The 144,179-nt window shown below is 35.2% G+C and overlaps 8 protein-coding genes across 19 annotated transcripts; 6 read left to right on the forward strand and 2 right to left on the reverse strand.

Moving 5' to 3' along the window:
- Positions 1 to 936: 936 nt before the first annotated feature.
- LOC132608043 (protein transport protein SEC24 B-like) lies at positions 937 to 18,990 on the forward strand. Of its 2 annotated transcripts, none has more exons than XM_060322129.1 (26): positions 937 to 1,155; positions 1,285 to 1,402; positions 2,335 to 3,158; positions 4,776 to 4,991; positions 5,174 to 5,248; positions 5,409 to 5,507; positions 6,783 to 6,894; positions 8,076 to 8,203; positions 9,035 to 9,154; positions 9,871 to 9,951; positions 10,612 to 10,689; positions 10,802 to 10,894; positions 11,395 to 11,449; positions 11,797 to 11,873; positions 12,730 to 12,801; positions 12,927 to 13,010; positions 13,235 to 13,354; positions 13,465 to 13,533; positions 14,507 to 14,584; positions 14,706 to 14,844; positions 16,053 to 16,217; positions 16,688 to 16,833; positions 16,972 to 17,151; positions 17,387 to 17,475; positions 17,640 to 17,671; positions 18,294 to 18,990. In XM_060322129.1, the coding sequence occupies exons 3-26, from the start codon at positions 2,361 to 2,363 to the stop codon at positions 18,398 to 18,400; spliced, it is 3,213 nt and encodes a 1,070-aa protein (XP_060178112.1). In that variant the 5' UTR covers positions 937 to 1,155; positions 1,285 to 1,402; positions 2,335 to 2,360; the 3' UTR covers positions 18,401 to 18,990. The 2 variants fall into 2 exon arrangements, with proteins under 2 accessions (XP_060178112.1, XP_060178105.1); XM_060322122.1 differs by having other exon boundaries at positions 937 to 1,133.
- Positions 18,991 to 24,276: 5,286 nt separating this feature from the next.
- On the forward strand, positions 24,277 to 25,120 carry LOC132608057 (uncharacterized). The gene has a single exon (XM_060322135.1). It carries the CDS (start codon positions 24,476 to 24,478, stop codon positions 24,914 to 24,916), a length of 441 nt encoding a protein of 146 aa, XP_060178118.1. The 5' UTR covers positions 24,277 to 24,475; the 3' UTR covers positions 24,917 to 25,120.
- An 8,933-nt stretch (positions 25,121 to 34,053) lies between these two features.
- Positions 34,054 to 35,933, forward strand: LOC132608066 (uncharacterized). The gene is made up of 4 exons (XM_060322141.1): positions 34,054 to 35,094; positions 35,175 to 35,231; positions 35,352 to 35,459; positions 35,532 to 35,933. Exons 1-4 carry the CDS (start codon positions 34,693 to 34,695, stop codon positions 35,709 to 35,711), a joined length of 747 nt encoding a protein of 248 aa, XP_060178124.1. The 5' UTR covers positions 34,054 to 34,692; the 3' UTR covers positions 35,712 to 35,933.
- Positions 35,934 to 42,922: 6,989 nt separating this feature from the next.
- On the reverse strand, positions 42,923 to 46,201 carry LOC132608074 (small ribosomal subunit protein eS24z-like). Of its 2 annotated transcripts, XM_060322149.1 has the most exons (6): positions 46,060 to 46,201; positions 45,909 to 45,983; positions 45,783 to 45,824; positions 45,100 to 45,270; positions 43,227 to 43,313; positions 42,923 to 43,117 (listed from the first exon to the last, which is right to left on the reverse strand). In XM_060322149.1, the coding sequence occupies exons 2-6, from the start codon at positions 45,978 to 45,980 to the stop codon at positions 43,088 to 43,090; spliced, it is 402 nt and encodes a 133-aa protein (XP_060178132.1). In that variant the 5' UTR covers positions 45,981 to 45,983; positions 46,060 to 46,201; the 3' UTR covers positions 42,923 to 43,087. The 2 variants fall into 2 exon arrangements, with proteins under 2 accessions (XP_060178132.1, XP_060178139.1); XM_060322156.1 differs by lacking the exon at positions 46,060 to 46,201 and having other exon boundaries at positions 45,909 to 46,053.
- Positions 46,202 to 52,467: 6,266 nt separating this feature from the next.
- On the reverse strand, positions 52,468 to 62,736 carry LOC132608089 (ent-copalyl diphosphate synthase 1-like). 2 transcript variants are annotated; one of them, XM_060322166.1, is made up of 15 exons: positions 62,289 to 62,736; positions 61,794 to 61,871; positions 61,560 to 61,651; positions 60,892 to 61,201; positions 59,569 to 59,701; positions 58,904 to 59,118; positions 58,694 to 58,814; positions 58,407 to 58,519; positions 57,066 to 57,292; positions 56,742 to 56,857; positions 55,550 to 55,648; positions 54,666 to 54,914; positions 53,743 to 53,854; positions 53,438 to 53,626; positions 52,468 to 52,724 (listed from the first exon to the last, which is right to left on the reverse strand). In XM_060322166.1, exons 1-15 carry the CDS (start codon positions 62,386 to 62,388, stop codon positions 52,473 to 52,475), a joined length of 2,406 nt encoding a protein of 801 aa, XP_060178149.1. In that variant the 5' UTR covers positions 62,389 to 62,736; the 3' UTR covers positions 52,468 to 52,472. The 2 variants fall into 2 exon arrangements, with proteins under 2 accessions (XP_060178149.1, XP_060178147.1); XM_060322164.1 differs by having other exon boundaries at positions 59,569 to 59,752; positions 62,289 to 62,735.
- Positions 62,737 to 99,906: 37,170 nt separating this feature from the next.
- On the forward strand, positions 99,907 to 104,086 carry LOC132608095 (fatty-acid-binding protein 1). Of its 2 annotated transcripts, none has more exons than XM_060322173.1 (4): positions 99,907 to 100,478; positions 102,206 to 102,455; positions 102,522 to 102,651; positions 103,683 to 103,823. In XM_060322173.1, the coding sequence occupies exons 1-3, from the start codon at positions 100,094 to 100,096 to the stop codon at positions 102,616 to 102,618; spliced, it is 732 nt and encodes a 243-aa protein (XP_060178156.1). In that variant the 5' UTR covers positions 99,907 to 100,093; the 3' UTR covers positions 102,619 to 102,651; positions 103,683 to 103,823. The 2 variants fall into 2 exon arrangements, with proteins under 2 accessions (XP_060178156.1, XP_060178151.1); XM_060322168.1 differs by having other exon boundaries at positions 99,909 to 100,478; positions 102,522 to 102,613; positions 103,683 to 104,086.
- A 126-nt stretch (positions 104,087 to 104,212) lies between these two features.
- LOC132608104 (mavicyanin-like) lies at positions 104,213 to 105,900 on the forward strand. The gene is made up of 2 exons (XM_060322180.1): positions 104,213 to 104,736; positions 105,453 to 105,900. The coding sequence occupies exons 1-2, from the start codon at positions 104,556 to 104,558 to the stop codon at positions 105,743 to 105,745; spliced, it is 474 nt and encodes a 157-aa protein (XP_060178163.1). The 5' UTR covers positions 104,213 to 104,555; the 3' UTR covers positions 105,746 to 105,900.
- A 19,456-nt stretch (positions 105,901 to 125,356) lies between these two features.
- Positions 125,357 to 128,141, forward strand: LOC132608111 (probable inactive patatin-like protein 9). Of its 8 annotated transcripts, none has more exons than XM_060322186.1 (3): positions 125,357 to 125,642; positions 126,245 to 127,197; positions 127,791 to 128,141. In XM_060322186.1, the coding sequence occupies exons 2-3, from the start codon at positions 126,265 to 126,267 to the stop codon at positions 128,001 to 128,003; spliced, it is 1,146 nt and encodes a 381-aa protein (XP_060178169.1). In that variant the 5' UTR covers positions 125,357 to 125,642; positions 126,245 to 126,264; the 3' UTR covers positions 128,004 to 128,141. The 8 variants fall into 8 exon arrangements, with proteins under 8 accessions (XP_060178169.1, XP_060178175.1, XP_060178180.1 ...); XM_060322192.1 differs by having other exon boundaries at positions 126,248 to 127,197; XM_060322197.1 differs by having other exon boundaries at positions 125,357 to 125,612.
- Positions 128,142 to 144,179: the final 16,038 nt, after the last annotated feature.

Consider the following 144,179-nt stretch of genomic DNA (forward strand, 5'->3'; position numbering starts at 1 on the left):
ACCTTTTGGTGAAATTTTGGATAAATTTGTCAAGTCTGGATTGTCTAGAAGAAAAAGATGAAGCAAACGGGTATTTGTGGGTTTCCTTAAATTGGTGATTTGAATGAGAACTAGAAGCAAAATTGGAAGAAGATGGTCTGTTGGAAATTATTGTTGAAGAAGAAGAAGAATGGCGTGGGGGCGTCGGGGCGGAGGTGACGTGGTCGAAGCTTTGATGGCTAAAATCTGTTTTTGCTATTGAAGAGCCTATTTTAACTCATAGATCCATAAATCCAATGGAGTTTGCTGAGATTTAACACTAATCTAGTTTTTAGTTCAAAAGAATTAATTTTTTTGTGGGCACCATTGAAACAACGTAGCATCACCAATGATCCGTCTCATCTTCTCTGGCAAACTGGGTCACTTTATTTCATGTTGCTATTATGCTTATTATTTCACATAGATGAGCTTGTATTTTCCGTCGATTTGTGATTTTCCGTCAAACTATTTCTAATGATACTGGGTTTTTGATATGTGAAATTGCAGTGATGGTGGTGGTTGACGGTGGTTAGACAATAACAAAAAGAAAAAAAAACCCGTATATAAATAAAAAAAGAAAAATTGTGAAAGAATAAATAAAATATAAATTTATTGTATTTCTAAGATTAGCAATCACGTGTCGCGCGCGTGTGGAACACTCCCACACCTGAGATTGGTTTTCAGTTCTCAGGGAGTAAAAAAATCAATTTTAGATACATAAGTTGTGTAATAGATCGCTCGTATAGTTTAGATGTGATATCGACATTTTGAGTATAGTTTAGGAGTGCTTTGATGTATTTTGCTTATTCAAAATGAATGGTTTTACGGTTACGCTTCATTAGGAGTCGGAGGGCTCTAAACATTATTACACCAACTACTAATGTACTGTGCATTTTTTTTTTTGGGTTGCGTTGACGTCATTTTCTGGTATTTGGACCAATCACATTGCGTTATTTTCAAAACTATCCCACACAATAATAAATAGAAAACAATAGAAACCAAGGAAAAAATCTCTAGTAATTATTTACACCTACACGAGCCTTGTTCCCCATTGAGCGATCACTGAAATCTTCACCAATTCTGATCTATAAACCTCTCTCTCCCTAGATCTTCAGGTTTAACATTTCTTCCATATATGTATGTACCAATATGAATGATGTTCAATGCTATGTTTATGTGAATGCATTCAATTTTCGAATTCGGTAGATTTCAGACTTAGAAGAAATTACTGTTACGGATCTAATCGAATTGCGTTTTCTGTTACAGATCCAAGTCGTTGAAAACCCGGTTCCAGAAAATCACTTGTAACGGTAAGGGTTGCAGAACGACGCCGTTTTGTTGCTGCCGGCGTCGGCTTCCTTCAATTCCATTAACATCTTAGCTGGTGAGTTTTTTTAATTATCATTTACGGTTCTCCCGTTTATGTGTATGAGATCAGGTAATTCTAATACATTTCATTGACTTGGAATTTTGGTAATAATAATCAATGTTAACTTTCACCATAAATCATAGGCAGGCTGATAGCTTTATTAAGAGTTAATTTTTTTTTTTTGAGTCAAAGGTAACTATTAAGAGTTAATCGTCAAAAACACATCTAAATTATCACCTTTTCGCGAGTTTCATACATCAACTATCTATTGTTCCATTTACCTACCTAAACTATCACTCTCTTTTTGTATTAAAACACACCTCTATGCTGAGTTGGGCTCCACGCGCCTGTCGGTTGGGAACAAATATTTGGTCAACTCAGCATTGAGGTGTTTTTTTAATAAAGGGAGTGATAGTTTAAGTAGGTAATTGGAACAATGGATAGTTAAGGTATGAAACCAGCGAAAAAGTGATGGTTTAGGTGTGTTTTTTGACCATTAACTCTTTAGGTCCAGGGCGCAAGTAGTTTAGTTCGTATGAACCCTTTCAACTTTTACTTTCACCATAAATCATAGGCAGGTTGATCGTTTTATTAATATAATAATGTTCGAAACATCTTCGATGGAGGAGACTTCATCATACTATCTACAACCTGAAATGCAACACTATATGAATAACAACAAGAGGTATCAAACAATGAAAGATTTCAAGGGGAGCAAAATACAAAATATAAAGCTGAGTTGATCAATACCGTGAAAAGTGATGAGAAAAAGAAAAGAAAATATCATGTTATAAAAATTCGAAGAAAGAGAGGTTGATAACTTAATTGAGCAAATTGGGTGTTGTGTTTCTTTTGGCTTGCTGAATGTTTGATATAGTGAAGATTGCTGTTTTTTTTCCTACTGATTTTATTTATTTATTAAACTTTTTTTGTGGCATCTGTTCTAGAGTTTTTGGAAATTTGGGAATAATCAATGGCAGCTCCAGGGAGACCTAGACCAAGGAATGCGCCACCACCCAATTATAACCCTAATGCACTTGCTGATGGTATGCAAAACCTACAAGTAAATAGGCCCAATCAGCCACCTAGTGCTCCTAGGCCTAATACCCCATTTGGGCAGCAGCCACCTTTTGCTGGTGGACCACCTGTTGGTCGTCCAGGACCTCCACCACCTGGTGTTTTCCCAAGAGGTCCTGCACCTCCTAGTGGTCCTCCACACACTGGATTGCCTCCTCCCATGGCTCAGTCTGTTCCTCCCTTTGCATCTCGGCCACCTCCTCCTGGTGTAATGCGTCCTTCTATGGGTGGTGCAGCCCCACCGCCTGGATCTTTGCCTTCTGCATTGGGTCCTCGTCCAGGGCCTCCGGGTCCCTTTTCTTCTTCGCCGCTGACAACAGGTCCTGCTGTGCCGCCACCATCAAGCATTCCTAGCTCGGTTAGTAATGGGCCACTGGCAGGTGGGCCGGGAATGATGCAGGGCGGAGCACGTTTTCCTCCTCCAAGCAGTACAACGAGGCCACCATTTGGAGGTCCTCCGCCAGCTATGGGTTCATCTGGCGCTTCTTCTCAGCCTTCAGGAATGCGCTCACCCTTTGGAAGTTCGTCATCTGTCAGCACAACACCAGTTACAGCACAACCACCACCACCATTTTCAGGATCATTTCAGAATGTGCCACCTCCTTCAGGTTCCTCCCCATTTGGAGCACCTGTTCAAGGCATGCCTCCACCCATGGGTGCTCCTTATGGAACACAGTCGTGGCAACCCCATCAGGTGATCTTTGTATGCCTATCTTACTGTACTTTTTTTTGGAAGATGAATTCTATGTATTTCCCCAAAAGAAGAAATTTGATAGTCATATGCATATGCTATTCAAGGAAAAAGACAATAGAGTTTGCTTCAGATCCCTGGTGTTAAGAATTTTCACTAAAGTCATTAGCTAAGTATAATTTATTTTTTGTAATCTTCGAAGCTGAGATATATATTTAGCTCTTGGCTGTGATAGACTAAGAAAGAAGTCATAGGATATATATTTTTTGATTTGCACCAACATCTTTTGCGTCAACAAGCCACACAAGATGTGTTATCAGTCATATTCTATGCGTTCAATTATTTTTAATAACCATCAAGAGATGTTGGCCTGTTGGGTTCTGGCATTGAGGAATTAAAAGGGTTCAAGGGGCCTAGTGTTGTAGAGATGCTTCGTGATTTTAGGATAGAAAGAATCAATAATATTCAGAAACCAGTTACTGTTTGTTGCTGTTGATGAGTAACTTGAGAATGGTATAAAAGACTTCGTTAATGGCTGATTATTATTATCAGAATTTTTTGTAGTAGGGTCTAAAAATGAAGAAAAAGATTTACTGTGAAGGGCTGTCATGAGTTATAATTTAGATAGGGCTGTCATTTTCTCCCTCCAACTTGGTAAAAAGTCAAATTTTCCCTCCCAACTTTATGCAATTCTCATTTCCCCCCTCTCCCCTCATGCAATGTCAAATGTGCCTTTTCATTCTATGTACTTTCTTTTCTTTTTTCTATTTTTGATATTTTAATTCATTTTCACCTATAGTGTATCACATAATAATTCAAACGATGTCATATTTTATTCATTAAAAATAATTAGAGAATTTTTTTCTGAATTTGTGATAAATGTAATGCTATTTTAAGTAACTTTTATTTTTAGTATTACGTGCATTACAAGAATTATCTATTTTTTCAACATAAAACTGAATTTTAATTCCCATTAATAAAATTACCTACATGATTTTTTATTTTTTATTTTTAAACTTCTAATATGTTGCTAGGACTTTTGCCGTGCTTGAAAGTTATGAAAAAAGATAAATTGAATATCATTTACTTACTTTATCTAAATTAATTCAAAGTATAAATAGAGAATTCCTTTTATAAGTTTGTTACAAAATCTGCCGCTATTTTAAATAATTGTTATTATATATCTCAAGTGTATAAGTACTTGTAAAAGAAAAATCTTATGTATAGAAAAATCTTATGTATACAAGTTTCCTTAAGTGTGAAAAATTTAAACATTTTCTCTTCCTTGTCAACAAAAAAAATTAAACATTTTCGAAGTATATTACACCAACTTTGCAGTTTGGCTGGACCATCTGAAAAGGATAGCTATCTTTCACAATTGTAGCTACAACATCCTACCTGTCCTTTCTTAATCAGAAGAGGTCTAACGATCTTACATAAAACTTATATTAAATTCAAAAAGACTCCTAAAGTACATGGCACATTTCCAATGTAGTGTTTATTTTTGTTTTCTACTGAGATCCTTTAATTATGTGTGGATCAAGTTGATTGGTTTCGGTATGCTTTTACTGTATTTCCACTTTGATGTGAGGTGCATATTCTGAATTTACTCATGCACAGGGGGCACCACCTTCTGCTATCCCTGGTTCAATGCAACCACCAAGTATGTATGGGATGCCGCCTCCTCTTCCAAATCAGGCAGTGGCTTCAATAACTCCCTCTATTGGCCATACCAGCCCATCAAAAGTTGATCCCAATCAAATCCCGCGCCCTATTCCAAATGCTTCTGTAGTTCTGCATGAAACCCGACAAGGCAACCAAGCCAATCCCCCTCCGGTAAATTGTCATTTCATTAAGGATCATTTGGCTCTAATATCTTGCTTGGTTGTATTGGACTGTTGCATATGCAGCTGAACTATCTTTTCTTCAAATGGTTATGTTTCCTCCTTAAGGTTCATACTAATCTAACTTTTTTGTTTTTACTGTTTTTCCTGGTTTCCTTTTTTGCCCACTGGAAGCCTGCCACAAGTGACTATATTGTTAGAGACACTGGAAATTGCAGCCCACGGTACATGAGGTGTACTATTAATCAGGTACTAAACTTCTTTGGTTTGTTTTTTGTCGATGTGTTATTTTTCCCTCTATGGTTTCTGCATTATACTCTCATCTTTCTATGGAATGAGAGGCTTATTAACCATACATCCTTTATTAAAGCATCAGTTGTAGATGATTTGGTCCTTGTTTGTGTAACAGATTCCATGCACTGCTGACCTTTTGACAACCTCGGCAATTCAATTGGCTTTATTGGTCCAGCCCTTGGCTCTTCCTCATCCATCTGAAGAGCCCCTCCAGGTAATGCATTTTTTTGCCATCTATATGTTCTAATTTTAATAGCCTTTTTGTACCCTTACGTTTCATTTTATGTGAACCTGTTTGTCTGGGCACGAAGTTTTAGTGGGAGGAAAAAGGACTTCCATAATTTGTGGTCTTAAACCTGCCATGATATTTATGTGGCTATAAAACCATGTCATTAAGGATAAAATGAGAAGTTGTACCATCTTGGTACCTTTTTAATAAAATTTTACCTTGTAAAAGAGGGTAAAATGAGAAGTTTAAAGGTAAGTTGTTTCTAAATGTAGGATAACGTCATTTTTTTTGAACAGGCTAAAAATGAAAGAGTAAAACCTTTGACGGAACAAACAAAGTAATAGTTTTTTGGGTAAAATGATGGTTTACCTTGATGAGATGGTTTACCTTGACGAAGGATGATATAGGTATAATTTTTATCCAAAGTGCACTAGCAATTTCGAAGGAAAGAAAGATCAAAACTTTTTGAGAACAAAAAAGATTGTATACTTAAAACTGAAGCATGAGTTTGAGCCAAAGCTACTGGGTTCTGCCGAACCCGTAGCTTTGAGGCTGGCTCCGCCCTGTTTCTATTCTCCCATCTTTTCTCAACTCTTTCAACCTTCGGTAGCTAGAGCTCTTCCACCTTTGCTCCTTCACCCATGTTGTAGGCCCAAGTAATTCGATGGCAGCTTAGCTGCTTACTGCCACATCGGCGCCAACTCATGAATTTTATTATGTACCTCTCCAACACAGGCCAGGTTTCCCTCAGTACATAAACAATATTTAAACTTCCTAATTTTGACCCACAACTAGGATATAGCCTCAAATCAAACCAAAAGCAGAGCTGTCTCATCTGCGATTAACCGAAAATCAAGCTATCATGTGCAAACAAATGATATTTGTAGTGTCAAGATTTTTATTAGTGATTATTACAATTAGTTATGTTTATTGAGATTGTGTTGAAGTACTACTGGCGTGATGTATGCTAAGATGTGCAATTGACTGTAGTGACCCTTGGTGATCAGGGGAGCATGCTTTTTCTTTTTCTTATTGGTGGGCTAAAAGGAACAATCGTGATCCCTGGAGTGGAAATCGTTGCAACTAATCATCACGGATTCTATGTTTATGCTTGTTATATATCTGTTATCATCTCTACTTACTCCATATTCTGAGCACGTAGGGGCACTTCAATAATGTAAATTGGTTTGTGTAGCTTACTTGAAGGCAGAATGAATTAATTTGATAGTTCTTTTACCTTCGTGTTGCTTTCCTTGATAGGTGGTTGATTTTGGGGAAAGTGGTCCTGTTCGGTGCTCCCGTTGCAAAGGCTATATAAATCCTTTCGTGAAGTTCATTGACCAGGGAAGACGTTTCATCTGTAACTTCTGTGGTAAGAATGAAATTCATTTATTCCCACTGAAGTTATGTGATATTTGAAGTTTAGACTCAAGATGAAATTCAACATAGCATGGACGTGATGTTTTGTGGAAAACTACAGGAGACAAAACAGAAGTATCAAGTTTACATCGTATTGATATTTTTCTGTTCTAACTAGTCTAACAAAAACTTGAGCATATTCTCAGACGTCGAATAGACATTCTTACTGGTCAACTGAGAACATGTGACTGTCTTACTTTTACACCTTCCATTTCAGTCGAACAAACCACAACAAAAACAACAATAACATACCCAGTGAAATCCCACAAAGTGGGGTCTGGGGAGGGTAGAGTGTATGCAGACCTTACCCCTACATTGAGAGGTAGAGAGGCTAACAACAACAACATACCCAGTGTAATCCCACAAGTGGGGTCTGGGGAGGGTAGAGTGGACCCAGACCTTACTCCTACCTTGGGAGGTAGGGAGGCTGTTTGCGAAAGACCCTCGGCTTAAGAAGAGAGGTAGAGAGGCTGTTTTTCCATTTCATTAGAAGCAAAGAAGAAAATTTTCTTTAAACATAGTCCTTGCTGGACCAAATTCAAGTATAAGTGTTATTTGGAAGTGACGTTGATAGATATCAATGCGAACCTTGTAAGTCTATACATGAAGCCAGCCTGAGAGCAACTTCATAAGTAAACTAACACTATGAAGTGGAACAGTAAAAGGAAAGAATTACTGACTCTCACTCTCTCTTTTTCATTTTGGGGATAATTCACTTATCCCCTGTTAAATAGTCATGGTGTGCACAAACCGACTTCGGCATTACCCATCCAATTCTATTTTTAGTGATATGGTCCTTCTTTGGCAGCAAGACCTGTTCCATTTTCTGTGGTATAGCTTGCATTTCTTGAACACCCATCCTAGTGGATGTGTATGGTTGTGATATAGCAGGAAAAGTTCGATCTCCTAGAAGAAGACCAATTTGCAGGTTCCATGCTATTTACTGCAAATTACAAATTTCCAAAACAATTGACTCTAAAAGGTTAACGGATTGAACTCCTGTGTCATCAGCTTCATTTTATAAATCGAATGCACAACTTGAAATGTAGAATTCAATTTCCTATTGCTGCATTTAGAATGAAAATGTGTTGGTATGTAGTTTTTATCTCATGTTTCTTGCCATCCTTTTTGCAGGACATACCGATGAAACTCCACGGGACTATCAGTGCAACTTAGGTCCAGATGGCAGGCGTAGGGATGCTGATGAAAGGCCTGAACTATGCCGCGGAACCGTTGAGTTTGTCGCTACCAAGGAATATATGGTTGGTACCACATTGTTTCAGAGACGTGATTGCATGACTTTACAGGAGTAATGCCATATTAAGTAGACATTCCTAGTGCTGAACTTTCAGTTTAGCTAGCTTTGAGCTTTCAAATTTGCAATCTGAACTTGTTTTGATATTTGGGGAAGCTAACCAGAATAGAATGGAACGATTACATATGACTCATATTGCAATATCAACTAATTTGGTATTGAGGCTGGCATCAAAATAATAATGATAAAATAAAAACTAACTTGAGATCGAGGCATAGTGGATTGGTGTGCGAGAAGTTTGCAGTTCTCTAGCACCCTTCTCTATCTATTCCAAATGTCGGTTCTTGGGTAGTTTACCAGGACCAGGTCGTTCCTATCTGCCTGCTATTCTGTTGCTGATTTTAGAGTTTAGGAGGAAATAGTTGTTCGGTATATCATTCGTTACAAAATTCTTTTCAGCATTGGAAGTAGTAGAAAAATAACACACTGAGAGAAAGCTAAAGAGGAATGTGGGGAGAGGTAGAAAGGTCCAGTAAGCAATGAGTGGGAAACGTGAAATGTTGAATTGTGGCATACTTGTCAAATTACTGCTCCTGGAGTAGTATGCAGTCTGTTAACAGAAGTGATAGGCTGAGGGGGTCGGTAGTGTGGACGAGTAGGATCTTAAATTTAGAAAATTAGACTATTACTTCGATAGAGGCATTTATTGACAGAGTTCTAAATCAATGTAGCTTTTTTTGGTAGATGTGCTCCTTTCTTTGGTGTAGGGCATCCCTTAATTCAATTTTCTAACTTATTGGACTTTGCAGTAATCTTGGAATTTTGTCTTGTATTTCAGGTGCGAGATCCAATGCCCGCTGTGTATTTCTTCCTGATAGATGTTTCCATGAATGCCATACAGACGGGTGCAACTGCAGCTGCTTGCAGTGCGATCAGCCAAGTTATTTCTGATCTCCCTGTAAGTCTATTGGTTGTTGTTTATGATGATGTGCACTTTTTCCCTTTAGATTAGAGAGGAAAGTATTTGGTTTGTCTTCTCAAGTGGAATCCTCATTAATGAATCACATTCTCGTACCTAATCAGTGGGATTAATTAAAACTTCTGGTTTAGCGAAGCAACTAGCCATGTAATTTGTCTATTGAGATGACGAAAAGTTTATTGATGCATCTGAATTGTGGCAAACCCAGTTTGTCCCCATTCTGAATAGCGTGCGCAAATGCTGCTTGGTAACTTTGGACTTGGGTTTATCCAAGAATTCGTTATGGAATAATGTATTTATTGGCTGGGGGGGGGGGAGGATTAGGCAAAAAAGATGAAGCGATGGTTTTCAATAACTCCAGAAGTTAAAAGGAAAATGATGAATGTGACGATTTAGGTGAACCCTTGAATGTCTTCGATTGAAGGGTTCTTTTCTTGGCATCTGGTGTCGTTCTTATAGTTGAAATAGCCATAGGTTGGTCTGGTAAAGAAAGCTATCTATGATCTAACGGAACTCGGGAGATATGGGATCATTCAAGTGGTTAGAATGCCACGTTCACTAGGGGGCATGGATTAGGGAATAGATACTATTTGTGATACAGTTCAGCTAAGATGCATTTTTTCAATTTTAATACACAATATGAATTCTTGGAGAGTTTATGAGCTGTCTTTGACACTGAAAACTTATTATTGCAGGATGGTCCTCGGACATTGGTTGGAGTTGCTACATTCGACTCGACTATCCACTTTTACAATCTCAAGCGTGCATTGCAGCAGGTTTAACACATTCAAATGAGTTTTGACTCTGCTAAATTATGCTTTAAAATCTGACATTAAAAGAAGATTTGAAATCAGTGTTGAACCTTAAGCAGTTTTCTTTGCCTTTTTTCTCTATGTTGCGCAAATGATGAATGGACAATTACTTTTATGGGAAAAATGCAGAACTACTAAAATGATTCTTGTTGGATTTCAGAAATGTGTTGCCTAGATGATTAACCAAATGCATTTCTTAAAGATAAGTGAAAAAAAATCTTTAACTATGACATATCTGGGGAAGGGAGTTAATAGTAGTTAATTAAAAGAAGTAAAACGGTACTTGCTTCCTTTTGCTTTTGTCTTGTCTGTGATTAGTCATAGGGTTGCAAAAAATATTAGCCTTCAAAAAAGAGTTACTTTATAGCCCTTCTCAACATCTCTGCCTTAATTAGCCGCTCTTCTCCCTTACTGCCTAATTGCTCCATTGTGCTTCATTATGCAGTTCTCTCATTATTCTTCTCCGGTATAGTTGGATTCCATTTCACTTGTTCCATTGTTCTCTGTTATGATTTGTTCATTGTTCTTTAATATAAATGCTAAATTGGAATTAGGGTTGTGGGAAATGGTTCAGGTTGGTGAAGTGTGTTTTCTGATAAGTTGATTCTGGATCTACCTTTGCAGCCATTGATGCTTATAGTCCCTGATGTCCAAGATGTTTACACCCCCCTTCAGACTGATGTTATTGTGCAGCTCTCAGAGGTTAGTTTTGGAAGATGTTCACCAGCTTTCTTTTCATTTTCTCCTTATTTAAAGCGGAATGACTAAGACTTCAGTGCGTCCTGTGAAAGTGGTTACTTGTTTGTGTTTTCAGTGCCGTCAACACCTAGAGCTTCTCCTAGAAAGCATTCCAACAATGTTCCAGAACAACAGGACTGCTGATTCAGCTTTTGGAGCTGCAGTCAAGGTATCAATGCTTTACATGAAGTTAGTTTCCCAAGCTGTCATTTGGATCATAAATCACTTGTTTTATATTGCCTCATAAATATTTTCTTCATTCCCTCTAATATTTGAGTAGCTAGGTCACCATGGTTGCCTGAGACTTTTCCATTCCGAGAAAGAGATTGGGAAAAATTAGTATTATGTCTCTGCATGTAGATGCAGGGGAGGATTCAACCTTCGCTACCGGGTTCAGCTGAAACAGTACTTTCGACGCGGAGCATAATTTTGTGTGTATGACTTTACTAAAATTGCAATAAACGGTAGATATGAACCCATAACTTTAAAAATTTAGCGGGTTCAATGCTAAGAAGATTAAAGTTTGAACCCATACAATTTAAATCCGGAATCCGCCTTTGTGCAGATGGTTGACTGCAAGTCTAACCATATCAGTCTATGATGGATTGTCATATTGATTGATTCTTTTATCATATTGATTGATTCTTACTTCGCGTTTTGTTACTTCAGGCTGCTTTCTTGGCAATGAAAAGCACTGGAGGCAAACTTCTTGTGTTTCAATCAGGTAAGGCGGTAAATGCAGTGAACTTTTATCAAATACAAGTACAACATTGTGCGTCTAAAATCAAGACTGTATCTCGTCTGCATGCTTGCAGTAAAACTTTTTTTTCATCTTTGATCCCTCACTTCTTGTTAACAATGCACTGCTTATTGACTGTTTTGCTTCTATTAATTTATGCTTAACTTCTATTTCCAATGCACTCTTTTCTCCTTCACTCGGTGCATCAACAAGTTCATCGGTCCTGTGTTTCTTGTAAATGATCTGTTGCATGAGCTGTGCAACCTTGAGTCCTTGACTACACAAATTGTGATACAATTCTAAGTTTTGGCTATACTTGCTATGTTTTATAGTCCTGCCATCTACTGGTATTGGAGCCCTTTCTGCTAGAGAGGCTGAAGGAAGAACCAATGTATCAGCTGCAGAAAAGGTAAAATTATTGAACCAGTTTTTAGTTCTTCAGCATATACCTGTCCTTTAGCAGGAGTTACATTTTCTTGTGCCTTCCCTTGCTAACTATAGGCTGCTTGCTAGTCCGACATTGGTGTCTCACTTTTAGATTGTTTGTACCCACTGTCCCCTAGTATTTTCCCCTCATTTCATATTTTGGGTGTCGCAGAATTGCCCATATTTATTATGTGGGCTCTCTGCCCATAAAATTGTCCATATTCAGCGCTGAATATATAGAAGCTTCTAATATTGTCGTTAACATGCTCAAGTGTGAGAGCTGCTGTCTTTTAATTGCCAACTTCTTATGAAAGAGAATCAAAAATTAAATAGTTTTTTTTCAATTTATTGACATCAAAATGTCTACTTGAAATTTAACTTCTAGAGTATGTACAATAATGTAGGGGCACAAATAGTGGTTCAGTATTGGATCATCGTCTTACAATCATGGAGCATAGGAATCATTTTTTTTTTTGGGTGGTCAATGAGAGTGCTTTTTGTGGCTATCAATTTTATTCTTAAATCTTGGGTTTAGGTTTATTCCTACTAAGCTTTCACCAGAGTGTGCTTATGATTTTTCTTCTCGTTGATCAGTTTGCTTAGACCAGGTGAAAGTTTATATGCCAATGGTGTTAGTCTGGTACATCGAGGTACTTTTAGTGTAGACTGTGTAAGCATTGGACAAACGAACACTGGACTCCATCTGAGTTTTTATAATGTAATATCCAGCACCAATGTGGCGATGAATAAAACATTATTGCTTCTGCCCAGAAAAAAAGAAAAGAAAAAGAAATCATGACATTGCTTATTCAGAAGAGTTGTATATTTTCCAATTTCAGGAGGCTCACAAATTACTCCAGCCGGCTGACAAAACTCTGAAGACAATGGCTATTGAGTTTGCCGAGTATCAGGTGAGTTATATGAAAAGCCCGTGGAAGAATGATTCATTAAGCACACATTGGATGTTAAGAACGCCATTTGGTCTTTTTATATTTATAATGGTTCACTTTAATTAATTAGATCTCAACTGCTTCAGGTCTGTGTTGACGTGTTTCTCACAACTCAATCTTATGTAGACATTGCCTCTATCTCGGTCATTCCTAGGACCACTGGTGGGCAGGTAACTGTGACACTTGTTACTATTATATCTTGTCTTCTCCCCTAGGGCCTCGGTTATGATGCACTCACTGTTATGGAATTTATGAACAATCTTATTATGCAACTTACTTTATGTCCAGTTTCAAAAAAAAAAAACTTACTTTATGTGACAGCCTCTTCACTTCCTGTTCCTTTTTATATTTTTGCATCTAGGCTTGAGCTTTAAGGATGTTTCACTTGTGTCAGGTGTACTACTATTTCCCTTTCTCTGCTCTTGCTGATACTGCCAAGCTATACAATGATCTTCGATGGAATATCACTAGGCCCCAAGGGTTCGAGGCAGTAATGCGTGTAAGATGTAGTCAGGTATGCTCCCCAGTTTTCAAGTATTCCTGTGCCTCTCTCATAGGAGAAGTACCATACCTCATTTATGGAAACCGAGCGCAAAATTCATGCTGACTGTGTTCCATTTGCAGGGCCTTCAAGTTCAGGAGTACTCTGGAAATTACTGTAAAAGAATTCCAACCGATGTTGATCTGCCTGCGGTTTGTCCCTCTTTTCCCACACCCCCCACCACAAGACAATTATGCATTTCCCAAGCATAAAGTAAAACCACAACAACTTAGATGGAATTTGATAAATAAACTATGCACGTCTGTATTACTGTAAAAGAATTCCATTAGAGGCTGATCTACCTGTGATTTATTCCGCTATCTCTACTCCCTCCCCCTTTAGAAGACAATTATTATGCACTTCCCACGTTTAAAGTACAACCACAACTGAGATAGAATTTGATAAATAAACTATGCATCTGTATTAAGTTCGAAACATCTGTGGCACATTTCTTAGGCTAATGCCAAATCTTCCATATTATGTTTGACTATTTTTGATATTTTATTATTGCTTCCCTGCCTGGTTTACTAATTGAGCTTCCAACAGTGTTGATTTCTCCACCATCCGGAGTTTGGTCCTGTTCTTTTGGTGAGTTTTGGGGGTGGAGATAATGCAACCGAGAAAAGGAATATGTTGTGACATGTTCATTCGGCACTTGTTTATCGTCTATGTTTTTATCCAGCCTTTTGTCACATCAAGATGAAGCTCTTAAACCATCTTTTCAGATTGTCCATGGCCAAAATATTCAAATTAATGTTTCAAAAAATATATTCAAATTAATGTTTCATGAGCCATAAGTGTGAAAGTCTCATGTCCAAAAGTACCCAAACGTGCATGTTTAAGTTAAATGTTTTGGGAGAACCTTATGAGAGATATTCGCTTCCAGGTTACGTTAATCTAGAAACCACACGTGCCTGTAAGGGATTTAGTTTGTCCATTTTATATATGGCAGCTATACTAGTGTAGGTTTTTCTGTATGCATGTTTACACTGTTAGTACACCTCTTTTCTGAGTGCATATTTACAGTCAAAAGTTCCTACACTGTTGATTCCCTGTTGAATGTGCTAGTTTGACTGACTTCTGAATTCGGTTTGTTCATTTCTAAGTGAGCTTTCCATTGTGCAGATTGACTGTGATAAAACAATTATGGTGACACTGAAACACGATGACAAGTTGCAGGATGGTTCAGAATGTTCGTTTCAGGTACAAATTTATTTTGAGTCTTCAGCAATGAGTTTTTGGTCAATCATGTTTGCCTCCAGTATGTCTATTTTCCTGTTGGAATATGATGGCCACTTACAAGAGCTTGTTTCTGTATTTTCAGTCTGCCGTTCTTTACACTACCATCGATGGCCAAAGAAGAATCCGAGTGTCAACTTTGGCTCTGCCTTGCACAACTATGTTGAGTAACCTGTTTAAATCAGCTGACTTGGACACCCAATTTGCTTGCATCTTAAAGCAAGGTAGAGGATACTATGTCATAATACACACTTGCCACATTCTTAAGTACAATGTTGACAGTTCACTCCCCTCATCCGCCCCCCTCATGGTTAGGGAGCATCCCTGTTTTTCTTCTCAATTAATCTCCATTTATTGAAGTGCTAAAATACTTGGGAAGATTATATCTCTATGACGTGCTTCTGCCTCAGAAAGGATCTTTGGTTTCTGCATCTATGTCTCATTTTCTCCCCTTTAGACCAAGATGTTCTTTGACACTAAATTTTTCTTTATAAAGTAAGCATGTATTTATTTCCAAAATCTGCATTGGTTTTTGCTCCTCTCTCATATGCGCATATCCAAATTATATATAAGATTGTGTGTGGACACCTCGTACGTGTCCATGGGTACAATATTGAATCTGGTTGTTTCTGCGATGGTGCTCCCTTTTCCCTATGATCCCCATAACTCTTGTTCTGCATATTTGGAATGTATATTTGCTGTTCTGTGCTTTTTGGATGCTATGCAAAAGCAAAACCATGACACGAACAAGTAAGTGTCTTATTGAAAAGATTAAAAAAAGAGATATTTACAGTGTTGGAATGAGTAGGGAACTGGTGTTGGTAGGGTATCACTTCTTTTATATCTTTTGGCTGAATGGCTAATGATATTTTCCTTTTTTTCCCCTCAGAGTTCAATTCGTTAGGATGTATAGGAGAAAATTAATAAATTGTATATTTTGCCTTGTAAATGCTCAAGTAGTACTTCTTTTCTTTCTTTCACATTTCTTCTGACTAATCAACCACGGTAAACTTGTCACCTCTTTTAGCATTTAATTGGTATATTGAATCTAGTCAGCATTAGATTTGTGCTTATATTCTTCGTCGTTGAAGAAGCTATATTGTATCTCCCCAAACTCCTAAGAATCAGCTGCGCAAGATCTTTTGTTTTTCGATATGTTAAATACCTTCCCTCACCACACACACCCCTAAAAGGAAAAAAAAATCCTTCTGGCCAGAAGCAAATAATTAGAAGATAGCTCCTTACAGCTTATTAATAGCGCTGTTGTGGTCAGCATAGTTACTATCCAAGTGGCCAAGTGGCTTGCACTACTTGCTTTTGATGTTTAAAGCTATCTCATGCACTGTTGCTATTTCATTATGTTGTTCCTTTTTTCTCCTTGTTTATTTTTTTAAAAGAGTAGTCGTACTTATGTCATTTTTCTTACATGCAGCGGCCAGTGAAGTACCAACTGCTCCTCTCTCACGGATCAGAGAACAAGTGACAAACCTTTGCATCAACATTCTGCACTCTTATCGTAAATTCTGTGCCACAGTGTCATCCTCGGGACAACTCATCCTTCCTGAGGCACTTAAACTTCTTCCTCTTTATACACTGGGTATATCTTGCATTCCTTTTTCCTAAGTCTTTCATTTCCCAATGATTTGACAGTGTTTGTTTATACATGCAATGCAATTTGCTAATAATTTTCTTGCACTGTTTCCTCTTCTTTTCCTTTTTGTATTTGAGTTGACATATTGATCAAAATGCCTACATCACTTTCCTCCTCTATGCTCCACCTTGGTTTCCTTTTCTTGCTATTCTAAGACTGTTTATTCAGTGTATTAGATGAGTTGAGCTAATGTAAATTATATGAAGGAAAACAGTGCCATGAAACCTAAATGAATGAATGAATGAATGATCATCCATCTTAGTATGTGCATTTAGCTTCTGATTGCTTCCTTCTAACAGTGCATACTGAATGGCTGACTCTAATTTTCTTTGTCACTACGAAACTACTACTTGTGCGAGTTTTTGTGCAAACAATAATGTAAAAGCTATGTTTTTATAAGTTTCTTAATATTTCAGCTTTGGTTAAAAGCCCTGGACTTAGGACAGATGGACAGATTGATAGTAGATCCTTCTGGATTAATTATGTTTCCCCACTCTCTACTCCATTGGCAATCCCTCTGGTCTACCCCAGATTGATAGCAATTCACGAACTCGATACGAAGGTATGTACTTGTATTTATGGATTTTGTTTCCCTTTTTTCTTTTGCCTTTCTAAGTCAAGTTGGTAGTTCTATTCATTTTCTTAGTTCATTTGGAACATTATTTTTGGATTACATTTCATTCTGTATTTGAACTTGCAGGAGAATGACGATTCTCTTATTCCTCCTCCTATTCCACTTTCCAGTGAACACATTACTGACAATGGTATCTATCTTCTCGAGAACGGTGAGGACTGTTTGATATATGTTGGGAACTCCGCAGATGCTAATGTTATCCGTCAGCTGCTAGGCATTTCATCTGTTGAAGAAATTCCTGCTCAGGTAATTTGACATGTCTTCCGCTTTTGATTTGGTGATATTATTCCAAATGTATGAGGAGGTAAAAGAGGGAAAAACACTGTCAGCACTCGTTTTGCTAGGATCCTCATTTGATACATGTGGCTGAAAAAGCTGTTGATCAAATGTTCCTTTTTTTTTTCCTTGGTGAAGCAAAGCAATTACTTTTTGTAATTTTAGCTCCTATCGGCATAGATTCTGAATTTTCCCTTTCTCTCAGTTTGTTCTGCAGCAGTATGACAATCCGCTCTCTAAGAAGCTCAATGACATCATTAATGATATTAGACGCCAAAGGTGTAACTATCTCCGGTATGATTCTTCTTTTTCTATGTAATTGCTCCTGTGTTTACTTCTACCTTTTAGGAGATGGTTCCTCAATTACATTTCATTACTTATAAATCAAGAAGATGTGATTAGTACCTATAACACATAATATGTCTAATTTCTGATATATTCTCAATTGATCTTGGCAGCTTAAAATTATGCAAAAAGGGAGATTCATCAGGTTCGTATCTAGTACCGTGTTTTTGCATTTCTACCCTCAATCTTAAGTTCTTAACAAACACACACCCCCCTCCCCCCTCCCCACCCCCCACCCCAAACCCACCCCGCCAAAAAAAAGAACCCCAAAAATAATAATAATTTCTCTAAATTAGTCTGAAGTGGAAGAAAGGAGAAGGGCGGAATAACAAACTGATATATATGGATTAATCATTTTTAATCAATTTAACATTCTCCCTGCTCTTAGCTGCTTACTGTTAATACTTCATATGAGATCTTGCAATTACCAATCATCATCCTCGCTTTGTTTATTTACTCACCATTAGCCATTCTAGATTCTTTAGGCAGTACTTTAGTTTTACAACAGCTCATCACAAGTTATCCTGAGTTTATTTGAGGTGTCGAACTGTTGTATAGGAGGAGTACTTCTACCTTGTTTTATAGTAGTTATATAGCTTTAATTAACAATGAGGAAAAATAATGATTATATAACATTTGCAAAAGATTTTTCACGTGCGAGAAACATGCTCATGTGAGATTGGTTTGGAAGGAAAGAAGCTTAAATTATATGATATTCATTCTTGGTCTTGGCCCTAGTACATTGTTAACCTTTGAATCTCTGTCAGGCATGTTATTTCTCTCGCACATGGTAGAAGACAAGACACAAAGTGGACTTTCATATGTGGAGTTTCTAGTACATATCCATCGGCATATTCAAAACAAAATGGCTTGAGAAAATATCCAGTATCGTTCATGAATTTTGATTATAGAGAAGGGGTACAGACAGGGGCGGAGCTACCCTTGCCCGAGGGGTGTCAAGCGACACCCCTTAGCCTGAAACTTACATTGTATAGATAGGTCAAATTTTGGTTTTATAAGTATATATACCAATGTTGACATCTCTTGACACAAGCCGAAGGTTCAACGCAACGGTTAAGGGGTTGCAAAAATTCTCTAAGGTCACGAGTTCGATCCTAGCTTGTGACATACTTATAATTTTTTGACACCCCTTAATGAAAATCCTGGCTCCGCACCCGGTACTAATGGTTTCAGTATGAAGAGAAGCAGATCAGCTTTCCAGGTGTGGGGCCCATCCATGGGTTCAGAGCTCTCTGAAAGCTTTTTAAGTATAGTACATACTCAAAAGAAGAACAAAAGGCTTGATTTTTATGTATTTTCAGAGTGATAGTGTTATTTATTCGTATTATTTTTCTTGACGTGAAATGTAGAATTAGAATTGAGTTAAGGTTTTGTAGACTATTTTGGGGATATTGATACTGTGCTACTTTTTCCTTCGTCTCCTAAGTAGCGCTGTTCTCATGATCTCAGTGCATCATCAACTGAACTGAACACACTGTTTTAGCGTCGTATTTATTCTCATAAATTGACTGAATCATCATCGTCTCTGCCCCACCTTTGAGGGGCCTTTTAACAAGAAAGAAGAGTACTACTACCGTACGATAGGAGGTGTTTCTCACTCTTAATATCTGTGCTCCACGGTTTTCATGACTAAACGAATCGGGACTTCAGTATTTTAATCGTATCAGTAATTAAGCTTTAGTTCTCACGTTAGCTAAAAAGTGTATTAGACCAAATGTTCGGACGTAACTATTGCAACTTCTCGTCATAAAGACCTTAAAGATTAGTGTGGAATGTCCACTAGCATCGGGGTGAAAGTATCGCAAACATATAAATTTGTGAAATGAAGGATTGACAAATGGAATACGCAAACAAAGAGACCCAGCAAATTGAATCTTCTTGATCCGGGCCGCAAGAGGATCCCATGATGAGAAAAGCAATGATGGCCAATAAAAAGGATTCTCATTGTAAATATCTTAATTGGTTACGTTAAGAGTATAAATGTTCTCAAAGTATTACAAGAGATATAATTAAGATACTTAATATATCTATGGTAGAAAAGTAAATGTGGATTTTCCCCCCAAAAACATAAGCATGACAAAGATGAAAAATGCAACCGGTGGAGCTTTACTGCTTATTTACACAACATTACTTTGCATTTTTGTGAGAAGTTAATTTTGCTTCGTGACCTCTTGATTATACGACAACAACTTTTGCTGTTGCCCCTAGACCTGCTTTCAAAAACTGAAGGAGAACACATACTTAGAAATACCAACCAAGGCTCTTATCCAAAAAATTAAATTTGGCTTGAGTTTTTTGTCCGTACGTAAGTGTAAATTATTATCCTTTTCAGATCTCCTTCCTATTTTTATTTTTTTTGATTGCTTAAACGGAAGGTTTTATTTATATTTAAGGTTCGTCCATAGATGTAAAAGAAGAAACTGAAGGTTCGTTCGTAGACGTACAATAAGTAACTGATCTATATGAAACAGTTCCACTAGCATCTCGTTATCAAGAGTAGCAATAACAAAAGAAGGAGATGCTTCAAAAACATAAAGATTGTTTCTTTTCATATTAGGTGCTATAGACTTCCTTCCGTACTCCGCTAGCATATCTGCAACCATATTAGTTTCCCTCGGGATGTGGCGCAGTGACGGGTTTCCCAATAGTAGCAGTAGCGACCTACAATCAGTGAACATGTGTGATTGCACAATTTGTTTAGAAGATGTTGGTAACGTTGGAAGGTCCATTGCAAAACTTCAGTGTGGGCATCTTTTTCTTTTCATACTAGTATGTAACATATATTTGAAACATTTGCAGATATCTAATAATAAAAAAGTTATTACTTAGTATTCATTCTTGGTAATTAGTTATTCTTCAATTGGGCGTCTCCCTAAGTAATTCAAAAGAAAGTGAAAGGCCAAAGATACAAAGCCCAAACCGTGTGGTCTGTTCCATGGCAATCGCAAGGCACAATGGAATTCGGAGCTTAAAGGGTTTAAAAATACACGGTATAAACCAAAAGGGGATAGCTAAAAAATTACAGACCAAAACCAAAAAAATTTCAACTGTCAGACCACTGAAAAATTAAAATTAAATTAAATTAAAAGGTATAACGTGGACTGATCCACGTTATACAAAATTATTTGTATAACGTAGATCAGTCCACGTTATACCTATTTACTTGTTTGTTCTCTTGTGTTACTTATTTTCCTCCAATTTTGTTTCACAATGAATTCCATTATTATCGTGTAGCTCCTTGGCTACTGCCTCAACTTTTCCCTCCATCACTTTCTTTCTTGCAACTATAACCAGCAGAGAAGTATACAGAGGAAAACCCAACTTTCAAAATAATATAATGTTCTACTTTAATTTATGCCTAACATAGAGAGGAAATTAAATGGAGCCATATAGGAGGTTAGAAAATTTAAGACTTTGTCTGAATGAGTAAATTAAATGGGACCGCAATGGATGTAGTTGAGTGATGTATTTAAAGGGACCAAATACTATACAACCTTCAAGATGAGTATCTATATACTTGTATTCTAGCTCTTACGAAGTTAGAATATAACATATGGCGGGATGAGAGCCCAAGACTTCTGTAACTCAAAAATAAATTTTTAGAATTAAAATAACCCATTAAAAAATAAAGAAATTAAAATAGGCTTTACGCACAGAATATATGCATAAAAGGACCAAAGTGTACATTTACACTTAAGTTCTTTTACGCATAAAAACACTGAAATCCAGCTTTTGTTCTTTGAAAATCACTCAAAATTAAGTTTTTTTCTGTACGTTGACTGAAGATTAGTAACGTTTCTAAACTCCAGAATATAAATATTTTATATAGAACTTAATATCTTTTTTAGCGTACAATAATGTCGGCTCATTACATCAGGTATACATATATGTTTGGATCGTCGTTTTAGGAGTTGTAAAGTGCCTCGAAGTAAGCTTGGAAACTTGTTATCTTTAAGTTTTTTTTCCGTACTTTGACCAAAGATATATAAATATTTTATATAGAACGTAATATTTTTTTTAGCGTACAATAATGTCGGTTCATTACATCAGGTATACATATATGTTTGGATCGTCGTTTTAGGGGTTGTAAAATGCTCCGAAGTAAGTTTGGAAACTTGTTATCTTTAGGTTTTTTTTCGTACTTTGACCGAAGATTAGTCAGGTTAGTATGGTGGATCAGTCCACGTTTTGAAAGTTGGGTTTTCCTCTGTATACTTCTCTGCTGGTTATAGTTGCAAGAAAGAAAGTGATGGAGGGAAAAGTTGAGGCAGTAGCCAAGGAGCTACACGATAATAATGGAATTCATTATGAAACAAAATTGGAGCAGGAAGGAAAATCAGTAACACAAGAGATCAAACAAGTAAATTGCGATGACAAAATCAATGAAAAAGGTATAACGTGGACTGATCCACGTTATACAAATAATTTTGTATAACGTGGATCAGTCCACATTATACCTTTTAATTTATTTATTTTTTTTTAAATTTTTCAGTGGTCTGACAGTTGATTTTTTTTTTTTGGGTATAACGTGGACTGGTCCATGTTATACCCGTTTTGGTCTGTAAATTTTTGGCTATCCCCTTTTGGTTTATACCGTGTATTTTTATACCCTTTAGGCTCCGGACTCAGGCACAATGCATGCCAATCATTCAATTCCTCGTGTCATTTTGTTACTATTTACAAGGATTGATGATATGTGGGAGCTTTGTGACGTTTACTGCCGTGAGAAACTATTGGTGCACTCAAATGACAATTTGTGTTGTGGACGACTGTTTTTGGAAGCATCCCGGCAACTTCCTATTCTTGTCCCTGTCTGCACAAATCGAGCCACCAAATATAGCTATTGTTACCAATTAAGAGACGTACCCATCAACGTGTTTAATTTTACATGCACCAACTAATTTAAAATAAGCTTATACTATCAGTGTTTTTAACATGTTGTAATAGATAACTAATCTTACCTTTTTAGACAGTTACATGCAGTTATCTCTTAGTTGACCTATCAGTGTATAAGTTAAATTCTAAATCAGTAGACCTAAGCAAAAGTATCACTACAGTCTACACGTGTTAATGTTTTGTGACATCTCTGAACTTAGTATTAACATGTCTTTTGTAGTTTTGTTAAAAGTTTACCTTTGTAGTTTTGTTAAAAGTTTACTTATTTATTTATATGATTCAATTGTTAAACTATATGATTCAAGTCGAAAACAGTGAGTGGGATCGTATCTTCTAATCGAATACATCTTTCCATTTGTATTATTGGCCCTGTAAAACTCACACATGAATTGCCTGTATTCGTCCACACACACGAGGATAAGTAATTACCAAATAGAGAGGTCCACTCGTACATGTATTGGTGATTATGTTAAATTGTTAATACGTCACAAATTAATTTGAACTAAGAATTGATATTCGGAATAAATTCTATTTCTTTTCCTAACGGTCGTGTAATTATATACCAAATCAATTGCAAATCATACAGTGCCGTACAATTATTATATTCATAACAACACGTGTTCTAGTACTGGAGAGAACTAGAGTTTTGTCCTTTGAAAGTATTGAAAAAGAAAAGAATAGATTCTTTTTGGCTGGAAAATAATGTACGTAACTTCTACAACTGGATGATCTTAACTGATGTTTAAGTCAACGTATAGATATCAGTGCTTAATCATAACAATAAGATTCGATGAGGATTTATTTTCTTTTTGTTAATAAATTGGATCAGATATTCAGATCTCATATATATATATATATATGTTCACTCCTATAATGCAACATCAAAATTTTACCACGAGTTTTTACCCTTTCCTCTTTTTCTCCTTGTCCTCTCATATATATCAAATATCCTCTTGTTTGATTTTATTTTGAACATAACACACTAATCTCATACGGTCTTCTTTAAATTTTATTAACTTCCACCCTTTGTGTTCTTCTTCATATATAATTGAAGAAGACTCGTTATAACCTTATATAACACGTATCAGATGAAAAAAAGATAAAGAATAAAAAGATCAAAACCTTCAAAAGGACATTACCATATGAAATTGAATTGAATTCTTGATGTAATAGAAGTCTACTCCTATCCAAACACAATTAATCTGGACAAGTATACACTTTTAAGTCAATATCAATTATCATAGCATAAAAGTTGTAATACTTTCTTAATCGATTCGTCTCCAATAAGAAAGATAAGGAAATATAGTTTAATGTAAATATACATTCATTAAGGACTTCTAGTACTATACATATAAAAAATTAGCTTATACACTAAGGGGTCGTTTGGTTTGAAGACAAGTTATGCTCGAATTAGTTATGTTAGATTATTTATCCATCCTATTTAGTAGAAAATGGTTTGAGGGACCTCAGGGCTATTTTTTTTCTTCCTGGGATAACTAATCCTGTGATTATTATTACACGAATAACTTATCTCAATACTATTTGTAATCCTGAAATAACTTATCTCAAGATTAGTAACCAAACACGGGATAAGACGATACTAAAATTTTATCCCAAGATCATTTTGCCTTATCCGTCATACCAAACGACCCCTAATAATATAAACAAGAACATCACTTTCATCAGCTATTTTAATATGTTGTATTAAACAATTTCTCTCATTTCTTAAATTAATTTCACTTATATGATTAGTTACATAAACAGTTATGTTTACAAAATGTGGTGATATTCTAAAATAATAGAGTACATACTTTTTATATAAATAAAAGCCAAGAGTTGTACTATAGTTTACTCCTATAACTTCACACACAGACACACACAAAATACAAGTCTCTGCCAATTTTTGTGTACCCAATCCAATCTAATCTAATCTGCTCAGTTCTTCTGCTCCATATCTGTTGAAATTACTTCTTCTAATCAATCAAAATCATATCTTTGTTTGTTAAAGTCCAATTTCAAGCTTAAAAGAACCATGAAGGTACATCCGGGCACACTACGAAACGACATAGTATCATCTTTCTCTCCTGCTTGTCGGCAAAAGAAGCTTAAGCGACTCCCACATATCTTCGCGAAGGTTCTAGAACTTCCGTTCCGTTCAGATGCTGACGTGTCAATCGAAGAAACCTCCGATTCACTGCGGTTTATCATCCCAACTGATGATGACGTAGGCAATAATATAAGGGCCCACATAGTGGAGATCTATCCAGGTGTTACTAAGATTGTTATACGAGGCGATAATGTTTTTGATTCGTCTTTGTCTGGTTTGGAACTCGATTTGTGGCGGTTTAGGTTACCGGAAGTGACTGTACCGGAGTTGGCTAGTGCCGTGTTTAGTGGCGGTGAGCTGGTGGTTACGGTGCCTAAAGGGGTGGATGACGGTGGCGCTGGTCGTCTTGTTCTTGTACAATACTAATTCTCTTTTTTCTTTTTTCACTCTCTCTATTTTCAGCTATGTTGTTTTTTCATTTCTTAATTTTTAGGTTTAGTTAATTTCAATTGTGGGATATGATTTGAACTACCTGATGTTTAAATGACAAGCTTCTCTTCAGCTCTACTCGGTAGCTTTAGTTCAAACTATGTATTTGTATTAAAAAAAATACAATTTAAGTTACTAACACATGATGTTGCTAACCGACCCATAAACTTCAAATTCTAGTTTCGCCTCTACTTCTCTTTAGATCTATGATCATTGAGTTTTTGGGGGTTTTCGTTTAATGTTCAAATGTTAGTATAACCTTTGCTTTTCAATACGTATACTAAACTACTACTGAGTTAACAATTAAGTGTCTGATTAATCCTGTAACAATAAGCCACCCCAGAAAGGAAAAGAACAAGCTTTTTGTTAATTTAAGCGGCATTGCATAGTCAAAGTTGTCTTACAGGTTTGGTATTTGAGTCTTAGGAATTTGTCATAATCACAAGATGGCATACCTTTAGTTGCCTATTTGATTGTTCATAAGGTTTATGGATGCCAAAGAGTGAACTTTACTCTTTTATACTATTTATTTTTCGGTGATTGTCCGTTGCTACGGTCTCAGGGAAATCAAGATATCTTTTATCTGTATGTGTGGATGTCCTCTCTACCTACTTCTTCCCTTTCTCGTGGTTTAAGCTTAATTCTAGTTGTCCTCACTCCACAATAATCTTTTTAAAATTTCTTTGTAGACTTTGTATGATCGCAATGTGGTGGCACCTCTGTAAAGTTGATTTTTCCAGTTCCTTTACTTCCTCATGTTGATGCCTGTGTACTCTGTTTAGACAGCTCCAGTTTTCTAATCAAGTATTGATCTCGCACCCTCTGATTTTCTCCAGTATCTTACAGAACATAATGTTGGTTATTCTAGTATCTCGAGTATTGTTGCTTGCTGAGAAATGGAAACGCTTTGGCTATTGAAAATTCTAGCGCTTAAGAAATTTATAGAATGGACTTCAGGGAGCGTAAGTATGTTAGCTGCATTGGAGCAAATCATCCCTTAATTTTGGTCCTCCATTTTATTTATTTTTTGACATTTTCACTCTGTTACTATACACAATCTCTCTTGCTTGAATTGTCAATGTGATGGCGTCCAAAGTGAGATCGCCATCCCAATGGTTGAATCATGCTGAATTTGTAGGTTTGTTTTTATTTAGGAGCTGCTCACGCTAGTTGTGCTTTTCATGTTGCTTTTCTGCAGTAATATTCCGCCCTGTGGCCCTTGGTTTCCATCTTTTCCAAAATATTTTGTTCTTTGAAGTCGATCTTCTCCTTTGTTGTGAATTATGGTTCCTCATTTGATATCATGACATTTGAGATGTAGCTTGACTCGTGTTTAGTCTCAATAGCATCCTTTGGGAAAGAACGGAGTAACTTTTACATGATCATGATCCTTTGACGATGGGGCACCAGCAGCATATTTTACCAATTCACTCTCTTGCTTGCCGTCTTAAACCCTTACTAGGCTGCAGATATCAGCGTGTTACTTCAAAATACCTGGTGATTTTTTTGTCATAATAATATAGGAGAAAAGACATGTTTTAGCCCTTGAACTTGACACGAAAACTTAGTTTGGAAACTAAACTTAACTTCTATTTATTTACCCCCCTTAATAACTTACGTTTTAATTATTTTCCCCCTCTAGTGGCCCATACCAGTTGAGGGCTGGGTAGTGTTAGACACGCGCGAACTAATTGGTCCACGTCATTATTTAATTCCCCAACTTATTTTTACCCGTCCCCACATAAAAACCCGACCCAGCCCCAATTAACCCGACCCATCCCAAACAAAATACCCATCGTCGGTTCCCAATCGACACTTTTTCCACTTTTCACTCCTCAACCAAATCTTCACTCGACACAAACCGATCATTGCAAAGTTAAAAATCCAAAATATACGTAAATCTTGTCGTTTCTGAGTGATATTGAAGATTAGTTAGCCACAAAGGTACACGATTCTTGTTGTTCTCGTTAGGGTTTGTCTAGATTTCGATAGATTTCGATTTTACAGTTTTTGAGTTGCAAAAATTTTATCTTTAACTTCGTTTTTTTTTTTTTTGGGTGTAAATGGTAACTGAATCTTGTAATTTTTCATTTGTTTTAAATTTTAGGTTTTGTGACGAAAATGGGTGATGTGTTTGTGACTTTGAGATTTAACCACGGAGGTAATTTAGAAAAAACCCCTCGTATTAAGTATGTTGGAGGTAGTGTGATAGATTATTTTGATGTTGATCTTGATAAATTCTCTTATTTTGAGCTTGTTTACTATGTTAAAGAAATCGGTTATAATGTTTCATCTTGTTGTGTATATATTAGACCATCTAAATGTTGATTTGTAGTAGAAGTTAAAAGTGATAGGGACATTATTGGTATTGCACCTCAATTAAAAAACGGAGATATTGTTGTAATTTTTGTGACTCATCTTGTTGAGGAACCTATTGTGGTCCCCCCCGCTCTTCCACCTATTACCCCTGTGGGTGGGGAATCTTTTACTGCTTTTGATAACCCCACATGTGAATATATAAATGAAAAGGTTGGGGCAGGTGAGGGTAGTCAAACATTTGGGGGTAGTGAAGGCTTAGGGTTTGAAGAGGCTGCTGGTCTTGATGAACCCTTGGGTGGGACTGAGGCTGCTACTGCAGCTGATGATGATAATGATTTTGACTTAGAAAGTGAGAGTGAATCTGAGGAGTCTGACAATGTAGTGGTAGAGGAAGGTGAAGAAGAAAAATTTGATAGTGATGTCCATGAGGAGGATAGGAATCTTACCCTCTGTTTGGATGGTTGTTTCCCTTGGTTGATTAATGTACAGTATGGTATGGTACTGTATGGTGTTGTATTGTATTGTACTGTATCAATGAACACAATGTTTGGATAGACTGTATCGTTTGTTGTGGTTTAATAACATTTGTATTATTTGGTTTGACTGTATGGTACTGTATAATAACTTGTAAGTTTACTAAAATACCCTTAACTCTTAATTAAAAATTAGTTTATATATATTAATAAAACTCAGGTAAATAATAAAATAGAAACTTTAATAAATAAGTAGATAGTGAGTGGGGGTGGTGGAAGGGTAAGTGGGATGAGGGTGGGGGTAGTGGTGGTGAGGGGTAGTGGGATGAGGATGGGGATAGTGGGTGGTAGGGCGGGGTTGGGTGGGGTGACATGGGTGGTTGTGGGATAAGGGTGGGGGTGGGTGGTAGGGTGGGGTGTGTTGACACCTAATTTTGTCCCGCCTCTCCCCCGAAATACCTATTTATCCTTCTAATATTTTGAAAAATTAAAAAATATATATGTTATATTTTTACTATAATTATTAGTCTCTTATCAATACCGGCGTTTCACTATTTTTTTTATATTATTATTATTATTATTATTATTATTATTATTATTATTATTATTATTATTATTATTATTATCATTATCATTATCATTTTCGACATTTTACCAGCTTACGCACACGCATCGCATTTATCTTTGCATAATTAAATAATAGTATTTATTTTATATTATTGCACGGCTATTACCACGCCATTTTTTATCTGAGCATTAATGATTGCATATTTCATATTGAGCAATGTTTTAACACATGTTATTTAAACAGGTCTTTTATTTAAATTTAGAAGCCAAACTATTTCGTGCACTCAGTCCGTATTTTTGATTTATCGGATCCTAAATCAAAGCCCAATCAACTCATAAATATTTCTTGACCAGCCCATTTTTTCATCCCAATTTTTTAGACCAGTCCGTGTTTTAATTCGCTAGCCCATTCTTTTAATACCCGGTCCAAAAATCGACCCAGTCCACAAATGGACCGGGTCCAGCCCATTTTCGTTCAAAATAAAAGGGTTTCCCTTCATTTCACTCTCCGCTCCCCTCCCACGTTACCCCCACTCATCTGCCATCCCCACCTCCGTTTGTCGCCCCATTCCCTCTGCCGCCTCCGCTCCTCTCCACTTACCCTTGTCCCCCACGTTGCTCACTGCCACCCCATTCGTCATGTCCCCCCCGCTCCTCTCTCTCCATCTTCAACACAAAAGCCCTATAAATACTTGTGGTCGGAAATAAAAAAGGAGGGATTGAAAACCCAAAAATCCCCTTACAAGAACAGATCTAAAACCCCGAAATTCTCTAAAAAATAACAAGTTTTTCCAGTAGCAAAATCACCTAAGCAATATTAGTTCGTCGGTCTTATTTCTGAATATCGAGTCGAAATCCAGTCGTTTTGTTTTCGTTTGCGTTGGTCGTGTTTTGAATTTGAATATTGCAAATTTGGATTTAGCGAGTATTCGAGGGTAAGATCGGAAACTCAAAGCTTCACTTCGCTGCACCCGAAGAAGGTAATCACACTCGTCTTCACTTCGTCTTTAATTTTGTAAAAGTAGAAAGGTAGTCGTTCAAGTATTTCTCGTCGTTTATTTGGTTTAGTCGGCTGGAATGTGTTCTCTCTTTGTTTGTTATAAACTAGTGTAAAACGACTAATTTCATCAAATATGTGTTTAACCTCGTCGCTTGGCTAATCCTCTGTTTTAGTCATTTTCTTTAGTGTACGATGTTCCTATTTCTAATGTAAATTAGTATGAAGGATGACCGATAGAAGCTATGAATTTAAAAGGAAGAATCTACTGATTTGTGAGAATATGATATGTGCTTATATGCAGATTTAGTATTTGTTTGTTGTTGTCTTTTGGTACGTTCAAGTAAACAAAAGTCCTGCTTCTTTTCCACAGAAATTTATAATGTATCATGTTTGAGGTGATGGGGTAATTCTTGTTGAGCATATTTTGAGTTGGAATCTGGACATGTATGAAAACTTCCCCTCGTTTCATTCTCAGTTTACAGAATTAAAATGTAGTTGTTTGCTTGTTCTTAGCAGTTGTAGAAGTTTGCTTGTTTGAATCTGCCTACACTTTATTTGCTATAAACAAGCATGAAATAGTTGTGGCAATCTATTAACATTTAAAGAAAAGATCGTTCACCTTGCCGAATACATAAATAGCAGTGCTTCTTGTTTAATATCTGTTTGTGGCACCCCTTAAGGGTTTGTTTTATCATGTAAAATCAGCATGTAAAAATGTAAATAAATCATGAACGTCAAAAACAAATGTCCTGATTTGTTGATATTTAATACTAGTCTACATATAGGTTTGGATAATTGTTTTGCTTCTGTTGGTTTGAATCTGTCTGCATTCTGTAACTTTTTTTTTTTCCCTTTTGCCATTAAGGATGTGACTATAGATGACTTTAATCATGTTTGATCCTTTGTTCAGGCCTTCAAAACTAATTCTAGTATGGATCAATATTAAAATGTCTGTGTCAAGTAGCTGTTTTAACTTTCATTTGGATATAAGCATGAAACATCATTTGTTTGAGGGCATTTAAAGGTTAATGTTGTCCCTGGTTTAGTTAGCTTGAACGAATATGGAAATTCCTGCATAAGTTGATAACTATTGGCATCTCAATATAACTGGCTACACCTCTATGTTTGTTGTAGGATTTTATGCCTTCCATGAACTAGTTCTCTAGCCTTGCTTTATTCAAAATTAATTGATGTAGAGGTTTTATTAACAGAAGGCTATTTGGTTCCCACTTTGTATGTTTGAAACTCTGTCTTGAAAAATTGATCTGTCATGTTTTTTTAGTCATAGTTAAAATGATTCACTTTTGCTTACTAAATCTTTGTAGTGTATATTGAACATTTGTTTCAATTTGGGTTAAGGCTTATCTGAAATACTCTGAAATGAATCCAAGACATGTTCCCTTTGTGTTTGTTGTGATCTTATACACTTTGTGCTCTCTCTTTGAAATCTGCCCACGTTGACTTGTTTCCTTCTATTCCTCATCCAGTTTTGTTTGTGGTGTGATATACCTCGAAGTATACATATTACATGAGCCTTAGTATACACTGAGTGTATACCAGGGTTGCACATTAATGTATACCTTTCAGGTATATCAAGTATACTCTGAATATTATAGGTATGCCAGCCTTTGCATATGTCCCAAATTCTATACACGTCTAAGAACAATGAGTGCTACGTTATTTGATTCTGTCTATGTCTGAGTATTGCCTGTTTATATGTGTGTGGTGGCTAATCTGTGTAGGCATGGATTATACTTAAGTATACGTAATATATATACAATCTACGGAGTTGTTTGAATTTATATTTTATGTTTAATTTATTGATCGTATACTAATCTTTCTTTCATTCTTTTTCGCATGAACCTCGCATATGAGTCCAAAGGACTCGTCTCCCTCCGCACGCGGTGTTGGGATAAAAGCCCAACGAGATTTTCTCTCGGTCCATCCATGTCCACAGCAAAAACGGAAAACATAAATGCTGGGACAAGGCCCAACAGCAGCTTGGTCCAGCAACCCATTTAACTTATTTGCCTCGTCTATTTTATTTTTGTGCATTTAATTTGTATTGCATGACTAACTCTTTATTTTGTTTTATTTCCTTAATTTAGATGAACTTTAGACGAATTAGTCGGTTTAGCTTTAGTGATGGGTAGTTAGGAAGACTAATAGTTAATTCCATTAGTTATTCTCTTCTTCTCATGTTAAAATTACTCGTAAGGTCTAATATTCACTTGGAATAACTGATTTGCAAAATGCCATGACTATATATTTTAAGTAAAAGGAATCATATTTTATTCTTACCATCTTAAAATTTCAAAACATCATTAAATAGCAACTTAAGTATATTTTGTAAACCTTGTTCCAAGATTCTTCTAATCATACATGTTTTAAATTAAATGTATTTAATAAAGTTAGTATAAGAGAAAGAAAACTCATCTACTTTACATCCAATTCAAAATAAGTTTAGATGTTTTACACCATTACATTTATACAATATAATTCTATTCTAAGGTTAAATTGGTTAAGTCTTATCTAAAAGTTTCTATTCATATGCAAATCATTATATTTTGCAAGTTTCGTTCTTTTTTAGATGACGTTATTATTTAAAGCTTAATAACATTTATAAGCTTATCTTAAGTGGACTACTGTGTATTTATACAAGTTAGTTTAAATAGCATTAGTATTCAAAATCATATCAACATTCATAAGTTTTAAATGGCATTTGAAATTTCCTTTTATGCAAATCACCACGTTTTCTACAAATCTCATTCTAAATAGCATTTTAAAGTTTTATCAATTTCTATCAATTTTGTTTTAAATGGCATTTGAAATCTTCTTCATACAAATTATTATATCTCACCTTAAGCAACATTCTTATATTTTTCTTAAAAAATCTTAGCAATGTTTCTTAGTTTTTTTTTTATTTTTTTTCCTAAGGTTTAACATCTTATTTAGCATTAATTAATTAACCTAAGTTTGGTCGGATAACCGTAAGTTAACGGATTCTAAAGGATGCCTAACCCCTTCTCTTTAGGATAATATAGAGCCCTTATCTAGAATCACAATTGGTTAAGCAGACTATTGATTGAGGTTTAGATTTTAACTCTGCCTTAGTTAACCTCTAGGTGTCCTAATTCACCGTTAAATTAATTAGGTGGCGACTCCTTCAAACAAAACAAATAGGAATCACCAATACGTCGTACTCCTAAATCAACCCGGTTAAAATGGGGTATGACAGGGTGAGTGGTAGGGTGGGGGTGGGGTGGGGTGGATGGTGGTGGGTGGGGTATAAAGGGGAAATGAAATATGTAACCACAGAAAAATCATCAAATCCGTGGTTACAAAAATTAGAACTTTTCATGGTTATAAAACCATGGGATGAATCATGGATTTACAACACCATACCACATAATTTTAAGAACAATGAAAACAAACATGGTTTCATACAAAACCATACATTAATGAACCATGGGAAACCACCATCCAAACAGGGGGTAAGGAAAGATAGGGTGGCTCTAAAATCAAAAAAGAAGAAAGAAAAGGCTAAGAGATCTGAAGGGATAGATTTAGGGCCAAAGGGTGTAGATATGAGACATGATGAATATTTAACTAGGAGTAAGAGTACATTTGAAGGAAAATTGGGTGGGGATGAGCCATTTTATGACTCAGATGAACCTGTTAGCTTTGAAATAAAGACTGATGATGAAGCTGATGACGAAGATGTGGTTGAAAAGCCTACCAAAACGTCAAGGAGACCAGAAAGAATTAGAAATAGGGTTATTTTTTATCCTAAGTGTAAAAAAATAGTTTGGGAGACTGGTCTTGCATTTGAAAGTGCTAAACAGTTTAGGAAAGCACTTACTAGGTAAGCAGTTCAAGAACATGTAGAGTTGGATAAATATGTCAATGAACCAATTAGGGTGAGGGTAAAGTGTACTGCTGGCTGTCCATGGTTATTGTTTGCCAGTTTTGATTCTAGAACAAATGATTTTGTTGTGAAGAATTATAATCCTGTTCACAAGTGCAATGGCACAACAAAGAACAAGTTGGTGAATTCTTTGTATATTTCAGAAAGGTACAGGGACAGAATTATTTCTGAACGTGGCATTAGAATTTTTGAGCTTCAAAATTTGGTAAGAAAGGAATTAGAGGTGTATATTGGTAGGACTGTGGCAAGGAAAGCCAGAAGCATTGTTTTGCAACAAATCATGGGTGACAATGTAGGGGAGTTCAAAAGAATTTTGGATTATAGGGATGAGCTTTTAAGGACTAATCCAGGTAGCACATGTGTGGTTAGGCTGAGTGAAGAAACTTTTGAAGGTGGAGTCAAAAGGTTTCAGTCCTTTTATATATGTTTTGATGCCATGAAGAAGGCATTCAAGGCTGGTTGTGGGAGGACAATTGGGTTGGATGGGTGTTTTTTAAAAGGTGTTAGTAAAGGGAAAATGCTTGTGGTTGTTTGTAAAGATGGGAACAACCAGATGCTACCACTGGCTTGGGCAGTGGTTGAAGTTGAGAATGCTTTTACTTGGAGATGGTTTGTCAACATTCTAAGGCATGATCTTGAGCTTGGAGATGGGACTGGTTTGACAACTCTTTCAGATATGCAAAAGGTAATGTATTCTTGGTTATTGATTTCTGAATTTTTTTCATTCTTTTTAACTTATGCTGCTCTACTGTCACCTAATTTTTTTACATGTTATTGTAGGGTCTGGATATAGCCATTAAGGATCTGCTGCCAAATGCAGAACAAAGAATGTGTGCAAGACATGTGCTTGCCAATTTTTCCAAAAAATGGAAAGGCATAGAGATTAGAAACTGCTTTTGGAGATGTGCTAAGTCCACATATGAGCAGGAGTTGCAAAAAAATTTGGATCATATGGAGAAGTTAGGTGATGGAATAAATGGAGATTTGTTGTATTACAACATAGATAGGTGGTCCAAGGTCTACTTTAAATACCTCAGCTGTTGTGATAGTGTTGACAACAACATGGCCGAGAGTTTTAATTCCTGGATTTTGGGGCCAAGGCACAAGACCATTATCACAATGCTTGAGGAAATTAGAGTCAAAATGATGAGAAGGGTAGGACAACTAAGAGAGTTTTCTGAGACTTGGATAACAAACATCAGCCCAATGGCTTTGAAGGTATTGCAAGAGAACACATCAAAGTCAATGAAGTGTACTCTTGAATGGAATGGTGAATATGGCTTTGAGGTCAAGGATAGCTGGGGTAATAAATTCATAGTAAATCTGAACAACAATACCTGCACTTGTAGATCTTGAATGCTGAAAGGTATTCCCTACTGTCATGCCATAGCTGCACTTAATTTCAGAAAATTGGAACCTATTCACTATGTTGCTCATTGGTACACTAAGGACACTTACCTCAAAACATACAACACATTCATTCAACCTGTTACTAATATGGCAATGTGGCCAAAGTGAACCAATCCTCCCACCTGAGATTAAAAAGCTGCCATGTAGGCCAAGGAAGTGTAGAAGAAAGGAGCAGATAGAAAACAAGACAGGGAAGCTGTCAAAAAGAGGTGTTGAGATGACCTGCAGCTTGTGCCATGCAAAGGGTCACAATAAGAAGGGTTGTCCTATGAATCCACAATCTGTCAGAGGCAGAGGAAGGGCAAGGGGGAGAGGGACAAGTACTAGTTCAACAAGGTCAAGTGTTTGTTTTTCTACAGTACCAAGTAATTCCCAACCAAGTAGAGGAAGGGGAAGACCAAAAGGTTCTGCCAAACAGGTAAAAACTTTCCTTGTTATTTACTACTTGATTAAATATTACAGTCTTATATTTAGTCTAACTACTTAAATATGAATTAGGCCATGACTGCTACATTTCAATCTGGAAGGGGTACAGGACAGTCGTCTACATCACAGGTATTACTTAGTTTGTTACAGTCTTATATTTCAATCTTATTACACTCTGCATTATTTCAGTCTTATATTTCAATCTGCATTTTACAATTCTAAGTGTTTGACACCTTAAATGTGACTTAGGCTTCTGAAGCAAGTGCATCAATTACTCGAAGAGGGGCACCCTTTAAGAGGCCAAGAGTTGTGGGAATGGGAGTGCTTCAGACCCAAAGTGGTTTCAAAATTGTCAATGTAAGTTTGCAACCTCATTAACCATTTACTGCAAACAATCTAGCCTAATGTAGATCTATTTTATTAATGCAGCCTGGAATGGCAAATCAGTTTGCAACCATGCCTATGAATTCAACAGTAGTCACTGGTAGTCTTGGACATCACAAACCAAGACCAGGAGGACTAAAATGGAAAAGGAGTCCAGCTATAACACAACAAGCTCTTCAACAAATGAGTGGACAAAAGAGTGAAAACAAGAGCCAAAGTTGCTGAGTTGAACTCTTTAAGTCAAACAAGTTCATCAACTGCCCAGAAATGAAATGGAAAATGAAGTTGAATTAGTTTAGTCCTGTATGTGCAGGTTTTAATGTTGTTTTTGTGAAACATATTAAGCAGTTGTGACTGCAATTTTGCCCTGTGTTGACATTCTATTCTTGCAATATTAAGCAGCTGTGACTGCAATTTTGCCCTGTATTGACATTCTATTCTTGCAATATTAAGCAGCTGTGATTGCAATTTTTCTGTATATTTCTTGGTTTTTTGACAGTTCAGTCTTGCAATGTTGTATATGACATTAAATGCATAGAGAAGCTGCCCAGCTGTGACTGCAATGTTGTGTATAACACTAAATGCAGTAAACTTTTCTGAGCAGTGTACGTTGGGCAGTATACAGATTTGAGCAGTCAAACACATTGAATGGATGCAAGTAAATATTGTACAGATTTGAGCAGTCAAACACATTGAATTTGAGTTAGTAAGTGATGGTAGTTGGTACTTGGGAGTGATGGTCAAAACCAATGAATCCGAGACATCATTAACTACTTGATCACACTAACACTATAACTCAACTCAATTATAAATAGGCATTCTTTCCATCTCACTTTCACTCAACTCAAATAACTCATAACAAATATAGTGATATTAAAGAGGCAGCCTTCATCTAAGATGGATGACATGGAAATGGCCGCATGTTTTGACAAAGAATTGACGAAATCGTATGTCGAAAAAGACGATTTCGTAAGTGTTGTCGTACTATATATTTTCAATTGTTCTTTTACCTCTTTTGGTAATAATATGTTTTTTTTGCAGATCCTTCCAACTGACATATTGGAATTTCTTCCAAACACCGACAAGGACGTTGTTGTTCATTACGACGATCATGAGCATAATATGAAATACAAGGTTGACGTATACAAGCGCCTCGCTCAAGGCTGGAAAGCCTTCATTGATGCTGCCGGATTAGGTGATAGGAGATGTGTTGTGTTTTAAGGCATGTTTAGATGAGAATCGCATAGTGTTTTTTGTTCATGTAAAGGAGGATCCGGAGATCGTAATGATAGATTAGGTCTCCAGATTCTCTATTTAAAGTAATTTATAAAATTTCTCGACTTTTGCTATCATTTTCAAGGTGATATTTTCCATAACAACAAAATTCTTCAACAAGAGCATAAAGTTCTTCCATGACATTTACATTACAACAAGAGCATGAAGTTCTTACATTACCTACTACGCGATTACAACATACAACAACATAAATTCAGTTGATTAAGGAAGCTGCCAAAAAGCCAATAAATATTCCCCACGAAATCAAAAGCAACATCCTTGTATTTGCAAGTTTCTCCTCCAAGTTTAGAACTTTTTTCAAGTCAAATTGTTGTTTACTCTTCAAGCCAATTAATTCCTCCCTCATTTTGTTCACTTCAATTAGATGTCTAGCCTCAATGGCAATTAATTCTTCTTGCAATTTGTCCCTTTCGATCTTGACCGCATCTAACGACGACGTCAAATTTTGAACATTATTCCACTGAATCTCAGGGAACAATTCATCTTCCCATTCCCAAAATCCACAAGAATTGCCCTTAGGCCTCGGACATTTGTAGAATTTCCGTCCGGGATTAGTATGAGTTGATGAAGTGAGGTGTTTTGCAATGGTGCCACAATTACATTTTACGTGAGATGAACAGCTACCTTGAGACATTTATGAACCCACAATATTTTCAAATTACCACAGAGTATGGACAGAAATTTGGAGGAGAAATTTGGTGGAGAAATTTCGTGGAGGAAGAATACATATATGAAGGAGCAATGGTGTGAGCAAGAGGAATTTCATGAGTGGAGGAAAAAAAATGGGGCTGATTGAAGGTGTGATGAAGATGAAGATGAAGATGAACTAGGGTTCTAAAGGGTGGTGGGTCGGGTGGGATTAAAAAGGGGGAACGGTATTATATCCGTTACCCCATCGATTTTATTAAAAAAAAAAAACGTTCACAAAAATTAATTAACGCATGGGTCAGGCACTGTCAAACACGCGCCCTGGTATGGGCCACTAGAGGGGGAAAATAATTAAAACGTAAGTTGTTAAGGGGGGTAAATAAATAAAAGTTAAGTTTAGTTTTCAAACTGAGTTTTCGTGCCAAGTTCAGGGGCTAAAACATGTCTTTTCTCTAATATAGTCAAACCTCACTATAATAACATTGTTTATCTAAATACTTTTTGGATGCTATAGCGAAATGTTGTTATAGAGAACATGTAATATTACCTAACATGAGAATCGGTTGCAAAGAAGGTATGATAATGAGAAAAGGAGTTTTAACTATGGAATTCAATTCACCAATACTTCCTAATTAATTGCAAATAACTGCTGCTGAAAAGTCATAAATCATTTCATCATAAAAAATAACATTAATCGTTCACCAATGATGCTTCATATGCAATAAGATATGGTAGCAATATCTCCTAACATGAGGAATTAAGAATAGTTTATCCTGTAACATAAATAAAAGGGATAAAAATGGGAAGGCCCTATGTGCTTCCTAATGAAAACAAGCTTTTCCGGTAAATTCCAGAACCGAATACAAAAATACTGGTGTTTTGGGGAATTCTGGATGCTCTAACGTGTTGTCTTTTTATGTCATAGAAGACCACCATACCCGAATACATAAACATTATTTCTTCATTCCATGTCCTGAAGATAGGCAAAATAAACTTTGGGCACATAATTGACCAAATTTATGCTATACTTCTTCACCCAAATGGAATTTATTTTATCCTTAAAGTATCCACAGGTCTAGAATCGACCTCGAGTAAAGTGATCCAAGTTTGGCACGCAAAGCTTCCCTTTCAAATCCATCACACTCAGGTGGCCAAGAGTCCCTAAGGACGACGGGTAAGATATAGTTAGAAACTTTTCATTTTCAAACTCGAATGATAAAATTCGATCAGCAAGGACTGAAAAATGCGGATTCGGTTTACCCAGCCAATACAAACATTCGTTCACTAGCACCCCCCGACTGCCCGGGTGACAGGGAGGAGTCTCAGCAATTTCTTTCCATCTGTCACAAACCGGCCCATTTTTTAGGCTAGTAAACGTAAACACCTCGCATCTTAGCTTAAAAAGCTTAGGGTTTAGTAAAATAACGATTATTCCCTGCTGGATAGGTATAGAAAAACTGCACCACTTTGTATTCCTTTGTTGAATGATGATATCTAAACCCGAAATTGCTAAATACAGGTAAATCAGTAGGTGTACATTTGGGCAATTTACACAATTGTTGCATGACAGGATTGCACAAATAAATGCGATCATGACCTGATGAAGACAAACTAAACCCGAGGACACAATCATACCGGTACGGGGGATAATGAATTCAGGTACAGTGACTGTGTATAACTCATTGCTTTCTCCCTTACCTTCCATGTCTACTGAAACAAATTGTAGCCTATGCCTTCTTAACCGCGGCAATTTCGGAGAACTGGGTTTCAAGAAAAGAACTTGAGCGTTTTCCGTTGAATGTTCCATGTGAGAATGAATAAAGAAAGGACTGCTACTATAGTCATTCCATGACTTTGATGCGCACTTTAACATGGATAATGTATTCACCGAACATTTTATAAAAATAGAGCTTACAACATCATCAGGTAGCTTATAAGACTCATTACTATTATTTGCATTAATTCCCCTCCTTCTCCTCCATATGTTCTCGTAGCAACGATCGTTTCCTCTTCTTCTTAGGCTGCAATAGCATCAACCAAATTTTTCTGTTAACTAAAAAGAGCAAGAAAACAAAGGAATCCATCTAACATAAATCAAGTGTAATATATATTATTCAGCAAACAACTTCACTCTAACGAAAAATCAAAAGGGTAAGTAAAAATCTAAAATTGAGCAAAATCTCTAATGGGAAAACCAGCGTTATTAAAAGCCATCGCTTTCTTGCTCTTTAGAGAAGTTTGCGCTTCAAATAATGGTGCACAAAGTTGGGGTGTTTGTCAGTCAGTATGGTAAAAATTTTAGATATTTCAATTCAGTATTCGGATTCTTAAAATGCTATACTAATACCGTACCTAGCAACTTAAATTCGGTATAGTTCGATATTTTCTCCTTTCGGTTTCAGTTTATTCGATTCGTTCAGTTTGGATAGATCTTTGTAATTTTGTTGTCTTTAAGATGTAAACAAAATTCTTGGATAACACGCTAAACCAGAGAACGTATCTTCTAGGACTTTTAACTTTTAGGGAGTACTGTGAGTTAAGAGGAAAAACGTGCATGGTTATGAATCAACTTTTGACCTCTTGAAGCATTTAGAGAGTGGAAGGTTTTGGTTGAGAATCAAATGGAGCGAAAAATTAAATATCTTTGCACAGACAATGGCTTGGAGTTTTGCAGTGAAGAGTTTAATGATTTCTGCAAGGTTCATGGAATCTCAAGACACAGGACTGTCAGGCACACCCCACAGCAGAATGGAGTTGCCGAGAGGATGAACAGAACTCTTCTTGAAAAGGCTCGTTGTATGCTCCTACAAACCAAAATGTCCAAAGTATTTTGGGCTGAAGCAGTTCACATTGCTGCTCATATTGTCAATCGACCTCCAGCATCGGCGATTGACTTTAAGACTCCAAATGAGGTATGGTCAGGTGAACCCTCTAACTATTCATACTTACAAGTATTTGGGTGTCCAGCTTATTATCATGTTAATGAAGGAAAGCTTGAACCAAGAGGGTATGTGGATGGAGTAAAAGGGTTCAAACTTTGGTGTTTGTCTTTACTCAAATTTATAGTTAGTAGAGATGTCACCTTTGATGAATCCTCTATACTTGATCCCCGTAAAGTTTTCGTGGAGATTTCAGGAAACGAGAACAACAAGCAGGTGGAGCTTACCAAGGAAAAGGATCAAGAGACTCAGATTAAAGATGAGTTAAAAGATGTAGATCTTGAAGAACTTGTTGTCAATGAACCATACACAATTGCGAAGGGAAGGGAGCAGAGGCAGATACGAAGACCGGAACGCCTTATAGATCAAGCAAACCTGATTGCATATGCGTTTGTAGCTGCAGAAGAAGAGATTAAGGATCTGAAGCCCTCCTCGTATGTTGAAGCAACTTCTTGCAAGGATGCTGCACAATGGCGGTTAGCCATGACTGAAGAAATGGAGTCTCTTCACAAGAATCAGATATGGGTCTTAGTGAAAAAGCAAAAGGGGAAGAAGGCAGTTGTATGCAAATGGGTCTACAGAAAGAAAGAGGGAATTCCTGAAGTGAAAGATGCTAGATTCAACAAGAGATTGGTTGCAAAAGGTTTCAGTCAGAAGGAGGGAATTGACTACAATGAGATATTCTCTCCAGTCGTGAAGCATAGCTCAATTCGTGTGCTACTAGCATTGGTTGCACAATTTGACTTGGAGCTTCAACAGCTTGATGTCAAAATTACTTTCTTACATGGTGATCTAGAAAAGACAATCTATATGGATCAGCCTGAAGGTTTCCTAGCAGAGGGAAAAGAAGATCATGTATGCCAACTAAAGAAATCTTTGTATGGTTTGAAGCAATCCCCAAGATAGTGGTACAAGAGGTTTGATGCATTGATGACTACACATGAATTCTCAAGGAGTGCATTTGATAGCTGTGTGTATCACAAAAAGATGTCTGGTAACTCAATAATTTATTTACTGTTGTATGTTGATGATATGCTCATTGTTGCTAACAACATTACAGAGATAAATGCTTTGAAGAAACTGTTGAGTAAGGAATTTGACATGAAGGATTTAGGAGTTGCAAAGAAAATCCTTGGTATGGAGATTCCAAGAGAAGACGGTGTTGTACATCTTTATGAGAAGAGGTACATTGAAAAGGTTCTCGAGAGATTCAATATGCATATGTGCAAGCCTGTAAGTAGACCGTTAGCTCCTCATTTTAAACTTTCAGCCTTATGCCGGCGCAGTTAGTAGCATTATGTATGCTATGGTATGCACACGTCCAGATATTGCTCAATCTGTAAGTGTGGTAAGCAGATATATGTCCAACCCAGGAAAGAGGCATTGGAAAGTTGTCAAGTGGATATTGAGATATCTCAAGGGAGCTTCTGATGTTGGTCTGACCTTCCCAAAAGGTGGTAGAGGTATTTCAATTCTCGATTATGTGGATTCTGACTATGCAGGGGATCTTGACAGAAGGAGGTCCAAAACTGGATACATCTTTACTCTTGTTGGCAATGCCATTAGTTGGAAATCGACTCTGCAGTCGATTGTTGCTTTGTCTACAATAGAAGCAGAATACATAGCAGCAGCGGAGGCGGTGAAAGAAGCTATTTGGTTGAAAGGTCTGGTGGCAGAATTGAGTTTAGTTCGGCAGGAATCAACCCTTAGATGTGATAGTCAGAGTGCTCCTCATCCGATTAAAAATCAGAGATTTTATGAGCGCACTAAACACATTGATGTCAGATTTCATTTTATTCGAGATGTTGTTGAAGAGGGAACTATCAAGATCGTGAAGGTTATCACAGACGATAACGCTCCAGACGTGTTGACCAAGATAGTCCCGCTCGCTAAGTTTTCACACTGCAAGGACTTAGCGGGAGTACGCATCAACTAATGCAACTTCGAGAGAACAATTGTTAGGTGGAGGTGGTATGTTCAACAATGATTTGGTTCTTCTTGTTTCTTACAACGGGGTTGCACAATAAGCTTAGAAATTTTGGCAATAGTTGTTCATATGCAAGCTCGGAACGCTAACCAAGGCGAAATTTGAAAGAGTTGATTTTTGTTATGTGATAGAAAAACTCATGTGTTGGGTGATTTTCTATTACTTAGAGCCAAAGGATGCTCAATTACTTTGAGCCAAAGGATGTATTGCTTAGAGCAAAAAAAAAAGTTAAGATGTGAGGGAGAATTGAAGAGCTCATGTACACACTTGGAGCCCAAGTCATTTTATGCCTATAAAATGAGAGACAGTCCTTCTTTGTTTAGCATCCCAAAAATTCATAAATCCTTTGTAGTGAGAAGAGAGTTAAAAAAGTAATTCTCTTAAGTATAATTGAAAAATCTCTCCTTTCTTTGTTAATAATAAAAAGACAATTGTTTTCTGATGGATGTAGGATCATTTTGATTCGGACCACGTTAAATCTTGTGTTCTTTCTTTTACGTTTCCGCTAATAGAATTTATATGTCAAATCCAGAGAAATGTATATTAAAGATATTGAGAGGGCGAAGTAACAAATAGAAGAAGCACAATGAAGTCGATAAATCAGGTTAATTCCCTAAATGGTCACGTGACTCAACCAAAATTGAAAAGATACTTCATAAGCGTCCAGTAAAAACATAAATAATGAGCAAAACGTTTTCTGCATTTGGCTTAAAGGAACTGTTACTAGCAGATCATTTCTTCTTGGCATCTCCTGCCTTAGTCTGCAAAATGCAAGCAAACAGAGCATCAGTACAAGAAAAAAAAAAAAAAGATCCAAAGAAAAAAGAATCTCAATGTTATAGCTCCAGAGACCAAAATGAAAAACATTACCTTCTTGACACCGCGCACTTTCTTGGCTCTATTTTTCCGCTCCTTCATCTGCTTCCTGGACTTCTCAACCTTTGTGTCTAATCCATTCTGCAAGTGTTACAGCCAAATTCAATCATACAGTACGTTGATTCTATGCTGAAGGTGCACTCAACATAATGGAATATGAAAACTAAAGCATCTAATTTACTTAAGATGAGTATTTGAATTAGCATCGTAGGCTACAATACTAAAACAGCACAACGAGATAAACTCACTTCTAAAGCAATAGTGAAAAATGCAACACAAAACCAGAATCTACTGAATGAGCAAGGATGGGACTGGATGGAGAGATTTTTTTTGATAGGTAGGACTAGAAAAAGAGATTAGGTACAAAACCACGTGTCTTTAGGGTATAAATAGCCATTAACACAAGCAGAGCTCAAACTAATGCAGCCTTTTCTACAACATAACTCAAAGAAATGCAGCCCCACAGCTTGCAATTACTTTTCAATAGCAAAAGTGCAGAAGATAACATTATTGAAGTTGTGTAAGAAACTCAAAACTTCTGAAAATGAAGAAAAAATGCACAAGCAAGTTTTGCAATGCCGACTAGTACTTTTTTAATTAAAATTCCCAACAAAACTAGCACAAGCAACTAAGGGAACGTGGTCTATTGTTTAAATATTTGTAAGCACATGTTACTGAAGCAACGAACATACCCAGTATAATCCCACAAGGTGGGGTCCGGGGAAGGTAGAGTGTACGCAGACCTTACCCCTACCTCCCAAGGTAGGGAGGCTGTTTCCGACACATTTTACTGAAGCAAATTACAAGATTTTTTTTTTTTGATGAACAAAGCAAATTACAATATTACAACATGAACTTTATCTGGAATTAAGTTAGGCGTTTGGACATGCAATTTGGAATCATGAGATGAAATCAGCATTTAAACATGCATTTCATCTCATGGCAAACCATGGTTTGAAATCCCAAATCATCCAAAAAGGCATGACTTGGGGTTTCAAACCATGATTTCAAAAAAAATTAAATATAAAACTTGACCCATAAGTTTATATTTTGTAAAAAAAAGACCCACAAGTTGGTATATATTTTTAACAATTACTCCCACCAACCATTTACCAATCTTTATTTATGTCTACCATGTGAGAGGATTATATTAAAGAGTAGTTACATTACTATTCATGTTAAATTTTCTTTTTTATTGAACTAAAGTTTGATGAATTGATGTTGTATTTTTTAGAAAGGTCTTCTAGTAGCGTATTAATTTTGTTATGAACTATGACTTGCTCATTTGGTAAGATTGTATAAGAATTGAGAATATTTTGATAGTTTTCACAACTTGTGGGGGTTTTTATGTCTATAAGAAAATTCAAATTGCATGTCCAAACATGGTTTCATCTCATGGTTTCAAATCATATCCAAACGGCTCCTAAGATCCTTAAGTTGACAGATAGTATGCAATGATCCTATACTATAAATTCCTCTAAAAAAGATGCTTTGCGCACAAAAAACAAACAAGTAGAAACGAATTAGATGCAGGACATCTTACACTCATCTAAAATCTTAGCACAAATAAATCTTCAGAAACAAGCAGCACAAAGTGCAAGTGAAAAACAATATCGCAACATTTTTCATGCTAAGGATCCATAGAGATATCTCAAGATAAGATACTGAAACTACAAAAACAATTTGAAAAGATTATAAGCCATCAGGTGATATGAGATCATTTTTTCCATATATCAAACTTCAAAGGGATTTTGGGACCACATAACATTCTTGAGTTAATGACTTTTATGCTAACAGGAAACTCTTAAATAAACCTTACCAGTTTAAAAAAAAAAAAAAAAACATAAAACTCATAAATGGTTCTTACCCTGATCAGCCTGTATTTTGGCTCGTATTTCTTTGCATTTTCTACAGAATCATAGATCAAGCCAAAACCAGTAGATTTGCCTCCTCCAAAGTGGGTCCTGAACTTGAATACAAAGATTGCATTGGGATCTTTCACCACATACATACTTGCCAATTTCTCTTTCAACTCAGCCTGCAATGACACATTAAGCAGGTAAGACATAAAAACCAAAAGCATATAGCAATCAAATGAGCTATAAGTGCTTAGCGCTCTCTCTATATTTTTTCGATAATAGTGGAAACAAGGCCAGCTCAACTAATTCCACAAAGTACCTTCTATCTCTCACCAGCACAGGTACTGAGTAACTATATCCACCAATTTGTCCTACCCCCCAAAAGCTCAGGTTATCGGGTATAACCTAGGCTTGGACAGATGAAAAGAAATCAGCCGTTAACCTACCGCAGAGACCTAGCTCAGAACAAGCTATACTTTGTACTAGATAAGCAGTTTTCTCTAACAAGCACAACTAAAGACAACATTCACTTGGTCTCTATCTGACTACTCAATCTCCATTTTGATCTAAACTCATTTCATTCTAATACAGTAATACTCAATAATTTCTCTCAACAACAACTAAATATCTGAAATTGCAAGGCACTCAATAAAAATAAAGCCAACAAGGCAGATGAAATAGTTTGTCAAACCTTAGAAACGTTAGCCCTTCCAGGATGCAAGACATCGATAATCTGAAAATATTGACATGTCATTAAAACACAGATAAAAACACGTCAACAAAGATGAGATTTAAGATACTTCAATTAATTACTTACGAATTGTTTCCTTGCGAGAAGACGATTGGTCATGAACTTCCTTGTTCTAATTGTCACTGCCTTGTCCGCCATTTTCTGTTAACAAAATTCTACTCAAAATCTACTTAATACATAATTTATGATTCATTGATAGAAAGTAAAGAAATAATACTTGTGTGCCTCAAATACTTCCTTGCTCTCTACTTTGCCAAAATGGAGGCTTTGTTTCTAGGGTTTTTGAGTTTTTAGAAGCTCTATGTGAACTTTTGGGCCATTCAATAACCGGTTAGTGAATCGTGAAAGTGGGCCAAAACAAAATTGAAAGTTTCGGCTGATTTACACAAATGTCCTCTTTTAAGCCACCGTTTAGATTTTGTTGTACAATTATAGCGCTTCAACTACGTATATACACATGTTAAGGAGAAATATTTATGAAACTTGACGATAGTTTTATATTTACATAACATTACAAATCCTATACAAAACATGCTTTAAAAAAAAAAATGTTTTTTTTTAAAATATTTTATATTTTTTTCACTCAAAATTTTATGTATAAAAGTTGTATGAAATGTGTATATCTCGCTCAAGGCTTAAAAAGTTCGCTCAAAATTTAGTGTATGAAAACGGTATGAAAAATGTATGAAATGTGTATATCTCATTCAAGGCTTCAAAATCCGCTCAAAATTGTGTGTATGAAAACAATATGAAATTTGTATCTCGCTCAAGTCTTATAATTTCGCTCACATTTTTGTGTATAAAGTTCATGTTAGATTTTTATAAAATTAATACAACTACAACAACATTGTGTACAACTTTGATACAACATTCAAGATTTAAAATAATCGCTCCAATTTTTGTGTATGAAATGTGTATATCTTACTCAAGGCTTAAAAAGTTCACTCAAATTTTATGTATGAAGTGTGTATATCTCGATCAAGGCTTAAACATTACACTCAAAATTTTATGCATGAGAATGGTATGAAATGTGTATATCTTTCTCAAGACTTAGAATTTCATTCACATTTTTCGTATATGATGTTCATATTAGGTTTCTGGAAAATTAATACAACTACAACAACAATGTAACAACTTTCATACAATATTCAATGCTTAAAGTTTTCGCTCACAATTTTGTGTATGAAAATTATATTAAAAATTTCGCTCATACATACACATTTCATACATTTTTCATATATAAAAATTTGAGGTAATTTTTTTAAGCCTTTGAGCAAAAAAATAAAAAATTAAAATTTAAAATATATATATATATATATATATATATTTAATTATTATTTTTTTAAATAAATTTTTTATAATGTTTTTTAAAAAATATATATATATTCTGGAAAAAAATAAAAAAATGAAAAATATATGAAAATCCGTCATGTTTCGTAATATATCGTTATGTTTTGTAAATAAGGAAAACTATCGTCACGTTTCGTAAATATTTCTCCTTAATATGTATATATATATGTAGTATTCCCTAAAAAATTATCTTCCAAATAACATTAGACTTGGATCTAATGTTTGCTCATTTGTTTGTTAATCTTACAGAAGAAATTCCTATTTTAAGCCACCGTTTAGATTTTGTCCCATTTTTAAAAGTTATACAAATATAGCGCTTAAAAAAATATCTTCCAAATAACATTAGACTCGGATCTAATGTTTGCTCATTTGTTTGTTAATCTTACAGAAGAAATATTCGATTGTCGTCTAACGTTTGAATCAATTACAAAATTTTAAACTATGATCTAACATTTTTCTCGTATGATTTACAGTTTTTCAAAAAAGGATCTTTACATTGTGGTCTAAAAAGTCCACAAGTTATAAGAAAAAAAAAAAGGTCATTTACTAAATAGTTGTCTAAAAAGGTAGGCACTATATATCTTGGAGTTTCATTCATCTAGAGTTTTAGTTTTAAATTTTGAAATTTCATGGTAGTGATTATTTTTTAATTACATGGCTAAAGAGTGGCTAGCCGACGCTATTACTATAATTTTCACAGTAGCTGATGCAGTGTTATTTTCTCTGAAATCAAATAAAAACTAAGGCTTATAAAGATATTGTTGTTTACTCTCATATGGTTTCGATGGTAACTCATTTTTTGTTTTAAACATAAGCAGAAGTACAGGAAATCTGTAATCACAAATGAGAAAGGCTTTACCGATGAGACACATGTCCCTTTTCAACTTTGGTGCTAGATCTTTGTTCATGTTTTTGTGTAAATATAAAAAGAAATAATATGTTTAATGGGGTGAAATAGAATACAGTTTGAACATAGGAATAACAGTGTTTAAATAATTTGGTGTGTAAAAATGGATGCAGCATGCATTTCATTTGCACTAGTAGGAGATAAGATTTTCAGGAGGAAATGATACAGTATGACGCACAAGATGCGCGTGCGACACACGAGATGCACGTGTCACGCATGAGATGCACGTTTGAGTCGCTCCTGTATCCACAAAGATAACAATGTTGGTCTTTCAAGCGTAATTGCTTTTGAGCATTGTGCTCATGTTTGCACCGAGTATGAGGTTACCTCCTATGTGAACCTAGTGAAGACACTTCTAGTCGGTCCTGAGGATGCAGCAGAGTTGAGACATAAGAAGATCTTAAAAATTGTCTTTGAACACTCGGGGAGACTAGACTAAAGATTGAACAACATGTTAGCAACAAGTATAGAACATGTATTATGGAGATATTCGGAATTAAATGTAGTTCCACGCTTTTACTTCTAAAATTTGCTTTTGGTGCTGCTGTACTTGGCTTAACCGGTGCTTTGGTTCATTATGCTATTTATCCTAAGAAGTAAATATGCTTATTGATTAGTTGTATTACACATCGTAAATATGGATAAAGACCTCAATCAAGCTGTTTAATTTAATGCTTGTCGTTCTATAATGTTTATCTTATCCTAAGAATCTCAATATTTTAATCCTAAAGCTTAAGTAACTGTTTATTCTTAAAGTGAAGATTGATGATTTTTTCAATGATAAATACTAAAATAAATGCACGTTATTATTAAATCAGCTAGCAAATGAACTATTATAAAATCTTATATCGGTGGTTAAGAGATGGGTGATATCCTTATCCCTCGAAGTTGAAGAGGACTGAAGTGGAAACATTTAGTTTGTTGAGTTCGACCCCTTGGTCTTTCAATCATTAGATGTTGAGGAACATGTGCAAGAACATGATATCTTTATAACTTGCTGTGACTTTATTTGGGCCAGTTCTATTCATATGCCTCTATCACGACTTGAGTATGTCTTTAGATTTTTGCAACTATTGTTGGTCGAGTACTCTATCTATTTTTTCATGGTGATGAAGGCACCTTTTGCGACCTAAAGCTTAAAGAACTCTAGTTTCATATATATATATATTGGGGAACATTCATGTGTATTTGCTAGTTTTAATCAGAGTTAGATTTTTGACTTTTTTTTTTGGTAAAAATAAATAGTTGTTAATAAATAAATTCTAAATTGTTAATCAAATTATTCACGGTAATTACAATATTTATCTCATAATGTGATAAATTAAAATAATAATAATGCATGTTAATTAATCGATTATAGATAAAGGTGATAAAAACTATGTAAAATACATACTCACTCCGATCCAGTTTACTTGTCATTCTTACTAAAAATAGATCGTCCAAAACAATTGTCATTTTAGAAAATCAAAATATATTTAACTATTAATTTCCATCTTTACTCTTACTCAATAAATGTGGTGAAAAAGAAAGTAGTATTAATTGAGATCAATGAATAAATAAGGATAATTTAGTCAAATTGCCCTTTTAGTTAATGTTTTCTTAACCCCCAGTTTGGATGGTTGTTCCCATGGTTCATTATTGTATTGTTTTCTATGAAATTACGTTTGTTTCCATTATTTTTTTAATTATGTTGTACGGTGTTGTAAACCCATTGTAATTTCGTGGTCATATAACCATGAAAAAGCTCAATTTTTGTAACCACGGATTTGGTGATTTTTGCGTGGTTACGTACTTCATTTCCCCATTATACCCCATTCACCCCCACCAACCCCCGCCCTCTGCCACCCACTCCCATCTCACACCACCTACCCCTCCACCATGCACCCCCACCCACCCACTACCTACTTATTTATTAAAGTTTCTATTTTATTCTTTATATTAGTTTTATTAATATATATAAACTAGTTTGTAATTAAGGGTTAAGGGTATTTTAGTAAACTTACATGTTATTGTACAGTACTTCCTCCGGATCAAAAAAAGAGTCTACTTAGCCTTTTTGTCTTGGATCACAAAAAGAGTCCACATAGCAAATCAAGAAAGAATTAACCTTGTTTATCCATGTTCGCCCCTATTAAGTGTTATATGATCAAATCCCAATGCCTATTTAATTAGGGGTAGTTTAGTCAAATTATCTATTTTTGTCTAAGAGTTAGTATTTTCTTAAGGGGTGTGCAAATGGCTAAGTGGACTCCTTTTTTTGATCCCTAGGGAGTACCATTCAACAAACCAAACAATAAAAATGTTATTAAACCACAACAAACAATACAGTCCATCCAAACATTGTATTCATTAATATAATACAATACTATACTATACAATACCATACTGTACATTATATTATGAAACCACGAGTAACGACCATCCAAATAGAGGCTAAGGGGTGTGGAAAAAAAAACGTGACAAATAAAATGGAGCGGAGAGACTGTATTATACATTTACTAATTTGATGCATGCATCGAGTACTTAATTAAGTTAATCTGCACTATCTCCCACAAACTACTCTCTCGGTTCACTTTACTTGTCCACTTTAGCATATCAAGAGAAAGACAAATTGTTTTTTTCTTGTTTTACCCTTAATTAACATTAACTACTCATTCACAAATCATTTCCTAAGTCTACCAAGACTATACACCAATTAATATGACTGTTATATATGGTAAAATATACTTCATTTATTAATTCTTATTAGGGATATAGGGGCGTGCGAAATCAATAGGGGATAAGTAAAAGTGAACGAAAAGAGTAGTAGTACGTGCAGTAACCAATAATTGACGTCTTAAAAGTTTTGATTGTCTGTGAATGTAGTATCAGCAGCAAATTAAAAGGCCATAGTAGCCTAAGAAGATGATTTGCTTTTCCCATTAGGAGAAATGGATTGCATCGATGGAACTTGCCTGTTCGCCGCTAGCACGACAAGAGACATTAGTTTCAGACCAGACAATCAATGGTCAATGGGGGTAACAAATCTGTGGTGGAGACGATTTTACTACAAATAAATAAATGTAACAATTTGAGTCTGTTCATATTATTTAGCTTAATTTAACCCGTCCAATTACATCAAACGCAAATAGTGGCCCGGTTATGACGTATTAATTTATCTCTTTATCGATTCAACCTATTTAATGGCTGATAAATTCATGTTAATGCTACTAACTAGCTAGTAGTAATATATAGGGTGGACTATGATGCAAAATAAGGTCGAAGTAGGTGGGAAAGGAGTTTGAGATGTCTTGTCTAAATAACTTTTGCTTGTCCCAAATGGGAAACAATATCTCAATGTTTTGATTTACCTGGTCTCCACTCTCATCTTATATCTGATGTGCTATCTTTTAATCAATCTGCCTGCCATATATTGTCGAATATTTAGCTAGCAGAAGACAATCTAGTCAAGAAATATAGGCAAGAGCAACATGCTCTTATACCAGCCACCTCATAGGAGTTGTATCTTTTTTGGCAAAAGAAGCCAACATAATGTGCTAGATCTACAGCTCTTTCAAATATATCCACTACACAAACTTACTCAATCGAATTCAGTCCTTTCTTCAATTTTGAGATCAGCAAGATCATAATAAAGTCTCTTTTACTCTCTAATTTATTAGTTAAGCCCTAGCGCGCTAGTTATAGTATGTTAGAAAAATAGGTAAACATAATTGAAGAAGAAGTGACTTTGAGGCGTGCAATAATCGATTTTTCTTAAAGAGATATTGCCTGTATACAAACTGGGAAAAATATAAGCTATTCCCTTCAAAATACAATAAAGCCTGTGTTACACCTACAGATTTTTCTATCCCACTTCATGAAGGAAGGCCTTATATTTATAGAGTTAGAAAATCGACCATTCTGAATAGTCACTCTGTTTCATGTTCATTTAATTCAAATTTTAAATAAAATCTGAAAATCCCAAGACTTTTAATATATAAAATCTTCAAACTTTTTTGCCTTACAAACTATATTACAAACTATCTAACATAGTATAGTATGACAGAGCTGTCACTACAAGCTATTGGAAGAGCGAAGGTAGAAGCTCACATATGGATTCTTTGTGTTAGTTAAGAATTTCATGCAGACATGTTAAGCACCCAATTATTAGCACTTGAAGTCGTCATCTTAAAATCCAGAACCCATAAAGTTGAAATCCTGGCTCCGCCTCTTGCAAGTGGCTAGTGGACACGAATAATGTTTTTCACCTTTTTATCACAACAATTTCTTCGAGCTTGATTTTTTTTTTTTTCATATTCTATTTCTATCTCTATCGTTTTTCTTGATACATATATCCTATTATAATGAAGAGCGTACATGATATCGATGAATAATTAAAGTACTCTTTCAAATAGCACTTTGGCTATGTGCAAATTGATAGTTCTTGTATCACAATGAGCTGTATAATAAAAACTTTTGGCTACAGTAAGAAAAGTGTTTTTGACATTGGCATCCAAATCCTCATCTGAACATTTGGATTGCGATAGCACGAGTTCAGCTAGTAGTTGCATGTCGGATTCTATCTCCTCGCTAAACGTTAACATATCCAGCTGATTTTCCATTAGTTGGCTGTCTGCATTTTGTCCCTGATGTATATGGAAAACAACATCTGTTTGTTAATATCAGGCAAATGCCATATATATCTCTTTGGACTCTGCCAAGAAGAGATAAAAAGTGGCTACTATAAAAATGTATGTACAGAAAAAGATATATGTTGTGTTAATCTGATATGTAAAGATTCACAAAAAATCCTTTTTCTGGTTCTCTTTTAGCCCTATGTGATCTCTTTAGCAATGTAGGTTTTCCTAGCTCAACCTCCTATTCTTAGGAATTTGTCATTCTTTGTAGAAATAAACTAAACAGAAAATAGCGGCACATAAAATGAAATTGAGGATTGATGCGCTTCATACATATGTTGCTAAATAATGTGTCTAATCGAGAGCATCTATTGTGACTGAAGGGGTCGAAGACCAATTTAATTATGTGCTAAATTACTTTTTTTTTTTTTTAGTTGGGCCGGAGTGAGTAACAATTATTCCCTCTATTTATTTTATGTGAAAGTGTTTGTCTCTAGAAGAGTTTAAAAAATAAATAAAGACTTCTAAGCGATACTAAGCATGAATATTTGGATGACTATAAAATCTTATCTTGAAGGATCGAATACAAAATTTAAAATTCTATTATTTTGAAATATAAATATAGTTTATAGTTTCAGACGAGACAAAATAAAAGAGTACCACGTAAATAAAACAGACAATGATCAATGTTTTATAGTAGTTCTTTGTTAAATGTGTCAAACCTTGAAGAGCTGAAAGAGACGAAGTCGGTGACAAACTCTATTGGAAATTTCCATTAGCCTTTGGTAACTTGCTTGGGACAACAATACCTCCTCCGACACCCAACGGCCACTGATCGAATTTAACGTACGAATTATGAGTTCTGCAGCTCCTTCTCCCTGATCTCCTAATGTCAGCAGCCACTTTTCCCACTATAAACGTAACAAATATTTCTATTTTATTAATTTATTTCATGAGAAAAATTTAAAAAAAAAAAAATCAACAGTTTGAATTTGATGAAAACTAGCTCGAGTAGTAGATTATGTACAGCATGACGCAAGAACTGATGGATGTCTTTGCCGTGGGTCAGCAGAGCGCCCAATGAGAGCTGGTTTAGGGTTCCCAGAATAATACCGACGAGCTTCTGTTCTGTTTTATACCTGCCTTGCCATGATCAGCAATCATTAAAACATTAGTGTATATATGCATATAAATGTACTATATTGTAGCCAAACTTTACGTGAAAAACACTTTTAGTTACAATAATTTTTGCAGTTGTATTTTTTGGCATAGTCAAGAGCTTGTGTCCCTGTCTCAATTTATATGACGCGTTTGTTTGAACACATAATTTTAAAAAAGAAGATTTTTTATGTGAAATAAACATAGATAATTTACGTGAGTATAAATTATTTCATTAATGGTAAAATTGAGAAGTCTAAGATTAAATACTTTTCTAAATCAGAAAGTACTATGATATTTTTTTTAGAACAAACTAAAAATGAAAGCATGCAAAATAAATGAACGGAAGGAGTACAGACTTTACCCATGGCTAAGGATTATCCAGTGAAATTCTTTTCCTCCAGGGCTAGTGGCATCGTTTAAAATTCGGTGGATGACAATAAGTTCATGCTTCGTACTCTTCTCCACTTTAATATCTTCTCCACTTTAATATTACATTTTTATCAGTAGTAGCGTTAACAGATCCATGATGTGTGTCTACACATCATATATGTTGCGCTTTTACAACTTGACCAAAACTCTGGGGCTAAGAATTAGGTGTCATACTTATTCCTACAAATGATTCTGTGATACAGCTACACTAGTAAAACTTTTGCCACTATATATATCCTAGGACAAACAATAGCCATTAGTATTATATACGTACCAATTCATTTAAAAATGTCGCTGTATGATCACAAGTCATAGATCTATATTATCTACAAGAAAGCAGGCATTGAAAACAGACATTACCTAGAATTCAGAAAGTGTCGACTTGTGGAATGTGTGAATTCGTGAATAAAGGCAATCTTGCTTTGCACAGATATTTGTTTCCTTCCAAAATAACATGTCACACAGTCCATAAGAGCTGCGGTTTTGACCCAAACCATTCTCTCTGTGGACTTTTCTGGCTCAAATATACTGGCACTCGCTAAATAGTACGTCAGCAGCAAGCTTCTTTCGTTCACTCCGAATTCTCCAAGCCCACATTCGTTATACCACCTGCATGCATCGAGTTTAAATTTAGACCGCTTAGATCTGAATTAAACAATTGACAACCAGCTTCAAGGTAGGTTTTATTGTTACTATATTATATGAAGTATAGCTTAAGTGTTTTAAGTTATACTCATATATCGCCGTCGGTATAAACATATTATCAGATATCCAAAAGATGATCTCAAAGTTTTTTTAAAATGTACGATATATAATCCCGAAAATAAGTGATTACCTATTGCAATAGGTAAAGGTAACTTAGTGTGCAAAAAAATTATTACACTAAATGTGTATATATAAGTTAAAGTCAAAAGTTTAGTTGACTTTTCTTTTGTTGGGATTTAAGTTATATGCTTTGATAGCACAATGAGCTTTTTACACCATTATTATAATTTAACTTGTTGCTAAGTGCTAACTACATATCATTTCTTTTCTAGGTTACCAATTAATTAATATTATTATATAGAGTGACATGCAGTTATATTTTAAGTGACCTAATTATGCACACATTTTTTTTATATTGTTATTGTGTATAATTTAAACTCTTTCTATTGTATTAGGTAAAGTTTAGTTACTTTAATGGGTAGAAAATTGATTTCAGTTTTTATAGCGGGTAAGTCTATATTACTTTTATAATAACGTACTTGCGAATTCTTCTCCACTCGAGCTGGTGCGAAGCTTGGCAATTGTTATAGTCCGACTTCGCTAGCTCCAGATATAGGTTATTGTTAACCAATGGCATCCTGTATCAGATCCTAATTAGTTTAAGATATAAAAAGAACAGGAAAAAGGAAGAATTCAGTCCTTTTTAAATAAATAAGTAAATCATAATCGTACGTCGAACTCGAGAGGTCAAAATGATTTGAGGCGATTATCTATAGCTAACTGAGGTGTGACGAAGACTAGCGATAAAGCACATCAGCATCCAGTGTTTAGTGTAAAAACAAGAGTTGATTTTATTTCCCAATTGTCCTTATCTTTGTGGGTCCCACCATTTCTCAGTTTTTTTTTTTTTAAAACTGTATATTCATTGTAGCCTCTCTATTTTGTAGCATTTCTTGAATATATATGCATTGAATGAGAAATCAATGATTGAGTGTTCATTTAATTTGATACAACGAGACCAAAACAAAAAAAACAGACAGACAGACATATAAGGAGTGTGCATGTGTGCCGTCTTTCGCAAATGTAGCCTCAGTACAATACCAACTATAGTGGGGCTCCAATTACCTTGGGTTTGGTAATCAGCTGCAGCTGGGCACCCTTTAAGAAAACAACATTTTTTTCTTCTTATTTTATTTTATCATCACACGACTCCTTATTGCAAAGGTGTATAAAAACTGCAATGACAGTATAAAAATTTCTAAATCTAAATTAACAAATTATTAGGAGTACAGTTTTTCGATTATCAATCAACTACTATTAAAGAGTCAAAGTAACATGGTGTTAGAATAAGGAAATTTTACACCAATCATGTCACTCAAGTAGCTTGTCTTATTTTTAAGATTAAAAAATCTTACATTTTAAGAAAGCATTACGGTAAATGTACTTTGGGTGACTTGATAGTGCAATTATTTTTCAATGACTGTGTATATAGTTAATTACTCTTACTATTAAATAAAATTACACGCAACTATCTTTTAAATAACCTGATAATCTAAATACTTATTATAATGAGCATAAAACTTAAATTCTTGATATTAACATTCTTGGATTGAAGAAAGAAAGAATATTCCCTCGTTGCTGGATTACTTGCAAGGTTTATCTTTGTTCAAAAAAAGGTTACTGAATGATTTGTTCAATAGAGAATATATATCAATTGCATTTAAAAAGTACCTATACAATGTTTTGCCAATCCACACATCGCCTTCAGCACCATATTGTTCTAAAAAGAACCTTGTTTCTAGTCGAGGCAGGCTGGCATGCCATGGTACATCTAATGCATATCCCACCTGTATAAATAAATAACCATGTTAAAAACAAAAATACAGTTTTAGAAGAAGAAAATGAATGTGGGAAATAAATAAATACTTTCAGTGAGAAAATTTAAAAAAAATAAATATATATATATATATATATATATATATATATATATATATATATATATATATATATATATATATATATATAAGTCCAACTGCTATATGTGTGTGTATGTACCTCTCCAGGTAAATCTTTAGTGATGATCCACTTGTCTAGCAGTTCATTTTGAGCTCGTTTTTCTCGAAGAAAATTAGAGGAGAATATTTTGGCATGTTCAAGTATTTTCTCTCCTGGGAACATTAGCTGAGAAGCCCTGTAAAGATTATACATTCCTGTCACAGCCTGGTTCGATTGTCCCACGAAGCAGAAATATTCACCCCCGCTCTCGAAGTGTTTGAATACATCTGAGAAAAATAATAATTACAATAGCGTTTAACTTCTGTGTATTACCAGAGTACAATTATTTATACCATCAGGTAAAAATGATCTATAATGACTATCTTGCTACAGTAATTTTAATTTGGTAATCTGAAAATATATTGTTATATGACACTACAAGAAAACATGGAATTAGCGACGGATAAAATTTCATAGCTAAACAGCAAAATTCCATGCTAATTTCATTTAGCTACGGATTAGCGACGAATTATAAGAAAAATCTAATTAGCGATGGATTAGCTAGGAATTACCAACAAATGCCGTAGCTAATTCCATGTTCTCTTGTAGCGTGACTCAGAGATTCACATTTTTTAAAATATAATTTACATATTTAGAAGCTACATAAAAAGTATTATAAGTTACAATAACTAAAAGTTCAAAATATTTGAACGACACAAGAAAAAAACACGATAAAAAAGAACTCCTTTTTTCTTCTTCTTATAATAAATACATAACATGTAGGACAAAAGAATAATAAAAATGAATAATTTTTTTATTCATTTTTATTAATTATTAAAAAAATTAAATTGCATGAACTTAGATCAATCAAATACTAATATTTCTATACATAGGGAATTATTCGGCCTAATCAATTTGTCCATTTAGATTTATCTAGGTGGAATAATAAGAAAAGGTGAGATTCAAAAGAATTCACAAAAAAGGGATTTTTTTTAATAAAAGGTTATAACTGATTAAAATATATTAACAATGTAAAATCTTTATATGATACTCCCTTTGTCCCAATTTATGTGGCACTTTTCGTTTCTCGAGATTCAAACTGCATGAATTTTTACCAACAATTTAAGATGTATTTTTTCACCAAATTGATACGGGAAAAGTTGCAACTTATAATACTTTATCATGTAGTTTTTAAATATATAAATTTTATTCTTAAAATATTGAGTTAATCTAATCCAATTTAGATTCCAAGTTTGGTCAGATTGACTATTAAAAAATGAAAAATGCCACATAAATTGGGACAGAGGGAGTTTATGGTCTTCGTGTATGTTAGTTAAATTCATGTTAATTAGGTTATGTATGTAAATGAGGAATATTGTAGGGTAGTAGATAATGACTAACCAGCAGAAACCACGTAGCCATGCAACCGCAAAAGTCTAAAAGCCATGGCCGTGTCATCAATGTCTTGAATTAGGGAATTTCTCGCCCAACAGATTCCTTCATTTGTCCAATATCTAAAAAACAAAAACATGTATAATATTTCATAGTCAGAATTTAAAATAATACTAGCACTAGCTAGAAACCAAAAATAAAAATAAAAATTGGTATTCCTACTTACTGGAAACGATAAACTATCAGAGTCTATAGATTCCTCAACTTGTTTAAAAGTACACAATAAATAATACTACCTGTTGACGTAATCAATACACTCCTTTATTTCTGACTTAAAATACCGAGAAATCCCAAGTCTTTGCAACCGATCAATGATCCAAATATGCTCAAATAAGTCCACAGGATAGACATTTGGAGCTGAATGATAAGTAAATAAGAAGTGACTGAATAAATATCCGATAATAATAGGTTAATTAAATTATATTGATAATATAAAAAACTTGTACCTCCACCCTTGAACTTATGAACAATATTTTTGAGATAATTGAGGCAATTATTATCTTGAGTCTGCATAAGTGCAAAGGCAGTGGAAGATGGAGAAAAGAGAAAAGAGCCATCAGGGCACTGAAATTGAAGTAGCTTTTGCCAGTCCAAGTCTGGCATTCCTTCCAAACTGTGGAGTAAAGTTGTGGGCACTTTGTGCATTATGTCCTTTGGTATCCTATTTTATTGCACGCACACGTTATCATTAGTCACATACATGGAAAGTAAAAGTCCTTCAACTTTTGTATCCAAAAAGTTTTGCATAAAATCAAATCCAATATAAAAGTAAGAACTACTCTAGAAGATTAGATATGTTTTAAAAATTTGTTCATGATGAGAAGCATGGAAGATGATAATGCCTTGTCAATCCGAGTTCATGAGCTACTTTTTCTTGTAATTCATACTCTTTCCGCCTATTTATACCGTATTGTTTGACTAAACAAGAAGATTCAAAAATAAAAAATTGTTACATGTCGAAATATTTATGGTTCTAAAAGCATGTCATCAGAGACGGGCAAGGATTTTGCATTTATAGATTTTGATATCTAGAAAAGACAACTTGCTAAATTTTTGATGAATTATTTATGCATAGGTGAATTTTTAATCGTAAATATAGTTGATGGTTTACCTTGTGAGCTTGAGTTTTCTTCTGGCGTAGATCTCTTGCAAGACGGGAGAATCATAAGGAATATCTATGCATAATTGTTTGGCAATCTCAATGAGTGAAGGAAATGCCACTTCAAAGCCAATAGGCATGTGCTCTGCATTTTCATCACCAATCCTGCTCAAATTCTCTCTCATAAACAACATTCCTATATCCCAAACCCCAAAAAGATACGTTAATTGTTAGGCCTCGTCTCTTAGTGTGTCATGATTACATCGGAACTCTACATTCTGTTAATTAAACAATGGAAATATTAGTAGTAATTACATAAACAAGCAAGCAACACTGTTACCTAGCCAGTTCTTTTATTTATTCACTTTTTGCATTATTACCTTATGGATATAACTTGTATACAATCAGAAACTGACGAACGTAGCATATAATTAATTTTTCAACCGATCTCAACGCCAAGCATATATATATACACAGTAAAAAATTATTAATATTGTCCTTCAATCTTATGATCTTAAACATATATATGAAATGTTGAAATTAAAAAGTTAGTAATAAATATAAAAAATGGCATTTTTTTTTAAACGAAAGGTACTATTGTAAAATTGATTGAACAATCACGGAAAAAGTAGAATTGAGCCTCACATTTATCTCACGCGTAGGAGGGCAAAATCCACCAATTTGCCAAGTCATTTTAATGGGAAAAATTACAGCCAAATACTATTTGACCATCTAATTTACAAAATATGTATGCAGTATATATATATATATATATATATAGAGAGAGAGAGAGAGAGAGAGAGAGAGAGACACACACACACACACATACACACACACATACCTATACACTACTTATACAACCGAAGTGTATAGATAGTGTATACTTTGGTCATGCATATTTGGTAAACTAGTTGGCCGAAGAGTACATTTCCTGTTCGTGACCCATCCCTTTTACTAGTTCTTTACAAACCCAATAAAAAATAACTCAATATAAAGTGAAAATAAAAGCTCTTTCTAATCAATAACAGACACTTTCTTTCGGAATACTCCAATTTTTTGGCAAGTAAGATACATAAAGTCAATAAGAAGTGGAATAAAAATTACTCCCTCCAGATAAAAAGAGTGTCTACTTAGCCATTTGCACACCCCTTAAGAAAATACTAACTGCTAGAAAGAAAAAAAAAGTAATTTGACTAAACTACCCCTAATTAAATAGGTATGCGATTTGATCACAGAGTTAATTCTTTCTTGATTTAATAATTGGACACTCTTTTTGACCTAAAAAAAAAAGACTAAATTGACACTTTTTTTTATCCGGAAGGAGTAAACTCTTACCAAGTACAGTCTTGTCAGGATGCAAATTCCATGATTTCAAGGCAATAATACAAGCCAATGTATTGATGACACGGTCATAAACCATAAAAATGGAGCTGTCACCCCAAGAACCATCAGGCAATTGATTGTTGGCAATCCACTCAAGACTCGAAGGAAACTGAGGATTTTCACTTCCATTCAAGTCTTTCACTAGAGCAACCCATGCTGTGTCATAAGCCGATATGCTTATTTCTCCATCCTCCATAGATCGAAGCATTGACCGAACAGCATCTATATGTTCCTTTATCTTATTTGATGGAAGGTATACCACCTTTTACACACATATATTTCCAATAAATAAAAGTCAATTACAAAATAACACAAGAAAACTTAGCTTATTATATATGTGAACTAACGTACTATTCCCTCTGTCCAATTTATGTGAAAGTGTTTAAGTGAGCACGAAAATTTAAAAAGAAAGAATTTTTTTGAAGTTTATGATCTAAAATAAGATATACAATATTTATGTGGCTATAAATAATGAAAAGCTTAAACTTAAATATATATTCTAAACAACAAAGTATGATTATTCTTTTTTGAGACAAATTAAAAAAATAAATTGGGATAGAGGGAGTATAGAGAAGAGGCTAAAAAGATTTTCTTTTTCTTTTTTTTGGCTTAACTACAACCTCAGATGTTTCTTGTTCCATGTCCACTTCCTCCACGATGTCGTCCCACTTGATAACTGGCAAAGTACCATTTTGCAGTACCTTTCTGTATTCTGCATTTTATTTGTGACGAACACTGTTAATATTCTTTCTTTCTTTCTTTCTTTTTTTTTTTTTTTTTTTTTTTTTTTTTTGTGAAACAACTTCTTTACCGTATGTATAATTTAAATTTTTCTAAAAGCATGAACATAGCACCTTTTGTACGAGGTCTAGAAACCGCCTTACATTGCAACTTTGAACCGAAATCAACATGTTCTTCGAAAGATCTGTTACCTGTAAAAAAACAGGTTGAGTCATCCTTGGAAACTCTACCAATATATTGTAACTTTGTAAGTAAGTACTACTTCTGGTACGCCCAGACGCAAAGCTACAAGCTTGTATACAGGTTCAGTAGACATTTTGTAAGATTCAAAACCCTTAAACTCAAAATTCTAACTCTGCGCGTCAGTATGTCCAAGTGTAAATTTGGCAACAGGGAGAGATAGAAAGAAGCTGATTTACTACAAAATCAATCCTGATTTTTGGGAAAAAAAAATGAATAAGGGGGAATTAGTAGTACTAAACTTGAAAATGACTTATCTCAGTGGAGAGAAGTGGTTGGAAAGTACTTTTGTGCGACAAATGATTAATACTGAAAATAATTTAATACTACTAAGAAGAAGAAGAGCATGGTAGAAAGCCAGAGCTTACTTTTAAGGAACTTAGGAGATTGATTTGCTGGGGAAGAAGGTTCATAGTGAGGATGATGAGCAGAGAACCCAAATCTCAAATAAGAAGCTGAGATCGACATGCTTATTTTAACTTCTCCCTTCTAGATCAGAATATTAATTATAATAAAAAGAAAAGGAAGTAATGATGATGTTTTGTTTGTGATGAACTTATGAGAATGAAGAAAGGATAGAGGAATTAGTATGATTTATAAAGAGAGGGAGGAAAAGAAAGAAGACAGAAACGACTTCCCGAGAGATGCCGCAAATAGGTGCATGGGATCAAACCCAAAAATTCATGAAATAATGAACCTACTGATCCTTTTCTTTTCCTCTATGGTTTGTTTCTCAGGCATATTTTTCTTCTTTTTTATTAGCTTGCTTGCTGTGTAGATTAGCTTGTACGGATCTCGACTAACTTTATGGTGTATTCGTATCTCTGATTAATAGATGTATTGGGTAACTCTTCCATCAAAGCGTGCCTCCATTGAATTTTAAATCTGAGATCTCATGATTCTCGCCCTATTTCATTAACCACTAGGTTTCACTCCTGAGTGTAATTTAATTTCTAGTGCATATTGAAAGAATTTAATACAATATACCTCTATAAATTAAAGTAAAACAAAGCGATTTTTTTTTTAGTTTTTTTCTTATTAAAACATAATTTAATCTTAAACTTCTCATTTATCTCAGGTCAGTGATTTATAGCCGCACAAACTATTTATGTTTTGTTTTAGATCACAGAGTTTTAAAATCTTTCTTTCTAAAGTTATGTGTCAGTCAAACATGTCACACATATATTTGGACGGAGGAAATTATTAATTTTTCAGATTTCTAACTGCTAGATTTAAATGGTCGAAGTTTGAAACTTCATACGGGGGATTTTCAATTCAATCCTACATATCTGAATTTGATTTTGAGAAGATTTAAAAAAAAAAAATACATAGGGGTAGGGGATTACAATGTGGGATTCGAACCCTCACCAATAAAGTGAGAGTTCAAGTAGCTAACCAACTGAGCTACTAGAACCCTACATTTTGAGAAGATTAAACTTTAAAAAAACCGTAAAAATTTCATCTATTATTTAAAAGGAAAAATCTATTTGGCAAAACCACTTTTGGGCAAAACTGTAAAAAAAATGTGGGTATATTAATCATTTCATAAGGAATTTTGGAGAATCTTTGCTTTTTAATATTTTATTGTGATATATTTTTACATCATTGCCCTTCCTGATAAAATGAGACTCTCTCTCATATAGGCTAATCATGGGCTTTGTTTCCCATGCTCTTTTTCATTTTTTTAATGTATCATTTTTTTATTATTATTTTTACATTAGTTGTATTGTGTATACATAAGGTAGGCCTAGGGTGTATTTATTGTTTTATTCACTTATTGCGTATGCATACGGTGGGCCTAGGGTGTATTTTCTTTTTTCTTCTTTTTCTTTTTGTTTACTTATTGTGTATGCATACGGTGGGCCTAGGGTGTACTCATTTCCTTTTTCTTTTTTTTTTTCTTTTTGTTTTGACATCCGATTTTTTATTTTATTTTTCTTGTAAATAAAGTGTTATTTATTGGCTATATACGTACGGTATTTAGCCTAGAGTGTGTTTTTTTTTTCTTCTTTTTCTTTTTTGTTTTGGTAGCTGAAAGTGTTTTTATTTTTCCCGTAAATTTATTATATATTGGCTATATACATACGGTATTTGACTTGGAGTGTATTTTTTCTTCTTTTTCTAATTCTTTTTCATGTTTTTATTTTTGTTATGGTATATATATATATATATATATATATATATGGTATTTGGTTCCCGTTGGACGTTATATATTGAAGGGTGGAATAATTTGAGTGAATGATTAATTTCTGTTGTTTAATTTTTTTTATTTTTGTTCATGTTGTTTAATTTTGTATTATTTTTTGTTGAGCTCAATATTGCTATTTCTTGTGAATGCAGTATCAAATCATTATTTATTAATAACATAAAGAATCAAGTCACTATTAGTGTTGAAATAACTATGAACTAAAATTAGGTATGACCTTATTATGAAATGCTTCCAATTTGATTATGAAAATGCAACAAACCAATATTTTGCATTGAATTTCCTATTAAATATTGAAAAGTCATTTATTTTACCATTTTGCTCTATTAAAAAATGCAGATAAGTAATTTTCCGTTCCAAAAAGTGTCGAGTGCTATTGTAGCAAAATTGGTCAAGGTCCACGTTTAGAACCCTTAGGTCCCGAGTTCAAGTCTAGGTGCGCGCATTTAGTCTAATTTTTTTTTTCATTTTTTTTTTCACTTATATGATCACAAACTCAAAAAAATCAAGTAGCAATGTACTTTAATCCTTTTGAACACCAAAACTCACTTAGTATTGCTATTTGATTGAGAAAACACTAAGCCTTTGAACGAAATGTCATATCACATAACCGTTTGTTTGAAGATAACACATTAACATATCTAATACTTTGAATGCAGTGGCAACTCATTATCTCTTAACATAATGCATCAAGTCACTTTTGGTGTTGAAACAACTATGAACTAATGAGTTATAACCTTATTTTAAATGAGCTCACAATTACTAATCGGTAATGTAAAACAACGACGAGAATGCTAACTATTGTCGTGTACACAAATTCGTAACGTAAAAAACCAACACAAAACATGAATATCATTCTTTACATTTCAATTTGATTGTGAGAGTGCAACAAACCTATATTTTGCATTGAATTTCCTTTTAAATATTGAAAAGTCATTTATTTTACCATTTTACTCTATTAAAAAAGGCAGTTAAATAAATATTCGTTCCAAGAAATGACGAATGTTATTGAAGCAAAACTAGTCAAGGTCCGCGTTTAGAACCCTCAGGTCTCATGTTCGAATCTAGGTGCGCGCATACAGTGAAAAGTTTTTTTTTCAATTTTTCTTTTACTTTGATATTGGGCTGCATTTCTCTTCTTCTGCCGAATATATAGGTTGTGGTTGTTTAGGCCCAACTTCTTTGAGCAGCCCAATGCCCATGCATTTTTATGTTCACAAGACACAGTCCACAAAATAAAATTTGTCCACTAAAATATAATACTCCAATTCATACGATATAAATATGTGATAAACAATATACAAAGACTCATTCCATTGGTATTTTTACAACGTAATTTTTTGGATATATCGAAAAAATTGGTAAAATGAATGACTTTTCAATATTTAATAGGAAATTCAATGCAAAATATTGGTTCGTTTCAATCAAAGTCAACCATAGTATTGACTACTTGGTAAATCCACTATTTTAGACAAGATGAATTTAATGGAATCAAAACTTGTTATTTTAACAAGTCTAAATCTACTTCTACAATTTAGCTAAGTATTATCGTTTGAATAGAGCAAAATGGTAAAAAAAAAAAAAAAAAAAAAAAAAATCAATATTCAATAGGAAATTCAATGCAAAAAATTGTTACCATAGTTAAATTTATATATTTATATAAGAATTTGATCCAATTGAATCAACACCTAGCGGACCTTTTACTGAATCTTAATTAATACTTAGCTAAACTGATTGAATTACCTGAAAGTGTTTTTATTTTTCCTGTAAATAGAGTGTTATAAATTGGCTATTTACATATGATATTTGGCCTAAAGTGTTTTTTAGTTTTTTTTTTTTTTTTTTTTGGAATTTGATAGTGTTTTTAATTTTCCTGTAAATAGAGTATTATATATTGGCTATATACATACGGTATTTGGTTTATATTGGATGTTATATATTGAAGAGTGGAATAATTTGAATGAGTGATTAATTTCTGTTATTTATATATTGGCTATATACATACGGTATTATTTTTTGTGGAACTCCATATTGCTATTTCTTGTTAATGCAGTGTCAAATCATTATTTTTTAACATAACGAATTATCTTGTTTGATTTGTGTGAATTGGAGTGTAAATTTGAGTTCCTAGAGGTCAAATCTACCTAGATCTAAAGTTTCAAGTCATTTGGAGGAGTTTTAGATAGTTTCACCATTGTTGACCTTCAAAAGTTGAAAATAAGTTGATGGGTTTCGAAGATTAGGTCAAAATTGAAGGTTCAAACCTATTGGTCTTTGTTTTTCTAGTGAAATAGGTAAAGAATCCGAAGTTTGAAAGAATTTCAAGTTGATTTGAAGAGTTCACCATTGTTGGTTTGAAGAACATGAAGAACTAACAATTTGGGGGTTGATTGATTTCAATTTGTATTGAGTTTTGTTCTCTATGATGAGGAAGAGCTAGATCTGAAATTTGGAGTAATTGAACTTATTTTGTAGAAATTACAAATTTCAAGTTCATGGTGTTCTTGAAGATCTTCATATGTGTTTTTGGAAAAGCTTAGAAACTAACAAATGGATTTAATTGATTTCTTATTTGTTTGACAAAATTGATGAGTAGGAATTGTTCTAGTTGGTATAGAGGAGCTTTGTTTCGAGCTTGGGTTGATTTGACTTGATTTGAAGAATTTATGACCAAAAAACTTTGAAGCAATTTTGAAGAACAATATGAAGGTGGTGAAGAAGATGATAAAAGTGCAGTTTTTTGCATAAATAGCCATTGATTTGCTGTTTTCCATAATTTTGCTCAGAAATTGCTGAAATGACCAGATTTTGTAGAAATAAGTCTACCATAGTGTTGATTACTGGTTAAATCCACCATTTAAAAAAATGAATTTAACAGAATCAAAACATGTTAAATTATCAAGTTTAAATCTAATTCCTTCAATTTAACTAAGTATTATCTTTTGAATAGAGTAAAATGGTAGAACAAATGACTTTTCAATATTTAATAGGAAATTCAATGCAAAATAGTGTTACCATAGTTACATTCACATATTTATATAAAAATTTGATGAAATTGAATCAACACTTAGCAGACCTTTTACTAAATCTTAACTAATAATTAGGTAAACTGATTGAATTAGATTTAAATTTGCTAACTGTTACTCAGTACTAGTTAATACTTAATTAATTGAAGCAATTCACGTTAAATTCACTATTTTCGTTTATATTGACTGAATTAGATTTAAACTTACTAATTGCTTCTCAATTATATCTAATTAGTGTTCACTTAGCTAAATTAAGACAATTCAATGTCTCATTTAAAGTCAACCATAAAGTTGACTACCTATTAAATACACTGTTTTTGTTTAAATTGATTGAATTAGATCTAAACTTACATGTTAAAAAATATACGCTTCTTCATTTCTTAGTTATTTTGTTTTAAAAATATGAATATAACCATTATAACTTTATTTTAGTTAGCTTACTATTGTGTGACATAATAAATTTGTTTTATTTATTTACAACTACACAAGAAAAACATAAATTGTTGTGTCGAGCTATTTGCATCACATATTTCAATTTGGGCAATTAGCAGTAATGCCCTTATTTTGGGGTGGTATTTAAATTTTGCCCATCAAAATGAAAGTATTTAACTTTTGTCCTTCGGCTAAAACATCAAGGTCCCAGATTCGAACTCCTACTCAGGCAAAAACTAAAACAAAATCGCTAGGCAGAAGTTGGGTTCGCAAGGCAGAATTTTGAAGGCAAAACTTTGCCTTAGAGGTAGAAGTTTGCAAGTCTGGCCCCTAATTTGTAAGGGCAGAATTTGCAACTTCTGTTTTGCAAACCCAAACATCTGCCCTGCGATTATTTTTTTTACTTAGTTGGGGTTCGAACCCAAAGTCTCAGGGTGTCAGGCGAAAGGCAAAATTTAAAGATCACCAATTTGAAAGACAAAAGTTAAAGACCACCCCAAATGAAGGACAATCCGCGCAATTTTTTGTTTCAATTTCGACCACCTTAAAAAATCTATAAAACGTAATATTATATTCCATGACCTTTTCTCAGCTAAAAGAAAAGGAATATTGCTTGGATCCAAATAATGAAATAATCACAGTAGCAATTAGCAAGTTTAGATCTAATTCGATTTAATTTGAACAAAATTATTAGATTTAACAAGTAGTCAACATATGGTTGACTTTAATTGAAACATTGAATTCCTTCAATTTAGCTAAGTACTATATAGGATTGAGTAACAGTTAGCAACTTTTATTTAATTTAATCATTTTAAAATAAAAATAGATGTATCAAGTAGTTAATATTATTATTGACTTTAATTGAAACATTGAATTATCTCAATTAGTTAAATATTAAATAAAATTGAGTAGCATTTACCAATTTTAGATCTAATTTTATCAATTTAAATAAAAATTGTAAATTTAACGAGCAATCAGCCCCATGGTTAATTTTAATTGAAACATTAAATTGGTGCAATTTATCTAAGTTTTATACATGATTGAGTAACAATTAGCATCTTTTGATTTAATTCAATAATTTTTTTAAAAGATGTAACAAGTAGTCAATACTATAGTTGACTTTAATTGAAACATGAAAGTATCTCAATTAGTTAATTATTAAATATAATTGAGTAGTATTCAGTAAGTTTAGATCTAATTCAATTAGTTTAAACAAAAATAGTAGATTTAATAAGTAGTCAACACTATGATTGATTTTAATTGAAACATTGAATTGCTGCAATTTAGCTAAGTATTATATATGATTGAATAATAATTACCAATCTTTGATTTAATTCGATTAATTCAAAAAAAAAAAATGCAACAAGTAGTCAATATTATGGTTGATTTTAATTGAAACATGAAATTATCTCAATTAGTTAAGTAGTAAATAGAATTGAGTAATATTTAGCAAGTTTAGATCTAATTTAACCAATTTAAATAAAAATGGTGGATATAACAAATAGTCAACTCTATGGTTGACTTTAATTGAAAAATTGAATTCCTTTAATTTAGCTAAGTATTATATAAGATTAAGTAACTGTTAGCAACCTTCGATTAATGGTGGATATACCAAATAGTCAACTCTATGGTTGACTTTAATTGAAACATTGAATTCTTTTAATTTAGCTAAGTATTATATAAGATTGAGTAACTATTAGCAACCTTCAATTTAATTAATCATTTTGTTTTGTTTTATAAAAAAAGGTAGATGCAACATGTAGTTAATACTATGGTTGACTTCAATTGAAACATGAAAGTATCTCAATTAGTTAGTTATTAAATATAATTGAGTAGTATTCAGCAAGTTTAGATCTAATTCAATCAGTTTAAACAAAAATAGTAGATTTAACAAGTAGTCAACACTATGATTGATTTTAATTGAAACATTGAATTGCTGCAATTTAGCTAAGTATTATATAGGATTGAATAACAATTAGCAACGTTTGATTTAATTCAATCAATTTTAAAAAAAAAATATATATGTGACAAATAGTCAATACTATGGTTGATTTTAATTAAAACATGAAATTATCTCAATTAATTAAGTATTAAATAGAATTAAGTTAAGTTGCATTTAGCAAGTTTAGATCTAATTCAATCAATATAAACAACAATAGTGAATGTAACAAATAGTCAACACAATGGTTGACTTTAATTGAAACATTTGAATTCCTTCAATTTAGCTAAGTATTGCATAGGATTGAGTAACAATTAACAACATTTGATTTAATTCAATCAATTTTAAAAAACAATACATGACAAGTAGTCAATATTATGGTTGACTTTAATTGAAACATGAAATTATCTGAATTAGTTAAGTATTAAATAGAATTCAGTTGCATTTAGCAAATTTAGATCTAATTCAATCAATATAAACAAAAATAGTGAATGTAACAAATAGTCAACACTATGGTTGACTTTAATTGAAACATTTGAATTCTTTCAATCTAGCTAAATATTATATAGGATTGAGTAACAATTAACAACTTTGGATTTAATTTTTTTAAGTAACTGTAACAAGTAGTCAATACTATAGTTGACTTTAATTGAAACATGAAATTATCTCAATTAGTTAAGGATTAAATATAATTGAGTAGCATTAAGCAATTTTAGATCTAATTCAATTAGTTTAAACAAAAATAGTAGATTTCACAAGTAGTCAACACTATGGTTGATTTTAATTGAAAGTTTGAAACATTAAATTGCTGCAATTTAGCTAACTATTATATAGGATTGAGTAACAATTAGCAACGTTTGATTTAATTCAATCGATTCTTTCTCCCTATATGTGTGTGTGTGTGAGACAAGTAGTCAATACTCAATACCATGTCTTATAAATTAGCCGTATTTATCATAGCACGACTTAATGCTTTTTGATTATGATAATTTTTTATGCGATCTTATTACTTTTTTTTTGTTGAATATTTTAGTACAACGTCATATTTCATTTTACATTTTGTGTTATTTTCTTTAAAAAAATATCTTAGTTAAATAATCGTATGTTTGAGTTTGGTGATCATGTAAGTGAAAGAAAAAATGGAAAAAAAAATAAGACTAAATGCGCGCACCTAGAATCGAACTCGGAACCTAAGGGTTCTAAACGTGAACCTTGACCAATTTCGCTGTAATAGCATTCATCATTAGCTGGAACGGAAATTTACTTATCTGCATTTTTTGATATAGCAAAATGGTAAAATAAATGACTTTTCAATATTTAATAGGAAATTCGATGCAAAATATAGGTTTGTTGCACTCTCATAAATGTAAATAATGACATTCACGCTTTGTGTGGGTTTTTTACGTTACGAACTTGTGTATGCAGCGATCGTTAGCGATTCTCGTCGTTGTTTTACATTACCGAACTTGTCTAGATTAACATTTTTTAATCCATAATTTTTTTAAGACAAGTCAATTTCGTTCATTCACTTTTAGCGTCAATTAAAATAAAATAAGCCTAATATCATTTTCAGACATTTCATCGATTACACATCAAATTCTTAAGTTATCTATTTAAATAATTTGTTGTTGCAAGTTAAATTAGCGTTGATCATATTATTCGATTGATATATTCATGTCAAAATCTATTAAATCAAAGGTGTCAATGGATGAGATTTTGACGCTGAGAAATTAAAAATATACTGGTAGTTGATTAGTGCAATTGTATGGGAAGCAATGCTAAAACTCCAAGCACCAAATTATAAAGGCAAATATTGTTCTATAGTTAGTTACGGAATGAGGCCTGGGATGCACGAAAACTAAGTACGAATATGAATAATAGTGATAAAAACATCTTCTTCATTTTTCAAAAACTCTAGATCAATTTTATTACATCCTAATTAGTTCTTCTCAGCGTATAACGCTTCTTTCCTCTTTAATATTTTATTTTAATTTTATAAGAGCTCCAAATTCCCTTTTGAAAGTAATAACAGATGAGTATCTGAAATTGATTCATTACTTTTTTTTTTTCTATTCATTTTATTCATCAATTCATGGAACATGTTTTTTATTACTGATTTACTTTACTAATTAAGAGAAACGTTAGTATCTTATTGATAATTTATGTATGAGAGTGAGTCAAAAGATCACTTGCGGAAATTTAACTAAGTAGATATAAATACGAAGAATATTTGATGAGATTGCAAACGTTAGTTCTCATTTGATTCCTTTTGATATACGCATGAATAATATCAATTTTAATATTTATATATATATATGTTTTATGTTCAAGAGGTTATTTAAAAGTTAGTTTAGAATAGAATAATATAAGTTGGTTCACCATCTTCTATCATCTATAACTTTGATCATTCAATCTAGTGAAAAATTAGTATTAAACTCGTAGTGGTTATTCCAAATAAAAATGGCAGCATTGTTGCTTCTATAATGTGAGATTGTGAAATGATTTTAAATAGTTGCTCTTTATCTAAATAAAATTACCAACAATAGCATATATATTATCACACTTGATTGACAAGCCTTTTAGTAGGTGGGGAGAGAGATCATTGTGGAAGTGAGATAAAAGAGTAAATGAGTAAAATTGTATTAATGAAAATAGATTTCATTAATTAATGGAGAGGGTTGGATTTAATCGGAGTTTATTACTGTATTTATATTTTTTTCCTATTCAATACGCTATATTTGTTACTTTTAAAAAGATATGTTATTCTTCTATATAATTCTGACTAATTGGTTTAGGGGGTAAATGTCTCTAAAAAGGAAAAAAAAAGAAAAAGAATTAAGGTTTTGTATATTGTTTAGGCTGGCCCACCGTATAATGAAATAATAAATAAATAAATTTGTGTATATTGTTTAGGTTGGCCCACCGTATAATGAAATAAAAATTAAATAAAGTTGTGTATATTATTTAGATTGGCCCACCATATAATGAAAAAAAAAAATTTACTTGCCATAGCTATCTCTAAAACTTATTTATGAATAATAACTACCTTATTTTTTATTTAATTTTTGTAGCTTTATTATTCCAAAATTACATTTCATAACTGGTCCAATAAATAAAGTTGTGTATATTATTTAGATTAGCCCACTATATAATGAAAAAAAAAAATAAAGGAAAATTTACTTGTCATAGCTATCTCTAAGACTTATTTATGAATAATAACTACCTTATTTTTTATTTAATTTTTGTAGCTTTATTTTTCCAAAATTACATTTCATAACTAGTCCAATAACTTTTGAAATACATGTACCTCTCTATTCTCCCTCACTACATATTTAAGATTTATCATCTTCTTTAAACCCTAAAAAAAATTCTCTCTCCTCTCTCCCCTTCCTCTCACTGCCGCCTCTCTCCCTCCCTTTCTCTATCTCAGACCTCTCTTCTCCTTCAGCCAAACTTCGTGAGGCAACTGAGCGTTAAAGCTCGTAGAAACTGTAGCAACGTCGTTGTTGCTGCTTCCTAGTCGAATAACAACCATGACTTTACTCTGGCGGCTGCTAAAGCCGTCGATGTCGCTGCCATTGCTCCTGTTGTTGATGATGATGAGGTGGCAGCGACGGTGGTAGAGCGACCCCAAACCTGAGAATACACTCAGATCTGAAAAAGAAGGAGAAGTGGGTTTCACCGGAGCCACCACTACCACCACCACTATTACTACTGTTGACACCCAATTTTGTCCCTCTCCTATTTAATTTACCCGGGTTTCTAAATTTACTAACGAGCTAAATACTTTATTTTCACTACTATTATTTTCACTACTCTTATTTTTTTTAAAACATTACGAGCATTACTTTATCACAAATTTTAAACGGTTAGTCATCGTTTCATTTTCGGGTCTGGAATCGTTAAATTAATTACAAGACAACACTTTGTAAAATCCTTACTTTCTATATACTAATTACTATTTATCTTCACATAATAAATATGGTACTAGTTATTAAATTAGAAGCCCGAAAATAATTAAAATAGCGGAGGAAGGATCAACAATTTTCAGCTAATTAATGGTTTAAAATACAGATACAATATTATTTCCTACCCAAACAAACAACCCACATTTTTATACCCAACCCACATTCTCAACCCATATTTAAAATTAATAGGCCAGCCCAAAACGGACCAGCCCAATAGAATTCGTCCGACCCGGCCCAATTCCCTTATTCTTTACCCTAACCCTACCCCTTTCTTTTCTTTTCTCACCCGCCTCCTTCGTCGTCTCCCTTTCTTCACGCCTTTCTCCCTCTCGTTTTCTCCCTCCTCTTCCATCGTCATCTCCCACGTTCTCCCCACCACACTCCCTGCCACCTCCACTTCCTTCTGTCCCCCTCACGTTCTCTGTCACTCCGCCATCGCTATCTCTGCTCCCCACTCACCACTGTCTCCCACGCCTATCTCATACGCTCCTCTCTCTCTTCTCTTAAACCAAAACAAAACCCTATAAATCTATGGAAATTGATTCTTGAAAGGGGGATTTTTCAGTATCTTTGGGGATTTGGGGAGACAACACTCAACATTTCCTATTTATGTTACTCTAAATCTGAGTTTGTTCAAAGGCTCTTGTTAGAATTTTGGGAGTGAAAGACGAAAGGAATCCTAACATCAAAAAAAGATCTTGAAACCACGAAAACCCCCCACAACACAAGTTTTAATCGGTAAAAAAGCAGCCAACAATTTACTCCATTTTTTATTTTGGAATTTTAGTTACTTTAATCGAGTTCGAATCGATTCATAACGAAAGAGTAGATTCGACGACCTCGACGCCCCGTTCACTGCACACAAAAAAGGTAAACCTCGATACAGTTATTGCTCGTAACCTTTAGTTTCTGCTTTAGTTGAGATTTTGGCTCATTCTGTTATATTTCTTTAGTAGTCATGTAGTTTCTTTATCGTCATGTTATTTGTTTGATGTTTGGGAGCTGCTAGGATAGAATGTTTATCGCTAAAATGAATTTGAAAGATGCATACGGTAGTTTGGATGTTTAGATTGAATTTCCAGAATTTAGAACCCATTCAGAGCCGAATATACATATGGTATACAGTGAGCTATCAAAGTAAGACGAAGGTATACATTCGATATACATCTGATATACGCACCATGGTGTGTATATCTTAGGTATATTGGGGCATATGGTTAAAACAGGCAGTAACACATAAGGCCTATATGTTAGATAAGTAAAAGAATGTGCTCAGCTTCAGCTCAACTTCATTAGCTGGCCTCTGTTTCTTTTTCTTTTAGTCTTTAATGGTCCTATGTCATGTTCTTGTAGTGTTTGTGAATAATATCATGCAGTTGGTAATTCTCTACACCATTTCTGTTTGAGTTTCCCTTTCTTTTCTTTATCCTTTTACTATCCGACATGAGAATAAGTAGGAGAATTCAACTTGACGTGAGCTGTTGGTCCCTTTAGGTGTCCCTGGCCCTCTATCAAACCCTTCCCCATTATTGCCAAACTGCTTTATAAGCATGAGACTTGCTTGAGATGAAACATTTAAATAATCAGTTTTAATTGAGTTGAAGTATTTAACTTTCATTTCAGTGTATGAGAATAAGACATTGTACATTTCTGTTGGAATTATCTAAAAGAACAAATAGGATAAAGACCCATTCTTGAGCATTTAGTTAACCCAAAGTTTCAATCTAGACCATGCACTCTTTAAACGATACTTAGAATAATTGTTTCAGCATTTTGTTCCATGTTTGATCTGAGCTGTAGATGTTTCCCTAAAACCAAAAGGCCATCATGTTTGGTACATGTTACTGTCCTGTATGCTGCCACGACTTCGACTCTACTAGTTTAATTTCTTTTCTTACTGTTTGCTTAGAAGCTGTTAAGTAACTATAGGCAGTCTTTGATTAAATTAAAATCACTAAAATTGTTAATGGATTGCCCTGCTTGATAAATGTCTTGTGAAGTATTGAATTGCTGTCCCCTGCCTTTTTTTTACTGCTGTAGTTTCAGCCAACTTTAACTGGTTTCATCTCTGTTTGGATTCCTTCATTGGTGCTCATGTTAATTTATTTGCTGAGCTATTTGAATTAGCATAGGATAGAATATTGAAATTGCTTATCAGGAAAAACAAAACTGTTGTTTGTGCACCTTTGTTGATTATCAATCCTCTGATGAATGTTCTGCTTTGCCTTGCTTTGTGTTTGAAGTTTCTCTTTTGAATAAAATGATGCTAATCTGCTGTGCTACCTATCTGCTGGGTTGTTATGTTTGTTGTTTGGAACTATGATGACGATCATAATAATATCCTATGCTGCTGTTCTTCTTTGTTAATTGTTGGCTGCTACAATATGACCTCAATACTATACTAAGTGAAACACTGGTTTTGAAAGGAAGCAGATGTGGTCATGCAATGTTAAGCCTAGCTGCTACTGTTTTCGAAACATCTATGATTGAATTTTCTGTGTTAGCATAATCAGCTGGTTGAAATATTTTCAATGTACCTACAATTGCTTCAAATTTTGTTAAAGTAGTGAGGCTGTATGCCAACGTATACATGAGGTATACTTCAAATATACATGAAATATATACGCTCTATTGATTTTGTTTTGAGTTTATATTTTTACATGTTTAACACTATCCATCGATTGTATACTAATCCTTTCTTTCCATTTTTATGCATGACCATCTCGCCCACGACTCATCCATTTCCGCCATTAATGTTGGGCTAGAGCCCAACGGAATTTTCCTCTCGAGTCAGCCAACCCGCAGCTGCGCAAAAAAAATGATGTTGGGCCGAGGCCCATATAGCAGAATGCATGGCAGCATATTGAATAGGCCAAATCTATTTAACACATATATTCCTTTTACTTTATTCTTATGTGTATGCTTACTTGCCTAACATTTACCTTATTTTATCTTTCTTAGCTTAGACTAACTCTAATGGATTAGTAGGTTTAGTTTAGTGTAATGAGTAGTTAATTCAAATGAGGGTTAACAAATTAATTCATAGGTTTCATTTCCCTTTTTGTGTTGAATTATTTATCGTATCTATATTATTTATTTTTATTAGAATAATTGATTAAAAATAGCATGACCATATATTTTGAGAATCAAGATTCATTCTTACTATCATGGAAATTTAAAAACGTTACTAATTTTACACTAACATTAACTTATTTTTTGGGAGATGAAAGGCAAATTAACTCCAACGGATAACTTTCCACTTTAATTCCTTCCAACACTTAGAAATACACATTGAAATACATATTTGTCTAGAACAACTTTTAAAACTTTATGAAACAACTCTTTTAAATTTAGTCATATAAACATTACACGTCCCGCTTTCTTTTAGTTTATCTTTAACTAAACTCTTTTATGCAACCGCTATTTTCTACAAGTATTATTTTAAACAACACTATTACACTTTCGTTTTAAAACCTTGACGACATTTATAAGCCGTGTTTACAAAATAACATTACAAACACTCTTTTATACAAATCATTATTATTCTACAAATCCTATTTTAAACAACATATTTATCTATAACTTTAGTCATACTTACAAAGCTACTTTCTTTTCCTATAAAACCATATTTACACTTAGCCTAATTAATTATAAGTCCGGTCGGTCAACCATTGTTAATGGGTCTTAAAGGATGCCTAATACCTTCCCTTTAGACTAATTGAACCCTTACCTAGAATCTTAAGTTTTGCAGACCTTAAACAGAGTTTGACTTTAAACATAACTTTAATTAACTTTAGGTGTCCTAATTCACCGTAAATAATTAGGTGGCGACTCCTTAAAACAAAAATAACAAAAAACAGGAATCTCCAATATGTCATACTTCTAATTTAACCCCCGGGTTAAAAAGGGGTGTGACAGCTTGGCGACTCCGCTGGGGAATCACTTAGGTTCTAACCATAACGGACTTAGTTTAAATAGGCTTTGTGTGTTTATTTGGAATCACTTTATTTATTTGTTAATTATTTTACATGCTATTAATTGTTTGTTTAATATAAACTGTTTGTTTTGATATAAACTGTTTATGTGTTACTGCTTCGATAAATTGTCATTCCGTTCATATTTCCTCCACTTTTGGAAATCTCACACTATCACACGTACACGCGAGGTGTGCTTAGCGCACCCGCAAATTTCTTCGTAGAATCCAAATCTTAGGAGAGTTGGCGCGTGCGCGGGGGTGTCCGAATAACGGTGACCGCGTAGCCTTCTCACTCGAGTAGTCCACTCGGGAACCTTGCGTCTAGTAAACCCACTCCTAGTCAACCTAGGATAGGGCTAAACCAACACCTTTTATTAAGAGCATACATTTCATATCCTAGGAGGTTTAATATCCTTGGTGTATTAAGCCCATTAGATGACTTTGTCCAAACGTCCAAGCGGGTTCACGACCCCGAGTGACACCAATCATACTTTATGTGCATGTTTGAAGGATAACTGTGCCTAAATATTGACTACTTGCTCTAATTAATTAAACTTTAGGAAGGAGGGAATGATTAACATTTCTATGACAGGTATGCATTTGCATCGGAGTGCAACAAATGACGAAGATCAAGGACATCGCAAAACGGAGCTGAAATTTAGAAATTAGGAAATTTTATTTAGATTAGGAAACACTTTACGTTGTATTCATTTGACGTGTAATAAATGTTATATTATTTTTTATTTTATTTTTTGAGAAATAGAATTTGTCTAATTAATTAAAAGCAACGGGATGACATATTATGACACACTTTACCCTTCAAACAAACGTTAGGCCTACCTCTGGCACAAAGAGGTCACATGCATCTTAGGACGCATTATTATTGTTTGATATAATCATTTACATCTGTTTGACAACTTGTTTGACTCTACTTGATAAATTATTTGCTACATGCCTTACTCGACTTTACGTGACCATGACTTTATCTAGATATGTTCATGAGATTAACATCGTTTATACTGTATGTCTATTTTATCTTATTCCCAAACAGAGAGTTGATTCGTGTTGACACTCGATGGCCGACCATCCTTATATCACGAGGTCAAAGACGTCATCGTTACCTGAACGTAGTTGGGTTGTCCAAGGAAATGAAATTACTATGTCTGATCCGGCCGCATCTGTTCCAACTGGTGTAGAAAACATCGTGATCGCTAGCGATCCGCCCGAGACTTCCGAACACGGAACTGCTATTCAACGGGATGAACATATCGCCCGCCTGACTCAAGAAATTGAGAATCTACGTGGAGAACTAAATCGGGTTAAGGACTTGACCAATTTATCCATCACGCTCCAAAATTCACCTCCTGAACCTAGAAATACTGCACCAGACCCACCTCGTTTCCCATCACTCGAATCCCCAGTTGCTGAGCATTTTCCTCCCCAAAACAATGCACCTACCAACAACAACTTACCTCCGATCACCCCCGCAAATCCACAAAATCCATCATCCGCCTATACTTCTCCACAAAGTCAACCACCCACTTACACTAACTATACTCCTCCACAAAGTCAACCACCCATCTACACTGCTTATGCTACTCCTAATCCGCCACCCGTCAACCCACCAAATCAATCACTAGGTCATACTCCTTACATTCCTTTATCCACCAACACTAACCCACCACCTATAACTACTCCTCTAAACCCACCGAATCAACCACCTATAAACACCAATTACAACACACCACCTCTTGTCCAAAACACCCCCATCGTCCAAACTTATCCAACCCAGCATATGCACGGGGCACACTTTGTCACCCCAAATGCACAATGTGTTCCTCCGGTATATGCCACAGAAACACAAACCTTTACCAACCCAGTAACGGTCAGGTTCCAACCCAAGGTAGATCAATACGAAGAAATGGAAAGGGATGCAAAGGCAGGGGCAGATAACATACTGCTAAAAGAGATCCACAGTCTCAAAGAAGCAATGAGGAACCTTCAAGTTGCTAGAGGAACTAAGAGTGTAGAATATGAGGATCTCTGTGTCCAACCTGACGTCGATTTACCCGTAGGCTACAAACCGCCAAAATTTGATACATTCAATGGAACAGGCGACCCTCATACACACTTAAGGGCTTATTGTGACAAACTGGTTGGAGTGGGCAGAGACCAGAGCATAAGGATGAAGCTCTTCATAAGAAGCTTATCTGGCGAAGCACTTACTTGGTATACACAACAGGATGTCCGTAAATGGCGTGGTTGGAGTGACATGGCGCAAGACTTTATGGACAGGTTCAGTTTTAACACCGATATCACACCAGATAGAGTTTACATGACTAAGTTAACCAGGAAGTCAACTGAGACGTTCCGCGAATATGCGTTACGTTGGAGGTCAGAAGCAGCCAGGGTTCAACCTCCGATGAATGATAGGGAAATGACTGCTACCTTCATTGAATGCCAGGCTGGCATATTTTACGAGAAAATGATAGGTATGATGGGACAAAAATTCACAGAAGTTGTTCGAATGGGAGAAGCCTTGGAAGAAGGAATCAAATCGGGGAAAATTCAGGATCTTATTGCTTTACAAGCAATGAACAAAGCTATACAATCTGGTTCTATCAACGGGATTAAAAAGAAGAAGGAAGATGTCGCTGCAGTCATGAACGCTCAAGGACATGAGCCGAGCCAAGCCATTCCATACTTTAACCACCCACAACAAACTTTCTACCCTTACCACTACCCTGAACCCTACCAAGCTCCACTACCTCCTTACCCCGTTTACAACACCCAAGCAAACTACTACCAACCCCGAGCGCCTCCGCATCAAAACCCACGCCCGTATCAACCCAACCAAGCTCCAACTTACCAAAATCGACCACATACTATACCTAGAGCCCGTCCAAACCCTGACACCAAAAACACCCGTAATTACACTCAGATCGCTGAACCCTTGGCTCAATTGTTCGAAAGAATGAAAGCAGCAGGCATAATACAACCGATTGAAGGAAAAATTCCCGAGCCTATCCCAAAATGGTTTGATGGTTCCAAAAGCTGCGCATACCACTCTGGAGTTGTTGGGCACGCCACTGAAGATTGCTATGGGCTTAAAAACAAAATCGAAGCCCTGATTAAGGAAGGAGTAATTCAGCTCGCTGAAGCTAAGCCCAATGTGGTCAACAATCCTTTGCCTGCTCACGGAAATGCCAAGATTTAGAGGAGTCCAGTGCGGAAAGAGTCAGATCAACAACTTTGTCGCTCTCGTGGGAACAATCCAATACAACTACTCGCAACACCAAGGCACTGACAATATGGGGCGCCGAACCAGGAAAGACTCTGAAGAATTGGACTTGTACTCCGTCCTCGATCCGTCGGGAGCCTTGGTAGCATGAACATGTAGTGAACTTGTTTTCTTTTATTGATGCTTGAACCGTACTCAAAATTTTGTTTGTTTTGCTTCACCTTGTGGAAGCTTGAATTGCAAAACTATGAATGCATTTCTGATTTTTCTTAATCATCTATTTTCTACTTTATTTATCAAAACTGTCAACTCTACGATTGTGACATGAAATGTACGAATAGACAACACATATTCCGAGAGAGTAACAAAGAAACTAGGGGGACAAGACAAGATTCCACTCACAAGAATTGAAATAGCCGATAGGTGATAACATAAGCCTAAAAGCTAGCAATTCAAGAAGAAATCAAAGTACGACATTAGGTTAGACAACCTAGTTTGCAACCTTTCCTTTAAGTACGAACTACGCTGACCTGATTCCCGTGGTGGGATACGTAGGCAGCCCACATAGGGACTCGGTCATACTAGGTTAGAATTTTTGCCATTTGCATGCGTACGAACTACGTTCCGACCTGATTCCCATGGTGGGATATGTAGGCAGCCCACATAGGGTTCGGTTGCGCTATAACAGAAAATCCAAAAAATCCTTACACAAAGAAAACCACATAGGGCCTGATTCCCCCGGAGGAATTCATAGACTATCAACATACAGATCCGTCACACCTAGATAAAATCCAACAAACCCTTTACCATAGATATAGTAGAACTACGCCGACCTGATTCCCTTGGTGGGATACGTAGGCAATCCACATCGGGTTCGGTCCCTTTATTAGAAAAAAAAAAAAAACTTCAGACCATTCACCCTTACGAACTACGTTCTGACTTGATTCCTCAGCGGATACGTAGGCAACCCATATAAGGTTCGGTCACACCACGACATAGCATAGGTTTAGTATACCCTTCTGAATCAAAACTGGGGCATGTTTTGAAAAGATATAGACAAAAGAACAATTGTGCATCGACAAGATTAAGGCTATCAGACAGGAAGTATTATAGACCAATTACTTTAGAAGTGTCACAATCCGAAGCTGGCAGAATATTTTACAACTTACATATATATACATTTACATATATATCTTTCCTTACATACATACATTTACATATACATATTTCACAACTTATATACGTATAATTACATTTCCTTATACATATACTTACATACCTACCTTTCAAATGAAATACTTTCTTTCAATTATTTCACTACTGTTCATCTACCGAGGCTTAAATAGAGGCCACAAGATCCAAACAAACAGGATGAATGGAGCGCCAACAAAGCCAAGCTTGGAGTCAACACGAATCAACTTCCCCCTCCCAAACTAAGAATTTTTCTTTGAGTGCAGGAATTAAAAGACCGCGAGATCAACAGTCAAGTCTATCACGACCGAAAAGCATCATCTGGCTCAATATGGCCTCGCCTCAAAAGCCAAACGGCTTTATTTCTAAACTCTATCTTTAATTTTATTTTATCAAAACAACTTTATGACTTCATTAACGAATATACCTGTTTTATAGGTTAAAGACGAATCAAATCAGGATTACGCGTCATTAATTCAGCCTGATGCGATAGCGTCGACTTCATCAGCCAAACGGCTATGCTATCGCTTTACTACATACTTTATTACCTTCTTTACCTGTTTTAACCATTTCGCCTGAACTTTACAGGAATCAACATTAAGTCTCCGAAGACAACCGGAGGGAATTATCATCGAGTCCCCCGAAGACAACCGGAGACACAACATCAAGTCCCCGAAGACAACCGGAGACACAACATCAAGTCCCCGAAGACAACCGGAGACATAGCATCAAGTCCCCGAAGACAACCGGGAGCATCATTCGGCTATACGGCCTCACATGCATAAGCCATACGGCTACATTTTGACTTTACTCTCTACTTTATCATTTACTTTACCAACTTTAACAACTTTACCCTGAACTTTACAGGAATTATCATTGAGCCTCCGAAGACAACCGGAGACATCATCCACGTTACAACTTTATCCTGGACTTTACGGGAATCAGCATCAAATCTCCGAAGACAACCGGAGAGATATCATCAAGTCTTCGAAGACAACCGGAGACATCGCATGGCCACACGGCCTCATACGCATAAGCCAGACGGCTACACTTTGACTTTACTCTCTACTTTATCCTTTACTTTACCAACTTTAACAATTTTACCCTGAACTTTACAGGAATTATCATTGAGCCTCCGAAGACAACCGGAGACATCGTTTGGCTATACAGCCTCATCAGCATATCATTGAGTCCCGACAACCATCGGAGACATCACCCGGCTATACGGCCTCACCCGCATAAGCCAAACGGCTACACACTTATTTTACTCCTTACTTCATTCCTTTATTTCATCATCTACCTTACCACTTTAATGAATTTACCTTAAAATTCGCAGATATCATTTATCATCGAGTCCCGGAAGACAGCCGGAGACCTTATCACTATCATCTGCAAATGCAACTGGAAATATTATCACATCCTCAGCATACGCATCACGCATTCATTCAAGTCCCTGAAGACAATCAGAGACAACATTAGCCACACGGCTTCACTTTCATTCCCACACTCATATTTACTATCATTTTACACTCTTTACAATTTTACACTTTCAACTCTATTACTAATTTTGGACATGAATTTCAGTTTTGGCAGAAAACACAACCTGCAGGGACGCAACACAACGTGGAACTTTATCTTACGCAGTGAACTGGGGCAAACATGCTGAAGAGGAATACCAAACTCACAAGCAAAGGTCACGGATCTATTCTCGAACTCGATTCCGCCTATGTCCACAAACACGTGATACATAGGTTAATTTCTTTTTCACATCCTCCGCTAAAACTCTACTGAATCTACTCTTTTTACAACCTCATATTCCTTTCTACATCCCCAGTGTCTCCATAACTCAACACTGGGGCATCTTTGAAGAATTTACATAGTGCCTAGTAGAGTCCTACTTATGAGAATGTTGTGCACCACATTTATAATTAGGAGGCTATAAGCATATGTTCCATTCTCGTCACCTGTCTACAACCCCCGCAAGATTATGAACTCACAAAAACTTTCGAACTACACATGGCCTGATTCTCGTGCAGACCGAGATATGTAGGCAACTCGAAACTGAGATTCGGCCATAATTTCCCATAATTCCTTCGGTCCTCATAATATTTCCCATCAATTTTCCTAAACCGTACTTTCTTACAAACCCATATTCGTCGGTCCAAACAAAATTGGCTACTACGTCAACTTCTTCGCCCGAAGATTCTTACATCATCTCCGGTCGAAGAGGGGCATCTGTTGACACCCAATTTTGTCCCTCTCCTATTTAATTTACCCGGGTTTCTAAATTTACTAACGAGCTAAATACTTTATTTTCACTACTATTATTTTCACTACTCTTATTTTTTTTAAAACATTACGAGCATTACTTTATCACAAATTTTAAACGGTTAGTCATCGTTTCATTTTCGGGTCTGGAATCGTTAAATTAATTACAAGACAACACTTTGTAAAATCCTTACTTTCTATATACTAATTACTATTTATCTTCACATAATAAATATGGTACTAGTTATTAAATTAGAAGCCCGAAAATAATTAAAATAGCGGAGGAAGGATCAACAATTTTCAGCTAATTAATGGTTTAAAATACAGATACAATATTATTTCCTACCCAAACAAACAACCCACATTTTTATACCCAACCCACATTCTCAACCCATATTTAAAATTAATAGGCCAGCCCAAAACGGACCAGCCCAATAGAATTCGTCCGACCCGGCCCAATTCCCTTATTCTTTACCCTAACCCTACCCCTTTCTTTTCTTTTCTCACCCGCCTCCTTCGTCGTCTCCCTTTCTTCACGCCTTTCTCCCTCTCGTTTTCTCCCTCCTCTTCCATCGTCATCTCCCACGTTCTCCCCACCACACTCCCTGCCACCTCCACTTCCTTCTGTCCCCCTCACGTTCTCTGTCACTCCGCCATCGCTATCTCTGCTCCCCACTCACCACTGTCTCCCACGCCTATCTCATACGCTCCTCTCTCTCTTCTCTTAAACCAAAACAAAACCCTATAAATCTATGGAAATTGATTCTTGAAAGGGGGATTTTTCAGTATCTTTGGGGATTTGGGGAGACAACACTCAACATTTCCTATTTATGTTACTCTAAATCTGAGTTTGTTCAAAGGCTCTTGTTAGAATTTTGGGAGTGAAAGACGAAAGGAATCCTAACATCAAAAAAAGATCTTGAAACCACGAAAACCCCCCACAACACAAGTTTTAATCGGTAAAAAAGCAGCCAACAATTTACTCCATTTTTTATTTTGGAATTTTAGTTACTTTAATCGAGTTCGAATCGATTCATAACGAAAGAGTAGATTCGACGACCTCGACGCCCCGTTCACTGCACACAAAAAAGGTAAACCTCGATACAGTTATTGCTCGTAACCTTTAGTTTCTGCTTTAGTTGAGATTTTGGCTCATTCTGTTATATTTCTTTAGTAGTCATGTAGTTTCTTTATCGTCATGTTATTTGTTTGATGTTTGGGAGCTGCTAGGATAGAATGTTTATCGCTAAAATGAATTTGAAAGATGCATACGGTAGTTTGGATGTTTAGATTGAATTTCCAGAATTTAGAACCCATTCAGAGCCGAATATACATATGGTATACAGTGAGCTATCAAAGTAAGACGAAGGTATACATTCGATATACATCTGATATACGCACCATGGTGTGTATATCTTAGGTATATTGGGGCATATGGTTAAAACAGGCAGTAACACATAAGGCCTATATGTTAGATAAGTAAAAGAATGTGCTCAGCTTCAGCTCAACTTCATTAGCTGGCCTCTGTTTCTTTTTCTTTTAGTCTTTAATGGTCCTATGTCATGTTCTTGTAGTGTTTGTGAATAATATCATGCAGTTGGTAATTCTCTACACCATTTCTGTTTGAGTTTCCCTTTCTTTTCTTTATCCTTTTACTATCCGACATGAGAATAAGTAGGAGAATTCAACTTGACGTGAGCTGTTGGTCCCTTTAGGTGTCCCTGGCCCTCTATCAAACCCTTCCCCATTATTGCCAAACTGCTTTATAAGCATGAGACTTGCTTGAGATGAAACATTTAAATAATCAGTTTTAATTGAGTTGAAGTATTTAACTTTCATTTCAGTGTATGAGAATAAGACATTGTACATTTCTGTTGGAATTATCTAAAAGAACAAATAGGATAAAGACCCATTCTTGAGCATTTAGTTAACCCAAAGTTTCAATCTAGACCATGCACTCTTTAAACGATACTTAGAATAATTGTTTCAGCATTTTGTTCCATGTTTGATCTGAGCTGTAGATGTTTCCCTAAAACCAAAAGGCCATCATGTTTGGTACATGTTACTGTCCTGTATGCTGCCACGACTTCGACTCTACTAGTTTAATTTCTTTTCTTACTGTTTGCTTAGAAGCTGTTAAGTAACTATAGGCAGTCTTTGATTAAATTAAAATCACTAAAATTGTTAATGGATTGCCCTGCTTGATAAATGTCTTGTGAAGTATTGAATTGCTGTCCCCTGCCTTTTTTTTACTGCTGTAGTTTCAGCCAACTTTAACTGGTTTCATCTCTGTTTGGATTCCTTCATTGGTGCTCATGTTAATTTATTTGCTGAGCTATTTGAATTAGCATAGGATAGAATATTGAAATTGCTTATCAGGAAAAACAAAACTGTTGTTTGTGCACCTTTGTTGATTATCAATCCTCTGATGAATGTTCTGCTTTGCCTTGCTTTGTGTTTGAAGTTTCTCTTTTGAATAAAATGATGCTAATCTGCTGTGCTACCTATCTGCTGGGTTGTTATGTTTGTTGTTTGGAACTATGATGACGATCATAATAATATCCTATGCTGCTGTTCTTCTTTGTTAATTGTTGGCTGCTACAATATGACCTCAATACTATACTAAGTGAAACACTGGTTTTGAAAGGAAGCAGATGTGGTCATGCAATGTTAAGCCTAGCTGCTACTGTTTTCGAAACATCTATGATTGAATTTTCTGTGTTAGCATAATCAGCTGGTTGAAATATTTTCAATGTACCTACAATTGCTTCAAATTTTGTTAAAGTAGTGAGGCTGTATGCCAACGTATACATGAGGTATACTTCAAATATACATGAAATATATACGCTCTATTGATTTTGTTTTGAGTTTATATTTTTACATGTTTAACACTATCCATCGATTGTATACTAATCCTTTCTTTCCATTTTTATGCATGACCATCTCGCCCACGACTCATCCATTTCCGCCATTAATGTTGGGCTAGAGCCCAACGGAATTTTCCTCTCGAGTCAGCCAACCCGCAGCTGCGCAAAAAAAATGATGTTGGGCCGAGGCCCATATAGCAGAATGCATGGCAGCATATTGAATAGGCCAAATCTATTTAACACATATATTCCTTTTACTTTATTCTTATGTGTATGCTTACTTGCCTAACATTTACCTTATTTTATCTTTCTTAGCTTAGACTAACTCTAATGGATTAGTAGGTTTAGTTTAGTGTAATGAGTAGTTAATTCAAATGAGGGTTAACAAATTAATTCATAGGTTTCATTTCCCTTTTTGTGTTGAATTATTTATCGTATCTATATTATTTATTTTTATTAGAATAATTGATTAAAAATAGCATGACCATATATTTTGAGAATCAAGATTCATTCTTACTATCATGGAAATTTAAAAACGTTACTAATTTTACACTAACATTAACTTATTTTTTGGGAGATGAAAGGCAAATTAACTCCAACGGATAACTTTCCACTTTAATTCCTTCCAACACTTAGAAATACACATTGAAATACATATTTGTCTAGAACAACTTTTAAAACTTTATGAAACAACTCTTTTAAATTTAGTCATATAAACATTACACGTCCCGCTTTCTTTTAGTTTATCTTTAACTAAACTCTTTTATGCAACCGCTATTTTCTACAAGTATTATTTTAAACAACACTATTACACTTTCGTTTTAAAACCTTGACGACATTTATAAGCCGTGTTTACAAAATAACATTACAAACACTCTTTTATACAAATCATTATTATTCTACAAATCCTATTTTAAACAACATATTTATCTATAACTTTAGTCATACTTACAAAGCTACTTTCTTTTCCTATAAAACCATATTTACACTTAGCCTAATTAATTATAAGTCCGGTCGGTCAACCATTGTTAATGGGTCTTAAAGGATGCCTAATACCTTCCCTTTAGACTAATTGAACCCTTACCTAGAATCTTAAGTTTTGCAGACCTTAAACAGAGTTTGACTTTAAACATAACTTTAATTAACTTTAGGTGTCCTAATTCACCGTAAATAATTAGGTGGCGACTCCTTAAAACAAAATAACAAAAAACAGGAATCTCCAATATGTCATACTTCTAATTTAACCCCCGGGTTAAAAAGGGGTGTGACAACTACCATCTCTATTTCTAAGCTCGTAAAAAACCTTAAGGTTCTAGTTCTTCAGATCTGAACTCCATATGCTTTATGTATTAATGGTTTTTGGTGGTGGTTCGGTATGGTTTTTGGAGTGGAGGAGGACAGTGGTGGATCGAAGAAAGGTGGCGGAGGAAGGAGGAGGTTTTTTCCAGTTTGTTGTGGTGGTTCGGTAGGGTTTTTGGAGTGAAGCAGGATGTTGGATCGGAAGAAAGGCGGCGGAGGAAGGAGAAGGGTTTTTCCAGCTTTTGTGGTGGTTCAGTAGGGTTTGTGATTGTGGTGTTTCAGTATATTTCTGTGTATTTCGCTATATTTCAATATACTATTTCAGTATATTTCAGTGTGCTGTTTCAGTATATTTCGCTATATTTCAATGTATTTCTAATTTACGAAATAACTTCTAATACATTTCATTGTATTCCAATGTATATACGCATACTACAATTTTATATTTCTTAAACAATCAACCATATTTCATTGTATTCCGGTGTATATTTTTCTGTATGTGGAAGTATTTCTAAAAGTTTGGAATGGAGTAATTTGGAGAGAGAAACATGGGTTGTTATGGAACTTCAACCGTTATGCATGATACATGGTTGATTTAATTTGACTTACCATTTAAAATGAAAGAAGAGAATATGTTCCATAAATACAACCTATTTTTACTCTGCCAAATTTTGTATTTTCATGTATTTCAAAAACGCGAAATACAACCGAATACAAAAAAAATCAGCAAAAAACTTTTGAATGGAGTGATTTTGATAGAGAGACATTAGTTGTAATGGAACCTCATGAAGTTTTGCGTGAATCATGGAACCATTAATACAAATTACCAAATAATTTGAAAAAGATTTTTATTGCCATAAATATAGCCTTTTTTTTATTCAACAACTACGTTGTATTTCGCTGTATTTCATTGTATTTAAAAAACGCGAGATACAACTGAAATACAGCCAAAAGCAGCTACGAATTGTAAATCTTCAACTTATAGCTATAACTTGTTAGAAGCTAATAAAAGGTAGTTATTTGTGTAAATTTTACAAAAATAAAGCTGTGTATATTGTTAGGTTGGCCCACCGTATAACATAGGTGTATGCATCTCATTTAAATATTGTCATTTATGTTTTAGTGTGGCCTACTTTAATCATAACACTACATTAAAGGAGAGAGGTAGGCTGTTGATGGTTAGGATATTCTGGTCATTTTGCTGTGGGCCAGCCCCAATTTTGACAGTTTTGACAAAGTGGGTTTTGCTATTTAGCAGCGACCTATTTAAAAAGGGTCCTAAAAACGTTATGCACTTTCCTCCGCCGCTACTGGATAACTACTTAGCATTTGAACATAATCTAAAGTTAAAATATCTTTCAATGCAAATACACCAAAACAAAATACCTGGAGACTACTAAATATTTGATAATCTAAAGAATTAATTAATGTTCATATTCACGTTTCATTTTTATTGTGTATCCAATTGTATGTTTAGATGTGTTCTACAACAACAACATACTCAGTATAATCTCATAAGTGGGTATGGAAAGGGTAGGATCTTTATGGGGCACTGGCAGAGAGGCTGTTAATTTCCAAAAGACCCTCGGCTCAAAAGGAAAAAGAAAAAAAGGAAAGGAAAATAAAAGAACGAAATTCGGCGCAGATACAAAAAAATATGACAGCAAAGTAATAAGATATAAAGCAAAGGCGCAGTAGATAGGAATACATATCGAAGAATAGAAACTACACGATTACTAAATAATACTACTAATAAGCCTCTACCTCTCCAACCTAAAGTGTGATACCACTAGGCTACCTGCCACCCTTTTACCCTAATCCTCGACCGCCATATCTTTCTATTTAGAGTCATGTCCTCGGTAAGTTGAAGCTGTGCCTTGTCCTATTTAATCACCTCCCCTCAGTTCCTCACCGGTGTAGCTCTACCTCTCCTAACAACTGCGATAGCCAACCTCTCACACATCCTTACAGTGGCGGAGTCAAGATTTTCAGTAAGGGGGTTCCAAATATGAAAAAGTAAACACGCGAAGAAGCCAAAGGGGGCTAAACGTCTACTATGTATACATAAAAATAATTTTAATCATGTACACAAAGTGTAATTTTTTGCCCAAGGGGGTTCATCCGAACCCCTTGGCCCTTCCTCTCTCCTCCCCTGCCTCCTTACTGGCGCATCCTCAGACCTCCTCTTTGTGATTTTGGCACAAATCCTCTCTATGGCCTTCCCTAGTTTTGAAGTTTGCTCTCTTATTAATGTGTTGTGCTCCACCATTTGTTTTACCATATCACTAACCCGAGAAAGACTTTCCGCATCCTCCACTTCATTATCCTGTTAAGATCAGAAACAATAGGAGAATCATAATAGGGGCTCGGGGAAGGGGAATAAGAGTTAGGACAACCGTTCTGATGACCGTCTCGACCACTACATATACTACAAACATTCCACTCAAAGGATTGGGGAGGTGCACACAACCCATTCCGAAAATATTATGACAGTGTTTCCCAAGGTGGGGTCCTCCACAAATCAGACAAGAATCATCAAAATAGGAATAACTAATATTCGACCAATCTTTATTCCAAGATGTCATGTCAAGAGAGATAACCAAAATATTAATTTAAAAATTAAAAAAAAAGATTTAAAAAAAATTGAATAGACAAAAGAAAAGTCTAATCTAGATAAACAGTTAATTTCTAAGTCCCCGGCAACGGCGCCAAAAACTTGTTGCTCCCAAACGCACACGCAATTATACGCGATCGTACAAGTAATATAGGATTAAAGTCCAAATATCATACCCACATGAACTTATGATTAACTATTTACCAGTTTAAACTAATGCTAATTATCTAAACAAGAAAAATAATCCAAAGTTATATTTATAAACCAACTAAAAATAAAAGAAAGCAAATAATGAACTTCAACCAAGAAAGAGCGGATTTTTATCGGAGAAGAGAAAGATCTAGGGCTATGACCAATAACAATCCAGTTGAGTCTTCAAATCGTTCTACCTATGGGTTACTAGTTGACGGGTGGATGTTAACTTTATGAGTATCTTCTGAGTTGCTCACAAGCATGTAGATGCTACTATAACGCCTATATTCCTATGGTAGTCAGAGGTAACACGAACGCATTTATATATTCGTATTCAACCGAGCGAGGCTAAAAGGTATATTCCTATCCTCATTAGTGAAACGATTAATCAAACAAGCTCTATTTATTCTTATTACGCATGCAAACTCCCCATCCCTAGTTCAATTCATACGCCACAGACAGTGTCTAAATATTTCGTCAAATAATCAAACAATTTAGATCAAGAATAAATAAATAACCCAAAGATGGAAAATTAATAGATATAAACGATAATCAAACGTCAACTTTCATGTTTGGGCCAAAACCCTAGAACTAAAGAGATTAGCTCCACATAGACATGGAAGAAAAACAACAAATCATCCGAATAAAAACGTAAAAACGAGTATTACAAAGAAGAGAAGGTAAAATTCTGTAACTACGGCTCCAAGCTCTCTCTAGGTCCAAAGTTGGTTGAAGTTCCTAATTTTCTATCTAAAGTTATGTAAAAATAGTGTAGAATATGTATTTATGAGGTACCAAAAGCCCTAGGCTTTTAAAAGAAAACTAAATCCTGAAAGGATTGGGAAAGCTTCCGAAGTCACACTTTGGTCGTGCGTCGCGCCTGGGCTTCTGTCCAGTGAACAATTTTCGCTGCCTACTTTACCTTTCACGTTACTTTTCCAATTGTTGTTTCAATGTGCGAACTTTTCACTTCTTTAAATCACGGCATATATTCCTTGTCCATCAATTATTATGTCATTATGTTGCCTCCCATCATTGGATAAGCTTTAGCTCTTTTGTTCCTTTTAATTTCCCAATTCAGCTTCAGCAATTTCTTGTTCTCTTTTCCTTTTTCCTTTCAACTTCACAGTTATGATCTGATTTTTGTCCCAAAACTCTTCATCTTCACACCGCTTTATTTCTATGTAGTAAAAATATACTATTAAGCACCAAGCAATATAATTTGCACTCAAAAGACGATTAAAAGTACTAAAATATAAGGCAAACAATGAACAAATATATGCATTTTAGGCCGAACATTAGTGAGTACTAAACTAGTCATGGTTAGGAAAACAAAATGACAAGGAGCACTAAGGGGCCGGGTGTGGTGAAGTGAACGAGAAATTTCATCGTTAATCATATATTTCGGATTCAAATCTTGCCAATGCAGAAATTTCTAATAGGAAACGCTTTCCCTCAATGAATTTTACGTAATGTTTCAAATTAATCAGGTCAGTGAGTATCGAATTTATAATGGTTAAATAGAACAATTTGATAAAGACGAGTAAGGAATCTGTTGAGGTGAAGGAGAACCTTTAATTCTTAATCAGTCATCTCGGGTTTAAATTCTTTCTGATAAGAAGCTAGCGTTTTCCTTATGAACCTTACACGTTGCGTATCAAGATTAATCCGATCTGTGAATATCGAATGCAATATAATTAGAAAGAACAATTTGACAAGGATTGAGGTTGAGTACCCCCATCAATCCGGTAAACAGTGGTGAATATTTTCTTCTTCATTATGCGTATACGTAATCGCCAAGACGAAACCCACCAAAGGCTGAGGATTATCATATCTGTCGACCAATCAAATTCGACAGGTTAAGATGAAACGATCGACTACATTGACATGAGATTCTTTGCTTTTTCATTGCGATTTGATATTAAACTGTTTATGAATCATTTATTTGAGGAAATATCTACAAACCTTTATGCAAAGCTAATTGTGGGATTTCAATTTGATGCATTTAACTTTTTAAATTATTACTAAAGAACCCATTTTACCTTTGAAATTATGTATTGTAAGTTTTGTTGTTATTAAAACTTTAGTGAGCATTAACATATAGATATCTATGTTCCGTATCGAAAATGCTGGACATTAGTTGAACCCATTGATTATAGGTAAAAAGTATATTTTCCCCTGAATTTTGTGAAATGATCCAACTTGACCTTCGTTAATAGTTGAGGTCAAATATATCTTTGCCGTTACAGGATTGTTCCAAATTTTGTTCTTATTCACTAATAACGTACTATCCAACACGAGCCTTTTTACACGAGAAAATTGTCAATATTGCTCTTGAACTATACGAAATGCTCCATCCTTGCCCCTGAACTTCCTTAAACACCAGACTATTTGAACTTTTTCTTAGCATATCGTCTTGTTCTATACCTATTGTAATAGTCGATAATTATGCATTAATGGCTTTAATTTCTGCCATGAAGATTAATGCTTCAAATATACAGTAATAAATTAAAGAGAAGGTAATATTAATATGCTTTTTAATTAGTTCGTATGCTTCGTATAATTCTATAAGTTCTAAATGATTCAAGTTGGGATTTGATTAATCCAAGGCTCTCTTTTGCGCAGTTGCACTTGTATTTAAGCTAAAATATCTTAACTAAATTCCAAAAAGGCATAATATATATGATGCCATAGCATGCAACACTCCAAAACATTAGAAGTAGAAATTAATTATTCAATATCCAACTAATTGTTATACTTAACATTAATTTTATGTTGTACCCGCATGAGTATATTAGTCAGGCAATAATGTTAGTAGGCGTTTGGACATGCAATTTCATCTCTGATTTCATCTCATGAGATGAAATCCCAAATCATCCAAAAAGGCATGATTTGGGATTTGTGTCACGATCCAACTGGAGGGTCATGACGGGCACCCGGTGCTAACCCACCCGGGCACCTCTAGTCGTACATTCATATTTACATTTAGGCGAGCCACATAGCTTAGTCATAATTTCTGTCCATCGTTAATGCTAATCTCATTGGACAACAATACTTTTATATCATCATCGACACAATGCCCACATCCATGTACACTAGCTGACGAGGCTATCAAATAATGTACAAAATATAAGCCAACAAGGCTACAAGACATCTAACCATACACAACTGTCTACGAGCCTCTAAGAAGAGTATGTCGCATCATATAGGCGGGATAGGACCCCGCCTTGCCCGTAGGTATGTACACAAAAGAATAATACCAAAAGCTGTAGCTCCGGATGAAGTGAAGCTCCTCTATGCAGTCCCTGAATAAGATATCTATGGATCAAGCTTGTCTCCCTGTCCACCTGCGGGCATGACGCAGCGTCCACAAACAAAAAAATGCCAGTACGAATAATGTACTGAGTATGTAAAGCATAATCAACATCATAATAGGAGCATATGAGACGACATAAGATGGGAGAATCAGGGGATAATAGCCATCATCGTAATTACTTACTTGTCTTTCATAGGGATCTTCCATTTCTAATGCGTGCTCGTGTACATACATATATACATATACATATATCCATATCCGTATCCATATTCGTATCCGTATTCATATACGTATTCATATCCATAGCATACCCGACCATGAAGGTTCGGTGGTTTCACATACACGGCCATGACAAACTCGGTGTCATACATACCTGGCCCTACCAAGGCTTAGTGTTATCCGTACCCAACTGCAGTGGTGTGCGCGCAATAGGCATCATACCGGGCCATATAAGCTCGGTGTTACATCATAGTCATACATACTTAAATCCATATATGTAGGAGTTCATGAGTATCATCGTCATCATTGACATCATCATTTTCGTTATATCTATCCTTAGTGGATCAACTATCATATAAAAGAGGCAATAGAATCGTGAACGTATCGGGAATCGTAAACTTTGGTAATCTTAGAGACAGAGTCAATTGGAAGACATTATGGAACTCATAAAAGGGTACATATAGCAAGGGAACCATGCCTTAATGAAAGAAGGGTTATCCTTACATACCTCTTTGGCTTCTTAACTATTTAGCGTTCATCGTTGAAGCTTGGATAATCTACATTTAGAAGGATTCATACCATGGTTAAGCCTTGATGATACTCTTAAATTCAAATTAGAATAATTCATGATCTAATGAAAATTGGGCAACATTTTCCCTATTTCGTCAACTTCCACCATATCACAAAACAACTCCCAACAACCACAATAACATCCATAATATACTCATAATATCATAATCAAGTGATCACACTTCATTAAGCCTTCAAAATTCATCCTTATGTTCAACTTATGCTAGCAACTTCATACCCATTTTAGCACATTTTCATATAATGCTTCTTCATCACCATTATTACCTTCCATAACAAGATTATATCCATATCATACTAAGAGTCATAACTCAAGTTAGCTTACTACTCAAAAACATCATAAAAACTACATTTAGAACTCATGTTCTACTTTCTCCTTCTACCCAAGTTGTTCGACAACTAAACATTCTTGATAACATATAATAAGCATGAAAACTAATCTTTTACCTCATAAGAATGAGCTTTGGAGCAAGCTATCAACTTATATGAAAACCCTAGCTTAAATATCCAAAGAATTCTTGAAGTCTACTAACCCTAGCAAGGCTTCTAACACATGGGTATCTTGATTCTTGCCTCTTGATATTTAATCTCCCTTGGATTTTGGCTTGGATTAGTTTATGGAGTTGAAGAGAGGGTTTTGGAGAGCTTTTGGATCTGATTTGGTAAAATAAAATGTCCAAATGAAGTGGAGTGAAATATATAAAATGTAACTTAAAATCCTGTCGGGCAATTCTGCGCCCATTTTGACGGGCCGTCAAAATTCCGACGGGCCGTCAACATGGTCCGTAGAAATGGCCAGTCAAATATGGTTCACTGTAACCATTTTACGCTGGGCTGGTGCAATTTGACGGTCCGTCAAAATTTTCTGCTCAGACAGTCTGTCTTGAAACACCCATAACTTTTTACTCCGATGTCACATTGACGAATGGTTTGTTGCGTTGAAAACTACACTCGATGAACTTCAATTTGGATAAAAGAAACACACCAAAACTCCTCATATTCTAGTAGATATGCCTCCCCCAATTTGGACCAAAATCCTGTCCGAAATTTTTTGCCAAGTTTTTCCCAAAGTTCCGACAAACTCCACTCCTTAATTTGCTTGTTCTTAAATCCTTCCATAGCTTCTTTCATGGGCTTCCATAGCTTCTTTCATGGGCTTAAACCCCCGTAACCATAATATGGGAACATATAATCTCATATATCCTAAGGTAACTCCAGTTTCCACAATTTGGACAACTAACACCTAACGAATCTCAACGGATGAAACCACGAGGTGTAACAATTTGAAATCATGATTTTAAAAAATATAAATGTAAATTTGACCCACACGTTTATATTTTGTAAAAAAAAAAAACCCCCATAAGTTGGTAGATATATTTACCAATCATGTTTACCAACCATGTGGTAGATCTATTGTTCATACCATGTGGGAGGATTATATTAAAGAGTAGTTACATTATTCATGTTAAATTTTCCTTTTGATTGAACTAAAGTTTGATCAATTGATGTTGTATTTTTTAGAAAGGCCTTCTAGTAGCGTATTAATTTTATTATGAACTATGATTTACTCATTTGGTAAGATTATATAAGAATTGGGAAAATTTTGATGGTTTTCACAACTTGTGGGATTTTTATGTTTATAAAAAAAATTGCAACTTAAGAAATCCAAATTACATGTCCAAACATGATTTCATCTCATGAGATGAAATCATGTCCAAACGGCTCCTTAGTGTACCAGGCTATTATGTTGCAGAAATAACATGGAAGAAAATGATGGCCTCCAATTTTTCGAGAATTATAAAAAGGGTAATGTTATCTCACTTTGAGGCAGGGACAGATATTCAGATTTTAATTTAATGGATTCAACTTTTAAAGTTTTTAATACTGAATTCGCCATGCTTTCAAAGTTATGGATTCAAAATCTAAATATATTTGTTGAAATTTTGTTAGCTCTCTCTCGCGCGCACACACATATAACCAATTGATAATTTCAATTGTCTGCTTATGACAAAATTAATTCGGACCGGTCAGCAAATAAGCTCAAGTGATAGTATATGCGATGTGGTTCGCTTAATCTCGTTGTTTTTACGCCAGTTTAAATTATGCCAGTGAAAATTTTGGAAATGGACATACAGTACATATATACTTTTTGCATTATATTTTGTTTGATAAATGCGTTAATAACTTTGAAACGAAGAGTTTTATTAAATATATTTAGATCATTTGGATTTCTAAAGTGGTTTATGAATCCTGAACATGATTTGAGAAGTTTATTTTTTAATCCATTCTTGATATTCTATTTTCATTCTTGGTATCTTTTGGGAGATTCTAAGAAATCGGACAAATCGACCTGAACCACTAATTCAATAATCAAATAATATTAAATCTCTTTCGAACCGTTAAACCAGTAATTTTATATTTATAAACCACTACTATTTCTTCATTTGGATTATCGGTTTTACCCAGAAATATACACAACCTAGATACTACTTTACCACGTTGAATACTCCATAGTCCATACCGTCATCGCTTGTTAGTTTGGACACATACGGACAAAGTAGGAGTCCTTAAGTCGAAATTTGATAAAGGGATTCCAAGGAATTAACTATCAAGTTACAAAGGCCAAATATTATTAATTTTTGTCTGATTCAGGGTGAAAGTACACAGTTTATAGCATATAGGGAGAAAAATTCTAGAATTGGCACACAAAAAAAATAGAAAGATTATTATGTAAGTCTGATGTTTCAACAGAAATCTTGTAAAAATTAGTATGAACTAATACTAGATGTGATAGAGAAAGTCAAAGATCCTCGCCATAGAGTTATGATGGAAATTTTATGCTGGCAATACTTTAAAGCTTTCGGATCCACTATGGATAATTCCAGTTCAACATTGATGCCATCTTATTAGTTTACTATGCATATCATTTGAGGTCCACAAAGCTCGTGTAAGAAGAAGTTGATGCTTTATGCAGAGGTGGAAACGAAATTTAAAGCGTATGAGTTCGATATTTTAATCCTTTTTATATTATTAGATTTTTTGAATGTTCGATATTTTAGTCCTTTTTATATTATTAGATTTTTTGAATTAATAATGTATACATATTCAATATTCATTTTAAGATAATTATAAAATTTATCAAAGTTATTGAGTTCGGACAAACTCATAACTAAAGCTCTAACCCCACCCCTAACTTTATGGCTCCCACCTACAGAGAATTTCTCAGTATAACATTTTGGACCCTCAGCTGTTCATTGGTTTTCATTTTATTTGTTTTTCATAGTGGGTTTATGATATTAACCACTAGCATTGAATGCCCCTAGTTTTGCTTCTATTTACACTTGATTGGTCTCTTGTTTTTTTGTAAATTAAACTACATTGAAGCCCACTTTGGTAAATTGACCTTTTTCTTTAAATCTCTACATCTCTAGATACAAAAACTATAGATTCTCATTCTCACCTCCCCTTAAGCTGGGCGGCTCAAATGGAAGGCTAATAAAGGCGAAAAAAATGCTAGAGTTGAGAAAAAAAAGTTGTAATTTGAACTTATACCAAGTGAAATTTCATAATAATATCCTAGATTTGGAAAAAGGTGAAAAAGTTGGCCATATTGTGAACGCTTCCCCTTGTATCATGGGGACCAAAGGCCTTAAATGAAGCGAATAAATGGACCGCAGCAATTTGGACTTCTCTTCAGTTGAGAGAGTCCAGAGTCCATTAGAAATGAATTGGATCTCCACAAAAATGGGCCGAGTCCAAGGAGTCCAGTGGATTACGTCATGAAAAATTCAGCTCAAAATCTGAAGAATGAAGTTGTTCTGCGTGGCCAAACGTTGTAATATATATAGTAGATATGAACCCATAATTTTAAAAATATAATGAGTTCAATACTAAAATCTTAAGATTGAACCTATAGAATTTAAATACTGGATCCATCTCTGCCTATGAATACTAATGCTCTTTCTTCTTTTCCCCTTTAGTTTTTGTTTTTCTAAATAACAGCTTTCTATAGTTGAACAATTTAACTTTAAAACTTTTATTTATCCTTAACAATATGCTTTTTTAGTCAAACAAAGATCATGACACATTTAAAATTACAAGTTCGTAAAGTTCTTCTTTCTCTCACAAGTTCCATAACCAATCGAATAGTTTTACCTGAAACATATTAAGTAATTTGTTTTGAGAATATTAGGACCCGTTTGGCCATGAAAATTCCAAATACAACTTGAAATTTGAAAAACACCAAAAAACTTGTTTTCACCTTATGTACATTCAAACAACCAAATATTATTTGCAAAAACTATAACCAAACACAACTTCATCTTCAACTTCAACTCCAACTCCAACTCCAAAATAAATAAAGTGAAATGTATTTGGTTTTTATGGCCAATGGCCTACTTAATTTCTTATAACAATTTTTTTTATCCTATCATATTATTTATCTTTCATTTATTGACATGAAATATAGAACAGTGTACGTCAATAATATTTTCGATACGTTCTATATGCTTAGAAGCTAAACAAAATAAACATTGAGCCCGTCCTATAAGATTTACAAGTCACATGCATCAAACACTTACATAAAATGTAAAACTCCACTCCAATATATATCTGTCGACTCCACAATCAGAGTGTGAATCATGAATCAAGCCTAGAATGGAATAAATTCTTGCCTTCAACTGTACTAAAAGTGAAAACAAAAAAGTGTAAACAAAATTTAAGAAAATAGACGAAAAAATATATAGGAAGAAAAGAATTACTCTATATTCTTTTTTTAGTGAAAAACTATAAACTTACACCCATACATACCATAGTAAATTAAAGTTAAACGATGGCTTCTCTGCGTTTTCCATTCTTGTTTTCTCAGCCCCAAAATCCACCGTCTTCCGCCACGTCATCTCGCTCCTTCTTCACCGTAGCCGCCGGTGGCTCAGCCGTAGCTACCGCCGGAGCAATCATAGCTATAACTCAAAGTCCCAAAAATCCATTTCTTGAAAATGCTATGAATTTTATAATTTCCAATTTCTCACCTAACAGAAATAATTCATCGCCTTTGTGGGGTTCTGTTTCTTTAGCTGATAATTCAGGTCCAGTCACTGAATCGAGGACTGGATCGTCATTTCCATCGATTCTGAAAGATTCTCAAAGACTACTTGGAATTGGGCTGCGTCAAAAAACTGTTTTTGGGTTGAAAAACATTGATGTCTATGCTTATGGTATGGTACCACATTGTCACTTCAATTTACTTTCATTTTTATGCTTCTGCAAATGCTGCTTTGCTGTAGCTGAGGTTCTTGGCTTTTTGTGATTGTTGTGTGGAGCACAAATGCTCTATTGTATTAAATGAACTCCAATTCCCATTTCTTGCTTTTCTGAAAATTCATAAAATGCTTTTTTTGGGTAATTCACTTTATATTCGAGTCAGAACTGAATAGCTCTATTGGTTAATTTACAGCTTGTTTGGATGGTTGTTACCTATTGTATTGTATAGTATTGTTACTTTAACTACAATGTCTGTTTCGATTCTTACTTAAGTGTATCGTTAAATTTATCATTGTGTAACGACAAAAAATCCCATCTTATGTAATGACCAATATGGTGTGATCGCGTTGTTACCTTTTTATGTTCTTTCTCATTTTGCCTTTGCTTATATTTAAGGGAAAAGGGTCAAAAATACCCCCTCTACTTTGGGAAAAGGGCTAAAAATATCCTCCGTTACAAATTTGGGTCAAAAATACCCCTCCCATCATAAAAGTTTTCAAATATATCCTATCTTAATGGAAATCCCCAAATCCCCCAAAATAACCCGATTTCATTGTTAAACCCGCACCATTTAAACTTTACCCAACTACATAAAAAACCCATATGCGACCAACTTATTTCCGAGTCCTACATCTGAAGCTACTAGGCAAAGCAACGGGTAACCCTTATGGGTTTTTTATTTAGTTGAGTCAGGTTTAATGGAGCGGGTTTAAAAATGAAATCGGGTTATTTTGGGAATTTTGTTAAGACGGGTATATTTGAAAACTTTAATGACGGGAGGGGTATTTTTGACCCAAATTTTTAATGGAGGATATTTTTAACCCTTTTTCCCAAAGTAGAGGGGTATTTTTGACCCTTTTCCCTATATTTAATAATTCTATTTTATCCTTTATCTACCTTTTTTTTTTTTAATATCATAACTCTAACCTGTACCCTACTTTTTCTTTGTAATATTATAAGTTTTACTCTTTAGATTGAATATGCGTAGAATAATGAAAGGACGGGAAGGACACAATCTATCTAAATTGTATTAAATACAATCTAGTACAATACAATACGTTATGAAACGATATGTAACAACCATCCATACAAGTTGTTAGTACCCTGTGGTAGGAATTTAAGTTGTACCGCCTGTGTAACTAAATTTACCATTTATATTAGCTCGTATGCCCTAATAGATTCATGTTTATTATAGATAGTAACCTGGAATAAGTTTGAAATAACCTGATACAGTTTCTTGCACTGTTAGTGCCGGTAGTGGGTCCAGGAAGTTATACCAGGGATTAAAAAAAAAAAAAAAAAAAAAATAGGAATCTCAGACATGGGGTTTGAACATTGGACTTAATGCAATTTTTAAACCCCTTTGCTAGTTTTACTAGAGTTTTGCTCTCTATCCAAGGGGATTCAATAGTGTAAATATACCCAAAAAGAATTCATTTTTGCTCTATTGCACAATGTAATTTTTTTTTCAATGAGCGGAATTTGATTGAATCTCCTTTCTTTAACTTAGCTTCGTCCTTGGTCAGTGCATAAAAATTAAATCTGTGGTGGTATCATATTTGAGAATCTCATTGTCGTGTTTCTATTGGACCTTCCTTTAAATGATCAGGGGAGATGTGCATTATGCTTGCTCTTTAAACATGGCCTTTATCTAATGCGATATCAATATGGCATCCTATAGGTGTGTACGCTGATGATGGTGATGTGAAGAAGTGTCTGGCTGAAACGCATGAAGGGCACTCTGTTTCTGAACCGAAGCAAAAGGAAGAGTTGAGAAATCATCTCATGGAAAGTGATATACGCATGACTGTTAGGCTTCAAATAGTCTATGGCAGACTAAGCATTAATTCTGTGCGCAAGGCTTTCAAAGAATCTATTGGCAGCAGATTACATAAGTTTGCGGGATATGATAACAGGGAATTGCTCAAAAGGTAATTTGAATTATTATTGCCTTCTTCCAATTCTTTTATAGCCTAAAATGTCTTGTGCAACTGCAGGTTCACTTCCCAGTTTAAAGATGAAATTAAATTACCTCGGGGATCTATAATAGAACTCTCCAGAGACCATGACTACATACTTCACACAACAAGATGATTTATTTCTGTTGACAGTATTTTGGAACATCGGGTATGTTGTTGTTGTTGTTCATTTCTCGACTTCTGATAATCTCTTGAAGTGAAGACTCTCAATCTCTGTGTGTGTTGAGAAAATAAATGTTACAGTTATCACTTGGCCCAAATTATTGAAGAGCTATTGAGTGGATGCATACACATAATTTTTTTTGCCATTGCGCTTTTAAGGCTGGCTTTCGAAGCAATATGAAAGATGCTAAAATGAAGGGGAAATTACTACATCAAGTGAGTGCAAAAATATCCTAATTACACTGTCAAGTGAGTGCTGTACAAGAGCAATACCAAAAATATCCTAATTACACCGTCAGTTAGCACATTTCATGCCCTTACATTTCCTTAGTAGGAAGTGGGTGAATTTTTTATGCATTTGGTTACAGCAGAAGTCATACTGAAAATTATACGATTGTAGTATTATATCAACCAACCATCCATATTTTACTTTTTACGGATATATATTTTCTGACTTTTACCAGCTTCAACATCCATAAAACCAAAAAAGTTGTTGTATGTTAGCTGTTGAAATATCTTCCCTATGATATATCTGGATGTTTTTTTTTCTCATTTCTCACTGCAAGTATGTGAAACGTTGCACTATCAGCTTGCTAATACACCTCTGCCAGGGGCAGATGGAGCATTATAATTTGGGGTTCAATTGAACCCCAAACTTTCGATGAAGTGTACAAATTTATATGTAAAAATTTATTAAATTTAAAATAAATAGTAGATATGAACCCATAACTTTAGAAATATAATTGTTCAATGCTAAAAAATTTAAAGGTTGAACCCCAAGAGTTTAAATCCTAGATCCGCCTCTGACCTCTGCCACTGGGACTAATAAGTAAACAGACAATAAAACAATGGCTGGAGATTTGTCCAAACTGCATAGAGTTTGAATAACTAAAACATTTTATTCATCCTGTAATTCTCAGAATATTATCTCTGACCTTTTCTCTTTCTAGTTGCTTGTTTAAAGTTTATTACTTCCATCAATCATTTAGATTAGTTCTGTTTGTTTTTTATTTGTAGTTGATGGAAAGGAACTGGGAAGCATACAAAGCAAACTCTTATGCAGATCAATTCTAGACCTATATATTGGTGATGAGTCATTTGATCGCAAAGCAAACGAAGATGTCGAGTCGAACTTGGCTTCTCTACTTCACAAGTAGCTACTTCAGCATAAAGATACTTTATCAACATGAAGAATCACGTTGTGGTGATATTATCTGGTTACAACTGGTATAATAACTCGTGTTAGGTGCTATTGGCTTGTTGTTTCTCTTTAAATAGTTGAACTAGAGATTGAGTCTCTAGCAAACAGAATGTAGACCTATATTTTATATGCTGATGATTTGTTTCTCTACTCATGTAATATCCTTCTCTGGAATTTTTATAGCAGAATTGAAATAAGTATCTTGGCTTGGTTACCAATATATATTTTTTTTATAGTATTGAAATGCATCTTGGAGTGACAGGGAGAACAGCCAGGATTTCCGGTTTCCTGTTATATAAGTGAAGCATGGGTAAACACTACTAAGGTTATTTTTTGCCTGGAGTTAGCACGATGCAAGTGCAATTTTGCCTAAAGAACTTCTTCAGAGAGCCAAATTTTTCTTCTTCTAAACTTGGTTATATCCGCTGACACTGTAAAACATATTACACTCATGCATATCTTCCTTAGAGCATACAGCATACTTTACTCATACAATTTGCTCAAGTCATGCACAGCTTGTGAGTCCTGCTGGACTTCTAGACCCAGCCTCGGCTCTTTATTCACTCAAACAACACAGTTATATACTGATAGTTCATGCAAAAATGCTGCTGCAACTTCCTGAGAGTTCTAAGTTACTCCTTTGAAATTACTAGACCACCTTTTTGATTTTCTATTTTGGAGGTTAAGTCATGGTCTTAGCAAAGGAAGCCATGTTTCTCTTCTCGGTGATGGTTGTTTTTAGTTTCTTCACCACAACCGTGATCGGCGGCACTGTGTACAATGTTGGTGATTCTGCCGGTTGGAATGGCGGCAATGTTGACTACCATATGTGGGCTTCTACTAAAACTTTCCAGGTTGGTGACACTCTTGGTAAGTCCGACTGGTCGATCACCTCAGATGTAGTGTGAGAACATCAAGTCCTTCTCAATTTGAACAGAATTTGCATTCACTATTATAAACTAGTTAGGCTACTGTTGATTTTTGTTTTTTTTGGGTTTCCTGCCCCGTGTTCAATACCCGCATTTGGACCCCGACTAATCCAGATTCGCCGTCTAAGGCCCATTTAAGAAGGAAGTGCTCTCTAACAGGAATTTTTTCATACCCAGGGCTCGAACCCGAGACCTACGGTTAAGGGTAGAGGGATCCTATCGATTCCCCCACAACCCTTGTTGTTAGGTTATTGAAGGTTAACGGTGTGTGAATAATGTGATGTTGTTTGACAATCCTCACCTCATAAGCTAGTTTAGATTGAGTTAGATCAAAATTAAAGTTCATTTTCTTATCATGTCATATTGGTATCAGAGTTAAACCGATCCCTGTTATTGTGTTTTCTAAAGTTGTGTGTGTTTTGTGTTGGGGGGGGGGGGGGGGGGTGTATTAGATTGTCTCACATTGCTCGAGAGAGAATTGTTCTCTCCTTATGTGATTTTGGAGAATTCTTACTCCATGTATTAGCTTTTGAAAGTTAGCTAGGCTCAAGGTCTACTTTCTTATCAGTTAGTTGTATTATGCAATTTCTAAGGGTATACTAGTTTTACGATGATTTAAGTAGTTTTCAATCATTTTAACTTCGATTGGTGTTGTAGTTTACCAGTACAATCAACAACTCCACAACGTGGTACGAGTGAGCCTCTCTGATTTCCATTCGTGCAATGCTTTTAATCCGATCGTTACTTACTCCACCGGCAATGACACCATTACTATCAACGGTCCCGGCCATTTCTACTATATATGTGGTTTCAAAGGCCATTGTCAAGCCGGACAGAAGGTTGATATCCGCGTCCCCAAACCTTACCAGCTAACTGATATTCGCAGTGCAAGCGCAACGAAAGCTCCAGTTGAAGCCTCTCAAGGGGAAAAAAGAGACTTAACCAAATAGCAGTGACTAGGAGAGCAAAGAAAGGTCTCTCAATAAAATTTGTACTTGTGACAATGTTCTGAATTATTATTCTTCTTAATAAAAATTGTACTTGTGACAATATTCTGAATTTTGGTACTGATGTTCTGGGTAATAATATGCATCGGTCGGGGCAAAACGAGTATATTTGAATATCAACGATAATTCAATAATTCTGGCCTTCAAAATCTTTTTGTGTCCATCCAACAAGTACTTCTGTACAAATGTATGAATTATATACAAATTAGTGACATTTCCGGTTCAAATATTTTGAGGTGCATGTAGCCAATAATAAGTCGTAAAAGTTTAAGTTTTACACCAAATCATATTAATTTAATATTTTGGGTGGTTATCGTTTAAGAAAGGCAGGGGTTGAAGAAATTTAACGGAACTTCCTTAGTGTTAGGAGTGAAAATGAAAAATCTAGGGAATTCATTTTTTGTTTCAAAAGGCAAATAGATTTAAGGCTTGCTCTATGTAGCCATAGAGACCTATGAAGCAACTTTAATCTTGTGAAAATTAAAATAGATTGGAATTTATTCCAGATCAGAAAGAAAAAAAAACAAGTGGATTTCAAGAAATTCACATCAAATTTGGATCAATTAATCCATTTATTCTTATTTTTTGGATCAGTGGGTCAAGGTCCATTTTACCAACCCCTAATTTTCCGGGAAACATGCAACTTTTTGACTAAGACATAACTATAATCCAAAATCTCGTTATCCCATATGTATAACACAGACAAACAGAAATTAACACATATACATACACTAGTTAGGTCAGGTCCGTGCTAAGTTTGACCCAAACTCAAGATATAAAAGTAGATATTTTAATGAAATAAATATAATTTATGTTAGTAATAATTAAATTTCATGTAAGTATATTTTCAATATGTAAAAGCAAAACTTTCATTTCACTCCTTTAATATTTTATTAATTTTTGAAATTATTTACCTCAAATCAAATGCAGAGCCAGAATTTGACGTTTATAAGTTCTGGATCCTAATTTTTTAAAGTTATTTAGTTCTAAATTAATAATCTATACATAGTTAATGAACGTTTAAGGCAAATACAGAATTCGTGCAGCGGATGGGACTGCTCCTCCCTTAATCAGGGGTCACGGGTTCGAACCTGGGTATGGAAAAATCTTTGGAGGGAGCGCTTCCCCCGAATGGGCGCTACGCAATGCAAATTATCTGGATTAATCAGACTCAAATGCGGATACCGGGCACATAAAAAAACACCAAAAAACAGGGAAAATGAGGTGGGAGGTTCGACAACTTTGAAAAGTAGACCTTAAGAACAAAAAGTAAATTTGACTTTAAAAAATAAGATTAGGACCTAGAAATAATTAATTAAAAAGTTTAAAATTTTGTTGGAAACTTTTGTGAGGACTACAAAAGCCCATAGTTGTCCCTTATATATAGTAGTAATGTCTTTCTTCTTTGTCCCATGGACAGAGACAGATCTAGAATTTGTACTTTACGAGTTCAGAATGCAACTAGACCCATTGACTATTTGAGTTAATGGGTTCGGAATTTCATATTTATATACATTTAATAGATTTATTAACACATCTACTGAATGGGGAAATTTCATAAATATACAATTTGCTCACTTACATTGCAAAAAAATAGCCCAAAATTTACATTGCAAAGCTTTAACCCACACTTATATACATATACACGTATATACACTCATATACAATATTATAACATATATCCATATACACCCATATATAATATTATAACATATATCTATATACACCCATATACAATCCTATACAATGCTATACAATATTATACACCCATAATATTATACAATATTGTACGCCCATATTGTCACACCTCTCGTTTTCGTAGTGGTAAAACTTATGATTTCCTAGTTGAGTATGCCTTGGGAATTGAGACCCGAGCCTGAGTTTTGGAGATAGAAAGTGCCTTACCCCGTGTGCAATAGTACCAGCAGGTATTCCTGGTGATTTACACGATTAGAAGTTGAACGAATCGAATCGACGCAATCAGAACTGAAGCGGAAAAGTCTGCAGACACCAGTCGTGTTCGACTGGTCGTCGAACCTGTCGACGGACCGTCGTTGTGCGGCGTCGACAGGGTTCCGCAACCCTGCATTCTGCAGGAGCAGGTCGACGAGCACGTCGACGGGTCGTCGACCCGGTCGTCGAACCGGACCACTGAAGCATCTAATTCTCCGAGTATAAATACATGGTCCACAACTTTATGTCTTATTTCTATCTCTTCCATATCAGAAAACCCTAATATTTTGCTCTCCCAACATTTATGGCATAGTAGTGAAGACTTGACAAGACCCGGACCCCGTAAACCCGAGCTTGTGAAAAAGAAGGTTGTTTCGAGGGTTTCTCCAAGAATGAGAAGCTTAAGGAGTTAAAGTTAAGGTGATTCTTGGGATTCTTGACCCCTCAAGGTATGTAAATGATTCCTACTTTTATACTTTAGTTGACTATCGAGAGTTTTAGTGATTTTAGATAGAGAGAAGGTCCTTGTGGAAGTGATAGATTGATGAAGGGCAAGGTAGTGACATGAGACTAGTTTAGAGAAATGATTAGAGATGGATTTGCGGGTATTTTGATATATATAGGTGTTACCATTGTAAGCTCATAAAGGAGATGGTCGTCTATAATTCGTTAAGCTTTATACATGCTTGGGGATGATTAGTAAGTAAAGCAAGTAGCCTAATTAAGGCTTATGTTATCTTAATTGTAGATTTACAAGTTCAAGAAGTAGAAGTTGGGCGATTTGATAGATGCTTGTACGACTGCTGCATTACAGCCAGGCATGGATATCTCCCGTATGTAGGTATATGCACAGAATCTGGAAGATCGCAAGCGTCAAAAGGGGGCAGAGCGTGACCGTGACCGAGGCCATGGTAAGAGGGCTAGATCTTTCGGCATGGGGAGTGAGTCCAGGGGAGGACAGAGACAGCAGCATTCCCAATATTCATATCATTCGGTAGGGAGTGCACCTCTGCGGTTTGTAGGCTCGAGGTTTGATCGGTCTTCTTATTCCGGAGCCCAGAATTCTAGAGCATCAGGCTCCCTGTACAGACCGGAGTCAGGACAAATGAGGCCACCCTTACCACGGTATGCCCAGTGTGGTAGGTTACATGTCGGGCAGTGCCGATTGGGATCGAATGCTTGTTATTTTTGTCGCCGACCAGGTCATGTGATGAGGAATTGCCCGTTAGGAGGTGGCATGGGCACTGTTCAGCCTACAGGGTCTATAGCTGGTTCTTTTTCTTCTGCAGTGCGCCCTTCAGGGCAAGTTTTTCAGACGCCAGCAGGGCGAGGTAGAGGGAGGAGTGGAGCATCCAGCTCGAGCGGTGCTCAGCACCGCGTATATGCATTGGCTGGTAAACAGGACCGCGAGACGTCTCCTGATGTTGTTACAGGTATATTATCGGTTTCCTTCCATGATGTTTATGCACTGATTTATCCAAGTTCCACTTTATCGTATGTTACTCCATTTGTCGCTGGTAAGTTTTGGATAGAACCCTAGTCGATTAAACCATTTGAGGTGTCTACGCCAGTTGGCGATTCGGTCATAGCTAGGCGAGTATATCGGGGTTGTGTTGTTATAGTTTGTGGCCGCCACACTGTAGCAGATTTGATTTAGCTAGATATGATTGATTTCAACGTTATTATGGGAATGGATTGGTTGGCTTCTTATTATGCTAATGTTGATTGCAGAACAAAGATAGTTCGATTTCAGTTTCCCGGCGAGCCATTCCTAGAGTGGAAGGGTAATGCTGCTTCGCCGAGGAGCAGGTTTATTTCCTATCTTAAGGCAGAGAAGATGATCAGAAAGAGGTATATTTTTCATCTAGTCCGAGTTCAAGATGTGCAAGCAGAGTCGTCGGCTCTTCAGTCTGTCCTTGTGGTTAATGAGTTCCCAGAAGTGTTTCCAGATGAGCTTCCAGGCATTCCCCCAGAGAGGGAGATCGATTTTTCCATTGACCTATTGCCAGACACTCAGCCCATATCTATTCCTCCTTATAGGATGGCACCTGCGGAGTTGAAGGAATTGAAGGAATAGTCGAAAGATTTGCTTGAGAAGGGCTTTATTAGGCCTAGTACATCGCCGTGGGGAGCCCCGATGTTATTTGTGAGAAAGAAGGATGGCTCTTCGCGAATGTGTATTAATTATAGGCAATTGAATAAAGTGATTGTAAAGAATAAGTATTCGCTTCCGAGGATTGATGATTTATTTGATCAAGTGAAACGTGCCAAGTATTTCTCGAAGATAGACTTGAGGTCAGGATACCACCAGGTTAGAGTGAAGGAAGAAGACATTCCGAAGACGGCATTCTGGACTAGATATGGCCACTATGAGTTCCGTGTTATGTCGTTCGGCCTAACTAATGCCCCATCCGTATTCATGGATTTGATGAATCGTGTGTTCAGGCCCTTTTTTAGATTTGATCGTGATTGTGTTCATAGATGATATTCTGGTCTATTCGCCGTCAGAGGCCGATCATGCAGAACATCTGCGGACAGTGCTTGGGATTTTTCGAGATAAAGAGTGGTATGCCAAGTTTTCTAAGTGTGAGTTCTGGTTGAACTCCGTGGCTTTTCTGGGTCACATTATTTCAGAAGAAGGTGTTAGAGTGTATGCTTAGAAGATTGAGGCTGTGAAGAATTGGCCAAGGCCCACAGCACCAGCGGAGATACGTAGTTTCTTGGGCTTGGCAGGTTACTATAGAAGGTTTGTAGAAGGAATTTCCTCTCTTTCAGCCCCATTGACCAAATTGACTCGAAAATCAATTAAGTTCCAATGGACAGACGCTTGTGAGCAGAGTTTTCAGGCGTTGAAAGATAAGCTAACTTCAGCACCAGTTTTGACTCTTCCAGAAGGAGCAGATGGCTATGTGGTATATTGTGATGCTTCAGGTGTTGGATTGGGCTGTGTATTGATGCAACACGGTAAGGTTGTCGCCTATGCTTCTAGGCAGTTGAAGAAGCACGAGAAGAATTATCCAACTCACGATCTTGAGTTGGCAGCAGTGATTCATGCCTTGAAGATATGGAGACACTACTTGTACGGTGTCCATGTTGATATTATACTGATAAAAAAAGCCTCCAGTACATCTTTACGCAGAAGGATTTGAACTTGCGTCAGAGGCGATGGTTAGAGAAGTTAAAAGATTATGATGTGGACATTCTATATCATCTCGGGAAAGCTAATGTGGTAGCCGATGCCCTCAGTCGTAAATCTATGGGTAGCTTGTCTCACGTATGGCCAGAGAGGAGACAAATGGTTCGTGAGGTTTATCGATTGGCTAGCCTCGGAGTTCGATTGCTAGAATTAGGTGATGCAGGAGTTACTGTTCAAGACACAGCGGTATCATCCTTGGTAGTTGAGATAAAGGAGCGTCAGTACGAGAATCCTGTTCTAGTTCATTATCGAGATACAACACCTCAGAAAGAAAAGACACCCTTTGTGATCACAGGTGATGGGGTACTCAGATATCGAGGTAGATTGTGTGTCCCTAGTGTTGCAGGACTCCGTCAGCAGATTATGGGACAGGCACATTACTCCCGCTATTCTATTCATCCAAGCTCAACAAAGATGTACCATGATCTGAAGGAAGTTTATTGGTGGGATGGTATGAGAAGAGATATAGCAGAATTTGTCGCTCAGTGTCCAAATTGTTAGCAAGTCAAAATAGAGTACCAGAAGCCTGAAGGTCTATTGCAGACTATGGAGATTCCGACATGGAAGTGGGAGGTAATTAATATGGACTTTATTACAAGGTTACCCCGTACTTAACGGAAGTGTGATTCGATATGGGTCATAGTTGATAGGCTCACAAAGTTAGCTCACTTTCTGCCTGTCAGAACTATTTATGCAGTCGAGGATTATGCGAGGCTTTATCTTAAGGAGATTGTACGACTCCATGGTGTTCCTTCAGCCATTATTTCAGATAGGGGAGCACAGTTCACAGCCAGATTCTGGAAGTCTTTCCAGCAGGGATTAGGGACTCAGGTGAGTCTTAGCACCGCATTCCACCCACAGACGGATGGGCAAGCAGAGCGTACTATACAGACCCTTGAGGATATGCTTAGAGCTTGTGTGCTTGACTTTCAGGGCAATTGGGAGGATCATTTGCCTCTTATCGAGTTCGCATATAACAACAGTTACCATTCCAGTATTCAGATGGCTCCTTATAAGGTCTTATATAGGCGGAGGTGTAGATCGCCTAGAGGATGGTTTGAAATTGGGGAGAATCAGTTACTAGGCCCAGAATTAATTCAGCAAGCAGTTGATAAGGTGAAAGTGATTAGAGAGAGATTGTTAACAGCTCAGAGCCGACAGAAGTCCTATGCGGATAATTGGCGACGTAAGCTATAGTTCGAGTTGGGCGACTGGGTGTTCCTGAAAGTTTCGCCTATGAAGGGAGTGATGAGGTTTGGTAAGAAGGGTAAGCTGAGCCCTCGGTATATTGGGCCATATAAGATCATTCGTATAGTGGGTACAGTGGCATATGAGCTAGAATTGCCTTCTGAGTTAGAATCGGTACATCCAGTATTTCATGTATCAATGCTTCGTAAGTGTATCGGAGATGCTTCAAGAGTTGTACCAGTGAATGATATCCAAGTGACCAAACAGTTATCATACGAAGAGACTCCAGTGGCTATATTGGACAGACAGGTCCGTCGGTTGTGAACAAAGGATGTAGCTTCCGTTAAAGTCCTGTGGAGGAATAAAAATGTTGAAGAAATGACTTGGGAAGCGGAAGAAGTGATAAAGATTAAGTACCCATATTTGTTCCCAGCAGTACAGGAGGTGCAGTCAGAGGCATCACTTTTCTCAGGTATTATTTCATTTCAGTTATCGTGATTGGTCGTGTGGGGCCATAGTATTGTATGTTATAGTATGTGTCCCTGTGAGGCATTATTTTGGGTTGGTGCGTACAGGACGGATTGATATAAGTACTGGGGAAACTATGCCGAAATTCTTATAACCCAGGATTTTTCGAACATTCGAGGACGAATGTTCCTAAGGGGGAAAGGATGTTACACCCCTCGTTTCCGTGGTGGCAGAACTTATGATTTTCTAGTTGAGTATGCCTTGGGAATTGAGACCTGAGCCTGATTTTGTAGATACGAAGTGCCTTACCCCGTGTGCAATGGTACCAGCAGGTATTCCTGGTGATTTACAGGATTAGAAATTGAACGAATCGAATCGACGCAATCCGAACTGAAGCGGAAAAGTCTGCAGACACGAGTCGTGTTCGACGGGTCGTCGAACCTGTCGATGGATCGTTGTTGTGTGGCGTCGACAGGGTTCCGCAGCCCTGCATTCTGCAGGAGAAGGTCAACGAGCACGTCGACGGACCATCGACACGTCGACGGGTCGTCGATCCGCTCGTCGAACCGGACCACTGAAGCATCTAATTCTCCGAGTATAAATACATGGTCCACGACTTTATGTCTTATTTCTCTCTTTCCCAGATCATAAAACCCTAATATTTTGCTCTCCCAACATTTATGGCATAGTAGTGAAGACTTGACAAGACCCGGACCCCGTAAACTCGAGCTTGTGAAAAGAAGGTTGTTTTAGGGTTTCTCCAAGAATGGGAAGCTTAGGGAGTTGAAGTTAAGGTGATTCTTGGGATTCTTGACCTCTCAAGGTATGTAAATGATTCCTACCTTTATACTTGAGTTGACTATCGAGAGTTTTAGTGATTTTAGGTAGAGAAAAGGTCCTTGTGGAAGTGATAGATTGATGAAGGGCAAGGTAGTGACATGAGACTAGTTTAGAGAAATGATTAGAGATGGATTTGCGGGTATTTTGATATACATATAGGTGTTACCATTGTAAGCTCATAAAGGAGATGGTTGTTTATAATTCGTTAAGCTTTATACGTGCTTGGGGATGATTAGTAAACAAAGCAAGTAGCCTAATTAAGGCTTATGTTATCTTACTTGTAGATTTACAAGTTCAAGAAGTAGAAGTTGGGCGATTTGATATATGTCAAGGTATGTTAAGGTTATTCCTTTTTTTTTTTGGCATAATCCTATGATATGAACCGATAAACGAGTAAGAGAGTTTCCATACTACTCTATTCTTATAAGTACTAAGAGAAATACAGTTTTGATGTCCCCGTACCCCGGCTATGGTATTTTTCCAATATACAAATCTTATGATTTCCTGTCCTAGTATTACTAGTTTAGTAAGGCCCATGAAGAGGCCAATTGTCATTATATTATTCGAGAATCTTGTTGTTCAGTCTTACTTGTATTATGCATTCACTTTTAGTTCTCAGAGGTACAGTGAAAGGCACACTTGACCGGGTGAAGGTGTGACCCGTGATATTACGTTTTATATGTGAAAGGCACGCTTGACAGGGGGTGAACGTGTGGCCTATGAGTGGTTCATGAGTGGCCTATGATGTTGGAGTATATACATGAGAAAGGCACACTTGACAAGGGGTGAAGGTGTGGCCTGTGATGTGACGATGATGTGTGTACCTACTAGTTATATATATATATATATATATATATATATATATATATATATATATATATATATATATATATATATATATATATATATATATATATGCATGTTCATACTTCCCGACATACAGATTCAGCCAGATATAGACAGATACTAGTTCATACAGATTTATGCAGATAGACATTTCAGCTTATGAGTTCAGATCTTATTCATGATTTTTGTACATATTTATACATGTTGTCTTTATGCCTTACATATTCAGTACATTATCCGTACTGACTCCCCGTTGCTCGGGGGGCTGCGTTCATGCCCGCAGGTACAGGTAGACAGGGAGGCGGTCCGGCTTAGTAGTACCGTTATACAGCAGCGACCAGTGCACTCCATTCGATCCGGAGTTGCAGTCTATTTTGGTAGGCCATTCTTTTGGGATGTATATAGATGGGTACGACGGGGCCCTGTCCCGTCCTTTCTACAGCTTTCATTCCAGTAGAGGTCTGTAGACAGTTGTATGTATTAGTCAGATGATGCAGCCTTGTCGGCTTCTATTCTTTTGTGTATAGTATATATATGGCAGCCTAGCTGGCTTGCACTGTCCTTCCACATGTTATGTTTATATGTATATTCAGATTGTACAGAGTCCGGATGTTTTCTCTTTATGAGATTAGTTTGTGTCATTTATAGGCTATTGATGTTCAGTATGTTTCAGATAAGTGCTTAGGGGTGTTTGGTCGCTAGAGGTCAGACACCCGTCATGGCTCATCGGTTTAGGTCGTGACACATATGTTGACACCCAATTTTGTCCCGTCTCTCCTCCAAAATACCTATTTACGCTTCTAATATTTTTAGAAAATTAAAAAATATATATATTTATTTTTTACTAAATTATTAGCCTCTTATCAATACCGGCACTTCATTATTCTATTACAATTACTATTATTATTATTATTATTATTATTATTATTATTATTATTATTATTATAATTCATAATTTTTACATTTTTACCAGCTTACACATACGCATCGCATTTATCTTTGCATAATTAAATAATAGTGTTTATTTACTGTGGATTTTTGAAATATTATTACACGGCTATTACAACGCCATTTTTTTATCTGAGCACTAATAATTGCATATTTTATATTAAGTAATATTTTAACACAAGTTATTTAAATAGGTCTTTTATTTAAATGTAGTAACCCAATCAACTCATACTATTTTCGGACCAATTCATAAAATCAGCCCACATTTTAATTCATCTTAATGCCCAATCCACATTTAAATACCAGCCCAATATTTTAAAAACGGACCAGCCCATTACCTAAACACTACCCGACCCGACCCGGTCCAGCCCATCCCCTATTTTTCCTTAACCCTAAATCCCTAACCCCCTTTCATTTTTTCCGCCGCTCCCCTTCTTCGTCTCTCCCCTTTCCCGCTCCCCTCTCCACTTCCCCTCTCCCTCTTCTCCACTCCCTCCCACTAGTTCCTTTATTTTCACACCCCCGCAGCCTCCCTCTCCCGCTCCCTTCTCTCTCCTTCTTTCCCTCTCTCTTCTCCCCTCTTCTCCGCTCCCCCCACTCGTCTCTGTTTCCCACCACCGCCGCCTCCGCCCCGATCCCACTTCCCTCTGTTCCCCACCTTCGTCTTGTCCCCCCGCTCCACTCTCTTTTTTTCTTCAACTCAAAAGAGCCAAAACCCTATAAATGGTCGCGCGTTGAATCGTTTAGGGACAGGTTGGAGAACCCCCAAAAATTGCCTTGCAAAAACCAGGTTTTGAACCCGAAATCCCTAGAAGAGGACAAGTTTTCGAGTGATCAAAATCTGTTGAAAAAAATGAAAAGTTTTGGGAAACAGATCTAAAAAACCCCCGTTTATTCTCTGAAAGAGACAAGTTTCCAGTAGCCAAAAATCCCCCTAAAAAAAAGGATTCTGAATCTGTAGTGGTAATAGTTCTGAATATCGAGTTAAGAACACGAAATTAGTTTTCTGTGCTTTCATTTGCATTGGTATTGCTTTGAATTCGATCATCGCAAGCTCGGATTCGAGAGTGTTCGAGTGGATATCGAGGCCCCGTACCCACTTCGCTGCACTCGAAGAAGACCATCGCATACGAGTCCGAGTGACTCGTCTTCTTCCGCATTCGGTGTTGGGCTAAAAGCCCAACACAATCTCCTCTCGGATCAATCTACGTCCGCAGCAGATAAAAAAAAATATTCTGGGCCAAGCCCATACAGCAGCAGGCCACAGCAATACAATGAAATTACTGGGCTGAAGCCCAACAGTAATCTGATCATAGCAGCCATGAAATGGGCTGAGCCCATTTAACTTATTTACTCCTCTATTTTATTTTTTATGCATTTAATTTGTATCGCCTGACTAACACTTGTTAATTTAGATGAACCGTTGTGAAATTAGTGGGGTTTAGTCTTAGTAATGGGTAGTAAACCAATAATTAATTCCATAAGTTTTATTCTCTTCTTTTCATGTTAAAACTATTTATAATGTCTAGTATTTATTTTATTTGGAACAATTGATTTGCAAAATAACATGACTATATATTTTAAGTAAAGGGAATCATATTTTATTCTTACTATCATATACATTTTAAAACGTCACTAATACGCAAATATAAACTCAAGTATATTTTATAAACACTGTTTTCAAGATTCATCCAATTATACATATTTATAGCCAAGCATAATTAAACAAAAGAGAAAGAAAACTCATTATCTTTTGCATTCTATTTATAAAAATAAGTTTAGATTTTCTACACTATTATACTCATATAATGTAATTTTATTTCCAGCTTAAATTGGCTAGATCTTCTATTAAAAGCTTCTATTTATATGCAAGACTCATTTTTTAAAATAACATTATTATTTAAAGCTTAGCAATATTTATCATTTATTTTAAATAGCATTTGAAAATCTATTTTTGTGCAAATTATTTCACAAATCATATCTAAATCGCATTATCATATTTTTTCTTCAAAATCTTAACAACCCTGTCTTATTTTAAAATAGCCCTTTAAAGTTCTCCTTTAATACAAATTATTATATTTCCCGTAAATTTTATTTTGACATTATTTTCCTCTAAAACTTTAGCCATATTAAGCTATTTTATAAAATTTAAACACTATATTTAGTCTTAATTAATTAACCTAAGTTTGGTCGGATAACTGTAAGTTAACGGATTCTAAAGGATGCCTAACCCCTTCCCTTTAGGATAATATAGAGCCCTTACCTAGAATCACACTGGTTAAGCAGACTATTAATTGAGGTTTAGTTTTAACTTTACCTTAGTTAACATTTAGATGTCCTAATTCATCGTTAAATTAATTAGGTGGTGACTCCTTAAAACATAAATAAATAGGAATCACCAATACGTCATACCCCCTAAATCCAATCCGGGTTAAAATGGGGTGTGACAACATATACAATATTATACATCCATATACAACAACTACAACGCCATCACTGCTCCATCTCCGGCCAAACAACCTGGACCAAACACAACGTCGACGGAATAGATCTAGGGTTTCGATAGCAGTAGGAGGCGGGGGAGAGAGAGGCGAACTAGATCTGGGGTTTCGCCGGCATTTTTGGCTATCGCCACGAACTAGATCTAGGGTTTTGGGGAGGAAAGAGAGCAAGAGAGAAGGATTTCCATGGCGGCGGCTGCGATGTGTAGTGGCCACCGCCGCGAGCTAGATCTAGGGTTTGGAGAGAAGAGAGAGCGAGAGAGAAGGACTTCTTCGGCGCCGGCGCCAGCGACAATGTGCAATGGTGGGTGGCAGCACCGGAGGTAGAGAGAGGGGAGAAGAGAGAGAAGGTTGGGTCATTTTTTGACAAGTAATTTTTGTTTAAACTGAAGATGGGCTACTGTGGGCAAAAAACTCAAATATGAGCTAAATTTGGTAGCATTGGTACCCCAATTGATACTGAGTGTAATTAATCCATACTGAATTAGGTCAAAGTTATTAAGTTCAACTGAACGTGTACCTTACCTACATCCGTCCCAGCCCGTGGGTGACCTATATATAGTCTATTCTTCAAGGGATTAGGCTTTTGCAAAAGCTCAGTAAGCCATACACAATTATCCGTGGATTAAGCTGACCAACTCTCGTGAAAAACTATACTATTTGATAATTTTGTTTTTGAAAGTTAATTAAGATTTTTGTCACATTTTGAAGGGTAACATACTTCAATATCCTCGCTTCAAAATTCTATGAACTCCACCAGTCGATTGTGAGTTTTAATTACATCATACAAGTTAACTATTGAATTCGCTCTTATCTTATAGTACAAGATGAATAAGATGTTTATGCTAAATTAGCACCCATTATGCAACAAGTCAACAGCAACAACATAACAGTTGCACCTCAATTCTAGACAAGTTAGAATCAATCACTGTTTTTGTTCCTTCATTTAAGTTCATCTTAGTCTAATAATAATGTTACATTATACAACTAATTTAAAATTCAATACAGCTAGAGAAAAATCTACACTATAACTATGAGGTTTAATTGAATCCGGTAATTTCAGCTCACACTATATATATGTTGAGAAACATTAGATGAATACGATCATATGTTATGAAAGAATTAGAGTTCAAGAAATCCACATCAAATCTGGATCATATAACCCCTTTCTTCACCATCCATTTATTTATATTTTTTAGATAGGTCCATCTCCATTATTTTCTGACTAAGACAACAATAATCCAAACTCTCGTGATCCCATACATATAAACACAGACGAACAGAAATTAATACTGCATGATATGTTTTTCTTCTATGCCTTCCCAAGGGCAAAAGCGGATCTAGAATTTATAATTTATGGGTTTGAGATACCATTAGATACACTGACCAACTTGAGTTAATGGGTTCAGCAAAATTAATATTTATACATATATTTAATGAACTTTTAAAAACATATAACCAGTTGGGTCAAAAGTTACTGAATTCGACCAAACGCGTATCTTACCTTGTACCCCACCCGTGGGTGACCTGTAGTCTATTCTTCTGGATTAGGTTTTTGGAAAAGTTCAGTAGGCCATATACAATGATCCGTGGATTGAGCTGGCCAACTCTCGTGGAAAACTATATTTATAAATTTTTGTTTTGAAAGTTAAAGTTATTGGTGATATATGATTGCCTTGAGTTAGATGAAAATGTGCAAAATAAGAAGGGTTGTATTACGATTTTGGTCACATTTTGAAGGGTAACATACTTCTATATATCCTCACTTCATATTTCTATGACCTCCCCAAGTCAATTGGAGTTTTAATTGCATTATACAAGTTAACTATTGGATTCGCTCTTATCTTATACAAGATGAATAAGATGTTTATGCTAAATTAGCACTCATTGTGTAACAAGGCAACAACAACATTACTATTGCATCTCAATTCTAGACAAGTTAGAACAATAACTTGTTTTTGTCCCTCCATTTAATTTCATCTTAGTCTCATAATAATGTTACATTATACAACTAATTTAAAATTCAATACAGGTAGATAAAAATCTACACTATAACAACGAGATTTAGTTGAATCTGATAATTTCAGCTCACACTTTATATATGTTGAGAAACATTAGATGAATACGATCATATGTTATGAACTCATAATCAAATGAATCGTGAGTTTAAAATATCACAAACTAATAAAATTAAAATCCTGAATACGCGTAGATTGGACCGGAGAAAAGTGAGGTACACATTAAAAGTGAATTTGGTAGGAGCTTAGAAGCAAGAATCCCAACATTAAAAATTTAAAATGTCTAGAGGGTCAGTAATGTGAAAAAATGATCGCTAACTAAACAAGTAGGCATGCACAGAGTTTTGTTTTATTGTATATACAGGGACAAATAATACTCTTTTATATCAAAAATTGCAATTAAAGTTGAAAATCTACTGATTTGTGAATAAAAATATATGAAAAGGCTGCTCTTCCCGGTATCCTAAGAAACCACGTATGCATCCTCTTCGGAAACACGTGATTAGGATTTTTCAATAGGAAAAGAAGATCATTAGTCGACAAATTTTAATAGAAAAATAAAAAAGAACAATAATACCAGTCAAAAGCAAAACGAAAAAGGAAAAAAGTAGCAATCCCTAACTTTTTTCGACGTTGCAAGACTCAATTTGACTGAGTACTCAAGAAGTTTTCTACAAATCTTTAGAGAATATGCAAAGTAAGCAAATCTTTTTATCAATGGCGGAGCCAGGAATTTTGCTAAGGGGGTTCAAATATAAAGAAGCACACACGCGAAAACTACAAGTGGGGCGGGAAAGGAAAAGACTAACCTTAACCCGCTAAATTTAACTTGCCTTATCATGCGCCGTTTAGCATATTTTCCTACTTTCACCCTGCTCCATCGAGCCTTCTTAAATTTTCTTGTGTTTTTTTCAATTTTACTTTGCAGTATTCTACTTTATTTTTATTTTTTTTATTATGAATTAGCGGTCATTCAATCATATATTATTTTAAAAATCGCGAAGATTCTTTAAAAAGGTGTAGGGATTGGATTACTAATATTATAATACATATTCATAGGCTAACTAAATGGCATCGCCGATTTTGAGTTCGTTTAGTTCAGTTTACTAGGCTATTCATTTGAAGAAAAAAAAAAAAGACAAATGACGAACAAATCAAAGAAGTTTAGTTTAGTTAAGTTTTCCTCTCTCAAGAATAGAATTAGAAAAAATAGGAAAGAAATATCATGAAACCAAAGAAAGTAACTTTAATTAAACAGTTTTGATTAAAGGATCTTCACAATTTTTAAATTTCTTTATTCGATTAAAAATAATTAACCTTATTTTTTTTAAAATAATTCTAGTTTTCCTCTCTCAAGAATAGAATTAGAAAATATAGGAAAGAAATACCATGAAACCAAAGAAAGTAACTTTAATTAAACAGTTTTGATTAAAGGATCTTCACAATTTTTAAATTTCTTTATTCAATTAAAAATAATTAACCTTATTTTTTAAAAATAATTCTATCTCAATTTCAAGTTTAATAACAATTCATCGTTTCCTTAAAGAGTTTCTTCGAGTTACCACATAGAAAGAGAGTTACGTAGAAACAAAATGAGCAATCAAGATAAGAAGAATAAAAGGCAAAAATAAAAAGGAATGTGCCTAATAAATTTGAACAAAGGAAAATTGAGAAGGACGAAAGAATAACAATCTCCTACTCATTCTGAATGGAAGGGGGGAAAAAGGAATAAAAAGAAAAGAAAAAAAAGAAGAAGGAGAAATAGAATAGAAGAAAAAAATAACAAAAAAAGAAGTAGAAGAGTAAAGCTGCAAATTGAGCCCACAATTAATGAGGCTTTTCATTGCGTTAGGGGAATTTGAGCCCAAAAACTGAGCCATCTCCGTCTCTGCTGTGTGGAAAAGCCAAAGCAAAGAAAAAAAAACTACAAATTATTGCGCGTGTGTCGAGATTCAAACCACGACCTTCAGGAAAAGTTTGAACCCCCTTAACCATTGAGCTAAGATATTCAGATGCTTAAAGGGGGTTCATTATAGCACATATATCCATAATATTCAGATTTGACCTTACAAATACAATGGAATTTTCCGGCGAAGGGGGTTCGGATGAACACCCTGATCTACACTTGGATTACCTCTATTGATCTATCTCAAAAATGAATACAGAAATTTTTGCAATATATAAAAAAGTTTATAAGCTCTATAAGTGTTTACCTTTTATATTTTAGACTTTCCTTTTAACTTACAAATATTATCAAATAGGAAAAGGGTTGTAATAAGAAAATAAGGTAAATATAATGCAATCTTTTTTTTTTCTTGTTTTTGATGATCGTAGTGTCCGGCCAGCTTGCACTCACCTCGATTAATTTCATGGGATATCTGTCATCTCCCACCAACAACAAGTATCAGATAACTCTATCCACCAAAGTTAGGACATACTTTATTTAAACACGAAGTTTATAAATGGCAAAAATATTTTGGTGAACTTGTAACTTTTAGGTAGTCTAGACATTTTTTTTTATTACATAGGGGGTAGGGGCAGGGGAAATGGGAAGGGGATTACAATGTGGGATTCAAACCCTCACCAACAAGATGAAAGTTCAAATAGCCAACCAACTCAGCTATTTGATCCCTACAGTCTAGACTTTCTAATTAAGAGGTCTTCGATTTTGAAGAGCTAAAGAAAAGTACAAGAAAAATAAGTTATTCTTTAAATTATGTCATCTATAATTAAGTTCTTGATCATATTAATTAGCAATAAAAATCAAGTTACAACTAATTATATATATATGCACTGGTATAGTTTCAACTGCATCTAAACTCTTACTGATGGTGCACTTTCCAATTTTTTCAGCTATCAATATGAGATTTTATTCACACACCCAATAATCTCCTCTTCGAACTAAGTTTCATGTAGCCTATCACCATGATCAACGGGTCTTCCCTCGAACTAAGTTCTATGTGGCTCATTACCACAATCCACGAGTCAATTTTCGAGATTCACTATGTGTCACCCACAATATGGCTCATTATCACAATCCACGAGTCAATTTTCGAGATTAACTATGTGTCACTCACAACGTTAGAGTATTTTATGGCAACCGAAGCCCGCAACTAGCTTCTGTTTGTATGTGTGCGTCTCTTAGCTCGTAAGCAGAATTAAACCGAGCCCCACGCCATCATCTGCCTTTGTCCGCTTTGGACCAAGCCCGACAGTTTTCCCAAAAGGCCTCACATCATTAAGAAATCATACACCTTACACGTAGCTTCCAATCTTTTTTACTATCAATGTGGACTTTGTTCGCACACCCAACAACCTCATTATTTATGGTTAATTCCAAGAAAAAAAATGAAAATAAAGTCATTATAGGAGTGTGTAATGTATACTTGTGTGTGTGTATGTGTATATATATATATATATATATATATATATATATATATATATATATGAATGAGTGAATCCCATTTTACCATCCTAACATTTAAGGGTTGGGAAATAATACCCTACCCCTTCATATGTTGAATGGGAACGATAACCTCTTATGTAATATTTTCCGGTAAGAGTTTTCTTTTTTAGAACAAAAATATTTTTTCTTTTTCTTTTTAGAATTAAAATATAAAATTAAAAAAAGGGTCAAATATAACCCTATACTATTAGAAAAGAGTCAAATATACCCCTCATTATACTTTCGGTCCAAATATACCTATTCCATTATACTTTGGCACAAACTTGCTCTCAATTTTGACGGAAAGACACGTGTCAGGCTCAAAATCAAATAACCCACCCCCAATTTTAAATACCGGATTCCTTTAAAAAACCACCCATTTAACCGACTCGAAACTTGCAAACAAATGTCAATTGCACATTTATTAAAACATCAAAAATCATTCTACCATTATCAACATTTCAATATGCTAATATACTGAGATAGAGACTAAATATCACTCTAACATATCTTGAGAAATTCTAAGGAATATCTAAGAGGAACTAATATGATTTCATGAACAAGGAAATTAGAAAATATTTTGAGGGCTAGTGACGAAAAATAATATGGAGGACATATTCAGACAATGACCTGCTCCAGTCTTTGAATAATGTCTTGTTAAATCCCAATGAAAATAGTCGACGGTCATAGAGGAGGGGAAAAAGTGTAATTAAGAGAATTAAGAGGTGTAATCAAGAGAATTGAGGGAGTGAGTTTTTTATTTTTTGTATAGAGCACATTAATTTTAATACAAGGAAAAACTTCAAAAAAGAAAAAGAAAAAAGAAAGATAAATGGGTCGGGTCAGTTAAACGAGTGAGTTTCTAAAGGAATCGGGTATTTAAAATTAGGGGTGGGTTATTTGATTCTGAGCTTAACATGTGCGTTTACGTTAAAATTGAGGGCAAATTTGTACCAAAGTATAATGAGAGGGATATATTTGGACCGAAAGTATAACGGTAGGGACATATTTGGATCGAAAGTATAACGAGGGGTATATTTAACCCTTTTCTGATAGTATTGAGTTACATTTGACCCTTTTCCGTTTTTATATTTTAATTCTAGAAAGAAAAAAGATTTTTATTTTAAAAAAGAAATTTTTTACCGGAAAGTAGGGGTGTACAAAGTAAACCGACAAACCGCACCAAACCGATAATCCGAATCAAACCGAGAGAAAAACCCAACTAGTGGTTTGGTTTGATTTGGTTTGGTGTTGGAAAAAAAAAACTCCCGATCATAATTGGTTTGGTTTGGTTTTAACTAAAAAAAGCCAAACTAAACCAAATCAACCCGAAATTACTTATAATGTAATTTATTAATATCTCTTAAGTTTTTTCATAATTTTTCTTTTAACATATTATTTCAAGTAATTTGGACTTAAAATTTTGAATGTTCCAATAAGATTTATAGCTCATAGATGTTAGTAACTCACAAAAAGTCAAAACCAAATCAATACTATTGCTAACAAAAGTAATTCAACCCTAACACTAGGAATGATAATAACATTGGATATATATCTATTCTTTAGTTTTGCATTGTTAATTTAGAATTTTAGATAATGAAATGACATAACTTAATTTCTTTTTTATTTATTTTTTATTTATCGTGTAATTAATACTTACTAGCCGTACTTATTTTAGCATGATTTAGTATTTTTATATGATGATCATTTTCATTATGCCTTATTAATTAGCTAAATTTATTTTATGCTATTCATTATCTTTTTTTGTTGAATATTTTATTACAATGCCATCACACATTTCACATTTTTGTTATTTTTTTAAGAAACACCTTAATTATATAGTTGTATATTATTAGGACTAAAGAAATATTTGAAGTAAAAGTTATAGTATTTTGTATGGAATTTTTTTGGGAAAAAAACCCTGAAAAACTCGAAAAAAAACCGAGGTCGGAAAATCCGAATTTTATTAGTTTGGTTTGATCTGTCGATTTAAAAACCCGACAAAATTGATTTGATTTGGTAATTAAAAAACTCAAACCAATCCGGTTTATATACACCCCTACCAAAAAGTATTACATAAGGTGGTGTTATCGTTCCCATAACCCTTAAATGTTAAAGTGGGATTCACTCTCTCTCTATATATATGGTACATCTTTTAATTGCAGTAGTAGTGTCCAGTTTCCTAAGTCCTAACTACTACTGCTCCACTTCTTTGTTTCCACTCTCAGTCACAATCTCAGAGAGGAAGCACACACTGCACAAAAAGTGTGACTATTTCAAGTAACACCAACTCATAGATATACCAACAAAAACAACAACTGGCCCTTCATAAATGTTTCTTCGAACCAAATCGTGAGCTTTTTTCTGCTGTACGTTTCACGGATTTCTCCATCACTTCACTGCATAGGTACAGCCCCTACAATATCGATCTGGCAAAGTAGTACTCTTCGTTGTTATCCACACTCAGATTTTTATATTTTAATGGCCTTTAAATCTTCTTCATTGAATCAATTGCATTTTTAGTTTAAATACTAGAGCTATAAACTATAATCAATTGCAACTGGTTTAGCTGTTGAAGCCATTAAGTAGTGATGGAGCTTGGTAAGGTGACAAGTAGCTCTCTTCGTTGTTTATCCACACTCTATTTGCCTTTAAATCATCACTGAGTCAATAGAAATTAGTTTTGTGTTGAATTTGCTTTATCTGAAACTGTCACTGGAGAAAACAATTAGAATTAGCTACAAACTTCGCCGATAAATTGCTCATAGCTAACAGTATTCTTTGATAATTCTTGCTAAAGAGGGTTTTAGCTACGTATTTTGCTGTGTAGCTACAAAATTTGTTAATTTCTATTCCTTTTAGCTTATCTTATCGACGAATTTTTCTGTGTAGCTACAAATGTCTGTTGCTAATTTCTGTTCTTTTTAGCTTATCTTAGTGATGGATTTTATTGTTTAGCTACAAGTGCTGTTCTTTTTAGCGATGAATTTTACTGTTTAGCTACAAAATTTGTCCGTCACTAATTCATGTTCTTTTTAGTAGTGTGAAGCTATTAAGTGATGGATGAGCTTGGAAAGGTGACAATGGAGATATTCTCTAAGCTCGAGCAGAAATGGTTGTACCAGTACGAAGGGAAGAAAACGCGTATTCTCAGCATTGACGGTGGTTGTACCACCGGCATTGTTTGTGGTGCTTCGTTGATTCATCTCGAAGACCAGATCTGTTCAAAAACCGGCGATCCTAACGGTCGAATAACTGATTTCTTCGACATTATCGCCGGTACAGGTATAGGTGCAATTTTCACTGCAATGCTTGTAGCTAACGGAAGTGACGGACGTCCGTTATTCACAGCAAAGGATGCTGTGAAATTCGTAACGGAAAATCAGTCTAAGCTGTTTAAAGCGAAGAATAACGGTGTTTTTACACGGAAAATGAGGTTTTCGGGGAAGAGTATGGATAAGGTGTTAAAGGAAGCTTTTACAAGAGAGGATGGGAGAGTGTTAACGTTAAAGGACACGTGTAAGCCTATACTTGTTCCTTGTTTTGACCTTAAAAGTTCAGCTCCTTTCGTTTTCTCACGAGCTGATGCAACGGAGTCTATTAACTTTGATTTCGAGCTATGGAAAGTTTGCCATGCCACGTCAGCAAATCCGTCAATGCTTAAACCGTTTCCGTTAAGTTCCGTTGACGGAAAGACGTCTTGCTTGGCCGTTGACGGCGGTGTTGTTATGAATAACCCTGCTGCTGCGGCGGTAACTCATGTTTTGCACAATAAAAGAGATTTTCCTTCAGTGACTAGCGTTGATGACCTGTTGGTGTTATCTCTAGGTAACGGTCCGTTAAGTTCACCGTCAAAGTTGAAACTCCGTAATGACGGTTATTGCTCTTCGTCTTCCGTCGTTGGTATCGTTGTTGACGGTCTGTCTGAAACCGTTGACCAAATTCTCGGCAATGCGTTCTGCTGGAATCCTAATGACTACGTTAGAATTCAGGTACTGTTAAGACTTTTATCTTTACATAAAATTGCAAATTGAATTAAGTTTTATTTTACTGTTTAAGATTTTCACTCTTTTTGAGTAATTGATCACTTAAATAAGTGGACATTTGTACCTAAGAAATGTGAAATTTGGAACAAGAATAGTACTAAAGTATTTGTTTTCAAGTTGATTGTACTTAAAAATTGGAGTTGTATTTGAAAATAAATACAATTGAAATTGTTGTGAGTGACATGGAGTCAAAATTGTTTGGAGATTTTTTATTCCAGAATAATAATTGGAAAAAAAGTGAACTATCCGGTATCCATAGACAAACGGACACTAAATTACTCATATTCCTTTTTCAGTCACTAATCCATCCTTGACATTGATAGATAGACTTACATATGATATTTATTTAATAAACGTTCGAATGTATGATATTTATATTTTCATCAAGATTTTAAATTAGCACTATTTTTTTTGTAAAAAAACAGTGTTAAATTTCGTATACAATTAACAAAAGGAAATTAAATTTTTAGCTGGATCATTAGTCTTATCACTTATGTGTTGAAATAAAATGTGTCAGCGTTATTAACGTTTATGCACAGGCTAATGGCTATACATGTGGAGGAGTGGGACCAAGTGAAGAGGAGGTGTTGGAAGAAAGAGGAGTAGAGTCGTTACCTTTTGGCGGTAAACGGTTATTGACGGAGACTAACGGACAAAGAATCGGAAGTTTCGTACAACGGCTTGTCAACAGTAGTTTACCGCCAAGTCCCTGCAAGGAAACTGCCGTCAACCCCCTTACAAACGGACGTTAAGTCAGTTTCTTTGTCTTTTATAAATTCACTTTTTGTCCCTTCTGTGTTAGTGCTAAACTCGAGATTAGTTTTCTTGGTTAAAGCCTTTGTCGTGTTACGCCCTTAATTAATTATCTTGATGCTCGAGTAGAATAGTAATGGTCGCATTTAATAATGCTAGCTTAGTTTCTATGGTATACTGTTTTACATGAATTCTCCTTTGTCTTAATTGATCGTATCAAATGAACGTAGATATTTGTAGGAATTTTAAAATATACAATACTACGTATCAACTAACAAAAAAGTATACGCATTGGGCTAAAACATTACTAACATGTTCTGGCGTAAGTATTTTAAGTTTATATCATGTTGTGGTATTACTGCTGGTAACCCAAGTCTACTTAGACTTGGTTATTTTTTCTTTCTGTCAGCTAATTAATTGCCTGAAGTCTCGCTAATACATAGGTAAAGCTAGTACTACTATGTTTTTTTTTTTTGGTACTACTATGTATTATTTCCTCCGTCTCAAATTATTTATCGTAGTTATTAAAAATAATTATACTCAAATTATTTGTCGTTTTAAAAATTCAAGACACAGTGAATTATTTTAACATTAGTAGAATTTTGTCATTAATAGAAATAACATATAAATAGAATAAATATTTTATGGAAAGAGATTATAAATTAGACATAAATAAAAGTAAATATAATCAAATATCCCTTTTCATAAAAATGTGACTGAGGGAAGGTTGTTATACCGTTAACCCCTTTTCTAGCCACCAATCTTTTACGTGTGATGTCCGTTTTTTGTTTATTGGAGTAGTACAGTAGTAAGAGTCGAAACCAATTGATTTGATAGTTCCCACTTCCTTGGGAGATGGTGTCGCTGTCACGTAGGAATTAGCCGTAATTTTAACTAATGAAATTAATTAGTCAAAAATTGCTCTTTTTGATGAGTTTCACTCTCGATGATCAACATTGCTTTGGAAGAAGAACAGTGTTGGAATCGGATGTTCCAGGAGGACAGCCTTCGAGGAAGACTACATATTTTATTAACGAGTCATGAGTTGGTCTTTACTGTCACAATTAACGAGTGATCAGATTTACCCACAACTAACTAGTCAGATTACTCAAAAGTTAGTCTCCAATAGTTCAACGATCAAGAAATTAAACTACAATTCGGACCATATTTTTTAATTCATGTCTGGGACGGTGTCAATGTATAATAGGCACAAGCAAATGCTTATGCATGTCCTGAGTTTCATATAATGTTATGTGCTATTATAGATAACTTCTTATTACTTACTTTATGAGATTACTTAAGAACCAATTGAATATAGTAAGTTAATAACCTAAAAAGATGGTAAAACGTAATCTACTACAAGCAGTCAAAATACATCAATGGCGTACTTAATGGATATGGCTTAATTAAGTACCATATGGAGACATTTACAAACTTAGACGCGAAATGCTTGCAACTTCTTTAACGTACGTAACTCGTCTGCATGACAGCGTCAAAAAGGATTTGATTTGTACCATAAACTGTGAAATTAGCAAAATCTAAAACCAAACAGTAGAATAAGCATTGGTTGGTTAAAATCCGTGGCTTGATCGATCTACTTCTATTAAAAATGGTGATTCGTCTAACTAAAGGTGAATCTAGAGTACAATATATGCATTTATTACGTGTATATATATTAAGGAATTCACTAAATATCTATAAATATTTAATTGTAAATTCAATTATTATATTAACTTGAGGTCGCTATAGAACCCGATTCATAAATTTCAAATCCTAAATTTGTCATTACCACTATGCTTCGGACCACCCTTCATGACCCTAGCTTGAAGAAAAAATAATTCCCTAATCACACACACAAGTGTGTGTAAATAAATATGCTTCTTCCTACCTAATTTTTATACAATTTGCCTTTCTTTTGGGAGGAAGGGATGGGTGGGGGGACATTGTTAAATATTACGAGTACTTGGCTCAGCGATATCTGGACGCTCTATCGTTTATTGTCTCAACTTCAATATGAATTAGTTGTGGTACGTAGAAATTAAAAACATATTCTTCTTGGAAATTAATTATGGTGAAATATGCCGACAAATGATGTATATGAAATGCAGTGAATGCAGCCATGCCAGATTGCCAGTAATAGTTGTAGTAAAAGCTCTACTAGATTCTGACATAAATTAAACTTAAGAAGGCGTACCTCTTTAGTTATTTAGCTTAGTTAATGAAGATTGTCGTTGGCCACGATAATAATTGACAGAAAAGCTAAGCGTAAAAATAGATATACTTCTCAGTGCTAGATATTAGTAATAGTTGGGATTTTTTCTTGTGATATGTACTGTTAGATTTTAAATACCAAATTAATACATAGGTATGTAAATAAAATACACCTATAAACACAACAAAGAGAGACAAAAGTTTGTGATTGTTTTAATTTCAGGACCGTAATTTGGCAGCCTAAAGTACACATACTTATATAACTAGCCAGTACAGGAACCCCTCAGTTAGTAAAAAACTCGATCCTTATTCTTATAAGTCATCAGATTCCGACCTTATATATCTAGAAATCTTCCTAAATATTATCAGCAAATAATTAGGTATAAATAAATCAACAAATAATAGGTCTACATGCACTATAAGTCTATAATTAATATAAATGTAAAATCTAACAAGTTTTACAATAGGTAGGCTTCTTTCATCCCATTGCTCTTACTCTCTTAGTATGTTTAATTGGCTGCTTATTTTAGTAAAGAATAATTATCAAAAGTAGGGCGAGAAATGAACTAAATGGCTCTGCTTCTTAATTTCAACTTCTATGTTGTTGATTTATGCTGGAATATATTCTTATTGAGAATTATGTACGTAGACGCCCACTCTTTCCAATCAAAGATAAAATGTGCCTACAAATTTTTAATGGATGCAGTGACACCAAGAGTTTTGTATGTTCCCAATTAACAGATCTGCTTCTACGTTCTTTTAACAAAAAAATTATAACGGTAATATCTTGGTCACCTTACGCTACCTCGACCTTTCTATAATTCTATTGGTTTTACAACATTCTACCAGCTCAAATATAAATCGAGCAACTATGGTCGTTAAAACTTGGAAAGATGAAAAGAAACCCATTTATAGTAACAATATGGTAAAGCCCTGGAAAATTAACCTAAGAAGAAAGCAGGCCTACTTCTCTAGTTGCACAACTTTTAGTAATTAAAGGCTGTTGTCCATATAATAATTAGTCATTAATAGAAAAGTTAACAGTAAGAATATAGGTACTCTTTTTTTAATGCTACATATAGTATAGGAGGTTTACCGTAACGTGATTGCTTTCATCTAGTTGCCCCTTCAATAGCTGCTTCTTTCAATAAAGAACTACTCTTCAATTGAATAGTTGAGTATAAACCTGAACCAACCCAACAATCAATTATATAGTTCAAATTAACACCGTCAACTGGTAAAACATTTCATATTCACCTTATAGAGGCACATCTTCACTAATTATCAACAGTTACCATATTAGCACTCCTATTTATTTCACCTTATGTAGATGTTGTGTAAGTAGAATTGGCTCAAAAAGGGAAACATGCCTAAAGCTTATTATTCAGGTAGCTAGTTCCACCTATTATTATGCCCTATTATGATAGTTATCTGTAATTATCTTTCAGAATGATCATTAATAGAGTAGATTTTCTATTACATGTTAAAATTTAATAAATTAGTTGGCATTTTCATTTGCGATAGCTACCTCATTATTTCTGTATACGGTAAAAACCGGATATGAGTCAAACCGGTGAAACGAGAAACCGAAGGAAGAAGGGAGCAAGAACGTACATGGAGACTTTCACTCTGAACCGGAGGAACGCCTGTCCGGAACCGATCGGGATGACCATTTGGTCTGGTTCCTTCATCACCGAGTTGCTTGAGGCCGTTACCCCGAGTATCCGTGCCGTTGGTCCGGTACAGCCGTTGCACACGAGCCATACGTCAGTAGCGTCCTGTCATGGTCAACCACCAACTATGCGTGTCAGACCGTACGGCCAACCTAATCCCACCAAATTCGTTTAGAGTTGTCCTTATTATTATTATTTTAACAATTTGTATGGTAGGAGACCCATAGAGGCAACACTATAAATAGAGCTCATCCACCTCCTATGAAGGGGTTGGCTCACTCATTTTCAAAGAACACTTGTAACATCAAAGCATATATACAATATCTCTCTCTCTCTAAGATCTGATGCGGTCCATAGTGGCCATTTGCATTTTTATTGTATTTCCTCAAACAAGTGTTGCATGTCATTTAACAAGCATTAATACACTTCATCAATTGCGTCACCACCTAACGTCCATATACTCTATTCCCTACGGTATACATTGAGATTCAAACACATATCCTATACCCACTTATAAATTCAATTGATTATCCAGATTCGAGGTAAACAATTTCATCATTAATAGAGTAGATTTTCTATTACATGTTAAACTTTAATAAATTAGTTGGCATTTTCATTTGCGATAGCTACCTCATTGTTTCTGTATGATTAATTATTGTTACTTACGGATTTTCTTGGATTATACTACTTCCTTCAATACTTTATTCTTCGGCATGGGATGCAAAAATTAATTATTGCAAGTATTGTTGATACTTGCAATAAGTATTAAAAGGAGATTGGCGTGAGTTTAGTGACATATGGTTTTTTGCCTCAGCATTACTATTATATATAAGAGCAAATGTGGGGACTTTTGTAGTCCTCACAATAATTTCCCATTTTTTTTAAAACTTTTTAATTAATTACTTTTAGATCCTAATCTTATTTATTTAAATCAATTTTTTTGTTTTTTGTTTTTAAGGTCTACTTTTCAAAAGCTATAGAAACTGAGGACTTTTGTAGTCCTCACAATAATTTCCAAATTTTTTTAAAACTTTTTAATTAATTACTTTTAGGTCCTAATCTTATTTATTTAAGTCAATTTTTTTGTTTTTTGTTTTTAAGGTCTACTTTTGAAAAGCTATCGAACCTCCTACCTCATTTTTTATGTTCTTTGATTTTCTGGTTGGTGCTCGATATCGGCATTTGAGCCCAATTAATCCAGATAATTCGCACTGTATCGCGCCTATTCGGGGGGAGCGCTTCCTCCAAAGATTTTTTCCATATCCATGTTCGAACCCCTAATCCCTAATTAAGAGAGGAGCAGCTCCATCCGCTGCACAAGTTAAATTATGTATTTGTCTTAAAAGTTCATTAACTATGTATAAATTATTATATTTTTTTAATTAAAATATCTACTTTTATATCTTGAGTTTGAACCCAAATTTAGCACGGGCCTCACAAAACTAATAGCAGTAATAAGTATCTTTAGTTCAAGCCCTCTTGCTAAATTAAATGAAAAGGAACAAATACAAAGAAAAGACAACGACAACTGCCAGATAATATCAAAACAAGAATGTACTACTATATCGAACAAGAAGTAATTATGAATTTTGTGTGTTTGTTGAGAGATTCCTGACATGTAGAGGGGAAGAGTAGCTAACATATAGACTATAGTATTCAATTAAAATTAACCATCATTTTAACTTTTCATCTGTCGAATCTATTGTCTTTATTTACTCATTGGATCCCCTCGAACTACTGTAGTTGTTCTACCAATTTATGACAAGAATTGACGCGTATCGAAAGGGCCCCTGTTCTCCAGCTGCGGGCAAGTTTCCCGTGGATAAGTTTGGAACCTCTTCACAATTGTAGTTACACTAGCAATATATGCCCGTGCATCGACATATCTATTCACTTTAACTAGTCAATCTTTAAGATTTATATTTTAAAAATAATTTTTAAAAATATTCTCATTGTTATTATATATACAAAATGTATTTTATGTATCATCACTTTAGTTGTAATTAAAAGTCTTTGAGATGGAAAGAGTCGAACTTTTTTATCATTATCATGACAATGAAAGTTGTTCATTGATGTAAATGAATATTAGTAAGAATATGAGGGAAAATTAATATTTTAATTCTAATTTTTTTCTTTTAAATTCTTTAATAATTTATATGTATACCGACAGGTTGATATCTATTTCAATTAAGTAACTATTCAGATCCAAACATAAAAACCATTTTCTTGTATATATTGGATTAAAATATTTTTATTAAATTAATGAAAAAATATATTATAATTTTTTATATTAATTGATACAAAGAAATCAAAATTAGAAAGATATGTGTTATATCATTAATCACCTAATTTTAATTCTACATTGGATATAAAAATAGTTGGATAAAGTGTACAAATTATATAGCTCATGATACAAGAATTTAATGCGGGTACAATTCGTGAAGCAGTGGGTACAAGGAGGGACTGCTGTGTTCGTCCATCCATGGCACTTATTATTTTTCAGTACTATGGCATTCCACGTGGGATTTATTAATTCTCAAAGAATGTGAAAAGTCAAAAGCGAACAAATTAAAGTGCATGGAGAAAATAAATTTGTGTAGGAGAATTAAAATTGAACTGCATATGTCTATACATGAGAAGAGAATAAATATTCAGCTAGAACATGAAAAGTCAAAAGTGAATAAATAAAAGTGCACGGAGAAAATAAATGTGTCGGAGAATTAAATTTAAAGTGCATATGTCTATACATGAGAAGGGAATAAATATTAAGTACTATGACACATGTCTACATGGAATATAAAAATAGTTGAATAAAGTGTACAAATTATATAGCTCATGGTACAAGAATTTAATGCGGGTACAATTCGTGAAACAGTGGGTACAAGGAGGGATTGTTGTGTTCGTCCCTCCATGGCACTTATTGTACATAGAAAGAACACAAAAAGTCAAAATTGAACAAATAAAAGTGTACGGAGAAAATAAATGTGTCGGAGAATTAAATTTAAAGTGCATACGTCTATACATGAGAAGGGAATAAATATTAAGCATTATGACACATGTCTACATGAGATATAAAAATAGTTGGATAAAGTGTACAAATTATATAGCTCATGGTACAAGAATTTAATGCGGGTACAATTCATGAAACAGTGGGTACAAGGAGGGACTACTGTGTTCATCCCTCCATGGCACTTGTTAAAAGTGAACAAGTAAAAGTGCACGGAGGAAATAATTATGTGTCAGAGAATTAAAATAGAAGTGCATACGTGTATACATGATAAGAAAATAAATATTTAGTACTATGACATATATTCATGTGGGATTTATTAATTCTCAAAGAATGTGAAAAGTCGAAAGTGAATAAATTAAAGTGCACGGAGGAAATAAATTTGTATAGGAGAATTAAAATTAAACTGCATATGTCTATATATGAGAAGAGAATAAATATTTAGCTAGAACCCAAAAAGTCAAAAGTGAACAAGTAAAAGTGTACGGAGGAAATAAATATGTCGGAGAATTAAATTTGAAGTGCATACGTCTATACATGAAAAAAGAATAATTATTAAATACTATGACACATGTCTACGTGGGATATAAAAATAGCTGGATAAAGTGTATGATTTATATAGCTGATGGTACAAAAATTTAATGCGGGTACAATTCGTGCAGCTTTTGGTACAAGCGGAGGGAGCTGTGTTAGTCCCCCACGGCGCTTAGTATATATAGAAAATTTAGAAATCAGAGGCGATCCAAGATTTAAACTTTGATTAGTTCAATTTTGAATTGATCATTATGGAAAACATTGTTATTTTACAGAAACAAATTATAAAATTAAATACTGTTAAAACGTTAATACTTTTTACATAATTGTCTATATTCTGTGTCGAAACTATCAAGTCCAATTGTATTCATTGAATATAAATTGCATCTGCCTCCAGTTACGTACGTTTTCAAAGTAAATAAGGAAGTTTTGGCTGGTTTATGAAGACCATTGATCGATTTCTTGACTCTCCATGACCGTAATCGGGAATTAATTGGAGATTCTACTTTGAATGACAGAATTGTCTGAAAAATTAAGATACTTAAATAGGAAATTAAGAATGATTAGTGTTTGACAATATGTTGAGACTAATAAGACTTTTATTTGTGTCACTGACAATTACAACTGCATATGTGAAAAAGTCAAAATATAACTTGATATTTTTTCTTCTTTAAGCGGTAATATACTGTATAACAAGAACAACAATAAATTAAGGGGGAGAGACTCGCATTATATGTTCGTCTTTTTTCTTTAGTAGAATGAACACAACGGAGCTGAGATATAACAGTGAGTCCGCAACTTTTTTAACCCAAAAAGTATCTAAAGGCACCAAAATACTCCACTAAAAAAAAATCAAATTACCTTTTGCACACTAAATTAGTGCGCAATAAGGGTTAGTAAAATTTCCCCTCGTCTTTCCCACCCGACACAGTCCCCACGATTAACACACACACACACCAAAAAACGATGGGAACCTCACTTTTAGTGGTTCCCACACTCAAAAAATATCGTTTTCGTGTTATTTTTTAACCCAAAAGTCAATATTCTTAATATATTCAAGGCAAGGAACAAGTTTCAAAGCTTTGACCTCGGAATAGAGCGGCGTAAAATTCGATTTCAAAAACTAAAAACCACTTTCATTCTAGGTATTTCGCTACGAATTTTATATTACATTGTTTAATATATTACTATCCTACGCATGATTGTTGTGTAATAGTTGCGGATTACGAAAAAAAATATTGCACACTTTTTTTGGGTGCAATGGGCAGTCCACTGTTTTTTTATTTTTAATTTTTTTATTAATTAATTGTTAATTGTTTGTTAGGTAATTGTTTATTAGTTGATTATTTATTTTGTAACCCTTAATTGTCGGATTAACTAATTGTTTATTTGTTAATTATTTATTAATTAGTTATTAAATATTTGTTAATAGTTTCATTAATTAATTATTTGCTAGCTAATTGTTATTTGTTTATTTGTTAATTATTTGCTAGCTAATTGTTAATTTTATTTAATCCTTAGGTTAGGTTTGAACATCCCTAATTTAAGAGTTAAAATAACATTAATATAATATTAGTTAGTTAATTGTAGTTAGTATAATAATTAATTAATAATTATTAATTCGCAAATTTAGATAGTTAATATAATTTCCCGTTAAAGTCTTAGTTAGTTAGTATAATTGAACATCCTTAGTTTAGGATCGAGTTAATTGTATTTAATCCTTAGGTTAGGTTTGAACATCCCTAGTTTAATAGTTAAAATAGCATTAATGTAATATTAGTTAGTTAATTGTAGTTAATATAATAATTAATTAACTATTATTAATTCGCAAATTTAGATAGTTAATATAATTTCCCGTTAAAGTCTTAGTTAGTTAGTATAATTGAACATCCTTAGTTTAGGATCGAACATCCTTATCTTAGGTTTGAACATCCTTAGTATAATTTTTCGATAAAAGATTGCATAATTAATAGTACAGGTTAATGATTAATTAAAAATGCGTAAAACAGATGTGACACCTCCATGGATCCCGCCCCCTTCATCCGGGGCCCTTCGAGCCAGAGGTGTTTTGTCACGACCCGTCTAGGGGCCGTGACGAGTACCCGATACTTGTACCGAGCACCCCTTGTCTATCGTTTTACCTTTACCTCTTAGCAAGCCATGTAAACAGAGCCATTTTTTTTTTTGAACATTAACATTAGCGGCGTCATTCTGAACATAGACTAATAAACTTCGTTATCACTTATACATCAACATTAGCATGCCAAAACACCATATACCTAACTATACTTAACTGACTGTACATATCTGTCTACGAGCCTCTAGACATAGTACGTTTATACATAGAAAGGGCTGAGTACTGCCGTGCCCGAATATATATACACAAAATAGTACCAAGGAAGTGAGGCTCCGGAATAACTGGAGCACTGTCAACACTGCTGGTAGAGCTTCTAAGGATCAAATCCGCTTGTCTGCTGACCTGCGCGGCATGAAACGCAGCGTCCACAAGAAGGGACGTCAGTACGAATAGTGTACCGAGTATGTAAGGCATGAATAGTAGCATACGGAAAGTATAAAACGGAAATAACGACATAAGAGAATAATAACACATGTCCTGAGGTAGAAACATAACCTGTATATATATATACCCTTGGCAGGTGCTATGCGTACTTAGCTTTCCTTTAAGAATCTTTCCTTGTTCATATACATATACATATAAAATAGGACATCTCATATTGCCGAGGCGTCGGCAGCCGATCCATTTAACTATAAATATACACATCCCGCGTCCGGGCATCCCGCGTCCGGGACGATATCATATCATGTAATGCCAACTGATCAGGTGGATATGCGTTCATAACGCTCTGCCCTTACCTCCATTTTCCCCATATACACATGCATATATCATGTACATATATCAGCGTCTATAGCTCTCTAGCTCTTTTATCATATACATATACGTGTGTCGTGTAGGTACATCATCGTCTATAGCGCTCTGGTGCTTTTATCATATACATATACGTGTATCATGTGCATGTATCAGCGTCTATAACGCTCTAGCTCTTTCGTCATGTGCATGTTTTAAAAATATATACACATATCTTACATACATTTACATGTCTTATATGCATTTACGTATCCTATATACATATGTGTCATTGGCACGCAGGAAAGCCCAAAGAAGAATCATGTAGTCATCGGAGTGACGTAAGGTCGGTGACCTCCAATTATATTATAGAATACTCGTGATCGCTTTGTCTCACCTTGAAGGAACGAGTATTTTAAGGTGAGACTACCAATGGGGAATAATATTAAAGTAAACGTAGAATGAAATCGGGGCATCATAGATGACAGTTCATAGACTTTGAAATCTTTTAGAAAATACAGTCATAGCTAGGAAATATAAATAAGATTCAAAAATTAGTTTATCATTTTCATGTTTACATAAGATACTTAGCTTAGTCATCTTAGTCATAGAGTCGTTCCGGTAGTACGTATCATAGGCATATTCTCTTATCTAACATCATTGTTATCATTATCGTCATGGAAGTGCCCTCGTTAGAGGAGTCATAGTATTTATCATTTGGTAACGAAATCGGGATCAAAGGTTCCCTTTGGATTCACTTCAAGTAAGTCAAGCAAGACTGTAAGGAAAAATCCGAGAGTAGCGGGCCCACCTCGGGCCGGATGGGGTGACGTATATGATTTACATATATTACGTGTCATGTCATTACTTGTGAGGGTCCTAGGGTAATCGGGTCCCACTTATGCAAGTTCTAGGGGTTTAAGAGGTCTTTCCATCATTTGCACACTTTCTAGTTCAATTCTATTGAACAAAAAGTGGAAAACTTTGGATGCGGATTCCGGGGAAGAGAGTTGTCCTCGAGGCGCGTACCCAACTTATTCCGTCTAAGACATGCCATAGAAAGAAGGGTGAAGCCTTACATACCTCTTTCCGCTTCTTTTGCTATTCCGAATTCACGTTGCAATCTCGTCAAAATCTGCAAATTGGTCATGTTTACCAAAACTCTTATTAGGATACTTAGAGTTGAATTCTTAAGGAAACATTTGGCTACCGAAATTTCGGCAGCACTTCCCCTATAAATACTCCATCCCACCAAGTTCAACTTGGCTAATTTCAATCAACAACAATCCCGGGAATTCAAACCCGGCCAAAATTTCAACCACAATTCCAACAACAACAATACTAACAACTTCCATATTCAATCAACTTACTACTTCTTCCAAAAACTTTCTAACTTTAATGAAAACAATCACAACCTCATGATCTATATTCCAACAACATCATACTAACCACATTACCTTCCATGCATGCAAGAACATTACATTCAATTCACATAACTTCTAAAACAAACCTCCACCTACTTCAACTTCACAAGATTATTATGCATTCATTAGCAATCTAGCATCCACAATTCAACTACAACCAAAACATTAAATAGAATTGACTCATTTTCTTCCATGTTACTCTACAACTACACGGCCAACATCAAGCATACACACTACAACCTCTCCAAATTTATTCAACTTCCATTTTCCACATATCATTCACAACAATAACAATCAAACACTAGATAAATTAATTAAAACACAATTTCTACACACATATACATGTTCCATACCTCACGGCCACACCCCTATTTTTATCTCTTTCATGAATTTCATCCATTTTAACATACTACAACACATATAAACCATTCATAACACATAAAGAAAGATCAAAACTCACCTTTCTTCTTCAACTTCTCACTTGACTACAACTTGGCAACTTGTATGATTTTGTATCTTTCTTGCTCCAACAACAACTCCACCTTGTTAAGCACCCTTTACTTGGTAGGGATTGATTTTTGAAGAATTTTTATCAATTTTTCTCATGGACTTTCTCTATGGCCGAAATGGCCTTAAGCTTTTCTCTCTTCTTTCTCTTGTTCTTCTTTTCTTGAAACCTCTAGAACTTATTGTGATAAAGATGACTTAGTCATCCTTTTATTGACCAAATTTTATTTAATATTGGCTTGGGCCATAACCATGGCCGGTTGGGCCTCACAAATTTGGGTCTTATTATTTTTTTGATTTTTTTGGGCCAACTCGGTTTGGTCCCGAGTTGGGCCTAGCCCACTGACCTTTCGACCTTAAAACGTTCATATCTCCTTGTACCGACGTCACCTGGGGACCCACGACCTATGGTTGGAAAGCTAATTCAATTATCTACAACTTCTATTTCTTGGTACTTTTCCAAATTCCAAACTTATAATACCTTTTTTGCCCCTTGCAGTCAGATCACCCGAAAACGTTTTCTTAAAAATATTCGTTTGGAGGACTTCCACTTTGATTTGGCCCAAGGGTCCTTCTTGAGTCGTGTTTAACTTCTCATATGTGATTCATATGAATTTTTAGATGTCCCAAAAAAAAATCTCGATGTGTGGGTCCCACCTCAGCAAATAATCTGACGTTCAAAAATACGGGATATAACATGTTTCACCTACAGCAGCAGCATAGGTCCCAGCTAGTATGGGATTCAGATGTAGATCTCATCTGCTTGGTCCGTCCCAGGGTTATAGAGCAAGCATGAGATATTTTAGCAGCTCGGCCCCCACATCCTCGTGTCTTAGAGATACTATATCGGGGCGGTATCTACCGTTGTGTCGCTACTAGTCACGTACAGCATGACAGGGCTCTTGTAAAGGCTATGATTGAGCGATGGCGACCGGAGACCCATACATTTCATCTCCGCACTTGTGAGGCCACCATCACCCTTCAGGACGTGAAGGTCCTTTACGGTCTCCAGATCGATGGACGCGCTTGGTTATTCAGGAGCCCCAGCAGATGCCGTCTTATCGGCAGGACTTGACCAGGATCGCTGGTTTCGCGCCTCAGGAGGGTCATATATGGGGATAGAGTCGGCTGGTGATGACTTCCCTCTTCGAGAACTTGCGCCTCATAGACATGCAGCATCCGATTACAGAGGACACACCTCAGGCTGATGTTGACCGACGTGCTCGTCTGTACCTTCTCGTCATATTCGGGGGCATCCTGTTCCCGAACACATCGGGTTCACATGTGAGCTTAAGGTATTTGCCCTTTCTGGAGCATCTGGACGAGTTGGGATGTTACAGTTGGGGCGCTGCTGTTCTAGCTTTCATGTATCGCAGATTCTGTCAAGCGTTTATTTGGTGTGAGAACCGATATCGCTGCATTTTTCCTGCTCCTCTGGGTACTAGATTTAAGTGTGTGTAATTTTATTCTAAATATAGTTTTTTGAAACAACGACTAATAAAATATATATTTTTAATGACCCTTTTAGATATGGGTATGGACTAGGATGAGACCTTTTTCAGCCCATAGTTGTTGACACTCCGCTCCACTATATTGATGAGGCGATGCCATACCCGCGGAGATGGACGATAGGTGTTATCCGAGATGTGGATACGCACCACAGTATTCTCTCGTTAAGGGATCAGCTGGATCATATGACATCGGACACGGTAAGTTTTTTTTGTTTAACATTAGTGTTTTGTTTTTACTATTTTAGTCTTTTATTGTTAACTAATTCAATTATTTTTACAGGCTTTTATATGGACGCCGTATGATCAGATTTTGGATCAGCAGCCGACATTTTGTAGGGCTGGCGAGCCCTCGTGGAGGTCGCGGTGTCCGTTGATACATATGGACATCGTTGAGAAACACGCGCCCGATCGCGTCTTACGACAGTTCAGCTATGTACAGAATTTACCTGAGCAGGCGACTGGGGAGCACGACCATTACACGCGGGACGAGAGTACGGCCGTCACTGATACACAGCGGGCCTTTATGCAGCTCTAGGTCCACCGTTGCGATCAGAGGGTAGGAACGCTAGCGGTGGTCGGACATGCGACTCTGGTCCAGACATACATGCAGTGGTACGCTCGGATCACTCGCAGCTTTATTGGAAACCTCGCGAGGCCTCGTGCAGATGGCCGAGGATATTCAGCTCTCTCAGGACAGTATGAGGCGTTGGTAAGTTTTATTAGTCTTAACCTTAATTAATCGTTTTATGTATTAAGTTACAAATTTATTCAATCATTAATATTTGCAAACAAATGCAGCTACAGACCGTACAGAGGATGCGCTGGGAGTGCATGGACCATATGGATGCCCCCGAGACAGCGGGATATGTAGCGCAGATGGTTCAGCTAGCCAAAGGTGGTATGCAGCAGGCGCAGGAGCTCGGACGTGTCGACGAGCCTGTTCCAGAGGTCTTGCATCAGGCAGTGGGTGGTCGTGGTCGTGGTCATGGTCGTGCCATAGAGGTTGTGGCCGAGGTAGTAGGGCCAGAGAGGGTGATCACAGAGAGGGTGGAGCCAGAGGGGGGTCGTGGTCTAGTAGATGAGCCTGACGATCATATACCAGGCCCAGTTCCATCCCAGCAGCCTCCGTCGACTTTAGAGATCCCGTCGACTTCTTGCCGGCCGTCGACTTCAGAGTGTCCGTCGACACTTGTATATACGCCGAATTTATTTTCAGGTCACATGTTCTGGCCATCGCCTGCACAGCTGCCATTTCGTCATCCACAGGGTGAGCAGCCAGCTCGTGATCTACGGGGTGGCACGGAGCTGGACTTCGATTTCTTATTCGAGGAGTTCGACATGTCTCCGGCTCCGGGGCCTGCTCAGGCGACCGCTGAGGAGCCATCTCAGGAGCCCTCTAGCCAGCCATCTCAGGAGCCCGTCGACACACATGTTTGAATTTTTACAATTAAATAATATATTGAGTTAATTGTTTATATGTTATTTTATGTTTAGTTTAGCATAAAACTAAATTATATTGTTTATATATTATTTCAGGTTCATTCTTCTGCGCCTGTGGACCCGTCTCTTGCTCGGCACCATCTACATCTCCGGTTCTAGGGCCTACTCAGGAGACAGCTCATGAGCCCTCTAAGGATCCCTCTAGCCAGCCATCTCAGGAGCCCGTCGACGCACAGGTTTGATTTTTGACAATAAAATAATGTATTACATTAATTGTTTATATGTTATTTTATGTTTAGTTTAGCATAAAAATAAACTAAATTGATTATATGTTATTTCAGGTACATTCTTTTGCGCCTGTGGATCCCTCTCCTGAAGATCACATTTCAGCCACCGTCGTCTCCCACAGGAAGCATGTTTTGAACAAGCCCCCTAGGAAGGGAACGCAGGATGATCACTCCATAGAGCGTGCATAGATTAAGACGAAAAGGGGGGATGAAGATGATGGTGAGAGTGGTGGGGGTGGTGGGGTTCGCCTTAGGCCTAAGGTTATTCTAAAGCCTCCCACATGTGGGACCTAGGAGGATGGAGATTGTATATTTGTAAATAAAATGTACATTTTATGTTAATATTATATTTTTTTTGGTGTTATTTTCTTAATGATAATTAGTTTATTATCGTTTAATAGTAACTCGTGCGACGTCCTAAATTAATCAAAACTCTATAAAATAAAACACTTAAACCTAAAGATAACAAGTTTTCAAACAAACAAAACTTACTTCGAGGCACTTTACAACCCCTGAAACGACGATCCAAACGTATAGGTATACTTGATGTGTTGAGCCTACATTATTGTTCGCAAAAAAAAAAAATATCAGGTTCTATATATAATATTGATATTCCGACATTTTTAAACATGACTAATCTTTGATCAAAGTACGGAAAAAACATGAATTTCAAAACTGTTCATAAGAATAAAGGCTTGGGAATTTCACTAAACCA

The sequence above is a fragment of the Lycium barbarum genome, chromosome 1 (genome assembly GCF_019175385.1).
Source record: "Lycium barbarum isolate Lr01 chromosome 1, ASM1917538v2, whole genome shotgun sequence".
Classification (NCBI taxonomy): Eukaryota; Viridiplantae; Streptophyta; class Magnoliopsida; order Solanales; family Solanaceae; genus Lycium; species Lycium barbarum.

Coding starts and splice junctions, on each gene's coding strand:
- LOC132608089 (XM_060322164.1), bottom strand. CDS start 62,388: ATGTCGATCTCAGCTTCTTATTTGAGATTTGGGTTCTCTGCTCATCAT. Junction 61,202..61,559: donor TGGAACAAGAAACATCTGAG/GTTGTAGTTAAG, acceptor TGTGTGTAAAAG/GTGGTATACCTTCCATCAAA. Junction 59,753..60,891: donor TCCTGACAAGACTGTACTTG/GTAAGAGTTTAC, acceptor TTTGGGATATAG/GAATGTTGTTTATGAGAGAG.
- LOC132608095 (XM_060322168.1), top strand. CDS start 100,094: ATGGCTTCTCTGCGTTTTCCATTCTTGTTTTCTCAGCCCCAAAATCCA. Junction 100,479..102,205: donor CATTGATGTCTATGCTTATG/GTATGGTACCAC, acceptor GGCATCCTATAG/GTGTGTACGCTGATGATGGT. Junction 102,456..102,521: donor AACAGGGAATTGCTCAAAAG/GTAATTTGAATT, acceptor GTGCAACTGCAG/GTTCACTTCCCAGTTTAAAG.
- LOC132608043 (XM_060322129.1), top strand. CDS start 2,361: ATGGCAGCTCCAGGGAGACCTAGACCAAGGAATGCGCCACCACCCAAT. Junction 14,845..16,052: donor TGCTTGCATCTTAAAGCAAG/GTAGAGGATACT, acceptor TCTTACATGCAG/CGGCCAGTGAAGTACCAACT. Junction 16,834..16,971: donor TTCACGAACTCGATACGAAG/GTATGTACTTGT, acceptor TTGAACTTGCAG/GAGAATGACGATTCTCTTAT.
- LOC132608066 (XM_060322141.1), top strand. CDS start 34,693: ATGTTGCTCATTGGTACACTAAGGACACTTACCTCAAAACATACAACA. Junction 35,232..35,351: donor GACAGTCGTCTACATCACAG/GTATTACTTAGT, acceptor AATGTGACTTAG/GCTTCTGAAGCAAGTGCATC. Junction 35,460..35,531: donor GTGGTTTCAAAATTGTCAAT/GTAAGTTTGCAA, acceptor TTATTAATGCAG/CCTGGAATGGCAAATCAGTT.
- LOC132608111 (XM_060322186.1), top strand. CDS start 126,265: ATGGATGAGCTTGGAAAGGTGACAATGGAGATATTCTCTAAGCTCGAG. Junction 127,198..127,790: donor ATGACTACGTTAGAATTCAG/GTACTGTTAAGA, acceptor GTTTATGCACAG/GCTAATGGCTATACATGTGG.
- LOC132608104 (XM_060322180.1), top strand. CDS start 104,556: ATGGTCTTAGCAAAGGAAGCCATGTTTCTCTTCTCGGTGATGGTTGTT. Junction 104,737..105,452: donor CCAGGTTGGTGACACTCTTG/GTAAGTCCGACT, acceptor TTGGTGTTGTAG/TTTACCAGTACAATCAACAA.
- LOC132608074 (XM_060322149.1), bottom strand. CDS start 45,980: ATGGCGGACAAGGCAGTGACAATTAGAACAAGGAAGTTCATGACCAAT. Junction 45,271..45,782: donor GAAGGGCTAACGTTTCTAAG/GTTTGACAAACT, acceptor GTGTCATTGCAG/GCTGAGTTGAAAGAGAAATT. Junction 43,118..43,226: donor AAGTGCGCGGTGTCAAGAAG/GTAATGTTTTTC, acceptor TGCATTTTGCAG/ACTAAGGCAGGAGATGCCAA.
- LOC132608057 (XM_060322135.1), top strand. CDS start 24,476: ATGAAGGTACATCCGGGCACACTACGAAACGACATAGTATCATCTTTC.